This window comes from Globicephala melas, chromosome 15 (genome assembly GCF_963455315.2).
Source record: "Globicephala melas chromosome 15, mGloMel1.2, whole genome shotgun sequence".
Taxonomy (NCBI): Eukaryota; Metazoa; Chordata; class Mammalia; order Artiodactyla; family Delphinidae; genus Globicephala; species Globicephala melas.
Genome location: NC_083328.1, coordinates 75,047,628 through 75,171,469, shown reverse-complemented (window position 1 = coordinate 75,171,469; position 123,842 = coordinate 75,047,628). Strand labels below are relative to the sequence as shown.

General features: G+C 50.8%; 4 protein-coding genes and 1 non-coding gene across 6 annotated transcripts; 1 reads left to right on the top strand and 4 right to left on the bottom strand.

Moving 5' to 3' along the window:
- Positions 1-63,980: 63,980 nt before the first annotated feature.
- On the bottom strand, positions 63,981-70,429 carry SNAI1 (snail family transcriptional repressor 1). The gene is made up of 3 exons (XM_030839059.2): positions 70,274-70,429; positions 69,016-69,543; positions 63,981-64,920 (listed from the first exon to the last, which is right to left on the bottom strand). The coding sequence occupies exons 1-3, from the start codon at positions 70,353-70,355 to the stop codon at positions 64,736-64,738; spliced, it is 795 nt and encodes a 264-aa protein (XP_030694919.1). The 5' UTR covers positions 70,356-70,429; the 3' UTR covers positions 63,981-64,735.
- Positions 70,430-82,320: 11,891 nt separating this feature from the next.
- RNF114 (ring finger protein 114) lies at positions 82,321-97,526 on the bottom strand. The gene is made up of 6 exons (XM_030839060.2): positions 97,363-97,526; positions 93,144-93,294; positions 90,946-91,052; positions 90,512-90,626; positions 84,877-84,984; positions 82,321-84,145 (listed from the first exon to the last, which is right to left on the bottom strand). The coding sequence occupies exons 1-6, from the start codon at positions 97,500-97,502 to the stop codon at positions 84,080-84,082; spliced, it is 687 nt and encodes a 228-aa protein (XP_030694920.1). The 5' UTR covers positions 97,503-97,526; the 3' UTR covers positions 82,321-84,079.
- On the bottom strand, positions 86,372-86,506 carry LOC115843277 (small nucleolar RNA SNORA70). The gene has a single exon (XR_004035699.2). It is a non-coding gene; the product is annotated as a small nucleolar RNA SNORA70 (small nucleolar RNA).
- Positions 97,527-107,783: 10,257 nt separating the features above from the next.
- On the top strand, positions 107,784-118,980 carry SPATA2 (spermatogenesis associated 2). Of its 2 annotated transcripts, none has more exons than XM_030839055.2 (3): positions 107,784-108,078; positions 114,235-114,682; positions 115,611-118,980. In XM_030839055.2, exons 2-3 carry the CDS (start codon positions 114,347-114,349, stop codon positions 116,835-116,837), a joined length of 1,563 nt encoding a protein of 520 aa, XP_030694915.1. In that variant the 5' UTR covers positions 107,784-108,078; positions 114,235-114,346; the 3' UTR covers positions 116,838-118,980. The 2 variants fall into 2 exon arrangements, with proteins under 2 accessions (XP_030694915.1, XP_060141082.1); XM_060285099.2 differs by lacking the exon at positions 107,784-108,078 and adding an exon at positions 108,170-111,208.
- A 2,717-nt stretch (positions 118,981-121,697) lies between these two features.
- LOC115843256 (interferon lambda-1-like) lies at positions 121,698-122,272 on the bottom strand. Its single transcript, XM_060285225.1, is given in 2 exon segments — positions 121,698-121,843; positions 121,846-122,272. Coding segments are annotated over 2 exon segments (573 nt in total).
- Between the last annotated feature and the right edge of the window lie 1,570 nt (positions 122,273-123,842).

Genomic DNA, 123,842 nt, shown 5'->3' with positions numbered 1-123,842 from the left:
AACTCAGGGGATCTCAGCACATGACCCGGAGTCAAGTGCGCCAACCCCAGCTCCGCCTACGGGCTGTGTGGCCCTGAGCAGTTTCCTTAGCCTCTCTGTATCCACTTCATAGGATTTTTTTTTTTTTTTTTGGCCGCGCCTCGCAGCAGGAGGGGTCTTAATTCCCCTCACGAAGGAGTCCCAACCACTGGACCGCCAGGGAACTCCCTGCAGGATTGTTCTAATAATTACATGAGGTCTTACGTGTAGTGAGATTCTCACAGTCCTTGACACACATTAAACCCTTTAAGCTACCGTTAAATCACCCCGTTCCACCGAAGTGAAACTCCCCAGGTCTCCCGGCGCCGGGGTTCTCGGTTTGGGCTCAGGTCTGCGCGCCCGCTCTGCGCTAGCAGAGGGCGCTCGGGCGCTGCAGACTAATGCGCCGGCTTGGAGGGGTTGGGCAGGGCTGGAGTGGAAGAGGGAACAGATGTGAGCTCTGGGTATGGAGGCACCACTTCTGAGCTGGCGCTCAGGCGTCTGGGTGTGTGCATTTGGCGCAGGGGGAGCCTGCAAGAGACCCGGGGAGGGGATGCACAACCACCGCCCAACCCCATACCTACCTGGAGGACCCAGTGTACCCGCGTTACCAGCCACAGTTTACCCAGGCTGAGCTACGGTCCAGAAGGCCGTCGCCAATGGCGCCCAGCCTGGGTGTTCATGGTGGGGTCCTGCAGCGATGCCAAGGCGGTCTCTGGCTTCAGGGGTCGCCAACAAATGCTTCAGGGGCCTGATGAGGGCTGCTACAAACTGGGAAACTGAACTTTTTGCCTCAGGAAGGAGGGCTCAGGTTGGCCACATCTTTCAGTTTTTTGAGAGAAAAGCCAGACATCAAGATTTAGTAAAATATCTTGGGCTTCACTGGTGGCGCAGTAGTTGAGAGTCCGCCTACCGATGCAGGGGACGCGGGTTCGTGCCCCGGTCCGGGAAGATCCCACATGCCGTGGAGAGGCTGGGCCCGTGAGCCATGGCCGCTGGGCCTGCACGTCCGGAGCCTGTGCTCCACAACGGGAGAGGCCACAACAGTGAGAGGCCCGCGTACCGCAAACAAAAGATTTAGTAAAATATCTCAATTTTTATGGTGTCAATGGATTAAAGTCTTTTTAAATTTTAATCACCAGTTACTACCTCCAAGCTACCTTTTAACTCTCCCTTGGAGAAAGGCATTTTGAGAAAAAACCACGTCCCCTCCTTTCTTCGCCTGCCCACCCTATCCTCCTCCTTCAGGCCTCAGTTTACAGGTCACCTCCTACATCTGGGTTAGGAGCCAAACCTTATCCCCGAGCTTTCCCAGTGGAACTTTCATCCACTGATTTGTTCGTTCATTCATTTATTCAACAAACATTTATTGAACATTTTCTATGTGCTGATCTCTGTACTGGAGTCACAGCAGAGAACAAAACAAACCAAAAGTCCCTGTCTTTTGAGCTAACATTGGAATAGAAGAGACAAAGTGAATTCGCAATGTCATTTCAAAGCAGGAAGCACGTATCTGAAATACCCCAGTAAGAGCACGGGATGGGAAGGCAGCAATGGGCGGGGAGGGCCTTTCTGAGGAGGTAACTCCAAATGTGCGGAGGAGCTTCTGTGCCCAGAACCTGGCAGAGTGGACAGTTCCCGGTGAAGGGAACCGCAAGAGCAAGGGCCCTGGGGTGGGAAGATACATGTCACCCCAGGGTGGATCAGTGAACACATGGATGTGCTGTGCCAGGCCCTGTTCCGGGCACTGGGGAGGCAACAGCTGATGCATGAATGAACAGACCCAGGGCTTGCCCAAATCTAGCTGCCTCTGCTCTGGTGTCAGCAGCTTGGTCACAGGCCTCTCCCCATACACTCTGGCCTCATACACAGCCTGGCTGGAAATTTTCCAGTCCCATCTCTGGCTGGAAAGGCCCTTGCACAGCCCCAGGTATCACCCCCCAATCTGGCTTGAGCCCACTTTTTTTGTGGCCTAAACACTGGGCCAGAGTCCACGTGGTTTATCCAGGGGTGTGGTGTGGAGAGGGAAGCTGAGCTGATATCTGACTTCCCTGGGCCGGGGTGGGCAGGATGTTCCAGGAACATCAGGCCTTTCCTCAGAGGAAGGCAGTGATCTGGGGGCTACAGAAGCCCCCACCCCACTTTTGCCCTGGGCTGGGGTCCAGCCCGGATGAAATGAGATCTTTCTTAAAGGGTGGCAAGGTTGGCACATCCAGTCATGAACAGCACACAGAGCGAGGATACATCTGTCTTGTCTGTCTGACTCTTGCTCGTCCAACAAGTATTGTGAGGGCATCCTCTGTGCCAGGCACTGGGGATGCAGAAATGGACAGGACAGAAAATCTCTGCCGTCATTCCAGGCATGGGAGACAGAGAGTAAAGAAATAATGAATAAACAAGATAATTTCACAACTGGATCAGGACAATAAGAACAGTACAGTGATGGAATTCCCTGGGGGTCCAGTGGTTAGGACTCAGCACTTTCACTGCCGGGCCTGGGTTCAATCTCTGGTTGGGGAACTAAGATCCCACAAGCCGAGTGGCGTGGCCAAAAGAAAAGAACAGTACAGTGAGCTGATGTGGTAGAGACGAGAAAGGGTGGGAGCTGCTTTACATGGGTGGTCAGAGATGACCTCTAAGGAATGACATCTGAGCTGAGTGCTCACTGGAGAAAGAATTGGCAGAGGGAGCAGCTGGTGCAAAGGTCCTGAGGCAGGCATGAGATCGGTGGGAGAAAGGAACATCAAGGAGGCCACTGTGGCTGGAGCAGAGTATGTGAGTGTGTCGGCTGTAGGAGTGAGGAGGATGAGATGGAGGCAGACCCCTCAGACCCTCGAGGACAGCTGTGATGGGAAGAATGATAGTGGCCTCCGCATAGGGTGATGTGAGGGTTAAATGAGAGTACAAGAAAGTGTCTAAAACACAATATAGCGATTATTATTACTATTATTATCAATCACCAACATCCTCCCCAGGTTGGGCCTTGGGACCATCCTAAGAAGGGCTGTCCAATCTTTCAGGTTCTATCTGTGTCTTGTAGCATAGCGGTCGCCCCTGTTGGCCCAGTTGCCCCCACCAGGGCCTGGGGGATGGGAATGAACACTGCCTGGAACGAAGTGATGGCTCAGCCAGCTCCAGGAGTCCATGAGGGGCACTGCAGACTAGAGCAGTGGTCTCCCCTCCCAAGGAGTCATACCCTGCTACCATGCCCCAGCCATTCACAATTGGGGGGCATCTCCCCCAGCTTGGTCTAAATCCTAGTACCCCTGGGTCACCCTGAGCTGATGATTTGACTTTTCTGAGCCTCAGGCAGGGCCACCACCTGCCCAGGCCAGCCCTGCACCCCACCCTCAGCCCCCACAGTGGCTCCGGCGCCCAAGCCATGGGTTCTTTGGAATGTGATTATTTTTCTTCCCAGATAATTCAGGCCAGAAGACGGGGCTGGCCACTTCCGGCTACACTGTTCTCACTGCCTTCCTGACCTTTCTCACTCCACAAACTTGACACTGTGGTCAGAAGCCTAAAGCCAGACCCAGGAGCCCCCATGCCTCCCCCTCTTGCCTGGGCCCCTGATCATTACCCAGCTCTGGGAATCTGACTGTAAACACCCAGGACCCCCAGCTGCCCCTTTCTCGCAAACTCCACCTGAGAACATGCTTACCCAGCCATGGATGTCAGGGAGCATTGCACTCTACAGTTTACAGGGTGATTTCAAACCATAGAGCTCCCTGGAGCTTCCCAGTTAACCCAGGGACACTTCAGCATCCACGCTTCCACATTTATTCATTCAACAAGTATTTAATGAGCACCTACTGTGGGCCCAGTGGATACAGCAGGGAGAAGAACAGGCAGAAACACCTGCCCTCATGAAATTGACATTCTGGGTGTGGTAATGGTGTACGGAGCAGGGAGAAACAATAAACAAGTGAAAATTCAATTATGTAGAATATTGGTTGGTGATCAATTCTATGGAGGAAACTAAAGCAGGGTGGGGAGTGCTGGTGATAGGAGTAGGGCAGGGAAGCCCTGATATTTGAGAAGGTGGTATTTGAATACAGACTTGAAAAAGGTAGGGAATTGAATCATGTGGACAGCGGGGTGCGGGGCAGGAAGAATCTTTCTGGCAGAGGAAACAGCCAGTGCAAAGGCCCTGAGGCAGAAACATGCCTTATTTATTGGAGAAACAGCAGGAGGCCAGTGCTGGCTATACAGAGTGAGTGAGGGGGAGGAGGGAGAGGATGAGGTCCAGGAGACAAGGGACAGATCAGGCAGGGCATTGTAAAGATTCACATTTTCCTCTGAGGGAGATGGGAGCTGTGCAGAGGAGAAACAGATGTGACTCAGGTTTTCACGGAGTTCCTCTTGCTGCAGGCCATGGGGCAAGGGTGGAACAGGGGACCAGGGAAGAGATGGAGACAGACCCCAGGTAGGGAGGTAGGGAGGGGAGGATGGGACCACCCTGGGCATTCCCAGGAGAGCAAGTAAGAAGTGGGTGGATGCTGACACTGTGTGCCATTGATTAGAGGATGTGTGTTTTTTTCACATGGTGTCTCCACTGACCCCACCCTTCCCAAAGGCCCTGAGGTGGTGGGAGATGCTGACAATGCTGGGTGACCTTGGGCTGTTTGCTGGCCCCTGAGCCTCAGTCCCCTCAGCCTGACCACAGGCCATGACTCAGAGCCCTGAGTCCCCCCGGAAAAAACCCAGCCCCAGGAGGAATACTTTAACCTCCCTGCCCACTCCCAGCCCAGGACCGGATCCACTAGGCTGACGTCCTGTGACATTTTTACCCAAGGCCAGTGCTTCCTGTGAAACTATAGATATGTGACCCTCAAGCCTGGCAGAGCAGTGACCCTGGGGGGCTCTGAGCAAGGCCCAGGGAGGCAGACACCAGCCAGGCAGGGCTGGATCTGCAAGGGCTGTGTGTGGTGGTCTCCACACCCAACACAGCTCTGTTCAGATTAATCACAAAAGCGGCACCCGTGACTGGACACTTGGTACAGCCAAGCACCTTCCTGGCCCGAGTTCCTGGAGGCCAGCACAGCCCTGGTGCGGGAGGAGGGGGGTCGGCAGGGACCCTGAGGCTCAGAGAGGGATGCCATTGGCCCAAGACACACAGCTGGTAAGTGGATGATGGGGGCTCGAATGGGCGTCTGAGCAACTCAGGATTATCTGCTTCATGGCCGGGCTGCAAGTCAGTTGCAGCTGCTACAGTCCTGACCCCTGGGGGGTCCTAGGGAAGGGCGCAGGGGTCCTTGAATCTGAGGAGCAGTCAAGAATGCCGTGTGTGTGTGTGTGTGTGTGTGTGTGTGTGTGTGTGTGTGTGTGTGTGTGTGTGTGTGTGTGTGTGTGTGTGTGTGTGTGTGTGTGTGTGTGTGTGTGTGTGTGTGTGTGTGTGTATGTAGGAAAAGAAATCCAGAAAGAAACACTCCAGTATTCTAACACCCTTACTCCAACCAGTTCTGGACAAGGGGCTGCCCCCTCCCTGGGACACTTGGCAGTGTCTGGAGACATTTTGGTTGTCACAACTGTAGGGGTGCTACTGGCATCCGATGGGTAGGGACCAGCGGTGCTAACCATCCTACAGGGCACAGAGCACCCCCAGAGCAGCCAGCCAGCCAGCCAGTCCACAATGTCAGCGGTACCAGGGAGGAGAAACTGCTCCAGCCTGTGTGAACAATGGGGGTGGCGGGTGTATTTCTTCCCTTTAGCTTGTCCTATTTTTTAAAGAGAAGTGATTAAGAGTATGAGTATGCAGCCAGGACTGGGGTTTATATCGCATCTCCCCAGCTGTGTACCCCTGGGCAAGTGTCCTTATCTTCCTGATCACTAGCTGTGCCGTGGGAGCACACCCGCCTCCAGCGGCTGTGGGAAGATTCAGTGAGACGATGTCTGTGAAGGGGCTGGCTCAGTAGACCCTCAATTTGGGAGAAGTTAATGTTTGTGTCGTTAGGAAAAAATAATAACATGCCCAAGGGCTGGGCCAGCATGTCATATAAAGTCACTCGGGTCGCCCTGACCCAACGCTTTGAGGGAAGGATTGTTTTTTATCCCTTATTTGGCAAATGAAGAAATTGAGGGGGCTTCCCTGGTGGTGCAGTGGTTAAGAATCCGCCTGCCAACACAGGGGACAGAGATTCGATCCCTGGTCCGGGAAGATCCCACATGCCGTGGAGCAACTAAGCCCACGTGCCACAACTACTGAGCCCGCGAACCACAACTACTGAGCCCGTGTGCCACAACTACTGAAGCCTGCGCACCTAGAGCCCGTGCTCCGCAACAAGAGAAGCCACCACAGTGAGAAGCCTGTATACTGCAACAAAGAGTAGCCCCCGCTCGTCGCAACTAGAGAAAGCCCACGCGCAGCAACAAAGACCCAACGCAGCCAAAAATAAATAAATAAATAAATAAAAAGAAATTGAGGTACAGAGAGGTTAGGCAATTTGCCTGATGTCACACAGTAAGGGGCAGAGCAGGGACTGGAACGCTCGCTTCAAGACCCAAGTCCCCACCTGTCAACCACTGGCTCTCTCACTGCCTCTAACATCAAGTAAATGGGCTTTTTCAGTTGGGTTTTCCCAATTGTCTTCTCTAAAACTTGGGATGATTAAGTCTTCGTTGGAATTCAGATCACTGCTAAAATGACAGGTGCCCCTTGTATGTGGCCACTACCCTCCTGCCTGGGCCCTAGACACCCTGCTTTCTGGTGGATCCCAAGAGAAGGGCCAAGACCCCTGGGGATTTCACACCCCCCTCCTGTCCTGAGCCGACTTCAAAACCCTCCTTGTTGTGAGCCCTGCTTTGATTTCAGGCATTTTATGGGCATGAAATCCAAGCCTTGGTCCTTCTGAAGATATGGTGTTCCTCGGGGGTGGGGTGGTCTTGTAGGGCCATTGGACAGGCCACGGGGCAGGGCTTGGGCTTTGAAAGGATCTGAGGGAAAGTCTAATCACCCCTTTAGGATCTGAGGCCATGTTCTGGGAGAACAGGACCACAAGCGCACTCCTCTTAGCAAGCACCTGTGGGCCAGGTGCCCTGCCAGCCCGGGGCAGGCTTCATCTCATGCACTCTCCATAGCAGTTTCCACGAAGCCCGTGATGTTCCCCCAAGTACAGATGGGGAAACTGAGGCTCAAGGAAGAGCAGCCGCTCAACCATCACTCAGCACAGAGCCAGGTTCTAGGCTCTTTCCTTTGCATCTCGCCGCCTCCCTCATTCCAGAGGCCACAGTGAGAGGGACTAAGGGCAGACAGGTGGACAAATTCCCTCCCAACGTCCTAGGCTCTGAGCTCTAACGGACGGTGCTGAGAGTTCCTTGGGTGGACAGTCTGCGGAATATCCAGGAAGTGGGGACAAGCGCTGGCTGCAGCGTATCTGAAAGGCATCAGCATCATGGGTGGTGAGGTGCCCAGAACCTCAGCCCCCGGTGTCCAAGCTGGGTGTGGACATGAGTTTCTGGGGATGGGGTGGGGGTGGCACCTGCAGAACCCGATTTCCTTGTCACTTTAGCTGGACGACTTCAACATCTCCTCACACCCACCCCCTCACTGGCTGGACGGCCTCTAGCTCCCTCCACCCCGAAATCCAAGCAGGTACCCCAGTCTGCAAAGCCAGTCATAAGGGATGAGGGCAAACAGCCATCTGGCCACACCCGACTGGCCCTGGACCACCCACCAGAGCCGAGCTGCTCGCGGCTCATTCTTCTGTGCACTTGATCATCCACACGAGGAACCTGTATGTATTTTCTGCAGCTGCCGTAACAAATTGCTGCAAACTTGGTGGCTTGAAACAAGAGAAAGGTATTCTCCCATGGTTCTGGAAAATTCCAAAATCAACGTGTCAGCAGGGCCATGCCCCCTCTGAAGGCTCTAGGAAAGAATCTTCCCCTGCTGTTCCAGCTCACGGGGGCTCCCAGCGTTCCTTGGCCTGCAGACGCAGCCCTCCAGTCTTGGCCTCCATCTTCACGTGGCCTTCTGTGTGTCTGTGTCCTCTTCTCATAAGGACACAAGTTGCTGGCTTAAGGGCCCCCCAGTCCAGTATGATCTCATTTTAAGATCCCGGACTAATGATATCTGCAAAGATCCTGTTTCCAAATATGGTCACATACTGAGCTTCTGGGTAGACGTGAATTTGGGGGGGGACACATTATTCAACTCACTACAAGCACCTACTGTGTGCTCCAGGCCCTGGGGACAGAGTAGTGAACCAGACAGGGCAGGCTCAGCCCTCATGGAGTTCCAGTTCAGAGGTGGGCTGGGGAGAGACAGAAACAGATAATTACAGAAATGATGGTGCAGTAAACTCCACCAGGAAATGTTGGACTCGGGACACGCACGGCCAGAGGTGGAGCCTTCGGCTGGGCTGGGGCCAGACCATCAGCCTCCCCCTAGCCGACTCGCTGCATCCCCCAGGTCTGTGCAGTGGCCTTCCTCCCCACTCTTAGTCCCCTCATACTCGACCTGGGGCCTCAGCTCAGGACTCACCTCCTGGGAGCCTCCTCGACCCCACAGGGGCCCACTCTGGGCGCCCAAGGCCCCCTAAATTTCTGCCCAGCATCAGTAGATGGTAGGGTTGTATTTTTTTAACTTGGGATTCTTCAAGTCTATTTATTTACAAAAAGAATGCTTTCTGTAAACAAATAATAATAATAATTGAAAGCATTGATAGAAAAATGCAGGGACTTTCTCCATAAGTCCACTGTCTGGAAATTATCTGGTAGACGCACTCAGCATAGTCAATGGTACACAGTAGGTGCTCCGTAATGTTTGAATACATGGATGGCCAGTACTAGGCCCTGGAGACAGTGAGGTGATTAAGTGACCGCCCCTGGCCCCCAGGAATTCACTGGGGTACAATCTCTATGCTGCCCAGTCTAGAGTGGGGCATACAGTTGGTGCTCCATGAATGCTGGTGGTGGCTGGGGAGTTGCCTGTGGGGTCTCCTCCATCTTTGCTGCTGTCCCTGGTGAGGGGACCCCTTAGTGCAATCAGGATGAGGTATGGCTGCAGGGATGTGGGAAATTCCAGCCCATGGCCTCAGGGAATTTCCTTCTGGGCCTCCAATCCTCCAGGGGCCAGCTTTCAGCATCCGGGTCTTCTGTCCACAGCCGCTGCCCAGACATCAGGAAGTTGCAAGGTAGGGTCCACTGGTCAATCCATGAGCACTTATTGAGCACCTACTGTGAGCTGGAGGTCATGTTACCTGCTCAGTGGTAAATAAGACCAGCCCTGTCTCTCCCTCATGGAGCTTGTGTTCTAGGTTGGGGGACAGACACAGACAAATCAGTAAGATATCGGGACCCAGTGCCAGGGAGAAAGAAGGCAGAAGGGTTCAGGGAGCGGCAGATATTAAATAAGGAAATCAGGGCAGCCTCCTGGAAGAGGTGACATTCGACAGAGCGTCAGAAGGGGAGGAGGGAAAGTTAGATGTCTGGGAAAGAACATTTGGGAAAAGCAGAGGAAAGGCCTGTGGTGTGAGGTTGTCTTCAGGTCCAAGGAAGAGGGAGGAACTGATGTGGCTGGAGCCAAGGGCGGGAGGGAAGGGAGGAGATAGAGCATGTCCCATGGGGCTTTGTGGCCGCTGAGAGGATGCTGGCTGTTCTCTGGATGAGGTGGGTGGGAGCCATGGAAGGTAAGAGCACAGAACAGACCTGATTTGGATCTCACACAGGGTCCTCATCCTCAGCCCTATTAATGTTGAGGTCAGATCGTTCTCAGTCGTGGGGCTGTCCAGGCACTGGAGGACGGTTTGGCAGCCCCTCTGGCCTCCACCCTCCAGATGCCAGTAGCATCCCCTCTGCCGGTTGTGACAACCAAAATGTCCCCAGACATGACCACACGTCCCCCAGGGGTGGGAGGCAAATCGCCCTGTTAGCCTGCAAGGAGAGATTATCAGGGAGCGAGGCGGGAAGTGAGGAGACCTGTGAGGAAGGGTCCGCGACAGTCCAGCCTGGGAAGCTGGTGGTGGGTGTTGGGGAGAAGCCATTGGCTCTGGATCTAGTTTGAAGTAGGAGCAGACAGGAGGTGCTGACAGGTTGGATGGCGGTTTTCTGGCTGAGCCACTGGGTCCAGGAAGCCCAGAGGCTGGAACTGTGTGATCTGTGTCGGGTGGGAATGGAGCTGGGTCTGGACGTGTGGGTCCTGGGAGTCATTAGGCTGTGGGCCTTGGTGGAGCAGGAATAAAATACCAGAGCTCACTGAGGGGGAGGGTCAATGAGAAAGTCCTGGATTTGGGGAGTTCCCTGGTGGTCCAGTGGTTAGGACTCTGTCCTTCCACTGCAGGGGGCACGGGTTCGATCCCTGGTCAGGGAACTAAGATCCCACGTGCCTTGAGGTGCAGCCGAAAAAAAAAAAATCCGAATATAAAGAAAGTCCTGGGTTTGGCTGCACAGGTGCGGGGAGAACTTGTCACGGCCTCCCCTTAGGAAGCGTGGCATGCTGGGCCGCCCCTTACCCACGTGATCTCATCTGATTCTCACAGCAGCCTTTCAAGGCTGGAGCCCTTGGTAGCCCCAGTTACAGATGAGAACGCAGGGGCCCAGAGAGGCTGATTGACTTGCCTGAGGTTACACAGCAAGTCAGGCATAGGGATGGAGAGGAAGCCAGCCCACCCCGATGCCCAAACCCTGGTCTGCATCCAGCCCCTGGTGGCGGGCTGGGTGGGGGCGGGGGTGGCCGTCAAGGGGAGGGAGGCTTTATTTTCTAACTTTGCGGTTTTCTTTATTTTCTAAAGTTTCTGCAGTGAACATGTTTCTCTTTTGCATTCAAAAGGAAACAAAACCAAGAAAGGGGTGTTTTGACTTGTCTCTTTTTAGGAGACATTCCTTGTGAGGTTGTTCCCCTGCTCACCCCACAGAACAGCTGACTGGCTCTGGGTCTCAGTTTCCTGTCGGCAGCATCGCTGGTGGGCTGACACAAGGAAACAAACTTCAGGGAGGGCAAATTAGCACGACTCTCAGGAGAGTAAATAGGACTCCTCTGAGATTCTGCTAAGAGCTGATCATCTAGAAAATACTTGCCTGAAAAAAAAAAAAAAGGAAATACTTGCCTAAGTCCCCAAAGACATGGATGGGGGTGGGGTCCACCCCAGCATGGTCTGTGGCAGCAAAAACAGGCAACAACCTAAAAGTTCATCAAGGGGAGCCTGGAGAATAAGCTGAGGTGCCTTCTCAGGATGGAATACTATGCAGCTGTGAAAAAGAACAAGGCTGCAGGGAGGTCCCCAGGATATATTGTGAAGAGCCTGGCGCTGTACAATGTATATCTTGATACTATTTGTAAAACAAAAACGACATAGGAAAACAACATAGGAACGGGAAGAGATGTGGAGTTGTTTGTGGATTCTCAGACAATCCCTGGAAAGTACCGGAAGACACTCTTAACAGGGGCAGGGCTAAGGGTCAGAAGCAGGAAGAAGTCTTGGTTTTTTCTTTCTTTCTTTTCCTCCAGTTGTTATTATTTATTAATACAAAAGAGTTCAGGCCAACAAAGAAAACATAAAGACTAACATCCTCACCACACAACCCAAGAAAGACACTATGGAGAGAACTGCACCCTGGTAACCCCTCCCAGTTACTTTCCTCCCGGCTCACAGGAACTGCTGTTCTGAACCTGCAATTTATTCTTCCCACGAGTGTCTTCACTTTGCTATGCACTTAGCACCCCTTGAATTTTAACTGAGTTTTGTACTTTGTTTTCTGTGTGGGTTACCTTTCCCCTCAGGGATGTAGAAAATTAATTTCAAAGAAGTTTTCTTGCATTGTCACCCCTCCAGATTGCTCCTGGAGCTTCAGTTTCCTGGAACAGAGGGCTGCACCCCTCGTCTGGGCCCCCATAGGCCCCGAGCAGAGCAGAGGAGCTGGCGGTGGAGCAGATCAAGTCCTGGGCACAGCAGCTCTAGCTCGCTCGCTGGGCTTCTGCAGGCCCGGGGCGTGGAGCCAGCAGGCTGGAGCCAGGCAGCCTCCCGGGCCTCCTCACAGCCGCTTTTGATAAAGCCCCTCTGTGCACAGGGTGGGGGGGCCCGGCCGGCTGGAGCCAGCTCACATCTGGAGGCCAGCACAGGCCTGGGGCAGCCGGCGCGGCTGACAGTGGCGCCACCCCGAGCCACACGCCCGGCACTGGGTAAACAGCCCCGCGCCCACCCAGCAGCTCACCTTTCGCCCACAAGGCTGCCTTTCTTCTCGGACCCAGGACGAGGCCACCACGAACATTCCTCCCGGCACAGGGCAGAACGGGCCGCTGACCTCGAGGCTGGGCCGAAATCTGAATCCAGGTACCAGGCGATGGAGGCGGGCGTGGGGGCCGTGGGAAAGCACCTACTATGTGCGGGGCACTGAGCTCATTTCAGGCTCACTGCTGCCCTGGGAGGGGAAGCAGGTGGCTGGGAGTGTGTGCACTGGAGCTAGAAGACCTGGGTTCAAATCCCACCTCCAGCTGTGTGACCTTGGGCAAGGCACTCAACCTCTCTGAGCCTCTGTTTTGTCCTCTGTAAAATGGAAATTATAATAGTCCCTCCCTCAGCAGGTTATGGGAATATTAAAGAAGTTACCCTGGGAATTCCCTAGTGGTCCAGTGGTTAGGACTCTGCGCTTCCATTGCAGGGGGCCCAGGTTCGATCCCTGGTCAGGGAACTAAGATCCTGCATGCTGCATGGCACGGCCAAAAAATTGAATTAAATTTTATAAAAAGGAAGTTACCCTCAGTCAGTTGCTCAGAAGAGTTCCTGGATTATAAATGCTTGATACTATGACTTCTCAGTCACTCATTCAACAAAGCTGAACTCAGGGTGTTCTGTGCTGGGTACGAGGGTTAAGATGGTGAAAAATGGGGGATTCAGCCCTCACTCAAGGAGCTGCATCCCTGCTCAGCTGACGAGGCTCTGGCCCAGCCACCCAAGGGACATCCAGGGCCAGCCTGGGCTCCAGGCCAGGGTTCCACACTCCTTTCCCTAGGGATCACAACCCATTACCTGCCTGGGGGCAGCAGGCCGGGGTCCTCACCTCATGTGCCAAGAGGTTGGTGAGTGGGGGCAGGAAGCAGCCACATTACCTGACTTCAGACCAGGTGAATCCTCTCCAGCCACATTACCTGACTTCAGACCAGGTGAATCCTCTCCAGTCACACCGAGCTCTGCATCTTCCTGGCGGCGAGGCCCTCACCATGTCCTGTTGCCTCCATGACGGGGCAGGAGCAACAACACAGGTACCTCCTGACCCTCCGTGCCCTCATCTGCCAGAGGGGCGATAGCACAGGTACCAGTCATGGCGTGGCGCTGGGGAGGCTCTGTGAGTGAGGCCACGGGAAGGGCACAAAGCCTGGCACAAAGGAAGAGGTCTGAGTGGAAGCCAGGGTGGCTTCCTAGAGGAGGCCATCGTGCTCCCGGGGGTGGTGGTGGGGCGGGGGAGGAGAAGCAGGAATCAAAGGAGGCTCAGGGAGAGAGAAAGACAGAACTGAGCCCCTGCAACGTACACAGCCCGCACTGCCCGGAAGTTCACGAGAGCCAGGTCACTGTTCCAGCAATCGGCAAGGTCTGTGCTCTAGCCATCCTCATTTCACAGATGAAGAAACTGAGGCCCAGAAAGCAAAACTAACTTATTCCCTCAGGGACTAAAAGCCAGAGTAGAATTTGAACCCAAGAGGCCATAATGCCTCCCTCCCTCCTGCTCTCCTTCCTCCCTTCCTTCCTTGGGTCTTTACTGCGCCCCCAACTGTGTGCTGGATTCACAGACACAAGCAAACCCAGGGTCAACCCTCAGGAGCCCCTGCCTCACACCTCTGTCAACCACCAACCTGGAACCGTCCCTTGCCCCTTCTGGGCCTCGGTTTTTCTCCTCCGAGCAATGGGTTCAACTGCTACAGCCCCTTCTGGCCCAGCATCCTGACTCAGGGCAGAGGGATGAGCGGCAGCCAGGGCCGGCTGGCGGGGGCCTCCCTGCCCCAACCAGGCAGGCTGGGGGTCCTCCACCTGCTGCCACCCCCCAGTCCCCCGTGAACCTGCTCGCCAGGCTGGAGCCAGCCGCCATCTGGAGCGACGGGCTGTTTATGGAGCCAGGCGGCGGCGGCCCTGGCCCTGACCCCGCCAATCTGGAAGCGATTAGCGGCCCAGGCTGGGGAGTATTCGGAGTTCCAGTCAGTGGGTCGGGAGCCCCCCCCCAACCCCACACCCTGCACCACCCGGAGCCAAGGCCGCTCTGGGGGTCTCCGAGGAGCCCCCTTTCTTGCAGGGCACTCCAGCTCGGACCTGCTCCAGGGCCTAGAGCTCTGAAAACCAGCAGCGGGGAGGCTGGGCCACACACAGGCCAGGATGCGGGGGTGGATGGAGAGGGTGGGCGGGGGGGAGGGGGGAGAGCTGGGGCCTTCCTGGAGGAAACCTCGCGCAGAATTGCTTTCTGGCATGTTTGGTTTTGAATATATACACAAGTGCACAGAGGAAACACACACACAGCTCAAAGAGCACAGAGGGTGTAAAATGCATAGAGGGAAAAGTCAGTGTCCCTCCCCTCCTCCCCTCAGGTCCCCACTCCCCAACCAGACAAATCGAATGTTTTCAGTGTCTAGGAGCTCATTCTGAGGTGGTGTGAGCGTCTACACACACATCTATCTAGTTATTCTTGCCTTTTTCTGCAACCGGCAGCCCACTTTACGTTCTGTCCTGCCACTTCTCCCTTGGATTAATCCAATATTTCTACCACTACTGCTGCTAATAATCATAAAGTTAATATGATTGCTGATCAATAATGGCAGCAGGGATTCCATGGTGGCGCAGTGGTTAAGAATCCGGCTGCCAGTGCAGGGGACATGGGTTCGAGCCCTGGTCCGGGAAGATCCCACATGCCGCGGAGCAACTAAGCCTGTGCGCCACAACTACTGAGCCTGTGCTCTAGAGCCCGCGAGCCACAACTACTGAAGCCCGTGCGCCTGGAGCCCGTGCTCTGCAACAAGAGAAGCCACCGCAATGCGAAGCCCACGCACGGCAACGAAGAGTAGCCCCTGCTCGCCGCAACTAGAGAAAGCCTACATGCAGCAACGAAGACCCAACACAGCCAAAAAATAAATAAAGAAAAATTAAAGGAAAAAAAATAATGGTAGCAAAGGTTTCTAGAGGACTTACTATGTGCTGGGCACAGTTCCAGGTGCTTTACATGGATTAATGAATGAATCGTAAGAGTGAAGTGCTCCTGTTGGGAAGTTCTATCACTCTCGTCATCCCCATTTTGTAGATGGGGAAACTGAGGCACAGCACGGCCAGGAACCTGCCCAGTGACACACAGCAGTGACTGGCAGAGCTGGGATTCAGGCCCAGGCAGTCGGGCTCCCAGGTCTGTGCTCCGAAACTCTTCACCATCCAGCCTCTCCCGAGGCTCCAAATAGTTCGCCGTCTGGAGGATCAGGCGGTTTTGACGAGGCCTTGGGTGATGCACCATGGGGTTGTTTCCATCTTGGGCTGGTGGTAAATGTGCCGTGAACACCCTCGTGTGAGGTCGTGCCACATGGAACCGGGGGGAGGTCCATTCTCAGAAGGGCCTGGCTAGTCACAGGGGTGAGCGGTGCAAGGGCAGAGGGCCACTGCTCAACTGTCTTCTGTGGTGGACGGAGGTGATGCTGACGCCTGATCCAGATCCCTGGAAGAAGGGAGGAAGCCTCAGCTGCCACATCCTGGGCCTGTTTCCAGGGAAACCCAGGCCCCGCCCGGCACATCCAGGGTTCCTTGGTCTGCATGAAGCCTGCCCTCCTGTTCTCCTCTGATGGGTGGACAGGACTCCAGGCTCCCTTCCAGTCTTCCCACCTCCAGCCTCACCCCTCCGATCCCAGCTCCATGCTGCAGCTGGAGCAAACCTTGCAAAACCTAAATCGAGTCAGGCCTCTTCCAGCTCAACTCCCATCACCCTCCCTTTCCCTCCCCTCCATCCAGGCCAAGCCACAAGTAGGTCCCCAAAGTGCCATGCCCACTCACCCACAGGCTTTCGCACAGGCCGGTCCCTGCCCCTGGAACACCCTCCTCACCCTTCATCTGGCTAACTTTCTCCTCAGCCTTCTGGTCTGAGCTCACAGCCTTCCCCAAACCCCCAGACTGAGGTAGGCAGGGCCTCCCCTGATCCCTGCTGCCCGGGCCCCTGTGAATCTTAGCTTGAATCACACTGTTGTCTGATGGCTGTCTCTCCTGACGAAATATCAGCTCCAGGAAGACAGAGATTTTTACATGTTTTATTCGTTTCGGGATCCCCAGAGCCTAGAGCAGAGACTGGAGCACAGTAGGTGCTCAACCAATTTGTTGGAAGTGTGAAGGTATGAATGAATGAATGAGTCAGTGGGGAGCAATCTGTCAGCAGAATGCCTGTCCTGAAGTGAGTGGGGTCCAGGCCTATCCCTGAGGGGAGGGGGAGGGGAGTACAGCTGGGAGAGGAGGAAATAAAGAAGAGTTTATAAAGCACCTACACTACTCAGGCACTTTCTCGTTCCTTGGGCCTGCAAGACCCATCATACAGATGAGGAGACAGCCCCCTTCATTCGCTCCACAAACCCATCCTTCAGTCTCCAGACCCTGGGCTGTCACCCTCTGCAGGGTGACAGCAGAGAACAAGCCAGGCACAGGCTCTGGTTTTTTAAAGCTGGTGGGAAAGGCAAACCCAACAGGAAGTGGGACAGAATGAACCAGAATTAGTGCCTGGGCACCTGAGCAACACCACTCCAGAGCCAGCCGCTGATGTGAACCCTGGCACCACCCGAAGTGACCTTGACACAAGTGACGGCTCTCTGTCCCCTCTTCTGGGTGTTCAATGACAATAATGATCATAGCCAGCACTTACGTGGCGCTTACTGTGTGCCAGGCCCTCATCTGAGCACTTTACGCAGATGGCTTGTTTATTCTCACCAATCCTCCGAGGGAGGGACTGTTAGCATTCCCATCTTACATGTGAGGAAACCAAGGCCCAGAGAGGTTAAGTGACTTGCCTAGGGACACACAGAGGTAGGCCCAGGAAGGTAACATTGTGAAGTCACACACAGGGTCACAGATGTCAAATTCAGGATGAAGCCACCTTTGGAGGGAGGGTGGGGTCTCCCACGTCTCTGCATGTTTCATTTCTCTCTTGGAGGTGGGAATGTGGCTGCTTATGCATCATTTCTGGACTTTTTTTTGCAAGCAATCCGCAACAGCACATAGCCACACAGCCACATTACGTAGAGTGACTAACAGTGGACGCAGGGCTGACCTTTGACCCAGCTCTGTCTGACTCGGGGCTGAAACCAGCCTGGGTGAGGGGGCCCCTCCCGGCCCCCTTCAGCCTCTGGGCCCTCCAGGCTCTCAGTGACGCAGCTGTGGTGGCGTTTGGCAACCCGAGCTGCCCGCAGTTACGACAGCCCCAGCATCTGCCAGCAGGGGCGGGGTGGGGGGAGCCCCAAGCCTACCCCTGCCTCTGCCAGTTCGGTTGACCCCTCCTCCCAGCAGCCCCTCTCCTGGCTCCACCTTTCCTCAGAGTCTTCACCAGCTTATATCACAATTGCTGACAGTGACCAGAAAGTCAGCGAGCGCCTTGAGGGCAGGACACCTGTCTGTGCTGTCACCACTCTCTCCCCAGAACCAGCGTACAGCTGGCACTCAATAAGTACTTGCTGAACAAACAAATGCAAAACTGGATAAATGAATTGCAACCCCTCCCTCCCTTTCTTCTTTCCTTCCTTCCTGCCTTCTTTCCACAGATAGTTATTGAGCACCTACTATGTGCCAGGCTCTGTACTAGGCACTGGGAGACACAATGGTGAATGGAACAGGCAGAGAACTCTGTCCTTGAGGAGCTCATGTTCTAAAGAGGATGCTGGGACTTCCCTGGCGGTCCAGTGGTTAGACTCCACACTTCCAAGGCAGGGGGCGCGGGTTCGATCCCTGGTTGGGGAACTAAAATCCCACATGCTGCGCAGTGTGGCCAAAAAAAAGAAAACAATTTTAAAAATATAGAGAGGATGCTAGTCACCAACGCAGTCATCCTGCAAACAAAGTGCAGAACTGCAGCTGGAGAAGGCGCAGGGGGATGAGGCTCTGGGTGCCATGGGCACCTGTAGCAAGTGGCTGGACCTCTGGGGGGGTGGGAGTGTCTCCTGGTGGAGGTGTGACCCTGCAGTGGTTCATTGGGCAACACAAAGTTTGCATCTCCTCAGGAGGCTCAGCGAGGACAGCCGCGGGAGTGAGTGGGACACACGTTATACAAGAGGAAACCCTGGGGCGCTGACCCTGCCCTCCCATCCCGGAAGGGTCTCTGAGGAAGTGACGCCCTGAACACAGAGCCGGATCCGTGGCGACCGCGAAGAATCTTCCCTTCCCGGCAGAGGCACCAGCCATGCAAAGGCAGGAAGGCTGCCACACCACACCCCTAGGAAGCTGGAGGCTTTGCACGGGATGCCCCGCTCTGGCCTGGCTTTCTCCTTTTGTGGAAAGGGAACAGTCGCCCGCCTACCCCCACAAGCGGGGATGCTGGTAGGTTCTCTGGGAGCCCTTTATGCGCTGGGCAAGGCACTTGATCTAAATCCTACAGGGTGAGTTGTTTTCTCCCAGTCTTCCCCGCTAAGCTGTGAGCCCTGTGGGAGAGGGCCCAGCACAGCCTGCACACAGTAGGTGTTCAGGGTGCGTCTGTGGATTAAATGAGCCAGTGAGTCTCAGATTCCTCATCTGCGCGATGGGGTAATGCTGGTGTGGCCAGGGGGAAGGAATGAACTTCACATTACAGCTTGTATTGTTTCCTCTCCCCAGTTCCTGGTGGTGGGTCAGGCCTCCGTGGACCCCTCGAGTCCTGGAAGATGATCGTGTCTGCGGGCTTGGGGAGACGGAGAAGAGAGTGTAGACTGAACAGCTCTCCAACTCCAGACTTTGAGGCAGGATCCTGAGGTACTTAGAAGGAAATGACAAGCAGCCTCATTTACAATGGAAGGAAACTGAGGTACAACAACAAAATAATAAAATCTAATGCTTACTGAGCTCTTACTCCAAGCCAGGCACAGTGCTAAGCCCTTTGACCCAAGTTCTTTCATTTAATCCCCCCAACGATCATCACTGTCGGAAGCTAATACCGTGACCCCTATTTTACAAGTGTGGGAATGAAGACTCGGGAGGTAAGTCAAGACCATGCCTCCTGTTAATGGGGGATCTGGGATGAGCACGCAGATCTGGCTTCAGAACCCAGAATCATAAACCCGGCACTTCCTGAGGGGAGGTGCGGGTAGGAGGGAAGGGATGGGGGCCACCTGGGAGAGACAGACGATAAGCCCTTGTCTGAGGGCTAAGGGCAGTGGAATAAATAATTGCAAGAGTGAGGGACCCAGGGTCAGTTCCATGTTCTTCCTACCCTGGATGGCCCAGGGCAGTTTGGAGAACCCCGATTCTAGCCCACCCCAGCAACCTAGAATTTACTCTGCTTCGTTCATTCATTTATTCATTCATTCAATCATTCAGTCAACAGAAAACAAAATACAGGATGACACAGATCAAATACATCCCTGTAAACAATAAATGTAAGTGGGTTGAATGGTCTATTAGAAAACAAAGACTCATATTAGATCAAAAATCAAAATCTATTCATTTATTCATGGGCCAAATATTTATTAAATGCCTAAAAGATTCAAGGTCCTGTTTTAGAATCTAATGATAGAATGTAAAAATAAAATTTCTGTTAAAGAAGGAAAAACACTGGGGAAAGGAGATCCAGGGAGAGAGATCTGAAGGTGCAAAAACTGTGAGGCTGCGATGAGTTGGAGGATGGAGGAGCCGAAAAGGGGTCGGTGTGGTTGGAGAAGAGCACTAGTGAGCAAGCGTAGGGGGGTGAGGCAGGCAAGGCCTGCCAGGTCAGGTCCGGAGAGCAGAGGCAGCACCAAGGGGGGCCGAGATGCAGAGGAGCCGGGTCCTGCTTACCTAGAGCTGTGGGGCAGCGACCACTCCTCACTCTTCCAGCAACCCCAGCTGGGACTCTTGACCCTTCCCCAACTGAATGCAGCCAAGATGACCTCGCCCAGCCTCCTCCCAGGGAAGAAGACTTACCATGAATTGAAGGCCTACTGGGTGCAAGGCTCTGCCATGGGTGGTTTACATGCTTAATTAGCTCACTAAGTCCTGCCATCAGGTTAGTTTTCTCCCATTCTGCAGAAGAAAAAAACTAAGCCTCAGAGAGGTAGAGTGACCTGCCTGAAGCCACACAGCCAGACAATGGCAGGCCTGAAGTTTGAACTTGGGGTATCCAACACTATGGAGTGCCTTCCTGGCACTGCATAGCTGCCTCCCAGGAAATGGCAGTGGAGAGGTCTCAGCTGGCTGTGTCCTCACGTGGGTCCCCTGACCTCTACGACTTCAATTCTCCATCTGGGAACCCGCATGCCAGGTCAGTGTCGAGACCTGGATGACTCCCTCCCTCCGGGACGTGGAGTTCCAACGTGCTGAGCTGGCACTTCTGATTCCACCCCCACAATGACTCCATTTGACAGAGGAGGAAACTGAGGCTCAGAGGGGGAAGTGATTCTGCAGGGTCACAGCCTTGGGACTCCCGAGGGCCTGGGACTTTTGTGAGTCTGTTCATTGGATGCTAAGAATGAGGACCCCCCCAAGGATGCAGAGACTTTGGGATGGGGTGGAGGGACAGGAACAAGGATACACAGGCAATAAGGGAGAGCAGGCCTGGAACCCAGGACACCAGCTCCCAGCCTCTGCCCCCCACTGCATCCTAGGGAAGGCGGGGGCCTGGCCCCTGGGTCCGGATTATTTCCTGAGAACGGGGAGGGGCCACGGGAAGTCTCCCCGCATCACCCCACTCAGGTCCTGCCCAAACAGGAAATGCCAGGCAGTCCCCCCACCCACACCCCAGGGCCGTGGGAAAGCTTCGCCTGGGATCCAGTGCTTCCAGCTCTGGCCCAGCCTCACTGGGGATCTAGACCCTAACAGGGCCTGCGTGACCTTGGACAAGGTCCTTCCCCTCTCAGGGCCTCAGTCTCCCGCTCTGTAGTCACAGAACTCTGCCACCTCCCGGCTGTATGACCTCAGGCAGGTGTCTGTGCCCTTCTGAAGCCCAGCTCCCTCTTCTGTAAAGTAGGGGACGGTACACACAGAGTGTGCTCCACCCACGGAGCCATTATCACCCCAGGCAAGGGTGTGACAGGGGAGGCCTTTGGAAAGATCCCTATGGCCCTCTGGGAAAGACGAGGAGCTTCCCTGGACTCAGGACCACACCAGGTACCTCTCTGCACCTCACTTTCCCAATGTGTAGAAGAGGCAGAGCCAGGGCACGGGCTGAATCACAGGGATTGGATGCCAGGAAGGGGGGGCAGGGGGGAGGGGGCGGTTTCAGGCCACAGGGGAAGGTGGAATGAGACAGATTCAGAAGAGGTGCAGGTGCCGGCTTTGGGAAGCCTGGAGAATGCGGCCTCCTGATTATTTATTGCTCTTTCCCAGTGAGAAGAGGTAGCCAGAATAGTGGAGGATGGATGGGGGATAGGGCTGGACCCCGCTTCTTGGGGACTTGCAGGGCTCTAATAGGCGGCAGGGGTGAAGGCGGCTTTGTTGCGCCTCCTGGTCCTCCCAGGCAGGAAGCAGGCACTCCGAGCTGCCAGGCCTTGGATGGGTAGTTCCCAGAGCCTCCTTCTCAGCAAACCATGACCCCATGGAGTCAGTTGAGGCTGGCAGCTCAGAGAGGCACAGCAACTTACCCTAGGTCACACAGTAGAGTTGCCACCACTTCTTCAGACCCTCCCTAGACAAAGCAGGAGTCCCAACTATGAACAGGAATGAAGACCCCTGCCAGTTCCATGCTGGGGGGCAGCTTGAGCCCCAGACCCTGAAGAGACTTAGGGAAACTAAGGCACCAGAGAGGTCCTCTGGCTCTGAGGCACCAGATGTGCAGTGGGCTTCTGTATTTGGGCCTCTCCACCTTCCAGTGCCAGGTATGTCCTGGGGCAGAAGAACCTGGGAAACGGGCTCAAGCTCTCTCATACCATCTTACAACCAGTGCCAAATTACAGCACTTCTCAGAAACTGGCTTCTTTGTTGTAAAGTACAGTAGAAGGTGTGGTAAAGATGAGAGATACCAGATATGAAGCGTGCCCAGAGCATAGCTTAGTAAACTGGGGCTATGGTAGCTATTATTGTTAGAGATCTGTTACTTAATCCCCCTGAGCCTCAGTTTCCTCATCTGTAAAATGGGTTTAATAGTCCCTACTACAGAGTCCCACTGAGGATTCCAAGAGTTATCCCATGTAAAGCACTTACCGTGTGTCTGGCTCTTTTCTTCCACTTCTATTCCAACATCCCAGTGCCTGACACATAGTAGGAGCCCAATATGTCTTAGCTGTATTATTATTATTTACTGTTATTATTATTATCGCCCTGACTCCAGCTGTCTGAGATCTTGGGCAACTCACCAACTTCCTGCCTTGCTCAACTTCACTTTCCTCCTTCATAAAATCAAAATACAATAGTGCCTGCCTCCCAGAGCTGGACAAGGATGCATTCCTGCATTCCACAAACACTTATTAACCGTTTTTTTAGGAACTGGGGATATAGCTGGGAACAAAACAGAAAAAAAAAAAAAAAACCTAAAAAAACCTGTCTTCATGTAGCTGCCATGCTCACGGGGCAGACAGACAACATAAATTGGTATTTTATATAGTGTGTTAGAAGCTGATAAGGGCAGGGAAATGCAGTCTGAACACGGGCTTTAGTAGTTTTACGTGGTGAGGCTGGATGACGACGGGGAGGGGTGGAGAGGGTGAGGGGAGGCCACGCTGGGCCTGTGGGCTGTGTGTGTGGGGGCGGGGGGGCTTTCTGTGTGGGGTGGGAGCCCTGGAGTGTTCTGAGCAGGGGAAGGATGTGGTCTGACCCAGGTTCCCCAGCAGAAAGTGTACTATAGGTGGATAAGGAGGGGTATGCAGGGGAATGAAGGGGGGTGCCAGGAGATGGCGGGATGCAGGGGGATGAGGGGGGAATGCAGGGGGAAGGAGGGATGCAGGGGGATGATGGGGGGATGCAGGGGGATGAGGGAGGATGCAGGGAGCCCCGGAGGAGGTCGCTGCAATAAGAGGATGGGGCTGAACCAGAAGGGCAGCAGAGGAGGTGGGGAGACATGGTAGAATCCTGGGTCTGTTTTCAACCTCAAATCTTCCTCAGGTGGATTTTCATCCCTCTTTGGCAGCTGAGGAAACAGAGCCTCAGAGAGAACTGGTGAGAACCCCGGGATTCCAAAGCCAGGCCAGGCCCCAGGAGGCCACGAGGCCTGGGAAGTGCTGCCCAGGGCCTTGGGCTGTGGCCCAGACAAGCTGGAAATCCTCACCTCTGGGGCCACCCCTTGCCCAGACCTGCCCATAAGGAGCAGTTGAGGGGCGCAGACCCTCACCCTCTGCTCCACAAACCTCTGTCAAACCTGCTGCCTGGGACACGGCTCCTCCACTAGGATGCCTGAGGATCATTCCCTTACCATTAGATAAGCAAGAAACTATCAGTACAAATTACATCAATAAACTCCATGCTCTAGGATGTTGAAGCAGATATTATCACGAACCCCAGCTGAAAGCTGAGGACAGAGTGGGGGTGGCGTCACTGCCTGAGGTCACGCAGTGGCAGGATTGGGACTCAGACTCCCAGATCTGCGGTCCCAGAAGCTGAGCTCTTGTCAGAGATGTAGAATGAGACAGGCTGTGCAGAGATTCCACTCAGCCCCTCCTTGTGAGGCAAGTGGGGAAACTGAGGCCTGGACAAGCTCAGAGACTGCCCTTAGCCACACAGAGACCCCAAAGCAAGTCTGAGAGGCTGCTTCCCACGAGCTGGGCTGCTCTGGGCCGTGCAGGAAGTGGCCAGGGCTAGGACAGGCCCGCCGCTTTGATCAGCTTTACGAGCCGTGGCTGTTTATGGAGGCCCGGGCCCCCACCCCTGCCACCTGGGACTGGGTCTTGTCACCAGCACTCGGGATATTAGGAGTCCCAGGAGAGCCTGCCAGCCGGGGTCTGGGCCCCATTTCCTCCAGCCTGGCCCTTGCCCTGCCCCTTGGCCTCAGCCCCTGGGAACAGGGCAGGAGGGTCCCCTCAGGACGGATCCCCTCACGGAGGGGCCTCCTGGCAGTTCCTCTGCAAACGCAAAATGAGCTCTCAGTCCCACCCCAAGGCCTTTGCCCTTGCAGTGGTACCGGCTACCTGGAGCCTGCTCTTCCCGTGCTGCCCCTCCTCCAGGTCGCCCCTCCCTGTCACCGCCTCAGAGGGGCCTCCCTGACCCTGTCTAAAGCAGCTCCCACCCCGTCACCCTCTAACACAGCCTCCATTTAATTCTTCATTGCCTGTATCACTGTCTGGAGTTTTTTGTTTGGGTTTTTTTTTTTTTTTTTTGGGCCACGCTGTGCGGCTTGCATGATCTCAGTTCCCCGACCAGGGATCGAACCCATAGCCCCTGCACTGGAAGCGTGGAGTCCTAACTACTGGACGGCCAGGGAATTCCCTGGAAATTTTCTTGCTCATTCTTTTGCCTACAGCTTTTCTGCCTTCTCCCCCCAGGACAGGGACCTCATCTGTCCCACTCACTCCTGTGTCCCCAGCACCCAGCATAGTTCTGGCACACAGTAGGTGCCCAGTAAACTTTTCTTGGGTGAAAGAATGATAAACTCTTTTAGGGGGCTGAGCTGTGGGCAGCCTGAGGCCCCAAAGCACTTCTCAGAGCCTCCCATCTCCTGCCCCTCAGATGTGCCTGGAAGATTCACTGGCACAGACGCTGCACACAGAGGGGAGTTTTAGCCCCGCTTTACAGTTGAGGAAACAGAGGCTCAGAGAAGTGACATGACTTGCCCAGTGTCCCCAGCCTGAGGAGCAGGGCTGGGATTCTATGCAGGGTCCCTCTCCCCCAGCACCCCTCAGGCCCCTCCCACATTCTACCTCCCCATCCTCCCATCCCCCTCTACCCACCTCACCCTGGGCCTGGCTCACGTCTGTGACGGCTCCTGACAAAAGCATCAGAGGACAGATGTCCGACCAGCCAGGCTGGTTCTGGGGCGGGCACGAGGACACTCCCGGCCCGCCTGGAGTGATGCCGAGAGATGACAGTGGACACCTGCTCCCACACCTGCCCCTGCCTCCTCACCCTCATTCAGGCCCTTCAAGCCCCCCAACAACCACAAGGCTACAATGGATGGTTTGTTCTCAGAGATCCCAGGACGCCCGATCCCCAGCCCCTCAGCTCCCCGCCTGCACTCTGTGACCTTGGGCAGGTGGATCCCTGCCCTGGCCTAAGGAGAGAGCAGCAAGTGGGAGTTTTCCATCCTTCTGCACACACACTCTGGCAGGTCGCCTCCCCGCTCACCCTGGCCAGCTGGGGAACCGCAGGGCACAGGGGTGGGGAGCGTGTGGGCACCTGCTGAAGGCAGGCTGGTTCCGGTTTTCACAGAGTTTGCTAGGCTTCCCCGGAACCCTGGAGACAGTCTGTGATCATCCCTTATTCCAGCTGGGACAATGGAGGCCCAGACTCAGAGAGGGCAAGGCACTTGCCCAAGGTCACACAGCAAGCAAGACCAGAACCCCACTGTGTGAGTTTTTCCTGTTCTTCTAACTTGTCCCTCCTTGGTCCATCATTGTCACTATAGCTGAAAACTATACTTGCTTTCAGTTTGGCTGAAAACTTGGCTGAAAACCTACTATGCATCAGGCATTTAGCCAGGTCCAAATTCATTGAAAAACACTCATTCAGCAGATACGGATTTGTCAGGCACGGGGCTGGGTCTGGGGATAGAGCAGAATGAGACAGACAGGACGGCCCTCAGGGGCTGACCTTCCAGTGGGAAGACAGAGACTTAACAAGCAAGGGAAGAAACCAACTGATGATTCAGACGTGACAAGGGTGACAAATGGAAGGGACTTTAGAGTGAGGTCGAATGCAGGGCGCTCTGAAGAGGAGAGTTTTGGGCTGAAACCTAGAAAAGGAGGCGCTGCCAAGTGAAGAGGAGAAAGTGGGTCCCAGGCAGCTGGACCCCTGGACGCCAGGGCACTTAGGTGAGGGAACAACTGGTGTGTTTGAGGCACAGCGAGCCAGAGTGAGGGGGAGGGAACCAGGAGGGGGGATGTCTGAGAGATGGGGGGTCATTCAGGGCCTGGGAGATGGACGAGGGGAGAAGCGGCACTCACTACCCAGAACAAGATGGGCCTCAGTTTTCTCATCTGAAAATTAGGTTGAGCTGCTCCTGTGGTTACAAAAAGACCCTGGCCCTTTAAAGAGGGTGGGGCCTGCCATTCCTGATGACTGTGGGGTCATCAGACCCCCTCCTGCTCTGAGGGGACCCTTCTTGTACCTCTCCCTCCCTGACTTAAGAAGAGTCAGGGGGCTTCCCTCGTGGCGCAGTGGTTAAGAATCCACCTGCCAATGCAGGGGACAGGGGTTCGATCCCTGGTCCAGGAAGATCCCACATGCCGGGGAGCAACTAAGCCCGTGCGCCACACTACTGAGCCTGCGCCCTAGAGTCCGCAAGCCACAGCTACTGAAGCCCACGCGCTCTAGGGCCCATGCTCCGCAACAAGAGAAGCCACCGCAATGAGAAGCCCACACACCACAACAAAGAGTAGCCCCCGCTCGCCACAACTAGAGAAAGCCCGCACACCAACACAGCCAAAATTAAATTAAATTTAAAAAAAAAAAAAAAAAAAGAAGGGTCAGGCAGGGGAAAGAACCTGGAGCAGGAGGTTCTGGGTTCTGGGATCTTGGGTGACTTGATGGCCCTCTGGGAAGCTCAGTTTCCCCATCTGTAAAATGGTCACAGCCCTGCTCCCCACTTCCCCAGGCCAGTGGCCAGGTTTCAGAGGATGGGCTCGGCACTCAGCAGGTGCTCCATTTAACAGGGCTCTGATCTCCTTCCTTGGGGGTGCGGTGGGGCATTGCTTAACCCAGTGGAAGCTCAAACCTGCTAGGCAGCTGGACCTGTGAGCTCAGGCCCTGTCCTGCTTTGAGCTGGCAGGTTCTTAGCCCTGGCTCAGGCCCAGAGAACCAGCTCCTCCACCTGCCTACTGGGGTGAGTTGCCAGGTCTGGGACCATCAGAGTGGTCACCCCTGAGATCCAGGGTTGGAGAGGCTCCAGGGCCAGTCACTGCCCACCGAGACAGGGGCCTGGGAGAACCCAGATTCCCAGCATCCAAACCGCCCCATCACACAGACGAGGAAACTGGGGCTCAGAGAGAAGTGATTTGTCTGAGGACTCAAAGAGACAGGGCTTTTGTAACTTATTCCACAAATAATTATTGAGCTCCTACTATGTGCCAGGCCAAAATAAACGAGCAGGGATCCGACAAGCTTCACGTTTGTGGCCTTCACAGCCCCATGGGAGAGACAGACATTGAACCTTCAAGAGTGATGTGCACCATGCTTTGCAGGAATGCCTGGTTTGAACCCCGAGTTGTCACTTGGCAGCCGTGTGACCTTTGGCAAACGACTTAACTGCTCCATGCCTGATTCCTCATATATAAAACAGGAGATTATAATAGCACACACCTCACAGGGTTGTTCACAGTTCTTACATAAGGAAAATGTTCTCTACACCTATTGTTTTCTCTTTTTTTTTTTTGAATCTTTTGGCCACGCCGCGCAGCATGCAGGATCTTAGTTCCCTGACCAGAGATCGAACCCGCACCCCCTGCATTGGAAGCGCAGACTCTTAACCACTGGACTGCCAGGGAAGTCCCAAGCTATTGTTTTCTGTTCTTTCATTTTACAGAAATTTATTGAGTGCCTACTATGTACCAGGCTCTGGTCTGGGAGCCGAGAACACAGATGTGACCAAGATGACATATTCACTGACCTGGTAGTGGTCTAGTCTGAGCCCAGGTGTCTGACTCCCAGGTCAGCAGCCCCACCGCCTCCTCCAGGAAGCCTTCCGTAATGACTCTGGCCTGCTGAGAGCTGCCTCGCTCTGGGATTCTGTAGGCCAACTCTGACACCGGCCCTGCCACCCGTGGGTGCCCAGAGCCACTCGTCCAGAGCTGGCGCCTGTCTCAGGATGGAGGGGAGGGCCTAAGCACTGGCAGGATGTTTTATCCATCAAGGTCCTGACAGATGCCAGGAGACGGGTGGGGTGGAGGTGGTGGTGAGAAACGACTTTTGCAGGCAGGACAGTGCCTCTCCGTCCTGGTCTGGCTCTCCCACAGGCAGTCCCAGCCCTCTACCACATGGGTCCTCCCCTAGGCCTGGCCACAAGGAACTGAACACAGAGAGGCCTGGGACTTTTCTAGGGCACATAGCAAGCTCCCCGTCTCAGCCAAGAGGCAGAGACCATAACTGAGGGCCGTCGGACCCAGCCAGACCCACAGCGGGACAGACGAGTCATTTCGGCTCCCACAGGGTTTGAAACAACTTCAATTCCTGGCCCCAGATTTCCATCAAAATCCAGACTTCCCATTTCCCATGGCAATGGGCCGACTTTTCTGCACGACAGTGAATCCTGCCCACCACAGTCCCTGTCAAGCCCTACTGTCCCACTCTTCGCTCATTTAAGTACCTGCCTGTGCACTTATGTGTCTATGTGTGCATGTGTGTCTGTCACTACACACACATTTGTCCCTACATACTCTTGTCTGTCTGTGCCCACGTCTACCCTGGAGCACACACTTACCCTTTTGTATGTGTGTCATCTGTGCACACAACAGCACGAGGTCTCCTCCCATGCTCTGGTGTAAGCTAAGTGTGTGTAGTTGCCCTCACCACTCATGTGCACTAACTCAGGTCTGCCTTGGGGTCCAAGGAGGCCAGAGCTCCCTATGGCCCCCAAGTTGCTCAAGTACTCCACTCCCAGGCCTGCGAGTGTCCACTGTACCCACTCCACACCTTCCATGGGGGCTTCTGACTCCACAGGGACCCTGCGAGGCCTGGAGAGGGTAGGTGAGCTGAGCCCTGACCCTTGTTCTGCGCCTGAGGCTCCTCCTGCTGCTCTGGGGCTACTTGGGTGATGGGGAGAAACGGGCTCGCGCTGGCGGGACTCAGCCTCCTGCCCTGGGGCTCAGACTGAGCCCTCCCCACCCCGACCTGTCTGAGGTGATGCAGGGCTGTTGCTGCCGCTCTGGGGTGTGTCTGCAGGCAGGGTACTGCCCATGGCCTTGCACCCACAGGAACCCAGACACTTGTCACAGACCATAAAACGATCACAGGAACACAGACTCTCCTATACACTCATGCACACACATACCCCCAAACACACAGCAGACACACAACACTCAACACATACCTGACACCTGACCCAAAAAACAGACATATGACACCCATAACCAATCACACAAAATCCCAGACACACAACACACATACACACTGCACGCACCCACAGACACCTACGAATACAGAAGCACAAACAGCCCCAAATCAGACGCACAATGCCGATGCACAGGTAGACACACATAGATACACAGAAATATACACCACCACACACAGACACACATCCCAGGCGCCCACATCACAGACACGCACTCACACGGGCACCTGCCATTCAAGACCACCCCAGCTGACCCACACTGCCACCAGCACCATCGGGAGCTCTGTCCCACTTGTTCACTGCTGCCTGGCATCTGCCTCCTCCAGGAAGGCTCCCCGGATGGCACCCAGCCTGCCCATCTGACATAACCCCACATCCATCCCTCCCCTCTACTCCTCCAACAGTGGATTCCCAGGCTGTGCTTGCAACAATTTATCAATGAAACTTTTTTTTTTTCAGGAGCTCCCTGGTGATCCAGTGGTTAGGACTAAGCTTTCAATGCCAGGCCTGGGTTCAATCCCTGGTCAGGGAACTAAGATCCCACAAGCCATGCAGTGGGGCCCGAAAAAACAAAAAAACATCTTTTTTCACACCTAACAACAGGATTAACTGGACAACAAGGGTCCTCTCTCCACACCTGATGATCAGCCCCAGTGGGATGCATTGAGAGGGCAGGGCTAGAACCAAGTACCCAAGGACAAAGCCTGGTTCTGCCCATCCTGCCCTTTATATCCCTGTGCCTCGGTTTTCCCAGCTGTGAAATGGGGACAGTAAGATTTGCTGTAAGAATGAATGAGCTGGGCTTCCCTGGTGGCGCAGTGGTTGAGAGTCTGCCTGCCGATGCAGGGGACACGGGTTCGTGCCCCGGTCCGGGAAGATCCCACATGCCGCGGAGCGGCTGGGCCCGTGAGCCATGGCCGCTGAGCCTGCGCGTCTGGAGCCTGTGCTCCGCAACAGGAGAGACTGCAACAGTGAGAGGCCCGCGTACCACACACACAAAAAAAGAATGAATGGGCTGATTCCCATAAAGGCTCTGAAAAGGGAAAGGCTCTCGGTACTCGTTGCTGTTGTTGGAGTGGGTGTTACCTCCCTCTTCAGAGGCAGCCCGGGTTTGCAGCTTTTTTGGGGATCCTCCATCATGGCTCCCGCTTTTGGACTTCTGAGCTCCCCATGGGCAGGGACAGTGTCTGTCTTGCTCCTCACTGTTCCAGCTAAGTAAATGCTGGTGGAATGAATGAATACACGAGGGAAGGAAGGAAGGAAGGAATGAACCAGTCCCAGGCCCTGTTACAGCTGGCCCAGCTCTGGGAGGCAGCGGGAAGACCATTTGGCAAGATCAGGCCCCAGAGAGCAAAGGCTTAGACCAGAATACCAGCAGACACATCTCAGATGGTGGGGTTTGCTGCTATAAATCTGTTGGGAAAGGCGAAAATATTCTTAGAAACACTTAAATTGCTTGAAATGCATGGAGGACTTGTTCTCCTACCCCATCTCTCCTACTGTCCCCTTGGTTATCTGCTCCAGCCACACTGGCCTCTTGGTTGTTCCTTGAACACACCAGCCAAGTTCCTACCTCAGGGCCTTTGCACTTGCTCTTCCCTCTGCTTGGAATGCTCTTCCTGACCCTCAGATAGCTGTGGGGCTCCCTCCCTCACCTCCTTCAGGTTTCTGCTCAAATGTCACCTTCTCAGTGAGGCCAGTCCTGACCCCACTCCATCCCACTGCTGAAAGCAGCCCCTCCCTGTTCAGCTCTATTTTATGATAGAGCTGTCCTTTGGCTGCCACTCCTCTCCACTGCTCTCAGCACTACCTGATGCTGTTCTTTGGTTTGTTGCTAGTCTCCCTGTGAACTCCCTGGGGCAGGATCTTGCTTTATTCAAAGTTGTAACTCTAGCACCTAGAACACTGCCTGGCACATATTAGGTGCTCAATAAACACCTGTTGCATGACTAAACAAATAAACACAATAGAATACAAAGGAATGGAAGGCCCTGGAACAGACTGGAACACACAGTAGAACGGAAACTGCAATGAAATGGACCTGATACACCATGACAACCCAACACAATGCAGCAAAGCCAGGCTGACCCTCAAGGCCTCAACAGTACTGGACGGAAGAACCAAAACCACCTCCTCCAACTATTATCCAGACCCCAGTGGAAACCATCGGGGACAGGTGGCTGAGAGCTGCATTTGGACTGGGGGGGGTCTTACCTCACTGCCTCTCCCCACAGCTATCCTGCTCTGAGGGCTTTTCCGCCCACTAGGTCCCTGTTCCTGTCCAGCTGGACAGGTCAGGGGTGGTTTCTGGTCTGGGCACCAGGGTACTGGCTCCTGTCTGGGGTGATTCCTGCTGACTCACTGGTCACAGCTCTGGACAGGATCCCATGGGCCTGATCACGTTGGAGGTGGGGGGACCATGGCCAGAGGGATGAGACACCAAGTCTGTGCGTGTGTGTGTGTGTGTGTGTGTGTGTGTGCGCGTGTGCGTGTGCGTGTATGCGCGTGCGCACACCTGGGGAGTTGGGGGTTAGGCTGGCCACAGGCTGCTTCTCCCCTTCACTAGTGGTTTCTACTTCACCTCTCCTGCCTGCAAGGCTCTGAAAGGTCCTGGCCCCTCCCCCCAAGCCACCTCCCAGACCTGACCAAGTCCCTGCTTAGCCTCCGGGTTATGAAAGAGAAAGAGAGAAGACTTAGGGTCACCCCCGTCTCCCCAAAAAGCCTCCATGGGGGAAGGCTGACTGGTGAGAAACTGCCCTCTGCCCAACACAGATTCAAGCCTGACTTTGAAAACCCCAATTCACTTGTGGGGCGGAGTCCTGGTCCAGGGCTTGGGCCTGTCAGGACAAGGGTGATCTAGGGGGACACTGCCTGTCTGCCTGGAGGGTTGGAGGGGTCCTGATTCCAACTGAAGCATTTTCCTGACACCTCCCTCTCTGTAGCCTTCTCCCTAATCTGTCTCTGAGACAGGACAGTTCTCCCCCTAAATCTACCTGGAATCTGACCGTCTCACCACTTCTGTTGCCCCTCTGCTCAAGACCCTCCAGGGGCTGCCACCTCACTCAGAGCAAATGTCAAATCTTCACCACAGCCTGATTATCTGCCCACCCTGTTCCCTCACTGACCTCATCCCACAACCCCTACTCTGCTTCAGCCACACTGGCCTCCTTGTTGCTCCTTGATTATGTCAGCCATGTTCCTGCCTCAGGGCCTTTGCACCTGCTGTTCCCCCCTGCCTAAAACTCTTTCCCCAGATACGCACATGGTCCCCTCCCTTATTTCCTTCAAATCTCCGTGGCATCACTTTCTGAGAGAACTTCCTTCACCCCCCACCCAACGTGGAGACCGCTCCCTCTGGCAATCTGGCTCCACCACCTGTGCCTCATTCTTCCCCGCTGACCCTTAGGACGGCCCATGTTACTGCATATTCATCAGTGCTGGTCTGTCTCACTTGGTGGCATGAAAGCTCCAGGAGGGCAGGGAGGTTGCTGCTCTCTTCATTATTACATCCCACATGCCCAGAGCAAGGCTTGGCCCACAGTAGGGGCTCAGTATCCCGGGGGCAGATAAATGAGTGAATGGATGAGCTCGAGGAATCGGGAGGGGAAGGAGGAAGAGAACACTTGAAAGCTCAGGTGGTCAGGGAGCGCCTCTCTGAGGAGGTGACATCTAAACTAAGCCTGGGGTTGAGAAAGAGCCAGTCCCTTGAAGTGTTTGAGGCAGAGGAAATAGCGAGTGCAAAGTCCCTGAGGCTGGAACCTGATCTACAAATTCAAGAAACAGAAAGAAGGTCATGGAGCCGAGTGTAGTACGTGTGTACGTGGGGGACGGGGGTCAGGGTATTTAGGGACTGCGTTTGTTGCCTATAACCCAGGACGGGGGCGCAAGGATCCCACTCTGACACCGCAGGACCCCCTTCGTATCTGACTTGCTCCTGACAGATGGTTTTCTCTCCGTCCCGCCCCAAAACAGCCACAACTGCGATCTCAGCTCTCCGCCCACTCCCCAGGCTCCCCTCCCCTCCCCCTGTCCCCACCCACCTCCCCCCTTTCCCGTGGTGCTGGCAGCGCCGGGAAACTGTGACTCAGGAGTCTGGCGGGAGAGGGGCCTCCCTCCCCCAACGTCCGTCCGGGCAGGCGGCCGGGCCGGAGCCAGCCCTGGCCGACACCAAGGGCCCTCCCGCCTGGCGTCCGACCGGGCTTGGGCCAGGGGTGTCCCCCCCTCGGCAGCGCAGACACTCCACGTGGATTCTTGCTAACAGCAAGAGCGGGAATAAGAGTGGCATCCCCAACCATGTATCCCTCCCAACTGCGTGGGGGGGTTATCCCCACGTTCCAAGGGAGGAAACTGAGGTTCAGAGAGGCTGTTATGCTTACCCAGGTCACAAAGCAGAACTGGCAACCTGGGGAGGCAGTGCTGGCAGTGACCATGCCTAGTTGGCAAGTCTGGGGCAGGAGGCTGGGTGGAGTGTAGACAGACCGCGCACTTCCCCGGGCACCTCCCAAGCAGGAGGGACCTTGGGCTGCAGAGCTGACCTTGGACCCGAACACGCCCCAGCACCAGGCTCGGGGTCTCTCTTCTCTCACTAACCCTCCAACCTACACACACTCACCAAGAAACAGCCAGGCCAAGAGTCCAGGAAGGAAAATCTCCAGCAAAAGGGACACTGGGCACTTCCTGGGGTGCCTTCACGCCCCTCCCCATTTCCTCATCAGCAACCTCCCACCCATCAGCCAGTGACCTCAGCCGGACATGGTCACTTAATTTTGCAGAACACAAAACATTTTTCCCGGCCTTCCCTGAGGAAGGCTGTGGTGGGTCAGAGTGTGGGCTTCATCCAGTTCCTGACTGTCTGGGTTCAAACCCCAGCTCAGCCTCTTCTTAGCTGTTCAACCCTGGGCTGGCGCCTGTACCTCTCTGCATCTCAGTTTCCCCATCTGTACAGAGAGGCTTACAATAGAACCGCCTCCCAGGCCTGTTTCTCATGTGGAATGAGTCGATGCGCACAGCAAGTGCTTAGTAATTGTTCCTGAGGTTCTCCGAGTTTGCAAGCTTGCAAGCCTGGGTCTGTGCCGAGTTCAGCAAAGAGGCTTGGGGACCCCCACCCCCATGCTCGTATTGAAAGCTCATCTGTGAAACTTCTCAGTCACCCTCTCCATCCCGTTAGAGTTATATGTCCAAGTTAGATTTTTATTCTCTGGCGTCCACGTAACAAGCCGAGTTAGTATTATTTCTGGCCTAAAATGTGCTGTGGTTCTGGGGGAGTAATGGACCCAGGCTACGTTCTCTTCTGATGAGGTGGCGTCCAAGCATTTCTGGAAAACTGTGCACTGTTTTCCCATCCGAAACATTCAGCGTCACCATGGATGTGGGACTTGAAGGTAGACACCGCTTCCACCCCTGGGCTGCCCAGCCCTTCCAGCCCCTCTGGAGAGGAGATTCTGGGAGTCCCTCACTCCCTTCTGCTCCCAGCCCCACCCAAAGCAAGAGCATGGGATCTCAGGGCTGGAGAAACCTCTTCCCCTTGTGTCAGAAAATAACAACATTCATAAGGATAACAGCAGGGGCAGGCTTCTTATTCCATCCTTATAACTACCATCTGAGGGAAGTTGTCTCCTTAGCACCCTTGAATGGGGAAGTGGAGGCCCAGAGAAGTGAACCAGCTTGCCCTAAGACACACAGCCAGGAATGAGCAAGGCGGATTGGAATCCAAGCAAGTCTGATAGAGAAACGCTGCCTTTTACGGCTTTCCTCAGCTTCCTCTGCAGATGGAGCGGAGACAGCCCTGTCCTTGCTCTCCTTCTCCCTCCCGTTTCAGCTTGGGTTCAAGGTGGTTTGCAATCCAACGGGCCCGACTTCATCAATTCTTATCCGTGTGACCTTGGCTCACGAATTCCACTTTCTGTGCCTCAGTTTCCTCATCTGCAGAACGGGGGCAATGCACAGTCTCCCTCATTAGCATGCTGTGAGAATTCCCCAAGGTCATGGACACTAAAAAGTGCTGAGCTGGCAATTCCTCAATAAATCAAGCATAGAATTACCGTATGACCCCAGCAACTCCACTCCTAAGTATATACTCAAAAGAATTGAAAACAGGTGTTCAAACAAAGACTTGTACACAAACGCTCATAGTAACACTAGTCACAATAGACAAAAAGTGGAAACAAATGTCCATCAGTTGATGGATGAATAAACAAAATGTGGTATATCCATACAATAGACTACTATTCAGTAGTAAAAAGGAATGAAGTACTGATCCACGCGACAACACGAATGAACGTGTGAAAGAGGCCAGACACAAAAGGCCTCGTGTTGTATGAGTACATTCACATGAAATACCCAGAGAAGGCAAAGCCATAGAGGCAGAAAGTAGGTTAGTGGTTTCCAGAGGCTAGAGGGAGGGGGGGAATGGGGAGTGACTGTTTCATGGCTACAGAGTTTCCTCTTGGAGTGATGGAAATGTTCTGGAACTAGATGGCGGTGATGATTGCACAACAGCGTAAATGCACTAAATGTCACAGAATTGCACACTTTTAAAAGGTTAAAATGGTAAATTTTATGTGTCTTTTACCACACACACACACACACACACACACAAAGTGCTTAGCCCAATGCCTGGCGTACAGAAAGCATCCAGTGAAAGTTAGCCAGGATTATTATCTTATTTCAAGAGAATCTCGTTGTACTCAGGGCTTGGGTTCCAGAGTTGGCTGGTGAAGCTTAAATCAAGTCAAAACTACAATCCACAAAACCCAGGACCTGTTTTCCCTGCCATCCATCAACGGCTCCCATGCTTGGATCCTGTGGCCACATTTTCCATGCCATGTGGCAGCCAATAGGTAACTCTGGGTGATTCTGCCCAGCTGACATTGCAATTATGGAAAAAGAAAGACAGTACATCCCTATACACGGGATAAATAGAGACTCTGATGCCACATAGCGATGAGCGTTATAAGGAAGAATGAAATGAGGGCTAGTTTAGCCAAGGTCATCAAAGAAGGCTCCTTGGAGGAGGTGACTCAGGGAGCCAAGAGGATCTCTAACTGTGACCTGCTCAGCCCTGCATGATTCACCCCCGACTCCCTCAGCCCCACCAGGCTCCCCCTGGTTCACTGCATTCTAGCAACACATTCTCTCAGTCACCTGGCTTGCTCTGTTCCCAGGACCTTTGCACGTGCTGATCACTTTGCCAGGAGCCCTTTCCCCACATCTGCCCCGGACCAGCTGCTTCTCACTCTCTGGATCTTTTCTCAAACATCACCTCCTCAGAGAGGCCCTCCTGGACTGCTCTGCCTCAAGGGGTCCCCAGCAGTCATCTTCTGTCACTTCCCCCTGCTTTATTTCTATCCTAGTACTTTTCCCACTTGAAATTATGTTTTTATGTGTCTATTATCTGTCTTCCCTGTTAAACCATCAGCTCCATGACAGCAAGGCTTTTGATCTGTCTTGTTTTCTGGTGTATCCCCCTATGCCTCAAGCCTAGAACCATGCCTGGCACATAGTAGGTGTTCAAGAAACATCTGTGGAAGTAAAGCACAAATAAATGAATGAGTGAATGTGTGAGTGAAAGAATGAAAGAATGCCTCTTTGCAGAGAGGATGGGGCTCTGTCCAGAAAAGGGCCAAGAGTGCCCCAAGGGCATGCAGTGGGGACAGGGGTGACTCTAGTGGTCCCCTCCTGGCTTAGGACTTAGCCGGGGTGTCAGTGAGGCCCTGCTTGTTGATGAGGGGCTGTGGCCAAGGTAGTTCTGGTGACCGCAGCCCCATCTGTCTTCCTCCCTCTGGACGCCCACTCTGCCCACACAGTGTGGGAGCTCTGCCCGTCCAGCTCCCCAGCCCACGTCCTGGCTGTGATGGCCTCCAGCCCTGGGTGATCCACAGGGACTTCCCCCAACAGGTGAAGTCTGGGGCAGGGAGAAAGTGCTGGGCAGTTACCAATCTGACCTTGTGTTCCTGAAATTGCCATCCAGGAAGTGAGTAGGGGGTGAGAGAGTCAGTGCGGCTCTACTGAAGGCCCCCCCAGCACCCTGCCGCCCAGTGGCACTTGAGGCCCGGCCCTCAGTCAGGACGCCCAGCCCGAGTGATCCTGGGTGGGTGGGCACACTTCCCTGAGCCTCCAGTTCCTCATGAGTAGACGTGGGTGATAATTCTCGCCTCACAGGGCTGTGTGAAAAAGAAATGGGGGCGTGTGAGCAAAATGCCTCCCACAGGTCCTGCCGTGGGGCTGCACGGGATATACTTAAACTAACAGATATTGCACGGGATATACTTATACGAAAAATGTATTTGCTGTTTATCTGGAATTCAACTTTAGCTGGGCATCCTGGGCTCTCTGCTGTTGTTATGGAACTTGTTTTTGTTGGTGCTAAACCCGGCAACCTTAGCCAGGCACGAAATGTGTTCAGCGATGTTCACTGAATGAACGCACGGAGCTAAAATATATTCGCTGAAAGCAGAAACAAATGAGGGAGCGGTCGAAAGCTCCGTTGTCCAGGCATTATTATTATGGTTGTCATTGCTTTCTCACTTGTGGTTCAAAAGTTCCTGCCTCTGAGAACATTCCTGCTCCTGTCCCAGGCTCAGGCTGCTGGGGGAAGTTGGGACCTGCGGAGCAAAATGACTCACCCAAGGCCCTCAGGGCCTGCTGCTTCTGAGGCCAGGCCATCTGCACCCCCAGACAGCTCCTGTCCTCCACACGATGAAAAAACCCACCCCAGCTGGGCACATGTGACCCCTCTGAATCTCAGAACAGCCCCGCCAGGCTGGGACAGCTGCCCTCCCATGGTGCCGATGTGGAAAGTGAGGCCCCGAGAGGTGAAGGGACTCGTCCAAGCAGCTGGTGGCACCTCCTGGATGCTGCTTCTCATCCTGGGGCAGAACCTGGGGCCCAAGAGCCACAGCTGGCAGCGCTCCAGGCTCGGCTAGAACTGTGAGTCTCACGGCCCCATGCCTGCCCTCCCAGCCGCCGCTGGACGAGGAATTACTCAGACCCGGCTTAACTTCATGAAGGAAATTCCTCCCCCTGGCAGCCTTCCCACAAATCCCCAGCTCCATGGCCGGGAACTGCCTCCCCCAAGGCCCACTCACCTCCTGGCAGCAGCAGCAGATGTGGAAACCCAGGCTTGGCTCTGAGCTGGCAGACAGTGGGTGGCGGGTGGGGCTTGAGCCAGACACGCTCCACCAATGCAGCCAGCTCTGCATTTCATTCAGTCATTCAACAGACAGAGGCCCAGGCACCGGGCCCCTTTCTTGTGTTGGTTGGGGGGAAAAGTGGGTCAGATGATGAATGTTTAAAAAGCCCAACACACAGCAAGCGCCCAGGTATCTATCCTTCTCCTCTGAGCACCTACTGTGTGCTTGGCACCAGCCATAGGCCTGCTTGGCCTGTGAGGGGGACAGGATCACACCAGGAAATCAGAGTGAAGAAGAGACTAGGAAGCTGCTAGAACCAGCTAATGCCCTCAGAGCCTATTCTATGGGGCTTGGGGTCCCAGCGTTATCTCACAGGGTCCCCGTAGCAACCCTCAGTGGTAGGACTGTTACTATCCCTGTTACTCAAAGCAGGGCGAGATGACCAAGGCTCATGACAAGGATTAGCACTCGCTTTAATATCTCCCACATTTAGGGAGAATGAGCCGTTACTGAGGTAATAGCCATTACCTATTGAGTCAACTCTCTTCAAGGGGTGATCATTTATTCATTCCACAAATATTTAGTGAGACCTACCATGGGCCAGGCCCTGGGGGCACAACAGTGAATAACACAAACAGAGCAAAAATTTTATACAGTACTGGTAAGAACACAGGGTCTGGAGCCAGATGCCTGGGTTTTAAGTCCCAGCTCTGCCACCTACCAGCTGTGTGACCTTTAACAAGTAACTTGAACACTCTGAGCCTCAGTTTCATTTTCTGAAAAATTAACAAGAGTAACAGTACTCACCTCCCGGGGTTGTGAGGACTGAATACATTTCTCCATGCAAAGTGCTGAACTCAGAGCCTTGTATACACTAACAGTTCAACACATACTGAGCCTTTTTCTCTGGAATCTCCTTTTCTCAGATGAGTAAACCAAGCCTCAGAGAAGTTACAGCACCTGCCCAGAGTGAAAAACTAGTTGAGGTGAAACTTGAATCCAAACAGCCAAAGGACTGAGAGGGCCCCTCCTTCAGCCCCAGCCTCAGTCCACTCCAGTTCAGAGGGGCCCAGCTCCCTAGCACCCGCCCCACCCGAGGCACAACTTTTAACCGTGATCTTCAAGGCCCTCCAAGGACACCCTCGTGCAGTGTCCCATGAATCACCTGCATTCCAATCTCCACCGGGTGTTCATCTTCACCGGCCCTGCCCCCAGTGTGCAAACATGCCTGTGTCCATGCAGGGCCCTGGGGTCTGCATTTTAATAAGAGTTGCGGATGGTTGCTGTACTGGGGCCTAATGCAGCCAACTAGGCCAGGAGCAGGGCTGAGATGGAGGTCATCCAGGCAGAGGTGAGAGCATGAACCAGGTGTGAGGTGGGCTGGAGTAAACAATGTTTTATTTCAGACAGGAGGGAGGGGCTGGGGAGGAAGGAAGGGAGGGAGGGAGGAAGCGAGGAAGGGGAAGGAAAGAAAAAAGAAAGAAGGAAGGAAGGAAGGAAAGGAAGGAAGGAAGGAGGGGAAAAGAAAGAAAGTAAGAAAGAAAGAGAAAGGAAGGAAGGAAGGAACGGAGGGAGGAAGGGGGAAGAAAGAGAGAAAGAAAGAGAAAAAAGGACAAGAAAGGAAAGAAAGAGAGAAAAGGAAAGAATTCTCATCTCGCCAAGCTTGCCCAAACTGAGTTTGGGGCCAGACCACAGGGCTCTCATTTCTCCCCTGATTTTTCTGCCAGAGGCAGGAAACGTTCTCCCTCGGGATGATCAGAAATAGCTGAGTTCAAAAACTAGGCTGGGTGAGAGAATTCCAGGCGAGGGGGAGGGATTTACACCAAAGGGCTCTGTGGAGTCTAGAGGTTCAGGGCACGGCCGCTGGCGCCAGTAGGCCTGGGTTCAAATCCCTCTTCTGCTCCTGCCTGGCTGTGTGACCCTGGATTTGGTCTCAATTCCTCACCCACAAAGCAGGAACCATAATGGTACCAGGCATGGCTGCATCTAGGTATTCAGAGTTCATCCTCAGCACTTGCTTTCTCTCCATTTTTCCTGCCTCCATTCTCATTCAAACTCCCCGCTCATAGAAGCAAGATGAACTCCATGCTCCAAGCTTCCACTCAACCAGCCACCTGAATAGAAAGCACTTCATTCTTTTTAGTTCCAGCTAAAATCCCAGGCCTGCCTCTCATTTGCTGAGAGGAGGCAGTGCTCTGATTGGTCAGTGCTGGGTCACATGCCCTACCCCTAGGGGAAGCGTACCTAGCATGTGCCACTTTATTTACAAGATCTTGTTAAGCTTCCTGACGATCTCCTTTGGAAAATATCCCTTTGGGAAGGCTTGGAGAGGTGAACAGACTGGGCCAAGTCTACCCAGAGCTGGCCTCAGCTCCTGAGCCCTCGCCCTCCACTCCTGCCCTCTCCCATCTCAGCCTCCAGGAGAGGAGAGGTAACAGGGGTGATTCATGGGACATTTGTCTTGAGAAGAACAGTCCCGTCCATCTCCTCGTCTCTGAGCCTGGGGGGGAAGGGTAATCACCTGAGGCCCTGAGAGGTTCAGGCACTTGCCCAAGGTCACACAGCAGGGAGAGGGGAGCCAGGGTCTGGACCTGGAAGGTGGCCTGGGTTTGAACCCAGCTCTGCCCCTTAACCCTTGTGTAAGCCCAGGTGAGGTGAGTGCTTTGGTTCCCTGGGTCTCACTTGCAAAATGGCCCTAAGCCCAGGAGACACCCCGTGGGGTTGTCAAGCTGATGCTCACAACTAGCACTTACTGAAAAGCTGTGTCCCCCGACTCTGGGGCCCCAAGCCTGGCTTGCACAGGGTGGGACCGGCCGCTGCGGTGAGCACTTTACCCGGATTAAACTTCGTGACCGCCTGGAAAAAGGGAGGTGCTGCTGTTGTTGTTATTATTACCTCCATTTTACAGAAGAGAAACTGAGGCACAGAGAGACATGACTTGCCCAAGGTCACACAGCCAGAAAAGGGCAGAGCAGGGATTTGAACCCAGGCCAGTCTGGTTCCAGAGCCCACCTCTTAACCATTATCCAGTACCCTGCACACAGTCGAAGCTAGATGCCATTACTGCTTTTGTCACTGTTACTGTTGGTATCTGCCTAGCTTTCTGCAGTTAGGGTCCTACCCTGAGAAGGAGGGTATGTCCAAACTTCCCAGGATCCCATCCCAAATGGCCACCCTGCTATGACCCTGCTGGGGAAACTGAGGCACAAAGCAGGCATGTATGCCCAAGGTTGCACAGCCCTAGGGTCAGCTACAGCTTCTCAAGGCAGCCTCCCCTCAAGACAGCATCTCCTGGACCACTCCGCATCTCTCTCTTTCTCTTTCTCTCTCCCTCTCTCTCTCTCTCTCTCTCTCTCTCTCTCTCTCACACACACACACACACACACACACACACACACACACTCCCCGTGGGGCAGGGGCTGCCTCCCCCGCCTCCCTCGGCTCCACGCTGGCTGCGGGACATTTGTTACTGTGTCAGTTCCAGCTCCCGCCCTGATGGGGGGCCGACAGGCAGGGGGCTTCCTGGCGGCTCTGGGAGGGAGGAATGCGCCCCCGCCCCCAGCCCCATATGGCCTCCATCCCGGCCCATCTGCTTCCCATTGCCTGACGCGGCCACTGCGGGGCCGCCAGAGCCCGCCCGCAGGGGTGCGAAGTTTATGTGGCCGGGCCCGGAGCCGGCGGTGACAGGGCCACACACGCTCACACAGACACACACCGGACACCCCCCACCAGCCCTGATGCGTGCACGGACACAAAATCCATCCTTCCCTCCGCCGCCAAATACACCCGTGTTCTCACGCTCACACCAGCTAACAGCAAAGACCCCCAACCTGAACACTCCAGAGACCTGCAAATCCCACACAAACACACACCAGAGCCCCCCACCAAACCCTGACACACACACAACAAGCCACTCCCAGAACTGACCCACTGACAAACATACACACAGACTCACACGTGCAACCGCTCTACACTCCCCACCCACTGACACACACCCCCCACCCTCCCAAATGTGCCCCCCACACAAAGACACACTCACACCTACACACACACACCCTGCCCTGACCCAGGTGACACCCAGATGACACCGACGCAAAACGGTGACTCACACACAGGCCCGGGTCCCAGAGAGGCCACCAGGCACAGAATGGCCACTCCCCTCCTTCAGAGCCCCGTTCCACCCTAGCATCTCCCAAACCTGGGAGGTGTTATGAGGGCCCAGACCCCTGTGCTGGCCATCTGACACCTACCGTCCTGCCCCATCTTCCCTCCTAGAAGCCTGCCGAAGTCGGACCCAGGGGACTCCGTATCCGGTGCCTTTTCTAGAACACCTGAGGCTGTTTCCACCAGACTCACCTGGGCTCCTGGGCACCTGGTCCATCTCCAGGAGACCTCATCATTCACCACCACCTCCAGTGGCCCAAGGTGGAATTCAGGGGCCCATGAACCTGGACTGGGAAAGAAAGGTACATCTTCACTAACCACCTGAAATTCAGCATGTCCTGCTCTTACAGGTGGACTTGGGAAATGAACCTCAGCAGGACCGTGGCTTTGTTCCTCAGAAATCACATGCTGTCCCACGCCCCTCTACAGTGTCTCAGAAACAGCTTTCATCCTCTTTTCAACTTCAAAATTACCCTAGTTATTAGGCCCGATCTTATCATTAAATTCATTAGCAAAGAAGTACAGCTGTCCCCATATCGAACATTCGACTAGTTCAATATAATTGGTTTTCTTTTAATCCTATACACGTTAATTTATAAATTTAAATCTAAATTTACAAACATAAAAGGGGTCCATGGCATGAAAGCAGATAGGAGCCCCTGAACCAGGTCCAGGTACTGTATTATTTCACATTTTTAATATTATAATAGCGTTTTATGGTTAGGAACACAGTGCGTTTGGGTAGCTTGCCCAGGATCACACAGCTCCAAATGGCTGAGCTGGGATTTGAACCTGGACAGCCTGACTCACCTTGAGCTCTATGCTATCGGGTCTGTGAAAATGCAGGGTCCGTGCCCCGCCCCCAGGGAGAGGATCCCAGGGTCTAGGAGGCCCCACCAGATACACCGCCCAGCCTGGGGACCCTGGGAACGTCCCGGCCAGCCCAGGGCAGATCCAGCCAGCTGCCCCAGCCAGAAGGGAGCCTAGCTGCCTTTACAACGTGTGAGATTTCTCACCAGTGGCAATGACAGGAAGAGCAGGCTCCCAGCTCCCAGCTCCCAGCCCGCCTGCCACTGGGGCTGCTGCAGAAGTTGAAAATGAGCTTCCCTCTGCAGGGCCCCTGGAGGAGGGAACAGCCGGTGGGCCCTGGAGCCCTCTGTCCCCTGTCCCTCTATTCACCTGACCCTCTCTCTGTCTGCCTGCCTGCAGCTCAGGAAACCTGTCCCCTACAAGCCAGAAACAGTCACCAGAAAGAAGAGGGAGGCTTTCTGTGTCCTCCACTGCTTGGCACTGTCCATTCATTCATTCCTCAGTCATCGATTGAGCACCTACTCTGTGCCAGCCTGGGAGCAGAGGCTACAGCTGTGAACAAAATCCCCATCCTGGTTGAGCTCGGGGGCAAGTGGAGGTCTCAGACAAGAAATACGCGAACAAAAAGATATATAATAACAAGACATAAATCAGGGCAGGGGGCAAAGAGAAAAGCCCAGGGTGGGAGTGTGTTTAGATAGTGGTCTGGGGAGGCCTCGTTAAGGAGGTGACCTTTGAGTAGAGGCCTGGAGAAAGTGAGAGCTGTGGAATATCCAGGTGGAGGAAGGAGCAGATGAAGGGCCGCTACCATCTGGCTTCCCTGAGCTCTGCTTTCTGCCTTCTTCCAGTCTGAATCTGAAACTGGGCATTCAGGAGCTTGCCCTCTCGCCAATTCCCCCATCCTGGGGTCACCTCCCTTCATCCTCCCATTCCTCCCTCCCTCCCTCCCTCCCTCTCCTTCCACCCTAAGGGCCCAGGGTGTTACATAAGCACCTATGAAATTATTTGTTTCCCTCTTTCAAGGGAATGCCTCGTCACCCCCACTGGAGTGGAAGCCCAGGAGTCCAGAGGCTGGGGGTCCTGCTTCTTGCTCTTCCCCAGCACCTGGTACAGTGCCTGGCCTGTGCCCATTTGACAGATGAGGAGACTGAGGTTCAGAGCAACACCTTGGCTGACTCAAGCTTCGCCATGGAGGCTCTGCAGCTGGGGACTCAGCTGTGTCAGACTCCAGGTCCTGGGCCCATAACCTTAATCTGATGGCCTCTTCTTCAGGGACTGCCCTTATTCCAAGCCTGTCTCCCGTCTCACCGCAGGCGGTGGGGAACAGCCCCCAAATCCAAATGTGCCGTGGTCTCCTGAATACCTCAGCCTCAGCTTGTGGCTGATGAAATCATAAAGTTTACGGTAGCCATAAATTACTAGTTTTGTCCAGGGCTTCCCATGTGCTGGACACCGTTGCATCTATCAGCTCATTTAATCTTCCCACCCACCCTAAGAGGGCAGGGCCCATTTTACGGAGGAGGAAGTCAAGGCACAGAGCAGCAAGGCGCCTGGAAGGGAGGAACAGCCGGCACGGAAACGAGCAGAGCCCAGGCGCACGGCGCTCCCCGCTCCCTCCACCTGCCGACCACGGCCACGGGCAGCGCGGTCCCGGGGGGCCCGGGGAATGCGCGGGGGCGGAGGGCGCCCGCAGAGCCCGGCTCACGTTTCCGGCCCGGCCGGCAGCCCCCTCCGCCCCCTCGCCGCCGCCGCTGCTGGCGGCCCCCTCATTAAGGCGCCTTGCCTTCCACCTCCGAATTTTCCACGCAGGGTTAGCCTGGCGACGCGCTGTCTGCGGGCCCCATAAAGGCCGCCGTGTGCTGCATTCGTCTCGCTGGGGGCCGGCGGGGGAGGGGGCCGCGGCCTGGAGGGGCGCCCGGCGGCCCGCGGGCGGGGACCTCGCCTGCTCCTTGCAGCAAGGGCCCCCTTCCCGGGTCGGGACGCAGCCTCGAGAATTCCACATTCGTAAATATCCATTTCAAAAAGGCAAACAACAACAACAAAAACCCAGCCGGCATTTATGGAGCCCTGCTAAAAGGACCAAGAGAGCTTCAGAACCAGCACGTCCCATGAGACTCTCCTAGCAAACTCAAGGTGGAAAGGCTTCTCTGAGCCTCGTTTTTGCAGGAGAGAAGACGGAGCCCAGGGAGTTGAAATAAACTGACCACGGTCTCACAGGAGGGTGTGGGATCATTTTAATGAATCCGAGCACAGCTCAGGCTTCTCTATGGAGCGAGCACCTACTATGTGCCAGGCACGGTTCTAGAGATTGGGATAGAGCCGTGAACAAAACACAAAACTTCCTACCCTCTTGTGGCTGATGTTCCAGTAGGGGAGCCAGACATTGGCAAATAAACTAAAAGTGTCAGAGGGTGGTGAGTGCTGTGGGGAAAGATCAAGCAGGAAGGGGGGCTGGGGAGTGAATGTGGTGGGGAGGGCTCTGTGAGGGGGGTGGGGAGTGCATGAAATGGTGCATAATAGGATGGTCAGCAGAGGTCTCTTTGAAGGTTGGAGTCATGTGGGCTTCCATTAGATAATGGAAGGGTGTTCCAGGCAAGAGAAACAGCATGTGCAAAGGCCCTGAGGCAGGAGCATGCTTAGCCGGCATTTCTTGATCATTTACTACAGGTATCTCTCATGCATTATTTTTTTCCATTCCTTTCAACCACTCTGGCCAGTCTAGGAATCTACATAATTCTCTTTTTCTAGCTGAGGAGACTGAGGCCCAAGAGAGGTTAAGAGGCCTACCTAAGGTCCCTTAGCAGGTCAGTGGCCAAGGTGGGATTTGAACTAGGGTCGCTTGCACTCATAATGATGTGGTACATTGATGTGACATGGGCAAAGACAGGTCTGATTCTCCACCTTTTAGCACAGGGACTGGCCAGGGCAGTAGGGGAGGGACAGAAGGGAGGAAGAATTTCAGAACAGTGTCCACCCTGCATCCATTAGTGGTGGGATTCCTCCTGGCGGCTCATCTCTGTGTGAAGATGCAATAAATAATACCTAGATCGTCTCAGAGGAGGGCAGCATCTGGACGAGTTTGCCTGAGCCGCCTGCACCTGGTGCTTCCAGGGTCCTGCGACCGGCAAGGGAATTCAGAGGACAGAAGGACAGAACACTTGGTAAGTGAATCTCTGTCCTTCTGCCTGCTTTGTTTGTATCCACGTTTCTTTCAAGGGCACACACACACACATCCCACACTACCTTCCATGTTTGCTGTCAGAGAGGGGTCGGGTATCCTGGGAGCGTTGGGTTTCTCAACCATGTCCACATCTGAGGAGAGTGGGGTCCTCCCGTGAAGGGTCCCCCAGTCCTGACTCCCCAGACTACACGTCAGTCTCAGCCAGCTTCTCCCTGGCTCTCCAAGCATCTCAGAACCAAGAGGCAACTCTTGACCAGTGACCCTGGCCTACTTTTCATTCTCCCCCAGCGACACCAGCCTCCTCTGCATTGTCACCTCCACTGCACAACTTCACGTTTCCCTCTCCATGCCAGCCAGGATGCCAGCAGAGTCATTTTGCTCTACCCGGACTTCCCCTGGGCATTCTTCAGAATCGCTGCGCTCATCAATATACCATGTTTTTTTTTTTTTTTACTCCCATCACTTAGGAATTCATGCCCAGCTCTCCGAGAGTCACCCATGTCACCCAGCTACTCTCCAGCCATCCCCAGATTTCTGTGTGAGTCAGTCCATGACTCAGGAAACCCCTGTCGGCTCAGACCTAGGGGGTAACTCCTTTTGCTCCCGCATTTATACAGCAGTGCCTCCCCGACGTCCTCCAGTTCCCGTGCTTATCTTTCCCACTTGACACACCCGGGACCTCACAGCCACGCTCCACGATTCTCCTTTTACTTCAAGATGTGACCAAGGTTTGGGCCAGCATAAGCCAGCGTCATGCCTATTTCTCCATGTCCCCGTCGCAGTCACACACCCACCTGCAGAAGGAACCCTCCTGCATCCCGCCCTCACACACACTTGCTCTCAGAGGAGACCAGCTACTGGCTGGCTTCACCACCCTGGCCTTTGCCACCCTTCCTCTGTGCAGTGGGACCCTCCTGCCTGCCGACGTCTTGGCTTCTGGGGTCCATGCCAGCGTGACTCCCCAGCTTGCCTGTGTCCTTTTGGGTGACACTGCAGATGATGGGGACCCTGTATCCCCAGTGTACCTGCGTCACTGCTGCAATGATCCCCTCGCTTACATACGAGCAACTGGTAGAAAACAAGACAGTTACTGAATCACCCTCTTCCCTCACACCACCTCTCAGCCTCCCAGTGTCTCTCGACAATTTTAAACCATCTTTCCCTCCTCATTTGGTTTCTCGCTGTCTGGCCACTGCCCCCTCTTCTGTGCTCTGCCCTTTCCCCGCCTTTGCACCTCTCTGATGGCATCCATCGCTGCTTTTGTTCTTCCTCTCCGGAGGTCAGGCTTTCCTCTGTGTTTTCCCAGGAAAGGGGCTAAAAGCCCAGCTCTCTCCTAGTGGCCCCTTCTGTCCTGCCTCCTCTTCCTCCCTCTTTCCCTCTGTGTCTGCATCTCCTCTCCATTCTTCCTCCGGCTCCAGCCTCTCAGGGAACATGTTGTCTCTATTCATCTCTCTCTGAGTCCCTGTCTTAGGTTCATATCTCTTTCTTCTCTTTTACTCACTTTCTAGCAACTCTCTCATCATTTTACTCCCTTTCTAGCCGCCCCTTCTCCAACCTTCTGAGGCCCCCTTTCTCTTTCAATTAAGCCCACCATCTTATTTCCTTCCTCTACCCAATGGCCCTGATCCACCTCCAGATCCATAGATATCTTTATGTCCTTTATCTCCCAAATTTATATTCACCCTGGTCCTCCCTCCACCATCTTTGGCCTTTATCCAACCCCACCCTGACTTTCATCTCTGCACCAGCTCTTTTCCCCATGAGCTCCATCCCTTCATGAGCCAACCATCCCACTCTGCCTCAACCTTGTAGGGTCTTTCCCCCACTGTACGGTCTTGTCTCCCAGCCCTGCTCAGACCCCCTACTAATTCCACATCTTCTGCCACCTCCCCTTTTGCTCTCTGTCCCTGGGCCACCTTTCTGCCCTGTCCCTTTTATCTATCATACCAGCTACACACTCTCCCCTCCTAACCCCATGTATACATTTCAGCTCAGTATTAAAATTCCTGAGGGTTAAAATCTCTGTTTTCTGAACGCTGACTGAAGCTGAGTATCACCACCATGGAATGCATCTGAAAGACAAGGGGGAATGTAAAATCCTATCGGACAATTTAAAACTATCCGTCCATTTTATTTTTACTATGATTAGTAGTCAATTTTAAACTTTGAGCTCATTGGGAAGATCAGTTTCTCTCACTCTGTCAGCTGCTCGGGGACCCTTTCCCTGCGCCCAGGGCACCACACTGAAGAGATGGGCCCTCTCGGCAGACACGTGGAAGGCTATCACTGGTCTCTGGGTCCAGGGCCATGAATTCCCAGACACACTTTTTCGTAATATGTTCTCAAGATGGAACTTTTACCCAGGATTCACGATTTGGGCAAATTTAAAACGTCCTTCCTTTTCAGCTACTGAAGTACTTGCATGAATAGCAATAACTATAGCACGTTGCTTGTACAGCGTTGTAGCCTGAAGACAGGAAATAGTATAGAAAGTATGTACCTAAAGCTCTTGCAGGATATCCATGGTTCTGCAGTTTGATCGGCGAGGACAAAGGATCATGTGGTTCCTCATTTTCTCTAAATCTTCCTTCATTTTCTAAATATGCCCAAATAAGATGTTTTCCTAAAAGACTCCTAAAAGAGGAAATGAAATAACTGAAACTATTACATTCTTAAAGGTTATATTCTTATCATGAATTTTATGATTTGTCATGAAAGCTAGCAAACCACGTAATGGTACAAGTAGTAGAATTAATGCTACTGCTCTGTTGCTATCGTTTAATTATTTATAATCACTTGCTCGAGAAAAAATGATGTTTCATCCAAAGTTATCACTTTTGTATTAACCATCTATTTATTTCCTTAGTTTTGATTTCTTTGAACCTTCTGGATTTTAAAACAGTCGACCGTGTTCACAATAATTATTAAAATAGGACTGTGTTTTGCTCCTTTACAGTAAATATATGTTTATATCTCAAGTGACTGATAGACTTTCAACCAATAGAGCCCACAAGAAGATATTCACTCAACTGTCCTGTAGTGACAGCTTGTAAATTTTGCCAACTTTTAAATTTTTATTTTTCTAAGGCCTGTAGGCTTTGGCCAATGTTTCATGATGACTTTTAGAAGCAACCAGTAAAGTGAAATACAGGCCTTGTTCATATCCCTGATGAGGTACGACACGGACAGCGTGTTCACATATTGGCAGGTCAGGCCGAGTGCGGCTGAAAATAACCGAGAGAAAAGCGCTTGGTTCTTAGGACAAACAAGGCCATTGTAAGCTTTTGCTTTTGTGTGAATACATGACACAGGAGTTTCTTAAAATAATTCTCATCTTTAACACCAGAGGGACACAGCTATAGTTCTCTCTATTCTTTATTCTATTTACTTATTTATTTTTTTATTTTTGGCCACGCCTCATGGCATGTGGGATCTTAGCTCACTGACCAGGGATCGAACCCACAACCCCTGCAGTGGAAGCTCGAGTCTTAACCACTGGAACACCAGGGAAGTCCCCTCTTTTACTTATTTTAAACAATGTTCGGTCTCATATACCTTTTTTTTTTTTTTAATAAATTTATTTATTTATTTATTTTATTTTTGGCTGCATTGGGTCTCCGCTGTGGTGTGCAGGCTTCTCACTGAGGTGGCTTCTCTTGTGGTGGAGCATGGGCTTCAGTAGTTGTGGTGCGTGAGCCTAGCTGCTCCGCGGACCTAGCTGCTCCGCGGGCCTAGCTGCTCCGCAGCATGTGGGATCCTCCCGGACCAGGGATCGAACCCGTGTCCCCCGCATTGGCAGGCAGACTCCCAACCACTGCACCACCAGGGAAGCCCCTCATTTACCTTTGATCGTCGACTCCCACCCTCATCCTCACTCTCACTAATATTTCGAGTCCCAGTGTGTCCCCCCCTTTCGGAGCCTCCTCAGCCCGCAGACAGCCATGGAGGAGACATGAATTTTCCCAGCACGCGCTCCATGGGCCAGGCTCTGGTGTGGGTCTCAGAGGAGGCAGGTGAGGCCATAAAGGACCCTGGCCTTCAGCTCCTCCTCCGTCAAATGCAGTGATTAGTTCTGATCACTCAGAGCTGCTGTGAGGATTAAGAAAGATGATCCGTGTGAGGGGACAGGGTGATGCTGGCGCAGGGTCACCTAATCCCCACACTTGTTCAGACACAGACCGGCTCCCTCAGCTCCACTGCCACAACAAGTCAAAAATCTGATATTCCACTGAACTTGTCTGACTTTCATTAAAATAATAATAGTAATAATAATACCTAATTTTTTTTTCCAGCCTTTACTCCATTTTACCTGCATTCGAGTATTCAACCGTCATATGAACCACCTTACAGATGGGGAAACTGGGACACGGACAGAAGTCCCTTGCCCAAGGTCATGCAGCCAGGGAGTGGCAGAGCTGAGATTTGAATCCTAACACTGGTACTCTAAACCACAGTGATGAAAATGATAGCAATAAAACTGCCAGCCAGTGTTTCCAGCGTCTATTACAAACTCTCTTCAGTCTATCTGCCACACATACCTGGTAAAGAACTTGTATCCAGCATATATAAAAAACTCTCAACATTCAATAATAAGAAAAGAAGCCAATTTAAAAACGGACAAAAGATTTGAATATTGTATATCTTCACTAATTAAGATCTGTTGATTGTAAATAAGTGCGTGGAAAGAGGTTCAATGCAAATTAAACCACAATGAGAAACAAGTAAATACCCAATAGAATGGCTAAAATCTAAAAGACTGGCCGTACCAAGTGTTGGTGAAGACACGGAGGAGCTGGAAGCCTCGTGCACTTCTGGTCGGAAGGCAAAATGGTGCAGCCTCTTTGGAAAGTGGTTTGACAGTTTCTTAAAAAGTTAAGCATATACTCATCATTCAGTCCAGCAATTGCACTCCTGTATGTTTACCCAAGAGAAACGAAAACATACGCCCACACAAAGACTTGTCCATGTCTGTAGCAGTTTTATTTGTAATCCAGCCCTCAGGTCTCTTCCATAGAGGCCACCAAACACATGTCTGTATTAATGCCTGGAAGGCTCTAGAAGGACCTCTACCTAAAGGAATTCTTTACCGCCCCAGGCCCCAATTTTTTTTTTTTTTTTTTTGCCAACTTCTAAATTTTAAGTTTTCTAAAAAGCCTTTTTGAGAACAAAAAGATTAGATAAGGACCTACGCAGTTAGACGGGTCTGGGTTCGAATCCCTGCTCAGCCATTATCACCTGAGGGGCACCTTGGGCAAATGCCTCCTTCCTCTGGGACTCAAGTCTCCTCATCTTTAAAATAGAGATGTGATAGTAAGAGCATTTGCATCTCCCAAGGGCTGTTGTGATAACCTCCTTCCTGGGCTCTAGAACCGGCTGCTCCACCTTGGTCAAGATCCCCGAGAGCCTCTGCCCTTCTACAGGCCTGAGTGAGGAGGGAGAGAGTGAGCGAGAGAACTCAGCCTCCCTCCCTCCGAACTCCTCTCTGGCTCCCTAGAACCATACTCTCCGCCAAGGGCATCCACAGCCTTCTTTAGTTAATTCACCACATGTTTACGGAGAGCCTGCTATGTGCCAGGCAGCGTACCAGGTGCTGCTCCTGCCGTCTCAGAGCTGCTGTCTGGTGAGAGAAGCTCACTGAGAAAGGAGGTGGGACCAGGGGAGGGAGCTGAGGGGGGAAGATCCGTAGAGAGCGGGGGGCTGTCCGTTTGGTTGCTAGTGTGAGGCATCGCATCGCAGGTCAGGACTGGGGTGAGGAACACCGAGGCGGGGTGGGGGCTGTAGCGGAGATGGCTGGGGGAGGGTCCAGCAAGAAGACAATTCTAAAGACTTTCTCCATCTTCTCTCCATGTTATCTCTCTTCTCTTTTCCAGCCAGTAGCGCTGGAATCCCTCCTCTGCTCATCGCCTCATTCAGTCGCTCTACAACCCCACCCAACCCACGCACAAAGACACCTCCCACCCATTCTTTCTTGGCCGTCTCTCCAGGCGGAAGCTACAGCCTGCAGGTGCCTCCTCTCTTGTCTCCCACTTCCTTTCAGTCCCCTCAGTCTATTTCCCACCCACAGCCAGGGGGAAGTCTCTCCTCCGCATAAAATCCCCTGGCAGCTTCCCATGGCTTAGAATAAAACCCAAACACCTGGTCTACAAGGCCCTGCAGGGTCGGCCCCTGCCCACGTCTCCCACCCCCTCTCCCATCTCTCCCCTCCAGCCACACTGAGCTCCTTGTCACATCATGAAGACACCAAGCACATGCCCACACCAGGACCTTTGCACTTGCAGTTCCCTCTGCCCGCAGCTTCCTCATCCCCCTCAAGTTCTCTTTGCCTGGCTCGCTCCTGCTTTTTCACCATCTTTGGACGGCCCCCCAAATACCTCCACAGCCCTGATTAAGCTGGCGCCCTCCTGCTGTCTCTCGGCACCCTGCACCCTTTCCAGGCAAAGTCACTCCCCTCCCTGGACTGTCAGCTCTCTGAGAACAGACCTCGACTATCTGTTCGCTGCCTGGAATGGGGCCTGGCACACAGTAGGTGCTCAGTGTACGTGCTGAATGCAGACAGGACTGAGCTCCAGTCGCGGGCGCTCACGTCTGGAGCCGCAGACCTTCTGTAGACCTGCCGTCTGCTCAGAAAGAAGACCCCGATGGCAGAGTCAGGGCTGAGGCCCATCGGGGGCACCCCAGCCTCTCCTTCTCAAGGCAGTGGGCCCTGCCAGCAGAAATCCCCCCGGCCTACGGGCAGGGCAGACACCAGTTCAAATACCGGTGCCGGAACAGAGTTACCACATGACCCCAAACTCGTTTATTTCCCAAGAGACTAACTTGTCAAAATGTGTACTTTATACCTGGCCGTTGCTTGCATGTCGATTACATCTTGAGAAAACTCTTACACTCATACACACGCACACACACCTTTATGCACTAAAATGGCTAAAATAAAAACTAAGAACCCATAATAACAAAACGTTGGCAAGGATGTAGTACAGCTTGATCTCTCCCATAGGTTGCTGTGGTCCACACAAGACCTGCACAGGAATGTTCACAGCCGCCCTCTTCATTAGAACCAAAAAGTGGAAACAAACCACATGTCCGTCAACGGATGAATGGATAAACAATATGTGGTATATCCATCCGTGGAATATTACGGGGTCATAAAAAAGAACGAAATACACATGCTACAACATGGATGAACCTCAAAAACCATCTGCTAAGTGAGCAAAGCTAGTCACGAAAGGACACGTGCTGAATTGTATGATCCATTTATATAACATGTTGAGAGTAAGCCAATCCATAGAGACAGAAAACAGATTAATGGTCGCCAGGGGCCAGGAGAGGAGGAAATGGGGAGTGGCTGCTCACAGACACGGGGTTTCTTTTTCCGGTGATGAAATGTTCTGGAATTAGGTGGTGGGGTTGGTTGCACAACCTTGTGCATGTACAAAAAAACCACTGAATTGTACCCTTTAAATGGATGAATTGCATAGTATGTGAATTATATCTCAATAAAGCCGTTGCAAAAAGAAAATCCTGGTGCCACCAATTATCTCACAGCTGTGTGTCCTTGGGAAAGTCCCCTGCGCTTTCTGAGCCCAGGCTCTGCCTCTCTCACTCAAAGGATTGACCAACTCACAGCCAGTAAACAGCCCTGCACGGTAACCATCCAGGCTCTCGGTGAATAACGGCCCCACCGGGGCTGGAGGATGGGCTGCCCATAGACACAGAGGCCGAGGATGAATTCAGCTCACGGGCAGTGCCCGGGGTGGGGGAGGCACCCGATGACACCCAGACATCACCCCAAAGCCCTCGAGAAAGTGACAGGGTGGCTGTGATCACCATGCGTGACTTCCTTCACCTGGGGACATTGCCAAGTCTTGAATGTCGTTCTTCTGTGTGTGGGTGTGTGTGTTTCTGTTTAGAAAGAAAAACACACGCTCATTATAGAAAATTCTGAGATCTCTGAAGAAGAGAATTAAACCTCAGCAACTCCGCCCTCCCGACAGAACCACCGTTGACCCCCAGGGCACACACGTCCCTCTCGGTGAAGGCAAAGATGGATAAAGATGGAGGAACTTTTTACCCAAATGGGACCGTACTTTTTTTTCCTCAGGCTGATCTGTGAGCTGCTTCTTGCACATGTCGGCTCCTTTTCAAGTCAACCTGTGAGCATCGGGTTTATCCATGAAAATATTCATTGATTGACTGTAAATCAAGAGATGCTCACCGGGGGGAACAACAATAACACAGCAGTGGAAAAGGTTAAAAATTATGAATGGGGCTTCCCTAGTGGCGCAGTGGTTGAGAGTCCGCCTGACGATGCAGGGGACACGGGTTCGTGCCCCGGTCCGGGAAGATCCCACATGCCGCGGAGCGGCTGGGCCCGTGAGCCACGGCCGCTGAGCCTGCGCATCCGGAGCCTGTGCTCCGCAACGGGAAAGGCCACAGCAGTGAGAGGCCCGCGTACCGCCAAAAAAAAAAAAAAAAAAAAAAAAAAAAAAATTATGAATGAAATGCCCTCCTCTTCACCAGCACCTCAACCTACCTCCAGAGACAATCACGATGAGCAGTGGGTACACTTCTTATGGATCCTTCTTTTTCTTTTCTCTCTCTCTCTCTTTTTTTAAAAAAGTTTATTTATTTATTTATTTTTGGCTGCATTGGGTCTTTGTTGTTGCGTGCAGGCTTTCTCTAGTTGCGGCGAGCAGGGGCTACTGTTCGTTGCAGAGCGTGGGCTTCTCATCGTGGCTTCTCTTGTTGCGGAGCACGGGCTCTAGGTGCGCAGGCTCAGTAATTGTGGCACACGGGCTTAGTTGCTCCACGCCATGTGGGATCTTCCCGGACCAGGGCTCGAACCCATGTCCCCTGCATTGGCAGGCGGATTCTCAACCACTGAGCCACCAGGGAAGCCCTTTTTATTTTATTTTATTTTTTCTTTTCTTTCTCTTTTTCCTGTCAACAACTATTCAGTGAGGACTAACCACTCATGCATTCATTCATTTCATCATTCGAGAAATATTTGAAGCGCTTTTTGTGTGCCAGACATTTGTCTTTCTCCACTCACATGCTACCTACACAATATATATTTTAAAGATTGTATGGACATTTATAGTAGCTGCAAAGTTCTCAGGATACGCAAGGACCCCAGTTAACACATTCAGCCTCCTGGTGCTGGGCATTTGGGCTGTTTACAGCATCCTGTTATTCTGAAAAGCGCAGGGCGGAATGTGTTTATGTACTTTTTATTTGATGATTGGGTCAAAAGTTGAACACATTTTGCTGATGTGCAAAATGAGGGCTAGAGAGGACAGGGACTCATCCAGGGTCACAGAGTGAGGTATTGGTGGCACTTGGACCCACAAGGCAAGGACCGAGTTTCTTAGGAAATCCCTAGCCCAGTCCCAGCTCATCTCCCTAAGGTAAAAATGAGTTTCCTTGGGGGATTCCCGCCCTAAGCACCCTCCTGGGTGATACACAGCGTTCCTTTCTCCTTGCTGTCACCTTTTCAGCACCTCTAAAATGTTTTCTCAGGCCACAGCACCAGCTAAATAGAATCGGGTTTGGGAGCACTGGTTCCCCTCACCTGAGGCCCTTCCAGCTTGTACCCACAGAGGGATGGGGAACATAGGACTTCACAGAAAGTCTTCAGCTCCCCTGGGCCCTGCCATCTGGCCACTCGAGGCTCCAGGGGAGGGATTTACCTGGTGGTCCAGTGGCTAAGGCTCTGCACTCCAAATGCAGGGGCCCCTGGTTCAATCCCTGGTCAGGGAACTGGGATCCCACATGCTGCAACCAAGAGTTTGCATGCGGCAACTAAAGATCCTGCATGCCACAACTAAGACCTGGCACAGCCAAATAATAAATAAATATATTTTTAAAAATAAATAAAAACTTTGCAATACCTTATTTATTTATTTTTTGGCTGCGTTGGGTCTTCGTTGCTGTGCATGGGCTTTCTCTAGTTGTGGCGAGCGGGGGCTACTCTTTGTTGTGGTGTGCGGCCTTCTCATTGCGGTGGCTTCTCTTTGTTGCGGGGCACAGGCTCTAGGCACACGGGCTGCAGTAGTTGTGGCTCATGGGCTCTAGAGCGCAGGCTAAGTAGTTGTGGCGCACGGGCTTAGTTGCTCCGCGGCATGTGGCAACTTCCCAGCCCAGGGCTCGAACCCGTGTCCCCTGCATTGGCAGGCATATTCTTAACGACTGCGCCACCAGGGAAGTCCCAATAATAGCCAATGTTTACAGAAGCTGTCCTCTACACCGGGCACGAGGCCAAGCAATTTTATAAATATTCATTCATTTAATCTGTACAACAACCCCCAGAAGAAGGGGCTGTCCTTCAGATGAGGAAATGGACACAGAGAGGTTGAGCAACATGCTGTAGATCACACAGCAGGTAGACCATGGAGGAGACATGTGAACCTAGGCAGTCTGGCTCCAGAGCCTTATACCTGTATGACCTAGGGATGTGGATGAAATCAGGTAATCTGTGCAAAACAGATAGTGAACTGTCATGAGCTGTTTATTGTTGTTATTATTATCATTGTTATTATTATTATTTGCCTCACTGAGTCTTTATTTCCCTCAGTTGCTGCAAAATCCGGACAAGGCATTGTCCTTGCCCCCGCTCCCTCATTCCCAAATATCTCTCCACTGCATCCTTTCCTCTGCCTCATCAGACACCAAGAGGGCAGGGAATCTGTACTGCTGGTTTTGCTCCCTACACAACTGCCCATGGGATCTTCCTAAAGAATGTATTCATTCATGTTCCTCCCCTGCTCAAACCCTCCCACCCCTCCTGACTGCCCCAGGGTAAGTCCAAAATTGCCCCAGGAACTTCCCTGGTGGTCCAGTGGTTAAGAATCCACCTTCCAATGCAGAGGACACGGGTTTGATCCCTAGTCGGGGAACCAAGATCCCATATCCTGCGGGGCAACTAAGCCCGAGCGCCACAACTATCGAGCCTGTGCGCCCCCAAAGAGAGAGAAGCCCGCGTGCTGCAACTGAAGACCTGACGCAGCCCAAAAATAAAAAATTAAATAAATAAATAAATAAAAATCTTAAAAAAAGAAAAAATTGCCCCCCAGGCCTACATGGCCCTGGTCCTAATCCCAGCAGACCTCTCTCACCTGGCTCCTTCTATCCCCCTGCCCCTCTCACACAGTAACTTCTGAGATCTGGGGTGGGCAGAGAATTTGTCTAAAGACTTCTCTTTTCCAAGAACCACAGAGACAAAATCCAACTCCTCAGATCTCCTCCTAAGGGTCCCCCTCCTCCAGGCCAGCTTCCCAACTCTCCCTCAGTGTTTGTTGGGTGAATAATAAAAAGTTCCCAAATCCATTCCAGGCCCTGAGAAAGACTTGTCACACCCTTGGCTGTAAACACCTGCAGGGGGTTAAATTGGGTCTGCCCCACCACCACCCGCTGTGACCAAAAAAAAGATATGTTCAAGTCCTAACCCCCAGATGTGTAAATATGACCTTATTTGAAAATCATGCTCTTGTAGATGTAATCAAACTAAGATGAGGTCATACTGGATTAGGGTGGGCTTTAAATCCAGTGACTGGTGTCCTTATAAGAAGAATGGGCTCACATTCAGAGAAATAAAGGCACAGAAGAAGGCCACGTGAACATGGAGGCAGAGACCAGTGATGCGCCTACAAGCCGAGGCTACCGGGAGCCGGCAGAAGCTGGAAGAGGCAAGGAAGGAGTCTCCCCCTAGAGCCTTGGGAGGGGGTATGGCTCAGCTGACACTTGACTTTGGACTTCTAGCCTCCAGAACTGTGACAGAATAAATTTCTGTTGTTTTAAGCCACTCAACTTGCAGTAGTTTTTTATGGCAGCCACAGGAAACTAATTTTTCACCCAACTGTGGGCACCCAGAGTGGGTCTAAGGCCCTAGGTACAGAGGGAAGTCGGACCAAACAAGCTCTTGCCAGGTGGGTGGTCCTGCCCTCATGGAGCTCCTAGTCTGGAAACTTCTCCTGGTCTTCAGGGACCACACAGGATACCCCACCCCACTGGGTACCGTTGGGGACTGAACTCTCTTTTCCTGGTCCTACGCCACCCCTCTATCTACGCACACCTTTGGCTGCCTACCTGGATGGAGAAGGATGTGTGGTGTTTCTAGAAGACATGTTAAAGGACAGAACGGGCCCCGCTATGTGAGAGAGTCTAGGCAGGCGAGTGTAGTAGGTAGAGACCCAGACTCTGCTCTACTTCAATTTAAAAAGTTTTAATTACACCCACTGCAAAGGGAGGAGGAACAAAATGACAACAGTAAAAAAAGAACTCAGGGTTTCAATCCCAGCTCTGCCGCTTACTTGCTGTGTGACCCTGGACAAGTTACTTAACCTCTTTGGGTCTTGGTTTCCTCTTTCTTGAGTCAGTTGTGAAGGTTTAATGAGTTAATCTATACGAGGCACTCAGCACAGGGCCTGGCACATAGAAAGTGCCCCATAAGAATGGTGACAACGTTGTACTTCCTAGGGGCACACATATATTCTTTCATCATTCATTCAGCAAAGTTTTACTGAGTGGGCTCCTCCTGTGAGAGAGACTTGAGGCACCGGGAGACTGGACTATGAACAAAGCAGACAAAATTTCCACCTGCGTGGAGCTGCCATTCTAGTGGGGAAGACAGTCAACCGAGAAACTGTGGATAGTGAAATATATGGATTGTTGGATGGTGACAAGTGCTATGGAGAAAACAAAACAAAACAAAACAGGGCAGGGCATGGGGGCTGGGATGTAAAAGGGAGAGGGATGGTGGGGGAGACCAGCCACGTGAGCTTCTCTGGGGGCTGAGTCTTCTTGGCAGAGGAACAGCAAGTGCAAAGGCCCTGAGGTGGCAGAGGACCCCTCGTGACTGGAGGAAGTGAGGGGGGTAGGGAAGGGGATGAGGCAGAGGTGATGGGGCCGGATCGTGCAGGCCCCTGTGGGCCAGGGTGAGGACTTTGGCTTTTCCTGTGAGTGAGACTGGAGCCATATGTGCATGTAAATATTTATTGTTTTAATCTAGAAGATATAAACTAAGCCCTTCACAGTGGCACGGCACGCTGGAGACAGTAAAGGCATCAGGATAGGGTGTGTTGATCACATATCACTTGAGCCTCACATCTAATCTTTTCATTTTTTCTTTTTTAATGAAAGAATAAATTTTCCTAACATTTGTGAAATTGACAATTTGAAAGCAAAAAAGAGCAAGGAGGACCCAGATCCCTGCTCGCCAGAGTACCCCCCCATCCCAGCTCAAGGGACATCCATGAGTAAGCCACCGGATCACTAATGGGGCCCAGATGTGCCCAGAGGTGGCCCTGGCCCCAGACCTGCCTGCCTGGACACTTGCACGGAGACCAGCTTTACAGCCAGTTTATTTCCTGAACTCGTTTTAAAGAAAAACCCAGGGGAGGATCTAAGGGCCTGGCCAGACCCTTCTCCTCCCCACCCAATCTCTCCCAACCCACAGCTCTGAGCTGCTGCCCAGACAGAGGAGGGTAGTTCTTCCCTACAGTAGAAAGCAAACCAGTAAAAATAGAAGGAATGATGGAGCTAGAAAAATCACCATTTGGCAACCACCATAATAATAATTGATTTAGGCAGAAAACACCAGCGAGGGCTAAACCTCGTGGGTGGAAGTTTGAGGAGTAACGTGATATTCACGTGGCCTTGGAAGGTCTCCCCACAAGATACGGATTAAGTACAAAAGGGGAAAAAGAGGGACTTTATCCAGGCGAAACCTGGCAGACACCACCTTAACCAAGTGGTCAAAGTTGACGTCACCAGGAAAGGGACAAACTGACGTCATGTGCCCCATGATACGTTGCACTGAGAAGGATACAGCCCCACCGCTGTGGTTCTGCCAAAAGTGCACAGCTCAGATCTCATCATGAGGAAGCATTGGGAAAATCCAAACTGGGGGACGTTCTATAAAATACCTGGCCTGAACTCTTCAAAAATATCAGAGTCACAGGGGCTTCCCTGGTGGCACAGTGGTTAAGAATCCGCCTGCCAATGCAGGGGACACAAGTTCGAGCCCTGGTCTGGGAAGATCCCACATGCTGCGGAGCAACTAAACCCATGCGCCATGCGCCACAACTACTGAACCCGCGAGCCACAGCTACTGAGCCCACGTGCCACACTACTGAAGCTCGCAGGCCCCAGAGCCTGGTCTCCACAACAAGAGAAGCCACCGCAATGAGAAGCCCACGCACTGCAATGAAGAGTAGCCCCTGCCCGCCACAACTAGCGAAAGCGTGCGCACAGCAACGAAGATCCAATGCAACCAAAAATAAATAAATAAATTTATTTAAAAAAAAAAAAGTCAGACTCACAAAAGACCAAGGAAGGAGCTGTTTCAGAATAAGAGAGACAAAAGAGGACAAGTAAATGTAACGTGGGATCTGGATCTCTCCCCACCCCCTAAAGTGCTACGGAGGGCATCACTGGGGCAGTTGGGGAAACTTGATTATGACTGTGGATTGGATAATAGCATTGCACCAACGCTAAATTTCCCAATTTTGATCATTGAACTGTGGTCATATGAAAGAACGTTCTTATCCTTAAGAAATACCCACTGAAATACTTCGTGGTAAAGGGGCATCATGCCTACAACTTCCTCTCAAATGGTTCCAAAAAAAAAAAGTGGGCTTCCCTGGTGGCGCAGTGGTTGAGAGTCTGCCTGCCGATGCAGGGGACGCGGGTTCGTGCCCCGGTCCAGGAAGATCCCACATGCCATGGAGCGGCTGGGCCCGTGAGCCATGGCCGCTGAGCCTGCGCGTCCGGAGCCTGTGCTCCGCAACGGGAGAGGCCACAACAGTGAGAGGCCCGCGTACCGCAAAAAAAAAAAAAAAAAGTAGGTATGTGTATGTGCATATACAGAGAGAGAAAATGCAGACTTGCATTTGATAAGATGCCGATCAAAAGATTCCAGTTTATTGTACTCTTCTTGCAACTTTTCTGTCAGGTTGAAACTATGGCAAAATCAGAAGTTTTAAAGAAATCTAAAAAACCTGGCTCCCTGCTCTCTCCTGCCCACCTCCATCTACCCCATTCTACCCCTGCACCTGCATAGAGATGGCTTTGATTGTTTTATTGTAGATCCTTCCAGAGTTTCTGTATGCAAATACAAACAAGAATGAATAGCATGCTCAATTCCACCCTTCTTCCCACAAAAGGGAGCGCGGTCTGCATGTTATTTTTCTCAATTAGCTAAATGTGGCTGAGTGGGGGCTTGTCCACATCAGAACACAGGAACCATCCTTCTTTTTATCCCCACCCCGCTACCGGGTCCAACATCTCCTTTAAATAATCCCTAGTAACTAGCACCCACCAGTGCTCAGGTGTGCCTGGCACAGGGCTGGAGGTGCAGCTGCCACAGATTCTGCAATCCAACCATCCCCTGAGGCCTCCACCCCTCTGGGCCAGGCCAGCAGTCATCCCTCTGCCTTGGGCCTTTCACTGGCTCCCAGCTCTGACTTGGCTAACTCCATTCTCCACCAGGGTGGGGGGAATCAGTGCAAAAGTAAAGCAGGCCTCATGGCTCCCCTGCTTAAAATGTCCCTGTGGCTGCCCTGTGGGCTCAACAAAATAGAACTCCTGGCCACCTGCACAAGTGCTGCAGGATCTGGACAGCTCATCAATCCCACCTGGTGCCCCCAGACTCTCTGCCGCCCTGGTCTTTTTTGGCATCGTGGCAAGCTTATTCCAGCCCCGGAGGCTTTGCACTTGCTGCTTCCTTGACAGGCTGGAGCTCTCTCCTCCTCCAGGTCTCCGCTGGAATGGGCACTGGGCTGCAGCTCTCCCACCTTATCGGAGGGTGCCCTACCCCATCTCTCTCTAGTAGGCGCTCTCTTTAATTCCATCTTGGCACATCACTGTAGGAAAGCGGCTTATTTAATCACTCGTTTGTTTTCTGTCTCCCCTGCTAAAACATTAGTTCCCTGAGTGCAGGGACTGTCTCTCTGTTAAGGGCTGTAACCCCAGGGCCTAGAACAGGGCCTGGCACACACGGGGCTCATCAAAACTGATTGGATGGACATCCCTTTACAGTCTCCGGGGAGGAAGGCGCCATCATCACCCTATTTTAGAGGCAGCAACTGGGGGTCCGAGAGGCGGAGAGCCTTGCTCCAAGGCCTTGCGAGCCAAGGGCATGAGCCTGGTACCTGACTCCCAGAATGATCGGAGCCTCGTGCACCCATGTTGAATGCCAGCTGGGAGTTTCCACGAGGCCCATCCCTCTGGGAGTGTATGCAATCAATTATACATTCACCATCAATGTCAGCACCTACTACGGGTGGATGTATGACACCCAGGGACGTGGGACACAGTAGGCCTTCAGCAAATTGACGCCCAAACCCTCAGCCCCCCACCGACTCCCTAACTTCCCTTCAGGGAGGCCAGCTACAATTTGGCGATTGTTAGAGAAGTTTTTTTTTTCTTTTGGGAGGAAAGCTGCAAGTCATTAAGGGCTGCTCCTGGCCTGTGGGTCACCATTTCCTGTTTAGAAGAAAGAATCATCTCTCCTTTGGAACACGAAGCTCCCCCGCCCCCGGCCTGACTCTGGGGCTCTGGGACGCCCGCTCAGCTCCCCGCAGGAAACTGGCACCTTCGGCACCTTTTGTGTTCAAAAAGGACACTCATTTTCTCCTGGCCCCAGGAGGGCCCCAGAGGTGAGGTCACCATGACAGCCTGCCGTGAGTGAATTAGCTCAGCCCGGGACGGGACGCAAGCTGACCGTCTTCCTGTCCTGTCCTGTCCTCGAGCAGGAAGCAGAATGACCCCTACCCTTTGGCCTGGCTTCTCACCCTCCCGACTCCAGCCAGCCAATTTCCTTGCATCAAAGGCCATTTGGTACCCAGAGGCCAGACAGAGGTGTGGGTCTGACAGGGAGGCCGGAGCGGGGCCTGGAGCCCCTGGAAACAGGAAGGACGTCCTCTGTCCCCTTCTTACTCATCGCATTCCACTCCCTCATCTGGGGGCAGCAGCCGCTCCCTCCCCAAAAGACCTGCAGTGCTGGGGAAGGCCCCACAGCAGGCCTAGTTGATAAGACCCAGGGAGCTGGCTTCTCACCCTGTGGGCCTGGTTGGCTTCAAAACGGGAGCACGAGAGAATGAGTAAGGGCCGCAGTGTAGAAACCTGCACACACAGCTCTACTGCTCACTGGCCCACAGGTGTTTCCCAACCTCCGTATTGGACAGGACATCCAGGCTCCGAGGAAAACCCATCTGCACAAACAAGGTCCCTGACAAACCCAGAGGTCCAAAGCCATGTGATGTTTAAGAGGCCAAGATTTGAGGCTGTGTCAGGAGTATCCGAGCTCCACGAATCCCTGCCCCCCTCCTCCCTCCCTAAAGGCCCTTTAAAATACCCACTCCACATAAAACCAAGTAGACTTTTTTATGTATAAATTAACCACTTTATTGAATATCAATAAACCGTACATATAACTATACAAAACGTTTCCTTAGTACAAAATGTCGCTTGCAATATAAATACCAGTGTACCTTTAAAAATGTAAACATCTTCCTCCCGGGCCCACCTGTCGGGCCCCCGAAAATAGTTCCGGGAGACACATCAGTGGAGCCGAAGCACCCCACTTGGGCCCCGGACAAGTGAAGGCAATTATTCACAGTCCCTTTGGAGACGTTGTTAAATTGCCCGTGAAACAGGTGCCACCGTGACAAACAGGAGGCTGAATAGCTGCCCAGGCCCTGGGGCATCCTGGGGTCTAGATGCTGTCCTTGTGTCAGGGCCCACCCCCGCGAGTGCACCTGGGGGTGGGTGTTTGCATAGTTAAGTTGCACCTTCTGGAGGGGGTGGCCTGAGGGTTCCTGTAGGGGAGGCTGGGGTCCCCTGAGTGGGGTGGGAGCTTCTCATCAGTCTGCTGGCTTTTGTCCTGGAGCTCAAAGCAGCTGTATCCAAACAGCTCTGGATACACAAACCCATGCAGAAAGGCCAACTCCAGAACACTCTGGAGCAGCGGCTGCCAGGAGGGGGTCTCTGCTGCAAGCCACCCTCCCATCAGCTGTCCAAAGAAAGGCCCCCCTCAGAGCCCGGTGGGGCGCTCAGAGCAGAGGACTGGGAAGTGGTCCTCAGAGTCCTGGGGGGCCAACGCAGCCAGAAGGCGGAGCTCAGGAGGGAACTCTGTGGCAGCGAGAAGGATGCCGGGTCCTTCCTTCTGGAGTTGGGGTAGGGCCCGGAGAGGTGCAAGGAGCCTTTAGAGTCAGCGGGGCCCCCCTGAGCAGCCTGACTCTTGGTGCTTGTGGAGCAGGGACATTCGGGAGAAGGTTCTGGAGCACGTCTTGCACTGGTACTTTTTGACATCCGAGTGGGTCTGGAGATGGGCCCGCAGGTTGGAGCGGTCAGCGAAGGCGCGGCTGCAGTGGGGGCAGGAGAAGGGCTTTTCGCCTGGGGAGAGAAGACAGGAGGGAGCTGAGTGAGACTCAGCCACTTGGGAGAACAGCTGACGTCTACTGAAATCCCCACCCACCCCGGGCTCACTCCAACCTTGAGGAACTCCCGCGACCCAGAAAAGCCAGGCCATACAGTGTCCAAAGGCCTGGATTTGGCAGGGAGCGCTGCTGCTTCCCACCGTGTGGCCCTGAGCAAGTCAGCTGGCTTCTCTTGAGCCTCCATTTGCTCATCTGTAAAATGGAGCTGTTCATCCCCCACTCATAGAGGCTGGTAATTGAGAGAAGGTTGAATCAAGTACTTTTCCTGCCCTGCCAGCAGGAAGTGCTCAACAATGATGAGTGATGGCAACTGTGTTTGCTGAACACTTTGTGCTAGGGACAGTGGAAGCATTTTACATGATCTCATTTAACCCCACCTTTGTCCTGAGTTTAGAGATGGTGAATCTGAGGCACAGGGAATATGCAACATCTCAGCAAGACCAAATAGCCCGACTCCAGCGCCCTTGATTTTTTTTTTTTTTTTAAAGAATTTATTATTTATTTATTGGCTGTTTTGGGGTCTTCGTTGCTGCACGTGGGCTTTTCTCTAGTTGCAGCGAGTGGGGGCTACTCTTCGTTGCGGTGCACGGGCTTCTCATTGTGGCGGCTTCTCTTGTTGCGGAGCACGGGCTCTAGGCGCAGGGGCTTCAGTAGTTGTGGCTCGCGGGCTCTAGAGCGCAGGCTCCGTAGTTGTGGCGCACGGGCCTAGTTGCTCCACGGCATATGGGATCTTCCTGGACCAGGGATCGAACCCGTGTCCCCTGCATTGGCAGGCGGACTCCCAACTGCTGCGCCACCAGGGAAGCCCAGCGCCCTTGATTTTAAGCACTACACAGACTGCCCCTCAGTTAAGGGGGCTGTAATGGATGTTCCTTATTATCCCCTGGATTTACTTCCTCTTGGGGACAAAGCTTAAGAGCCAGCCTTAAAGCCCCAGCCCACCCCTATCCCCCAGCAGGTCACTCCTTTATCCTGCTTCCCCATCGACTCGGATCACACTCAGGGTAGTTTCAAGTCTGTTCGTCCCCCAATCAGACTGAGCCCCATGAGGGCAGGATCCCCCCCGCCACCGACACCGAATCCATTCCAAGCTTCCAGTCCAAGGCCCAGAACCCCCAAGAGGCTACAGAAACCTTTTACCTTATGACTTATTTTTTTTAAAAAACCCTACCTGTGGCCCTCATTCACCTGCCTGGCCAGGCTGTACTGAGAAGAGTCTTGCACTCGGGGCTGGGTACACAGTGAGAACTCAATAAATGCTTGTACAACAATAAGTCTTTTTTTTATAAAGGTCTCAGAAGAGCCTGACTCCTCAATCACCACCAGAAAACACCATTCACCAACTTTTCATAATTCCTGCCCCAATCAAGAGACTATAACTCACATTCCAGAAACGTCAAATGCTGTGTTTCACTTTTTCCTGGGGCTGCAGCATTTCCCAAATAAAGTCAGAAGGGTAACGCATTACACAAATACTAATCAGGTTCCTACCACAGGCCCGGCACTATTCTGTAATACTGAATAGTCTTTTCCAGAAGAAACTACACTCTCCTATCCTTCCATTCCCAGTCTTATATGCCCCTAGGCCAAGGCCCTCTAGTTAAATCCCAGTGCTGGAATTGAGAGCTGGGAATGAATGAATTCCAGCAGCCTCCTGGGTGCCTGGGGCACTAGCTGAGCAGGGAGGGCAGGGTCTAGAAGTCAGATGCCTGCGGCCCACTGTGGAACCACGTTCATGGGCTCAGTCTCCTGGGGCAGAGAGCGGGGACCTGGCCAGAGGACTGCGGAAGGGACACCTGAGTGACCTGCTCTGCCGTACTGAGCTGCCTCTGCACACCAGGCCGGAAGGGTTTGATGACCGCAGTCTACAAGGTCCAAGGGAACTTCCTCCTCACTCACACACTCCTTTGTGAACTCAGGGCCCACGCTATGCAGGTCCGGAAAAGGGGATGGAGTCCTGTAATCCCCACTGCCCCCTCACCCCCTCGGCCAAGGTGAAGGAGCCCTGGCTCCAGCCCATGGGCTGTGACTTGGGAAAGTGACTTCCTTCTCTATGCCTCAGTTTCCACACCCTGTAAGAGGGGGTTATGATGGCACGTCTCTCTTAGGACTGCTGGTGGATTTACCGCCTTGACCAGGTGAAGGAAGCCCTGAGCATCACGCCTTCCCCCGCCTCCCGCACTGCCAAGTGCTCAGTGAACGTTATCTTTATGTTTCTTATGATTAGACACAAACCTGAACAAAGGGGCAGGCTTGATGGGATGTGAGGGGTGCAGCAGGAGGCAGCAGATCTCCACCCCTCACGGATTCCCCCTCCCCACCCCAGCCACGTCTTTATGGTGCTCCTGGAGTGTGAAATCGGCACCAGACCAGCGGGACAAAGGCCGCCGAGGGGGGCAGTGTACATGCAATACTCCCTGGATTAACGCGGCCTGACACACTGCGGGCCAGCAGCTGCGGCCTGGAACAGGTGCTGGGCACCGCTGCCCTGTGCACCTGCTCCACTCCCCAGCCCCGCCCCCTGGGCGCACCATTAAGGCACACAATGGGAGTTGATGAGGATGGCACTGGTGCATTTCAACAGGCTTTTTGTGTCTGAGCCATGCCTTTACATTAAAATAATGTCCGAGTGGGAAGGGAAAGAAGCTGGGGGGCCCAGGGGAGCATCTGAGGGCTTCCACTCCCCCCAAATAGAGACCCCATCAGCTGGGCAGGCACCCAGGACAGAGGCCAGGCAATTCGACCCTTCCATGTTAAAATCAGAGCTGTTTGTGCACCAAGTAAGAGACATGGGTAGTAGCCACAGTCTGCAAGGTGTGGAGGATGCCCCCCACCCCTGTAGGAGTAACGATGACACCAGTAATGCCTGCAAAATGCCAGGCTTCACAAACCACTTCACTGACCCTCACGGCTCACTCAGAGGTCAGCCACCGGATGAGGAAATGCCAGAACTGAGTCTCCAACCTGGCCAACCTGACCCCCAAAACCAACAGTCATGACCCTTGAACCCTCTTCTCCCTCAACAGACACTCTCCAAAGAGCAGTCCCAAGCAGGGTGGCCTCCACCATTCATGTTCTGAAAAGGTGGAGTGGCTACCTTTTCTGCATTCCCAGGAAGCTAAAGGCTAGAACAGGCTCCATTTCATAATTTTCTACACATTCAGTGTTGCATTTTTTGAAACACCAAGACATAATTGTGTTTTCTGCCAGCAAACGTGTTCCCGGGTCTGCATGATAGGATTAAGATTATCTATTCAGCAGTGTGAATGGGGGTGGGGAGAGCAGATCTGAGAACCATGATGATATTATAAAGCGATTAAGGAGCCACTGAATCTAGATAGCCCCATATGAAATGCTATCGTAACCCACCCTATATGATCATATTATAATCGGAGAGGCTCAGAGCGTTAAATCACTTGCTCAAAGACACACAGCATGGAAGCAGAGTGAGTACCAGCTATGATGTTTGTGTGTACTGATCATGTACCAAGCACTGTCCCAGGTGATTTCTGCATGCTTTCTTTCATTTGACCAGAGCAAAAACCCCACAAGGTGTTTGTATGCTCATTTCACAGAGGCGGGTACTGAGGCTTAGAGAGGTGAAACAGCAGCCCAAAGTTTGGGAAGATCCCAAAGCAGGAGTCAGAGGCAGGTGGGGAGTCTGACAAACATCCTGTCTGGCTGGGGGGCGGGTGGGGGAAGTGGAGCAGGGTGAGCCCCTTCACACCTGGCCCCAACAGCAAGGTGCTGGTTACACCTTTCCCATACCCAGCTCCAACCCATTTGGCTGAGAACTGAGCCTGCAGAGGGACGTGTAAAATTATCTCCTTAGCCCATCTGCTTAGCTGGTGAATGAACGAATGTTTCTGCCAAACTTTTCGGAGCCAGGCCCCTGAACTCTTGAGCTAGGAGTCAGGAGACTGGGTGGGGGGTGGGGGTGGGGGGGGGTCAGTTTCCACAATCTGAAAGTAACAGCAAGCCCATCTTACAAGAGCTTGTAGCAAAAGCAGTGGGACAGTGAGAAGGGCAGCCAGCCTGCAGGGGTACTCACCAGTGTGGGTCCGGACGTGGCCCTGCAGCAGCCAGGGCCTGGAGAAGGCCTTCCCGCAGGTGCTACAGACGCAAGGCAGCGTGTGGCTTCTGATGTGCATCTTAAGGGCACCCAGGCTGATGTACTCCTTGTTGCAGTATTTGCAGTTGAAGGCCTTGCGAGACTGGGGGTCCTTGGCCACGGAGAGCCCAGCCAGCTGCTTGGGCAACTGGCCCAAGCCTGGGAAGGCAGCATAACCCTCGGCCTCCAGGGAGGAGGCTGAGGTGGAAGAGAAGGACGAAGGAGCCGGTGAGGGTGGGCTGGGGGGCTGGGAGCCTTTCCCGCTGTCCTCGTCAGACAGGGAGGTCAGCTCGATGGCCTTGGGGATCTCCTGGGGCAGAAGAGAGGCCCAGCCAATCGGCTGGGCTTGGGGTGCCAGGAGAGAGTCCCAGATGAGCGTAGGCAGTGAGGCCGTGGGATTGAGGACCTCGGGTGGCGGGATGGCTGCCAGCAGGTGGGCCTGGTCATAGGGCTGTTGAAAAGTGAACTCTGTGAGGAGACAGGGAAAAGCGCAAGGTCAGGGATTAGATCATTCAGTCAGTCAGCAAACATTAGCCTGATGTGGGCCAGGGGCTGAGTGGGGCTGGCACTCAATGCTTAGTAGATGAATAAAAAAGATTCATGACCAGGACAGACAGGTTCCTGCCCTGGCAGAGCCCCCTCCTCAGCCAGGTCACCTGGTTCTCCCACCTCAACCTCCAGATCTTACAGGAAGGACACCCCCTTCCCCAGCTCCAACTCAAGGAGGTCATTCTCAGGTCTCCTTCCTCTTGCGGTGCCCAAGTCCCCAGCCTGAGGCGAGACCCCCAGCTCCCTGGCCCCTAATCTCCCCAGCTGCCGAGGCACCACCCCTGTCCCCCTTCCATACACATCTCTTCTCCCACCCCCTCCCCCAAATCCTGTGGACTCCGGACTCTTTCCAGCCCCTGGCCGGCGTCTATCCAGACACAAGCCGCCTCCCCTCACTTCTGTGCTCTCGGGGCGCCCCGCTTCTCGGCGGCTAATTAGTCCCCTCAGCCAAAGACCACCGGCCTCTAAAAGCCCTCTCCCAATCTCCCGGATCCACCTGCCCCGGCCTATTCACACCCAGACTGTTATCTTTTGACTCGACTTTGGCCCCTCCATTTTGTCCCCAAGGGCCCTGCCTCTCAAGTGCCCCCCATGCAGCCTTCGCCTGCCTCCCCCAAACTCCCTGGGGTCCGGCACCCCGTCCACTCACCTGGAGAAGAGTCGTGGAGCTCACTGTAATTGGGTCTCCGGCGGGAGCAGGCGGACTTCCTGACGAGGAAAGAGCGCGGCATGGTGGCCGAAGCAGCGGGGGGAGCCGGGTCGTACTGGGATACCAAGACCCTCCACACGCGAGGCCGTGCAGCTGCGCTGTGAGTGAAGTCTGGCCGCCAACTGCCTTAAGTACGCCAGCCGCGGGTGGGCGGGGCCCGACTACGGCCACGCCCCTTTGTCACCTCCGCGCCAATCGAGGCGCGCCTTCGCCGGAGGCCACGCCCCAAGCAGGTGCGCCGTGCTCTGGCGGGGCTCGCGCCGCGTGGCGCTGGGAGGCGGGAGGGGCCGCTCGGGCTCTGGGCCTCGGGGCTGCACTCATCACCCGGCTGCGGGCTGCCGGGGGCGGGGCGCCGGGAACCCCGGACTAGGCGGGACCCCCTTCGGGACCCGAACTCCAGCCAGCTCGACGCGGCACGGTAGCCCGCCTCTGGCGCCCCCTGGCGCCGCGCGCCGCGAGTCTGGACACCTGACATTCCGATACTGCCACCTCCTCGGGTTTGGGAAGGGGGTGCCTTCGCCCGGAAGGTAACTCGCAAAGAACGTGGGAATGAAAGGGACAATACACAGTTCGGGGACGGGGAAGAGCAATGGACTTCTGCACGTGGTTGCTGACTGTGCAGTGCCACAGCCTTTTTTGCAAAGCAAACGGGCATCATCTAGAAAAATGCATTCGTTCCCTCAGTGTTTACTGAGTGACCACTAACATGCCAGGCACTGTTACCGGAGCTGGGGATACAGCCCTGAACAAAACACTCGGGGTCTCTGCCGAAGGGTAGCTCCCTGTCCGGCGGAGGAGACAGACGAAGTAAACAGACAATTCCAATGCAAAGGGAAGTGTGCTTTGATGGGGGGAGACCACAGGGCACTGTGACAGTCAAGAGGCGGGTCACTTGACAGGGGGTCGGGGGGGGGGGCACTTACCAGAGGAAGTGAAGAAATACCGAGGGGAAAGGCCTGAGGTTAGAATCAGTAACTATTTCAGAGCCACTGAGAGCAGCTCTCAGGGCTGGGGGTGGGGTGGGCAGGGCTGATGGGTCAGATCTGCCTGGCCTCCAGGGCCTGGAAGAGTTTGGACTTTGCCCCAAGGGCACTGGGGAGCCAAGGAAGAATTCAGCTGAGGAGGGACCTGTTTAGAATGGTTGAGAAAGAGTACTCTGGGCAGGTGGGAGAAAGAAGTGGGGAAGGGTGGGGCTGAGGTGGTCTCCTCACTTGTCTGGGGTCGTCAATACTGTGTCTAAAGGACCTAAGGCTGGGCTCCAAGGGAGGCACTGACTGGTTCATTGTGGGGTGGGCCCAGGGGAGGGACACTTCATCCTCAGCTCTCCTGTGAGCCCACCAACTTTGAGGGCCATGCCCCGCCTGGAGTGGGGTTGTGGCACGGAAATAAATCCACAGGTCTTGCCCATGGGTTTCCACCTGTGAAGCAAGGACGATGAAAACCTGTAAGTCCCTCCACTCACCACCTAGAATGAGGGCAGGGACAACTGTCTGTTTTGGTCATCAGGTGCTGGGGATAACAGCTGTGAACAAGACAATCCTTACCATGTTCTAACTGGTGAGGGGAGGGTAAGGTGAGGGAGACAGGCCATGCACAGTCATTACGAAGAATATAGCCTCTTCTACGTCTGTTTACTTTCAATCACGATTTTCCACATGCATCCAGAGGGAGGAGTAAGGCTGTGTCCCTCTGCTCAAAACCTCCCATATTCCTATCTCACCCAGAGTAAAAACCAAAGTCTTCACCACGGCCCTCCACCCTGCTGATCTGACCTCTGCTGATCCTGTCTTGAGCCACTCTCCTCCTTCCCCCTGCACAATGATCACCCCCTTCTTTCTGTTCCTCCACATCCCAGCCCTTGCCTACCACAGGACCTTGGCACCTACCGTTCATCTTCCCTGCCCCCTAAATCTCTTCCCCCAGATCTTCACCATGTTGGCTCCTTTTCTTTGTTTCAGCATTAACTTCACCAACTGCTCAGCCTCATTAGTAATGAGAGAAATGCAAATTAAAACCACAGTGAGATACCATTTCACACCATCAGAAAGATAAAAAGTTAAAATTTGGTCACTAGCAAGTGTTGAGGGTGTGAGGGCAGCAGGACTTTCGTTCCATGCTGGCGAGAGTGTCATAGGTACAAGCCACTTCGGAAAAGTTTGGCATCAGCTAATAACAGGTGACTCTCCTAGCAATTCTATTTCCAGGCCAACAGCATCGCAGAGGTTCTCAGCCCTGGCCGCAGATTAGATTCCCTCAGGGAACACCCTAGCCTGGGCCCCACCCCCAGAGCCATCCTGATTTGATTAGCCTGGGTGGGACCCTCTGGTATTAGCATTTTAAAAAACTCCTCAGGTGATTCTAGTGAGCAGCCAAGGTTGAAAACTGCTGCCCAGCCCTAATCCCAGAAGAAACAAGAGAATATTCATTGCACCGTTGTTCCTAACAGCAATACAAAAACAAAAACAAAAAACAAAAAAAGTGGAAACAACCGTAATGTTCTAATGTTTATCAACAGTACAAAGGGTTAATAAACTGCGGTTCATTCCCATAATGGAACATATACAGCAATAAAAACAAACTGCAACTCCATGCAACAACAGGGATAAATCCCAAAAGCATAATGTTAAGCAAAAAGAACCAACTCAAATGCATACAGTTAGTTGGATTTACATAAGGTTCAAAATCAAGCAAATGAAACCTTTTATCGTCTAGGAATGTACATGGAGGGGGTAAAGCTATAAAGAAAAGCAAGGAAATGTTTAATACAAAATTCTGGAGAGTGGTTAGCTGGGGGAGAAGGTGCTCCTAGAGAGTTCTTGATAATGTTGTTTTAAGCACAGAAAGCTATTTATTAGTAGTCTTGAAACTGTAGACAATTTAAACACTTTTGGTAAGAATGATATATTTAACACAAATTTTATGTCACCTCAAGGGAGGCTTCCCTGATCATCCCAGCCAAAGTAGCACCCTGCCCCACTCACAACGTCACTGTTTATTCCATTACCCTATTCAATTACCTTCAAAGCACTTAGTAGGGGCTCAAGTATTTGGTGAATGACTGATTACTGGCTGTTCCTCCTCCTGGGTCACCCTGTGCGAGTTACCCAGTCTCTCTGAGCCTCAATTTCCTCAACTGTAAAAGGTGGGTGTTCTGTCTCCGAGAGATGCCGGGATGGGCAGAGTCCAGAGGCTGGTACTCAAAACACCATTGCCTGGGCCTGCCGCTCTCCATTTTCCTTCGGTCGGTCACCTGCGCCCTGGAGGAGGTGTAAGGTGGGGGAGGGGCCTTTCTCAGATCTGGGCTGTCCCCTCCCTTCCGATTGAACTGTCCCGGCGGTTTCTCCTCCCGGGTCACCCTCACAACCCTCCCTCCAAGAGGCGGCAGAGACAGCGAGGTGGGGGGGGGGCTTTGGGCGAGGCGAGGCCCTGGACGGCGAGCCAGCTCCTGGAGGTGCGGTCCCGGCCTCCTTGCAGGTGAAGGCGAGGCGACACTTTTGATGCTGTGGTGTCAGGTCCTCCCGGAAATGTACTGGCTCTGCCGCTGGGCTGCAGCGGACCCGGGCCGGCCCGGTCCTGCCCACCGCCCTCGCCCCGGGGCGCGGCCTTACGGCGCCCTCTGCTGGCCGTCACGTGGGGCCGGATGCACACGCCTTCAACGAGGATGAAAACTGGTACAGCTGCCTTGGAGAGCAGTTTGGGAATATCTAATACGGCCAGGAAACGCCTCTGAGAGAAGATAAATTTGAATAAAGGCCTGCATTTTCCACGGTGTCCATCCCCCACTAAAAGAACGATAACTAAAAATGTGATTTACAACTCAACCAAACAAAAAAAGAAAGCGCCCCTCCATCCCAGATCTCCATTTCCCTCTGCAAAGGTAACTAAATATTTTTACCAGTGTCTTGTATGATCTTCCAGAGATGGTTTTTATAGAGACAAGGAGATATATGCATATGTGAATATAATGTGTACCTCCCTTTTTTATGTAACACAAATGGGAGCGTATATACGCTAGCCTACTTGCTTTCCTCCCAAGTAACTATACTACGGTCTTGAAAGTTGTTCCATATCATTACATGTAGCTCCCTTCATCTGTTGCAGGGCTGCAGACTTTTTCATTGCATGGATTATACCATAATCACACAATTTATCTAACAAGGGGACTTGTGATAGGCATTTAGATTAGAATATAACTTTTTGCTACTACAAACAAGGTGGCAATTTCAATGAATGTCTTGTACACACATCTTTGACCTGAAGTGCAAAGATATGTTACAAAAAATGTTGAGGGAATTCCCTGGCGGTCCAGTAGGTTAGGACTCTGCGTTCTCACTGCCGACGGCCCAGGTTCAATCCCTGGTCAGGAGCTAAGATCCCAAAAGCCATGTGGTGTGTCCAAAAAAAAAAAAAAAAAAGTTGATACATTTACAATGTATCAAATACAATGTATCAAATGATACAAATATTAGCTGAATGGATGAAAGAACTCATATACTTTTTTTTTTGGCCACGCTGCGCAGCTTGCCGGATCTTAGTTCCCTGACCAGTAATTGAACCTGGGCCCCCTGCAGTGGAAGCGCCTAGTCCTAACCACTGGACTGCCAGGGAATTCCCACTTTTATGTGAAAAAAATTCAGGTGAACAGAATATCTCAGAGGCTGCCTGTTGTGCAGAACTTAATAAATTATAAGTTTAGGCCCAGACTGTACAATTAGACCCAAGACTCTGGTTACTTCTGAGGACGGAAGCAGACAGGGGTGGGAAGGATATTTTTCTCCAAACCGTTTCTGAAGGGTATGAATGTTTTATTTCAGATGCATGTGTCACCATTTCAAATAAAATACTTTTTCATGAAAAAAAACCCAACCACAAAACCCAGGCAAATACTGCCTGCCTGCCGCTGAGACCCAGTTTCTTCATCTAGTAAATAGGGGTAAATAAGTCGGGTGACCAACCATCCTGGCTTGTCCAGGACTGAGGGAGTCCTGGGATGGTCCCAGGCAGCTGGGAAGAGGGGGTCTCCTGGGGTAAAAGGCAGGTGTCCAAGGCCTTGAGGGTGGTGGGTGGATGTGTGGGTGCTGAGTGGCACCCTGAAGCTAGACCTCTCCACACCTGCTGGGCCGGCATCCCCCCTGGAGGTCCACTGATGTTCTAGACCTGACGCAGGTCCCTGGATCTCGCTAAGGTGCAGAGCGCATCTTGCCTGGCTAATGTTCTAGACCTGACGCAGGTCCCTGGATCTCGCTAAGGTGCAGAGCGCATCTTGCCTGGCTAATCGTGCGTTTGCCACAGGGGCTGACATCCATTATCTCGCAGACTATCTCCTGCGCACTAATTTGCCTTGGCAGCCTCGCCCCTCGTACTGCACTGATATTGCCCTGTTATCTCCACTTCCTGGCAGAAGGCTGAGCCTGTTTCCAGGTAAGGCCCCAGGGCCTCCTCTCTCCCCACCTGTGCCCACCTTTCGCACCTGGAGACCTTTGTGCATCTCTGGACCACTGAGTGTGGCAGATATTGACAAGGAGGGGAAAGTGAGAACAGACTATTTCCTTAGGTCAAAGCTACCTTAAGTCTCGGACTCAAAATAAAATCCAAACCCTGCTCTTGGCTCACAAGATGCTACCTAACCTGGGGCTCAGCTCCTCCTCTGTCCCCGCTGTTCACCTGCTCCAGCCTCAGTGAACTTCCTGCTTCCTCTTCATACAGGTTCTTTCCCATAGCAGGGCCGTTGCCCTTGCCGTGCCCTCTGCCCACAATGGCCTTCCCTAGATCTTCCCAGAGCTGTTCTCAGTTCATACATCACCTCCCAGATGCTAATGTCATCTCCCTTTCCCACTGCCGCCACATTGGTCCATGACCTCCACAGCAAGCCCTGAGTGGTAGGCAAGACTATCAGCCTCTTTTTATAGATAAGGAAACCGAGGCTCAGAGAGGTGACATGTAACAGGCTCAAGTCACAGCGAGCAAGCGATGGAATGTCCCTGGCCTAGCAGGCTAGGATACTGTAATAAGTCAGCAAGACACAAACAAGCCCCTATGCTCGAGGAGCTCACAGGTGAGGGAGGAAGAGTGGTAGCGGGCAATTCGCCAACCCTGAGGGACCCAGGTGAGTCAGAAGAGTGAGACTCCAGGCTGAGGTCACAAGGATGGGCAGGTGAGAAATGGAAGTGAGAAGACATTCCAGGCGGCAGTGACCGCTGACAACCATGATTAAGAAGCCCAGGGGCAGACGAGTGTTCCAGGATGAGAAATTAGTTCAGATGGCAGAGGCTCTGGGGGCCCCTTGAGCCCACCTCCCCCATGAGGCTCCAGCCACAACAGACCACACCAGGCATGCTCCGGTCTCAGCGACTTGGCATGTGGTGTTCCCATTCTGTAGAATACCTTCCCCACAGATGGCCCTTGCAGTTTTTGAGATTGCCAGTCTTTTTTGAAATTAGAAATGTTCAACTGGAGTTTAGAAAACTATGGTTTGTTTTTAATATTTTTAGTTAACACATTAACACTTTTAAGACATATACACGCACATTACTGCAAAGCACAAAGGTGGGGTCCCACCTAGCCCTACCACCTGTGGTTGTGTGACCCTGGATAGGTCCCTTCCCTTGAACTACAACTACTACGTAGGTTGGGACCTAGAACCTGGACAAGCCACCCCAGAAGCCCTCCTCGCAGGCACGTGTACACAGACACACACACACAGGCACACACAGACAGAGACACACACTCACACCCTCTATCTTGATTTCACCTGGCTGTTCTCACTGATCTTGGAGATAGGGTTGCCAAATAAAATACAGATACCCTATTAAAGTAGAATTTCATATAAACAACAAATAAGCTTTTAGTATCAGACTGCAAGGAACAGGATTAATTCTTTACCTGAAATTCAAAATTAACTGGGTCTCTTGTATTTTTATTTGCTAAGTCTGGCAGCCCTACTTGGAGACTGGCTCCGACCAGCACTTAGAGCACAATCTATATAACGAGTCCCCTGCTGCTGATGGGCAATGAGGTTGCTTCTCATCTTCTGCTTACCGGGAACAATAGTCCCATGATAATCCTTGCACGAAGGACACTGACCTCATCTACAATCGTATCTGGAGGGTGTGTTCCTAAAAGTCGCTTTGTCATTCTCTGCCTGAATTCCTGTGGCCAGGCTGTCAGGGCCTCCATGCCTCAGACCAGCTCCCTCTCAGTCTCCCCGGACAGCAGCAACCCTTCTCTATCCCAGTCTCTCCCTCCACCTTGTTCTTTCTCCTTGTCTCTCTCCATCTCTGTCTCTTTCCCTCTCTGTCTTTCTGGGAGTCTCTTTCTGACTCTCTCTCTCTCTCACTGTCTCACCTTGGGCATGTCTCTCTCTGTCTCCCTGGACTCTGCCTGCCTCTGTCTCTCTCAATCTTTCTATTTCTGCCTCTCTCAACCTGTCTCCATTTGACCCGGCAGCTCTGTATATAAAATGCTTAGATGAGCAGGCAAGACATATTTGGAAGGATGCTCACTCTAGCACAGTCCGTAACAGTTGTGAAAATTAATAAAGGGAAACCTCACTAAAATGGAGTTGGGAGGCCAGAAGGGGGAGCTCTCATGCATATGCCACTAGAAGTCAATACAAATCCCAACAGGGGATGTACCTTGCATCTCCGGCAGGAAGTGACACTATTTTACTAGTACTAGCAGGAGGAAGAAAGATTTTCTCCTTGCTTGACAATAGCTCAGCCATTGAGAGACTTTCACAATGCAGCCAATGACAAGGCACTATACTCTGAACTCCCAGTTTCCTCCAATGGACTTTTTGTTTATAACAGCCCCTCCCAACTTCCCCTTCTCCTCTATAAAAGAGTTTCCTCTCCTTTGTTCTACCAGACTCGCATGTGGTTTGCCATAGCTGCACGTCCCGAGTTGCAATTCTTTGCTGCTCCTGGATAAACTCATTTTGTTGCTAAAATAACTGGCTGTATTATTGTTTTAGGTTGACACAGTCAAACTGCAAACAACCTAAATACCCACTGATAAATAAAGTATGGTCCATCCTCACCAGGAGCATCATGCAGTCATTAAAAATGACACCACAATGACAGGAAGGATGTTGAGAGATATATCATGGAGTGAAAAATGCAGGTTATAGACCAGAAGTAAAGCATTTGCCCATTTTAAGTTTCAATCAAAAATATGGTGATCCAAGGACATGTAAGTATTTCATTGAAGAAATGATCCCTGGCTGTCTGGGGTGGGATGAGGAGTGGTTTGCACTTTCTTTTTCAGATTTTTCTGCTTTACCTGTCTTCTGTTATTTTTTAAAACAATAAGCCTTATCATTTTTAACATTGTGCATATTTGCTTTATCGTTTTATCTATTTATACACAGGCATGTATTATTTTCTTCTGAACCGTTTGAGAGTAATTTGATATGCTCTTCTATGCATATCTCCTAAGAATAAGGACATTCTCTATGTGACTGTGGTGTAATTATCAAAATCAGGAAATCTAACACTGATAAAATACTATTACTTGTTCCATAATCCATATTCAAATGTCAGCAACTGGCCCATTAACATCCTTTAGGGCAACCCCTATCCCATCAAGAATCCAACCCGGGATCATGCAGCATTGCAGTCGGTTGCTTGCCTCTTTAGTCTTCTTTAATCTGACCTTGACATTTTTCAAGAGTTTCGAAAAATGTCCCTCAGTTTGGATGACTTGCCTGATGTTTCCTTATAATTAGACTCAGGTTAAACGTTTTTCTGCCAGGAACCTCGGAAGTGCTGCGTCCTCGAGTGCATCCCATCATGTCACCCACGGTTTGTCCCATTATCGGGGATACTAAGTCTGATCCCTTGGTAAAGAAGGTGTCTGCTAGGTTTCTCCGCTACAAAGTTACTAATTTTCCCTTTGTGGGGTCATCATGTGAGACCAAACAGTCTAGATGATTTTTATAAGCAGAAGAGTTATCCCTAAAGTCTTGTAAGAACTGAGCTTGTCCGTCTGGTTCTAACCATCAACTCAGTGGCTGCCCCACCCCAGCTGCAATAGACGTGTTGTAACACTAGCCTGTGTACGGAACAGAATTTCCTATGCTAGCCTAAGGATACGTTTTACCTGAGGCTCTTTTTAAAAGATACAGATTCCCAGGCCCCACCCACATCTGCCAACCAGAATCTCTAAGAGAAGAGCCTGAGAATCTATTTTGGAGCAACTGCCTCCCAGGTAATTCATGTCTTCAGGGCAAGTTTGGGAAACACTTCACTTAATAGTAGTACTTAGTCATCAAACATTTACAGCTGCTAGCTGCTTGGGTGAGGCTGGGCACTGCTGGGTGGTCTCAAGAATGGAGAAAAACAGTAGTGGCACTGGGAGCTCACATTTATTAAGCACTTATTTTGTGCCAGGCCCTGTTCTAAGGCTTGATGTGGACTATTTCACTAGATTTCCCACAACTCTGTGAGGAAGACACGTTTATTAACCCCATGTTACGGATGAGGAAACCAAGGCACAAAGAGATTAGAGTAAGTTGTTCAAGGAAATTCCCTGGCGGTCCAGTGGTTAGGGCTCTGCGCTTTCACTGCCCAGGGCCCGAGTCTGACCCCCTGGTCGGGGGACTAAGATCCCACAAGCTGCACGGCGCGGCCAAACCAAAAAAAAATTGTCCAAGGTCACACAACTAGTAGTGTAGATGCTGGGGACTGTGCAGTGTGCCTGAGACCATGCGTCTATTCACACCTCTATGCTGTACCACCGAGTTGTTCCTGTTCCGCTCGGGAAAATTACTCACCCTTTCCCTCCTCCACTCCATCATGTGTGTAATGGCGGGGCTGGTTAAAAGGATTCGATCAGATTGACTTTTCTGGAGTATCCTGAATGCCTGGTTTTGGTCACCTTTCAGGAAAGAGGGTTAAATAAAAATTATTTGAGGGCAGGCGCTGTGTCAGGAACCCAGGATGAGAATGGTTATCTATTGTTATTCCTGTACTCATTAACGCCCAGCTGAGCCTCATATGGGACATTCAGCAGATACTGTGGAAGGCCAGGGGATATTGCGAGAGGGAAAAAGGCAAGAGAGCTTCCAGGGATCACGTCGAGGGCCTGGGCAGGTCAGGTCCCCACCAGGCAGCAGCCATCTTACCTGCCCCCAGTCTCGCCCCCTCTGCCCGGCAAGTCCTGGCTCCTGCGCTTCCGGTTTGAGGACCCGCCTCCCCGCGCTGGACAGCGGGGCCAGCTTCTTTCAGGATCTTTTTGCCACCGTACCGGCCCCTAATTCTGGGCTGGAAGAGTCGCCACGGAAAGGAAGTATCATTGTGAAAGGGCTCCCTTTAGTTCCATTTCAATTCTAGGAATATTTACTGAGTATACTCGGGGTCAAGTACGGAGGAGAGTCGTGCACAAGACAGGTATGGTCCTTGCCCTCAAGAGCTTGTTAGTGTGCGAGGCAGCCATTAAAACAAGTAACTGCACAAATGATGATTTAATGACAAGGTGTGAGCTGCCTGGCATATGGCAGATGTTCAGGACATTTATTCTGCTAATATACATTGACTAGGGTTTCCAGACAATGGATAAAAATACAGGACACCCAGTTAAATATGAATTTCAAACAAACAAATAATTTTTTAGTATGAATATTCCTGGTGTTCACTTCCTAACTTGGGCAAATTACACTCCCATGCAATATTATAGGAAAGGGAGAAGGTACAGGTAGAGAAGGGATAAAGGGTCTAGATGCTTCTGTAAGCCTTTGGACTTCTGGCTTCTAGTTTCTTTATAAAGTAGGAGGTATTTACTATTTATGAAATAGCTACCATTTATTAATCCCCTACCATGAGGACTTAACAGCCTGTAATTATACATTTGATTAGTGTATAAATCCCCAGTGGCTAGCACAATCCTGGCTCATAATGGGTGCTTAGTAAACACCATATATGCCTGAATATAAGGAAATCAAGTTTTTTGGTCAAATTGAATGTGAGAGCTTTTAGCACTGAAGATGAAATACTTCTAATGCCTACTTATTTTTAATTACACTATATTTAAAACAAGTGTAGAAATATATTGTCTAGTCATACATTTTAAGAAATAGTTTGATCCACATCCACCTTTGACATCAGAGTAACTGACAATATCAGAGTAACTTTTAGTTATTTAAGTGCCCCAGGCACATCCTAGTCCTATTTGAGTTGCTCGAGGGCTGGCACTTCCTGTATCTTGTGCATGATGCTAGAACTTGAAGTCTTATCCCAAGGCCTAGGTACCCATTCCTAAAACATCTGATTCCCCCACAGCTGCTCCTCTTGGAGTCTTCCCTTCAATTCAGAAAGATAACTCCACCCCGCAGTCATTCAAGCCCCAAACCTTGGTGTCATTCTCTCACGGCAACTCCTCTCTTGCTTTCACACCTTACCCTCAAAAATACATCTGACGGAATCAGACAACTTCAGCACCCCTATGGCTACACGGCCCGAAGCAGCCGCTGTCTCCTGCCCGGAACCGCCAACAGCAGCCTCCCTGGTCTCTGCTTCCCCTCTTTCCCCGTTGTCCCTTCTCCACATGTAGGAGATAGATCCTATTAAAACCTATTTAAATCGGGAGGGGGAAGTATTTTCCAGACATCCTACAGCCAGCGGCAGAGTGCAGAACAGAAACACGCCCATGACCTCAGATGTTCACGTGTGGAACCCTCTGCTATGATGTTTCAGGGCTGCCGCTAAGGCACCTGAAGTCGTTTCATGGAACACAGCCACTTCTTGCCTCATGGGACCTCCCAACATGGGGGGCGAGGGGGGGGTTCGGCAGGGAAGGGGGTTCATTCTCCAGACAACACAGGCCCGGTGAAGCCAGCCGGCGAAGTATCAGAGCTGAGATCAGAGCCAGATGGGACTCACTCATGACAGACAAGAACTTCCCCTTAAAAAGAGCAACAATCTTCCGGGAGCCCCCCAGACCCAGACTTCAGCAAATGGTGGTTAATGAAAACAGGCATTACAGCTTACCAGTTGGATAAATTATGAAATTTATTTATATTTCACCTTTTAAAAGCCAGAACATAACAAATGTCACTTTCTGGAAAGTCGTCTTATTAGAAATACATGAAGTGCACTTAATACAAGGAACTCAGTTTCCTGGTATCACCAGTGAGACCACCATCATCAGGTCCCGCAAATGAAGGTTTTGTCAAATTTCCCTCTAAACTTAGACTGAGATGAACTTCTTCCAGAAATTAGTGAAGAATCTGACCATAACATCGGGGCCCTCCCAAGCAACAGCACATTAGAAAAAGTTACTCTGCCCCCAAAGGGCCCGCCTTTGCTGGGCCCTGGGCACGTGCAGCTCTCGCTGGCAGGGAGCACAAGGCCCACAGCTCAGTGCACAGGCCCAGAGCCCCTTGTCATCTGAAACCTCAGCCACTGACCAGAAACAATGTCCATATTCAGACAAGAGATCTAACAAGGAAAAATGAACCTAGACCCAGATGCCTTTTGGTGGATCAGAAGCTCTGCTCCTACAGAGTAGACAGCCCTTAGCCTCGTATTTATTAATATTCGTGAAACAGTCGAACTTCACGCTTCCGAAGGTATTAGCAAAGCAAGTTTCCAGTGGACAGCTTCCATTACCAACTGCTCCCAGGAAGTGTGCTGTGCCTTCTGAACAGCGTGTCTTGTCAGAGACAGCAGCGGCGATACCAGATCTCCCCAACCCCTCCGCTTTAGAAGGCAGGTCTTCACACACCGACTTACGTGTTGAAACCAGTTTTATAAGGAAACCATTCATGACAGAAAAGCAACACACAGTTTAATCTAAATTACCAAATAAAAGAACTAGTATCCACTGGAGCCCCCAAACTTCTTATTCATTTGAGGACTCCTTTTTGTGCTTCAAGGACAGGAACATAAGCAGGCTCCCCAGTAGAGAAGCAAACATAACCAAGTCACCGGAAAATACTTCATTAGTTTGAAAATCAGAACCAAAAAGCTATGGCCCTCCCACCTCACTTAGCTGACCCTCCTCCCCACTTATGGATAAATGGAGTTTAACTTTCCTAAGCCAGAAACACTTACTTTCACTAAAAATATGTGGTTACACCTTTATCCTAAAAAGGCACCATGCAGGCATTTAAGATTGAACCAGTTAATCCTAAGGGTGTGCAGGAATGGTAGGAAAATATCACTAAGCAAAACTTCCAGCACCAGACCATGTTAAGTCCAGAACATTCAGGCCAACAGGACGTGTGAAATGTTTCCCATGAGGTAACTCCAGCTTCTGGCAGCTGCTGCCAAGGACCAACTAACAGGAACTTGCACAGCACAGAAGGAGCTCCATCACTGATCAGATGCGTTATTGCCAGAGCTCACACCCCGGGGACAAGGAGAGGAGACGCTTGTCCAATCTGTGCTATTCATGACCGAGAAAAGGTCCTGGCTGGCTCAGAGGACCTGAGAGGTCAACATCGAACACGAGGCTCAAATGTGAAACAAGAACAGGTGGAGAAGCTGGGTTCCCTTCCAAAAAGGAGGCAGAAGCTGCAGGATGTGGCTGAGGAGCAAGACCAGACATGTGACAAGCAGGGTAAACAGTAGGGGAAGAGACCAAAGGAAAGGAGGGCTCTGATCTGGGGACCTGTTCCCCGTTGGAAGTGACCCTGTCCTAATACCACGGCTCACTTCCAGGTCTGTTGTACATTTAGGTGGAGGAGTCACACGTTTCCCGCGGAACATGTAATGGAAGCTCTGGAACACGAGCCCCAGCAGAGCCTGCTCACTGGTCGATGATGGAGCGCTGCAGCACCTGGTTCATCATGTCCTCCTCATCCACGTCGTAATCCTACGGGCAAAAAAGACGCTCGGCCTCAGCCAACTGTGCGCAGCTGCAAGAACTCACTTTCAGTTGGAGAAGCAGGGCATGTGAGCGGTGGCTCTGGAGAGGGGCCGGAGGCCAGGGGCCAGCTCCACGGTCTGCGATGCCGGCTGCATGACTCCGGGAAAGTGCTTGATCTCTCTGTGCCTTGGCTGCCTCATCCTGACGATGACCATGATGACGGCTCCCTCAGATGGAAGGGTGGGGACCAGAGAGCACTTGAGTGAAGCCTGGCACAGACCAAGCATTCAGACCTGGAGCGTTCCGAAGTAAAAGCAGCCTTTTTGATTCAATGAGGCAAAGCTATCTATTTGGGAATTGCAGCTGGCGTTGCTGGCTGCATTACCTGAGTCACACACCGCCCAGCTTGCAATTCCTTAGCAGAATCACTTCCATTCCTTGCCTGGTTCCCGTGGGCACCTGAGCTTAAGGATCCTAAACCAGGTTCCATAACAGGTAGAAACCACATACTGAAGTGGACAAAAGTTTTGGAAAACATAAAATAAAAGCAAGCTTACTATATCTCAGTCTAGATGACTGGCCAGTTCATCTTAAATACCACACAGCTGTCATTCCAGGGAGCCCATCACATCAGTGACAAAACTCACCAAGGGGGCCCACAGTTCTCCAGGTAAGAGAAGGGAGGGAGCTGTGCCACCCCCCGGGGGAAGGAGTTAGAGCACAGGCTCCAGACTCACCACGAAAGTGTCGTAAGAAAACTGGTGCCGGCGCTGGATGTGCTCTATGAAGTTGGCGCTGCGGTAGTTAGGGTCTCCCCAGGGCATCGAGGCACAGATCGGACAAACCTTTCAATAAAGAAGCACGGTATCAGGTGCTGGATGTCTGAGCTGACATTAGCCCTCTGTGGCCTGTGTCCGGCCACCTTTCTTCCAGGACAGCTTTCCTGACCACCAGTCCAGGGCCTGGTCACATCTTCAAGTGCACATTCACATCCCAGAAGACACTGTCAGTCTCCCACTCGAGTCAAAAGGCTTAGGCCATGATACCACCCATTTTTGATCCCCTTCTGAGGTGAGAACACTGTGTCAGCCTAGGAGGAGCCTAGACTACGACCTTCCAACCCATCACACAAAATGATCTAAAAGCACAAAGAAAACCAAGGAAATGACAGTAAAACACAGACTTATGTGCTATTTTTATAAAGTAAATGCGCAGATGAGGGGGCTCAGGCTAAAGAGCCTTCATACAAGAGGTTGATTTGGGCTTTGAAGAGCGGGAGGTATTCGGAAAGACAAAGAGTACATGGCAAGAAGCCAATTAGTCTGGCTAGAATGGAGAATTCACGGCGAGGGGCAGAGAGGAGTTGGAGGGGGGGAGAAGCAGGCATAAGCGGTCTGGCTTGCCGACGGAACCCCACCATCTACAAGGAAGATATGTGACAAAGGGGGCTGACATAAGATAAATATGAAATGGTTAAGGAGCTAGGCAGGCGGCTGGCGCTGTGGAGGAGAGCATGATCAGAACCAGAGTCTGGGGAGGAGGAGGCTTCCAAAGGGAAGGGCTGAAACACTGACATTTAAGGAGTTTTGCAGAAGGAGAGGGGCAGAACAGAGGACCAAGGGCTGAAGGAAGTGAGGCTTCAACAGAGACAAAATAATCAGAGGGATTTCAAGAAGCCAAAGGAGGTGAAAAAAAGGACAAAAAATTAGGTTGCAGTACCAGATACCACAGAGTAGTTTAGCAATATCTATCAAAATTATGAATGTACTTAACCTTTGACCAAATTAATCCATATCTAAGACTTTATTACTATTCTTTTTTTTGTTAGGAAGTGGGATTCACTGATGGGCCTCAGTGAGGAAGGGACAGGGCCAAAGTCTCATGAGTGCCTCTGTCCAGGAGCCACGATTAGTGATGTATTTGACCCCAGAGCTATCTGGGATGAGCCACTTCTCAGCCGCCATGTTTTCAGATTCATCTGCATTAAACTTAGTAAATCCCCACTCCTTGGAGACGCAGATTTCCTGGCAGCCAGGGTACTTGAACTTGTCCCTGCACAGGGCCTCAATCACATGCTCCTCGTTCTGCAGCTTGGTGTGGATGGGCATGATGACTTCGCCAACGGAAGACTCTGGCTACTGTGCCCAAGGGTTTTCCCAAGGCACCCTGTACACCTGTCTGGAGCCTGGAATGGGGATGGCCTGAGGCCAGACACGAATGTCCACTGGAAAGCACTGTCTCCAAGGTCCCTTAGGGCAACCTGTACAGGCAACAGGCTGCATACACTACCAAGGAGGCTGCTCTCTGCAGCCATTGCACACCGGGCCCCCATGGAGAAAAGAGCACGGTCGGCTTAACTGGCTGCAGGCTAAGACTTTATTTTTCAGACATACGTAAATACAGGCAAAGGTATGTTAAAATCTATGACAGCCTTTACAAATGTACTATGAAAAACTTCAGAACTATAGCAAAGTAGATAATAGTTTGATAAACCATCCCTTATCCTCAACACCTAGATTTAAGTTTGGCATACTTACTTCAGCACAAAATGAAGCATTTAAAAATAAGACACAACAATTCACCCTTAACTGTTTCAGAACAGTCCTAAAAATATGTGTTTCCCTTTACAAATACAGTACTATTTATTATCTCACCCAACGATCAATTTTTTTTTAGTAGCATTTAATATCCAGTCTTTAATCAAATTTTCTGATACCGTCTGGAAGTAACCTTGACGTTTATCAATAAGGGACCAGTTAAATCATGGTACAGACAAGTAATGGAAAACTGAGAAGCTCATTAAAAAAGAATCAGATCTACATGTACTGATGTGGACAGAGGTCAACAACATTGGTTACAGTGTGTAGAAATGCGCTGTCACTTGCATCCAAAGGGGGACAAAAAAGGAAGACGCACATGAATCACACATTTGAAAGCTAGAAATGTCACTGCATGACATAACTGTGTATTTTCCACACACACAGTTGAGCACTACTCAGAGGCCAATGAGCACCCGACAGAGGTGTCTCTGATGCTGTTAAGAGAGAACTGGTTTAGGAGCCAGGACACTGGGTTCCAGTACTGGTTATGCACTAACCAGCTTCACAATGTGGGCAATCCACTTAGCGTGGGTGGTACGCTGGTTTCTTATTCACTTCCAGAAATGAGTGCAGGGGAGACAGTGGTAGGAAATGAATTTGAGTAGCTCTATCATTTGACTTAACATCCGTTTTAGTTTTCGTAATTACTAAAATAGCTGAGCTTATCTGGCTAACTTTAAAATGGAAAATGGGTAGTGGGAGCAGGTGGTGGTGTTTGTGTGTCTGTGTCTAAGCTCATTTGCTCTTTCAATCAGTAATTAGTTATTAAGAACCATAACTGAAACATCTTGAAGAAGCAGCTGAAAACCTGGCTTTGGGGTGTTTTTCATAGAACATATCATGCTTAGTGCAGACAAAGAATGTGCACTGAGCAGCTATTCTGGAATCATAGGAAAAGAAAATGTCTGGCCTCAGGCCATCCCCAGTCTAGGCTCCAGACAGGTGTACAGGGTGCCTTGGGAAGGCCCTTGGGCACAGTAGCCAGAGTCTTCCATTGGTGAAGTCATCAGGCCCATCCACACCAAGCTGCAGAACAAGGAGCATGTGACTGAGGCCCTGTGCAGGGCCAAGTTCAGGTGCCCTGGCCGCCAGGAAATCTGCATCTCCAAGGAGTGGGGATTTACTAAGTTTAATGCAGATGAATCTGAAGACATGGCGGCTGAGAAGTGGCTCATCCCAGATGGCTCTGGGGTGCGATGGCCATTCCAGATTGGCATCTGCCTCAGAAACCTCAACACTCATCTATGTAATAAAGATACAGATCTCAGAAGGATGGGTATTAGTATCAAATGATGAGGCTGTTTATTTCTGAGAGAAAATAATCAGTTCTTTGTGACTGATCTCATGCAAGGTCGGCAGGCATGGTGTGTTGTTCTACTTTTACACTGGGTTTACTTCTATTATACAAAAATGACAAGTGGTAATATAATGCATTTCTCACATCCAAACATAAACTAAATTGCAAGAATATAAAAAATACTTGAATAACTGATGGTATAGAGGGAACCAGGAGTCTAGGGAAAGGGGCCACAGTCCACTTCTTATACAAGGAACTGACTACATACAAAGAAACAAATTTTAAAAATTGCAGCGAGGTGAGAGAAAACAAGGACTTAAGAAGACCAGCTGGGTCCATGGAGAATGTGATGCCAGCAGTGGACGCTGGACTCTAAAGGGATAAAGGAGAGAATACGGAAGAGACAGCAGCAGCTGACAAACCAAAGCCTGAAGGAAAAGAGAAACTGCAGGTTATATAGAGAAAACAGTAGACCAAATATTCCTCCCACCAATTAGACAGGGAAGACTGGGCATGTCTGAAGGAAAGCAAGTGTTACGAGCGGGTAGAGAGAAAAACTGAAGGTGACAGGAGAGACATGGTGGGGAGAGGAAGCCTCAGGGGCAGGGCAAGGCCCTAGTCTCAGTCCTCTGCCTGGATCTGAGGATGCGGGCAGAGAAGAGGCAGACTTGCAAAGGAGCCTTTTCCTCAGCACGAGGGAATGATAAGGACACAGAAGGAGGGGTGCACACTCAAGCGTTCACAGGAACCCGGTGGGAAAGGCAAACAAGCAAAGCAGGATGTCTGTGAGCCATCCCATCTAGAGGGGCCAGCACTACTCAGAGCCAGCCAACTCTTGCCGGAACTTCTCACTTCTCAAATGTGGAGTATCAAGATTGAGAAATCTGCTAATTTTTAAAGGTTGGGGAAATGAAAATGGGTATGGGCCAGACAGGCTGCCAGTCTGTGACCTCAGAGATAGATCAGAGAGCTCCTGAGACAGAAGGAACAGAGAAGAAAGGAACACACATCTGGTACTTGGAACTTAGTGAAAAGCAGGACTCACCATTATCTGTGGAAAAGATGGGGATAGTTCATGCCAGGAACTTAATGAAAAGAGAGTGCCCAGTACAGCCACCAGACAGTGTGTGTGTGTGCCTAGTGGCAATAGGGCCTGGCTGAAAACAGGGTGCTCGCTGGGCCAAGCCAGCCCAGTTCCCTAGTTTGGGGAGTTGGGAAAAGCAGAGGGGGGGGGTTCATCTGTGGAATCTGTCACAGCACAACATTAAGAGTCCAGGGAGCCCAGTGTAAAAAGTAGCTGTACTGACCAGAATTTGGACTTGGCAAGGAGTTCAATAGAGAAGATTCAAGGTATTCTCAAACAGACCAGCTGAATCTTAAGATTTAAGACAGAAAAACACCGAGTGCCATCAGGCCTAATTCTACTAGCAAAAAGCTCATGCAAATTCTCAAGTCTGTACACCATCTTTTATAGCAGTGGAGCTGAAGATCTGCTCATAAAACTAGCTACACAGTTCAACAGAAGCAGTGTGAGATAAATGGGAAAACAAACAAAACTATAGAGAAAGTTGTATTAAGACCTAGTCTGTCAATCACATTAAGAGGGAAGGGTAACACTGCTGAGATGGACCAAATTCAAACTTTTTTTTTTTTTTTAAAGAAAACTACATGTCAGCCTTGATATATAAATTAAATATCAAAGGACTGATATGCACTATCCTAATAATTTCATCTACATTCTCTTTCCCCACAACTATGAAGAAGCTACTCAAATGGAAAACGGTAGCTTTATGCAGACACCAGGGGATCCAAGTTAACATTACCAACAATGGGAACAACAAACATCACATGACCCGCCTGATGTATACCCGGAAGATGTAGCATCCCTGCTCATAATCATGAAGAAACAGACAAACCCAAACTGAGGGACATTCTACAAAACAACTGGCCTGTCCTCTTTAAAAATGTCAAGGTCATGAAAGACAAAGAAAAACTGAGGACTAAAGAGACATGATACCTAAATATAACACACAGATCCAGGATTTTGGGGCCAGGGGAGATTGCTATGAAGGACACTACAATTGTTAAAATTTAAACATGAATCCCAAAGTAGGTATTAGATTGTATCAATGTTACAATTCCTGAATGTGAAAATCAGACTCACAAAAAAATGTGGTTTTCTAAGAAGACGTTTACTTCTTCTTAGGAGATATGTGCTGAAGTATTTAGGGACAAAGGGTCACGATATCTGTAACTTATTCTCAAATGGTTAGCATAAAATATGTATATAGAGTATAGTTAAGCAAATATGGTAAAATCTTATTAATCTGTGACTCTAGGTAAAGGGTACATAGAGTTCATTTAACTAACCCTGTAATTTTTCTGTTAAGTTTGACTTTTTTTCCTCATAAAAATTCAAAAAACAACAACAAAAACCCACATAACAAAACAAAAAACTCCAAGAGTTACTCTTACCACAGATTTGGTGTCCGTGCTATGCAACAACCTGCAGTGTTCTACAAGTCCTTCTTGATCAAAATTCTTCTCCGGACAGTAAGGACAAGGGAAAGTATAACGGTTTGGGACATTTCTGGAAGATGAAAGGCAGGAAAAAAGAAGAAACCTCTCTGTGAGTAACTTTCCACATAATTTCAATCACTGTACCCTCCCAAAAGGAACAAAGTTCACTCAATGTGTCATGACAGGGGTTCTGATGATCACTTATGCATCAGGTCAAATGACTGAAAATAACAGATCAGCTAATATTTGAAGTGAACATGAGAGTCCTTCTCCACACCCATCCCAAAACAAAACCTTATGTCAGCTTTAGCCAGCATAACAATTATACCGCCACTTTCCAAAACTCATGAAGAAAGACGTCCACCTAAGAGAGTGACAGAGTCATTTACCTTGGCTGAAGGGACACATCCTTGGTGGTGGCCTTCACACCTTCCATGATGTAATTCTGGTATTTGGAACAGGTAGCCACATGTGCACGGATCTTGGATAGGAAGAACTTAAGTAGGAAGAATCAGAGCCCACAAGTTAGTCAGGAACTTGTACCCAGTCCAACACAGTCCCAAAGTGAAGGCAAGATGAAAACTAGACCTATGTCACCCTGGCAAACAATCTCACCAGACTCCTGGCTATGCTGATGGGACTGAAACTCTGACTGTTGCAGGGTTTCTGTTAATACCAAGGCTGATGTTTTACGTGACCAAACGAGGCTATCTGCCTCCACTCTAAAATCACTCGCAGGGAGGTTTGCTTTATTCATGATATGCTCTCTGCTCACAGAGACACTCCAAACCCAGTGAAGTTTTTAAAGTTTTCCACACTGGCACTTAAACTAATCTCCTTATGCAAGCCAAGAACCACATTCCATTATAAGTGCGGCAAAGAAAAGTGATGATTTACGTAAAAGGGATAAAGGCTAGTAATCCTAGTTAAACAATTATATCCTATCACCAGATTGTGATAAATGATCTTACAAAAAAAACCCAGAATCTGAATTCTATTTCTCTAATAAAATCTAGTCTTTGCAAGATGGAAAGAGAAAAGAAAACCCACAGAAGAGTGCTTCATCACAGGTGATCTAAAAAGAAAGAAAAAGTGTAAGGAATGAAGAAAGAGGACGTAAAGGGAAGATAAACATTTCTGGAGGTATAATACAATACAATCACTAATCTTTAAAATGAAGAAAATCAAAAGCATACAGAAATTTTTAAAAACTCATCATGCATACATAAAGAAAGATGAAGGTAACAGGAAACTTTATTTCAGTATCTTGAGTTTCTAAATCAAAAGAAACTACAAGGAAAAATATGTTTCAGTATTTGAGCTCTGGCTTACCATGATGCTTCTTTCTGTCTTACCTCCAGCTAAAGAACTTGACCTCAAGCTGTCTATCAAAGAGCTCCCAATTAAAAGGGACGGGAAACAGCCCTACTCAGAACTGCAGCCACTGGGTACCCCTAGTGCTAAATCACTCTGAAAGGAAAGAAATGGTAAGGTATATCCATTTTATGGCCATCCATATTAAGGTGTTAAAGTAATGAAACTAAAATGCGAGGATGTCAAATAAGTCATTAAGTTAGAAAAAGTTTTCAAAAGTGAAAAGAACTTGTAGAAATATATATTATAGTATGATCCTATTTTGTAGAAATCTCACACTTGTGTTTGTCAATGGGCAGAAAAATATCTTGCAGCCTTCCAAATTGAAGCATTTTTAAAGAGGTCATCTCTGGAGTGGGGAACAAGCCTACATTAGTTTATATTTTTGTGTTGTCTGGAATTAATAAAATCATAATGATTTAAAAACCAATAATGCTGTGTATATCTCTTTGAAAATAAAATGTTGTAACCTGTGCAGTTACAACAGATGTTAAGATAAATATTCTTGACTCGAATATGGTCACACAAAAGAGTATGGATGCATGTCAAATGTTAGATATTGCTACTATAATCAAATGACTTCATATTGACCTTTGCACTACAATTCCTCCTCGCCAAGTGCTAAAAAGTTGAACAAGTTTTATATCTTTAGTAATATACATTATAAAATTTCCCCTCAGGACTTCCCTGGTGTTCCAGTGGTTAAGACTCCATGCTTCCACTGCAGGGGGCACGGGTTCCATCCCTGGGGTTGGGAAACTAAGATCCTGCATGCCAGGTGGCATGGCCCCCCCCCCAAAAAAAAGAAAAATTTTCCCCTCAAACTCATTGCAGCAGGTAACTTTGAGTCACTGACTTCATTTTATATTTAAAAAAATTAAGAAATGTCATTCATTATATTCTAATTAAAACTGTGTATGCTGCTTTGGGAAAATGGGTCTTTTGCAGGAAAAAACCGGGACAACTGATTTCTATGGCTTTCAAAGCTAAACTATGTAATATACTAAACCAATTCTTAAAGGAAAAAAACCCCCACCACAACCAATTAAGGTTACCAAAATGCAACAGCACAGCCACTGCCACAGATAACCAGCATGCACACGTGCTGTTAGTCACTTAGTCACGCTCTAACTTCAGAAACGACGTGGCAACAGATCTACATTTTACCCATCTTATAGAAAGACACTGACTCTTCCGTTTTACTTCCACATACATTTTTACGGCAGCCATGGCAAGAAGTCTCTGTGCTCTCAATCTGCCGCTCGAGCTCCACGGCTCGGACGCCAGGTGCTAGAGTGCTGCGACACACCCCACAGACAGGCTTCTTCGGCTTCAGACATTCCTGCAGGCATGCAGAGCAAAAGCTAGAACAAGACATACAGAGAACCTGCGTCATGCATCGTGGAGACAAGACAACAAAGATGGATAAACTTTTAAAATGACATCAATGAATAAAAAACAACTTGCTCCCTGCTCTTGATTCAAATACTGAGTCCTTCTGGGCAAGAAAAGGGGGGGAGGGTGTTCCTTGCAACGAACACACAGGTCCAGCAACAGAAATAAATGCAAACTCCCATGACATGGCAGAAGGTGCTACGGCACAGTCTTCAGACCTTAGCCCCTGCCGCTGAGGGATCTTGGCGGGATCTCCTGAACTTCAGTTTCTCCTCTGTGAAGTGGAGATTGTCGTACCTACTTCTAGGATTGCTGGGAGGATGGATTATGCATAGCAGACTCTTACTACAGTGTCTAGCACATATGAAATGCACCACAAACAGACGCGGCTATCATTAGAGGTGAATGCAAAGCACTATGGAAACACAAAGTCAAGAGCAACAGTTGTGACCCAAGAAGGACAGAGCTGGTAAGACTTCAGAGGCAGCATCCGCGAAAGAGCCTTAAAAGAAAGAGTTCAGTGGTACAGGAGGGGAAGAATATTCCAGGCCCTTAGACTTAGACTTTTATTTCCTCAGATGCATCGTGAGTGTTTAACACCTTTCCTCATAAGCAGTAGGGAGCCAGGTGTTTAAAACAAGGTAGCAACCAGACCAAATTCAAGTTTTAGAAAAATAACTCTGGCGTTATCAAGGACAATAGAGTTGCTGGTTTAAAAAATTTTTTAGATGAGGAAAGACAGAAAAGACTTGATGTAGAAACCAAACAGATGGCCAAAGGCAAGAAACCGTGAGGCAATAAAGAATTCAGGAAATGATTCAGGGGTAGAATCAGTAGGACTTGGCAATTTACTGAATTTGGAAAAGAAAAGAAGTCAAAGATGACCAACTTTCTGTCCGAAGCCTAGATAGGTGGTGATACTCAGATATGGTACAGAGAAGGAAGGAATAATAAAGCATGAAAATACCCTGGCTACATCCTCAACCTGACAGACAAGATAACAAAATCTGCCAGGAAGAACTCAGGACATATAATCAAAGGTAATCTGTGCATCTGACCATTTTTTACTGTCTCTAAAAATTTTCTTCCTTTTTGTTATTTAGCTAGATGTTAAATGCTGCTAGACAAAATTCTAAACCAGGATGGGAGAAAGTGAGGGGGTCTAATGATTCACAAGCGAGGGCACAGTGGTGAACTAAACAAAACCCCTGTCATCATGATGCTTATATTCCAGAGTAGGGGAAAACACAAGTGTTAACTTCAGATAGTGATTAAATATATGAAGGAAATAAAACAAGGCAAAGAGATCAGCTGCGGGGGAAGGGGGTCATAGAAAGCGTCTTTAAAGGGGTAACAGTTGAGCTGAGACCTAAAATTATGAGGAGAGCCGCACAGACGTGGATGAAAAGAGTTCCACAGAGATGACACCAAGTGCAAAGCGGGAACCAAAAGGCAGAAAGGAAGGTCTCTGAGGCCATGATGTGGTAGACCACAGGGAGAGGATAAGCGATGAGGTTAAAGAGGCAGATGGGGCCTTATGGCCATCACTTGTTGTACCTCAAAGGCAGATCAATAGAGTACCCAAGAGAGCACAGAAGATCCCAGAGAGCATAATGAAATCAAACCCAGCTTGTAGATAAAAGCGGCTCAAAGCCTCCCTTCAAGCATACACCAAGATTCAGCTCAGAGATCAATGTTCACAAGCCACTCTGTGCCTGAGTCATACCCGGCGAACAAGCCTGCTTTTAAATGGCCCCTGCACCTTGGACTGGCTTTTAGTTTCCATTTCCTATTTATGGGCCTTTTTCTAGTTCAGCCTTCTAGATGCTCCACTTCCTGTTATACTGCTACTTAGAAAATCCTTCTCTTGGGCACCTAGCCACCTGCCATTCTCCAGCTGTATTCCACTAAGTTGGAGGGGGATGTAAAATTCAGGGCTTGAAATAAAGTTTTATAAAGATCAACGCTCCACGCAGCCGGAGCTGCAGTGCTGCTCACCTCCAAGCACAAAAGTTAGCAAAAATCAACCAGGCAGAGCAAAAAGCACTCGGCTGGAGCTAAGGGAGACTTGGCTGCCCTCACAGAGGTGTAGCCATCTGTCTTTAATCAACATTGAACTGATGAACACACGGAGCTAGTATGGTGAGTACAGAAAAGAGCCAAGGTTTGAATCCCAGTACTGCTCCCTGACCTCTGACCTAGGAAAGGTCCATCTGGCTCAAGGAAACCTCAAATTTTGCTTCTCTTCAGTTGGCAAATTGTGCTGGGTCAATCCTCTTCATAAATGTTAACTGTAAATGAAATCCACTGAATTAATCCAAAATTGGGTAAACATAATAATGAGGACTGATCCAAGAAAAGAGGACTCAACCAGAAAGCTACCTAGGCTCCACTTCAACTTTCACAAAGTTTGCTTCCACCACTAATTTCTTAGTTCATTCGTTCCTTACTTGATCACTCCCCCTGTCCCCATCCCAGGTTTGATCTCTATAATACCTTCCCATTGCACAATGAGTTTTGACAAAAGTTTGAGCATTATTAGTACTTATTTATCATCGATTCACTGGACTGTGAACTCCGAGGGCAGAATCACCTTGTTTCCTACTGTGCCCCCAAATCTGGCACATAGTGAGCACACAAATATTTTAGCCAGTTGAACATAAGATTGGAAGATGGTTGCTCAGACACTACGCTGGGCACTTGGGACAGAAGGAGGCGCAAAACAGACATGATCACTACCCTCGTGATCCCTAAGTTTTGCTCTGTGCAAGGCTGGAGAAAGAAGCCCCAGGAAAGAAGCAGGGAGGTAATTTAAATGGGGATGGTGACAAGGGAGGTAACTTAAACTGGGACTTGAAGTCTGGAAAGGATCTGGGATAGAGACGGGGGAGGTGCAAATGAGGCAAGAAGAGTTCCAGGCTAATTGAACTGCAAACAGGAACAGCCTGAAGCTAGAAAGAGCTTGGTGCACTTGAAGAAGCAAAAAGCAGTCAGTGTGCCTGAAGAGCCCTTGCCAGGTGCCAACTGTTCTCTGAACTGGCAAACAGACACCTGCAGTCCATCTGGGGAGAGTAGACAATGGTGAACCTGCCCTAAGTGAGCCTCAGTGCCCTCACCTGCAAGATGGCCTCCAACCCTCTTCCCCTGCTGTAGTGCTGCAGAAATAAGAATGCCCATGAGGTCCAGTAGGTGCCTATTGTGCCTACTGACCAACAGAGGGGTCCTAAGACCAATACCAAGATGATGCCCGTGACGAGCACTGGGGAAGGCCACAGAGGAAACTCCAACTCCCAGTAGCAAGAGGTAGGTAGCCACATTTTCTACAGTTCTTTCAACTGAAGCGTCTGATGTGTGTCTGATGGAGCAAGGCTTAGATTCAAACCCAGCCAACCTCAAAGCACCTACCCCAGAACCTATACTGGACATTTTCACACACATTCTATTCAGTCGTCATAAGCAGTCTATTAGCAATATGGAAGCTTTATAATTTCAAATACAATGAAACAAACCTCGTACCCAAGTAGGAATGCTAACAATCCCTATCTGCCAACTCCCCACCTCTTTCACAGCGAAGGGCAGACTGGTCAGATCTACATCAAGACTTCCCTTTTGTTCTTTTGGTCTAGTCCGGCGTTTCCCCAACTGTAGTGAACATTAGCATTACTTGGCACAGCTAAACACATGACGCCATATACAGTGTACTTCAGCGGCCACGAACAGACTATTTAAGGGAAACTGACTCCCCAAGAGCCGACTTTAGACCCTACCAAACCCCCAGCAGGGTGCGACTCCACCATCGCGCGTGGGAAGGAGCCTGGCAGGCTGCCTGTAACACAGCAGGCGCTCAACGGAAGAGCGGGATACTTGGGAGTAAGCAGGGCGGAAGAGAAGACCACCCCGCCAACTTCCACGGGCCTCCAGGAACTCCGTGACCTCCCGCTCCCTCTTCGAGACCCTCCCTGCCGAGGCCTCGCTCCTCGGCTCCATTTTCCTCCCAGTCAGGCGCCCCCACGACCGGCCCCTGACCCTCCACTTACACGTGTCCACAGGGCACCTGCACCGGCTTCTCGTACACCTCTAGGCACACGGGACATGTGAAGCGGCCCAGGGGGTCGGCCTCTGCCGCCGGCCCTGCCAGCTGCGAACCACCATCACGGTCCTGCAGTTGCGCCGCCATCTTGCCGCCGCTCAGCGCAGGGCAACGGCGGCCGAGAAGGAGGAGCACGCGGGGGCGGGGCTAGGGCGGGGCTTATGAAACGTGCGTCGGGCTGGGGGCGTGACTCACGGAACGTGCGTCCGGCTGGGGGCGTGACTTATGGAACGTGCGTCGGGGGCTGGGGGCGGGGCTAGTGGGTGGGCAGCGCCTCCTGGCCTCTCTGACGGGAGGGAGGGAGGGAAATCTGGAAAATGTGGAGCCAGATCCAGAGACTGGCTTTGTGGAACAGGCTTTGTGCTTCAGCCACTGTTTCCCAAATTTAAATCGTTATTACTATTACTTAAAATTTACTTATGCACTATTACTGAATCTTTCTCTTCAATCGAGTTGTTCTTTTTTTAAACTTCAGCAAACAAATTTTAAAGGGAGATCTGTTATCACTCCCAAGCTACAAATAGAAAATCAGTATCACATTTCTACAGGACACTGGAAAAATACAATGGAAACAATACAATCTTATAAATTCATGCTGGATACTGTTGCCGCTGAAAAGGGAGATTAAGCATGAGTAGAGAGGTGCTGAAGACAGACTACCACCACACTGAGACTTCCTAGGGAAAGCAGAAGTAATCTCTATCTCCCTTAGAGTCAAACTATTTAAAATTGTGTCCACATGCCTCCTGGCCATGGGGTCCAGCTCCAGCTCTGTATAAGATGGGGAGCCTCGGGTCTGAAGAGAGACTAAACCTCAATCCTGAAAGGAGCAGGCCTAAAACCCAGATGTTTTGAATCTCAACTTTCTCCACTTTTCACTGCACCAAATTGGCTCTTGTATACAGCCCACTTAACAAAAGCTACATCTTTTTAAAAGGCAGGCTCTGCTAACAAGTCTGTGTGGTTTTCTTAACCAGGAAAGTCAATGATCAATTAAACTCCACCCTGAAAGGCCACAAAGCCCTCACAGTAAGGAGTCTGCACAGGACAAATAAACCAGTTTGCTAAGCCAGATTAATTGAATGCAAATTTGCGCCTCATTTGTCCCATTCTCAGTCCTCTGGGTTGATTTTGCTTGACCTGCTGGCAGCAGGAGGATTATTTTTAGCTTGCCATGTGGGCATCTTTTCACAAACGAATAACCTGGCGGGTAGGCAGCAACCCTAGAGGGCCAATGCTTATGTTTTACCATTTCTTTTTCTTGTTCCTATGCCAGGCACCTGTGCATCTGACCTCTTCCCAGCCAAAAGTGCCCTTTCTCCTCTCCAGGGATGGGGGTGCTTTAGTGGGGGCAGAGGTGTGTTGTGGGTATTTATAAGCCTTTGTGTTGGCTTTGTAGCTGCCACCAGACCCTGTGCTGAGAGCGGGGAGGACGGTGAGGGCAGGGGAGTCCCAGACCCGGGCTTCAAATCCACTGAGTGCCTCCAGTTTGGGCTCTTGAAATGAACTTTCCATGAGCTCGTACACTTAGTCACAGAGACAGGAGGACAGGATTGAAATAATACTATATTAATAGTGAACTTTTTGTGTGCTTATTATTCTAAGCACTTTCCATGAATGAATCCTCAGAGCAAGCTGTGACTTAGCTTTCTAGCACTCACATTTTACAACTATGCAAATCGAAGCACAGAGAGATTAAATTACCTTTTAACACAGATGGAAAACCGGAGTGAGGATTTGAACCCATGCAGTCTGGCTTTGGTACCTGTGCATTTCAGAGTGCCAGTCGTTCTCAAACTCTTACGTGCATCAGAGTCACCTGGAGGGCTTCTGAAAACAAGATTTGCCGGGGCAGACCCCCAGAGTTCTTGATTCAGCAGGTCAGTAAATCTAGGGTGTGGCCTGAGGATTTGCATTTCTAACATTTTTTCCAGGTGATGCAGCCACTGCTGGACAGGACTGTACTTTGAGAACCACTAACCTACATTATACGCCCCCACCCCCCACCCCCGTCCCCCAACCCCAGCCCCGGTCAATGCTGAGACTAGACTAAATGTGCAATATCCCTTCCTGCTTTTTCTGGGCATTCTCCGTGAAAATGTCCCCACTCTCCCTTTCTTAGCTTGCAAATGTATTGCCAGCCCTCCCTCATTCCCCACAGTCACACTGGCTGTTTTTCAAAAACAATCAACCTAATAATGTGTGTCCAATGAATGGATCTTTCTCCTCCCATTTTCCCTTAATGTTCTTGAGGAAAATGTTTCCCACAATCATCTCTTCCTCTTTAGTTTTTGGCAGCCTCTCTCAGATGGCCTACATCATCTAAGACCCTCTTGGGGTTCTGATGAGAGCCTGGGGAAGGGGTCCTGCTCAAAGGCTTCGCAAACTTGATTTTTACTGCCAAGGGAGACTCATTCATTCAGGCAACAAAGAGTCCCTGTGGGCCTACTGTGTGCTGGGCCCTCCAGTGCCGGGGATATGGCGTGAGGGAGAAAGACATGGTCTCTAATAGGCAGTGAGGTAGGCGGGTGGCGACAGATGGTTTAAAAAATTATTCAACTAAATAGTGATCCTAAGGAAAATCAATGGGAAATCTGCTCCTGTAATCTTTTGTTATGCCATGATCCAGTCCCACCATGCCCACACTTCTTGCCCACAGAAACTGTGACATAGTGTGTGTTGCTTAAGCTGCTAAGCTTGTGGTCTTTTGTTATACAGCAACAAATAACTAATACAACCTCTTCGTGGGCGATTTGCCTATAATTATCCAATTTACAAGAGTACACATCTTTTGATTTATCTTTTCTATTTTTAGGACTTTCTCCCACAGACTTGCATCATCCAATACTGTGGCTATTTACATTTAAAAATTTAAATTAAAAAACAAAATTAAAAATTCAATTCTTCAGGCTCACTAGTGATATTTTTAGAGCTCAATAGACCATGTAGCTAGTGGTTATATACTGGACACAGCAGATAGAGGACATTTCCGTCATCACAGAAAGTTCTGTGGACGGTGCTGCTATAGACCAACTCACACTGACATGTAGGAAAGATACGTACACACAAATGTCCAGGACAGCATTGGTCATAATAGCAAAGTGATTAATACAACAGATATAATTACTGGTATGTTAACTCCATGAGGAAAGGGATTTTTGCCCATTTTGTTTACTACTGTATATTCACCTTCTAAAACAGTACCTAGAGCATGGTAGGTAACTCCATAAGTATTCGTTAAATGAATATACAGCTGATAAGGAATGATGTTTGAAATATAGTTTTGATTAAAATAACACCAGGATGCTGAGTAATGCAAATAATATGTGAATATGTTTGTGTATGATGAATAGATGTCTCTGGAAGGTAGGGTAACCAACTATCCCAATTTGCCTGGGGCTGAGGGGTTTCCCAGGATGTGAGGCTTTCAGTGCTAAAGCTGGGAAAGTCCCAGGCAGAGCAGGATGAGTTGATTACCCTGCTGGAAGGATTACAGAGAATCTAGTACAAGTGGCTATTATCAGGAAGTGAAACTGAGGGCCTGGGGCCTAGGTTCTGGGCCTGGAGCAAGACTTACTTGTCATTCTCTTCCCTATTGTATTGTCTAAACTTTTCTATCAAGTTACTTTTTTTTTTTTTTTTTTTTTTTTGCGATACGCGGGCCTGTCACTGTTGTGGTCTCTCCCGTTGTGGAGCACAGGCTCTGGAAGTGGAGGCTCAGAGGCCATGGCTCACGGGCCCAGCCGCTCTGCGGATCTTCCTGGACCAGGGTACGAACCCATGTGCCCTGCATCGGCAGGCGGACTCTCAACCACTGCGCCACCAGGGAAGCCCTAAAATTAAACCTTTAAAAAAAAAAAAAAAAAAAAAAAAAAAGATTGCCAAACTGGTAAGAGAGCCAGGAGGAATTCCCATCTGCACCACTAGGGGGCGTAGGAGTATCTCACAGGCTCACCTTGCCTGGCTCAACTAGGTGATCATGGCTTCCCTTGTTCTTTACAGTTCCTTAAATGTTTACTGCCCCTACCTCTATGACTTACTGTACTTAGCATGGAAGTAAAAACCAAAAAGAAAAAAAAAAAAAAGACTGGGGAAAAAAAGGACATAGTGTCGGATTGCAAGGAGTTTTAACATGAGTGACACTGGCATGTAAATGTCTATTTAGGGACTTCCCTGGTAGCGTGGTGGTTAAGAATCCACCTGCCAATGCAGGGGACACGGGTTTGAGCCTTGGTCTGGGAAGATCCCACATGCTGCGGAGCAACTAAGCCCGCGTGCCACAACTAACTGAAGCCTGTGCCCCTAGAACCCGTGCTCTGCAACAAAAGAAGCCACTGCAATGAGAAGCCCGCGCACCACAACGAAGAGTAGCCCCTGCTCGCCGCAACTAGAGAAAGCCCGTGCACAGCAACGAAGACCCAATGCAGCCAAAAACAAATAAATAAGTAAATTAATAATAAATAAATGTCTATTTAACCAATAACTTCTAGGTGTCAGGTATCCTGATAGGTGTTGGAATTATGGCAGAGAATGATTTGGATATAAACAGGAAAGACACGGGGGATGACCACGTAAAAAGGCTGCTTCCAGAAAATTGCAGTTCATCAGTCACTCCACCAGCTCATTGCTTTTGCACAGCATTTTACAATTTGTATTATATCAAGGGTCAGCAAGATCTGATAAGAACTAAACCTGAAAAATGGATATTATGGTTGCTCCTGGTAATGTCTAATCTACTTTCTATCCTTTGGTTGGTTTTTTTTTGGCTGCGTTGGGTCTTCGTTGCTGTGCGCTGGCTTTCTCTAGTTGCGGCGAGCAGGGGCTACTCTTCATTGTGGTGCGCAGGCTTATTGCGGTGGCCTCTCTTGTTGCGGAGCATGGGCTATAGGTGCACGGGCTTCAGTAATTGCAGCACATGGGCTCTGTAGTTGCGGCACGCGGACTCTAGAGCATGGGCTCAGTAGCTGTGGTGCATGGGCTTAGTTGCTCTGCGGCATGTGGGATCTTCCCAGACCAGGGATTGAACCCATGTCCCCCGCAATGTCAGGCAGACTCTCAACCACTGTGCCACCAGGGAAGTCCCTGTCTCTTTGAATTTGCCTACAATAGGCATTTCATGTAAGTGCAATCACATAATATTTGTCCTTCTGTGACTGGCTTCTTTTACTCAGCATAATGTTTTCAAGGTTAATCCATGGTGTAGCATGCGTCTAAACTTCATTCCTTTTTATGGCTGAATAATATTCCATTGTTTGGATATACCATATTTTGTATATCCACTCATCTGTTGATGGACACTTGGGTTGTTTTCACCTTTTGGCTATTGTGAATAATACTGCTATGAATATTGGTGTACAATATTCTGCTCAAGTCCATGTTTTCAATTATTTTGGGTATATACCTAGGACTAGAATTGCTAGGTCACATGGTAATTCTTTTTAACTTTTCAAGAACTACCAAACTGTTTTCCACAGCAGCTGCACCATTTTTCATTCCAACCAGCAAGGTACAAGTTTTCCAATTTCTCCACATCCTTGCCAACGCTTGTTATTTTTCTTTTCTTTTTTTTTTAAATTATAGCCATCCTAGTAGGTGTGAAGTTGTATCTTATTGTGTTTTTTTTTTTTTTTTTTTTTTTTTGGCAGTACGCGGGCCTCTCACTGTTGTGGCCTCTCCCGTTGCTGAGCACAGGCTCCGGACACGCAGGCTCAGCGGCCATGGCTCACGGGCCCAGCTGCTCCGCGGCATGTGGGATCCTCCCGGACCGGGGCACGAACCCGTGTCCCCTGCATCGGCAGGCAGACTCTTAACCACTGCGCCACCAGGGAAGCCCCTCATTGTGGTTTTGATTTGCATTCCCTAATGGCTAATGACGTTGAGTGTCTTTTCATGTGCTTATTCACCATTTGTCTGTATTCTTTGGAGAAATATCTATCCCAAATATCTATTCCAGTCTTTTGGCCATTTTTAAATTGGGTTGTCTTTTTTTTTGTCCACACCCTGCATCATGTGGGATCTTAGTTCCCCAACCAGGGATCAAACCTGTGCCCCCTGCAGTGGAAGCTCGGAGTCTTAAACACTGGACCACCAGGGAAGTCCCTAAATTGAGTTGTCTTTTTGTTGTTGAATTGTAGGAGTTTTTTATATATTTTGGATATTATAAATTCTACTCTTCTGAGCAGCATAAATGCAAGGTGCCCAGGATTGAGCAGAATGACATCAAGCACAACCACATTGCCCAAACATCTGAGGCCTACTGTACACCCCAGCCTAGCAAGCCCCATGAGTTTGAGTCAAAAATAATCCTAGCTAGCTTGTGTTGAACTATCACTCCGCACTGGCACCTGTATTAGCTCATTCAATCCTTGGGGGTAGTTAGTTCTATTAACCCCATTTTGCTGATAAGGAAACTGAGGCCCAGCGAGGTAACTAGCTTGTCCAAAAGTTGGAAAGTGGCAGAACTGGGATCTGAACTCAGGCCTTTTGGCTTCTTTTCACAAGTTCCATCACGCTTTTGGCACTTCCTTACTTTCCGGCTCAGTAAGATGTACCAGCCCCACATTGTAATTTCCCTGTCCCAGCTCTGACAATCAGTTGTTTCTCCAAGGCTTGGCTCATTTTAGTGGAGAATGGTATTTAGAAAGCAAGATATGGGTGGTCAGTGCTTATTGCTACAGCGGTGTCATTTCTTTCTTTCTTTCTTTTTTTTTTTTGCCATATCGCATGGCTTGTGGGATCTTAGCTCCCCAACCAGGGATGGAACCTGTGCCCCTGCAGTGGGACCAGGGAGTCCTAATCACTGGACTGCCAGGGAATTCCCCCCCCTTTTTTTTTCTAACAGCGGTGTCATTTCTCATAGGCTCACTCAGTAGACAGAACTAGGAAGTGTATCTACATATAGTGTTTATAATTGCAAAATTTCACTTAAAAATCTGGATTTTTAGCTCCTCTTCAGAAACCTGAATATCTGATCATGATCAGCTGGGAAATTGGCAACAATCAGCTGGAGGATGGTAGGGGTTCAATAATTTTCGTTTTCTCGTCTTATTTATTTGGCTGTGCCAGGTCTTAGTTGTGGCAGGTGGGCTCCTTAGTTGTGGCATGAAAACTCTTAGTTGTGGCATGCATGTGGGATCTAGTTCCCTGACCAGGGATTGAACCCAGGCCCCCTGCATTGGGAGTGTGGAGTCTTAACCACTGTGCCAGCAGGGAAGTCCCTTAATATTCTCTTTCTGATAAGGAGGCTGTATGCTCCTTGAGGGCAAGGGCTGTATCTGTCTTGCTTGTGTCTGTCTCTGCCCCTTAAATCGAACATCAATCCTGGCACATTGTAGGCATTCAATGAAAATTTCAGTTGGAAACAAATGCTCTCTAATGGGTGTACTACTAGTAGTAGTGTAGTATGGCAGGTAGTAGTAATATAATTGTGAGCAAAACAGGTATACTAGTTTTGTCTTCACAGAGCTAACTGACTTCTAGGGGACAAAGATATTAATAAAAATCATATAATATGTATTTGTAGAATGATATAAAAAACATGATCTGTATTTGCATTATTGTCCACAGTTGGCTTCATACATATGCATACGTACATACGCACCCTTAGAAAATATATCGTATCAGTTGATGTTTTGTTTTCCATTTCAGGGTATGTCTCTCTTTTTTCCTTCCAAAATATGTCTTGCAGAGTTATGTAGGTTTACATTATCCTTTTTAAGTGATACATAGTAGTCATTAGTATGGCTACACCATTCCCTTGATGGACATTCAGAATGTTTCTGGGTTTTGTTTTTGCATTACAAACAATGATGCAACAGGTCTCCTTGTGCACTTACGCTTTTTCTCTGGTAGATTACAAGAAATCAAATTGATGGGTCATAGGCTTGCTTTTATTTATATATTTATTTATTTTTTTTGCGGTACGCGGGCCTCTCACTGCTGTGGCCTCTCCTGTTGCGGGGCACAGGCTCCGGACGCGCAGGCTCAGTGGCCAGGGCTCACGGGCGCAGCCGCTCCGCAGCATGTGGGATCTTCCCAGACCGGGGCACGAGCCCGTGTCCCCTGTATCGGCAGGCGGACTCTCAACCACTGCACCACCAGGGAAGCCCCATTGCTTTTTTTTTCATTTTTTGCTCTACACGTCTGTGTCATTAGAATTCATGCATTACTTTTGTGATTAAAAAAAAAAACCACTAAAAAATAGAAAGAAGTAGGTAGATGGTTCATGTTGTTGGCTTTTAGAAAGTAGAGGTGCCTAATCATTGTTACATGACTGTTACATAATCTGCTAATCATTATGTAATAAAATCTGAAAAGGATGCTCCCGTGATTCCATGTCACCAAGCAGAGAACTCTCAGACCTCCAGCCCTGTCTAAAAGATGAGAAACATGGCTCCCTTCAGAGACTTTGGTATTTTTCTGATACGAAATGTCACCGAGAATCAATGGCCAGGGTTTCCTACCGGTAAAGCCTTCTTAAAAATCTGTTTTCTTTTTTGCTGTCACAGAACCACAGAGATGGAAGGGACTTATTAGCAGCCTCATGCAGTCTTATAACAGTTTCCAAAGGACAGTTTTGAGTTGTTGCAAAGGCAGAGGGTTTGGGTAGGACAGTTTTTCTCAGCTGGAATTCCTGTAAACACCATCACCTTACAGGTGATTAAGAGAGAAGCTTAAACATGAGCTGATAACAGCTGAAGTATACGAAGACCTTAAGTGATGCTCAGACAGCAACAGCTAAATACAGTAATTGCTGCTGTTTGAATAGCTGGTTGCTGGTTCTCCAAATGCTCTCCCCTGTATTATGTCATTGACTCCTGAGACAAGACCCACTGACTTTAGCTGGGGACCCCAAGGCTGAGAGAGAATCCTGCAATCAAGCAACATCTGTTGGGCACCTTCTGATCATGTGCAGAGCTCACAGGAAACACAGATAAATAAGAAGCTCCAGGTCTTGTGGGGGGTGTCAGGTTTAAGTGTATATATATATATATATATATATATATGTGTATATACTTATTTATAGTAAGAGCTGAGATAAAATATTGAAAGACAGTGTTATGGGGTGGGAAACCAGAGGAAGGTGGGTCTTTGCCTGGAGAAATCAGAGAAAGCTTCAGAAAGGCTGTGAGGACTGAGCTGGGGCTGGAAGCCAAGAAAACAAGGAAGGAAAGAGGCGAAAGGAAGAACACTCAAACCCAGGAAACAGCATATAGAGGCATAGAGGCCAGAGGGGAGGAAGAGTATGGTAGGTACAGACAGCCAAGACCATGTTGGAGAAAGAGAACTTGGCACGGAGTGGGCTCTGAGTCTGGGGTAAGTTAGAGAGATAGAAGGAGTGGTTCAATGGTAAATGTGTTCAACAAAGTCTCGAGTAAGTGCTAGGCACTTTGCAAGCACTAGGGATTCAGTGAGTGGTGAACCACAAAAGCAGAGTTCACGGTCAATGTGGTGGGTGGGAGGCAAATCTATGAAGTGAAGTGACAAGCCACCAGAATCTATGCCAGTGTAGTTTACACTGCAGGTGTCTGGTGAGGTCACAAAGCAAGGAGGCAATATTTGGTTTGGTCTTCCCCAACCCTGGTTTCCATTCAAGGAAGTTGAGGGCTGAGAGAAGTCATTTCCTTTAACTTAACCAGATTTTATTACTTTATTTATTTATTTCTGGCCCCACGGCAGGGCTTGCGGGATCTTAGTTCCCCCACCAGGGATTGAACCCTTGCCGACGGCAGTGAAAGCGCCAAGTCCTAACCACTAGGCCGCCAGGGAATTCCCAACTTAACCAGATTTTAAAAACAAAGTGTATTTAGATTATTACTATATGCCAACTACTGTAATAAGCTGTTTCCATACTCACTTCATTCTCACATGAATCTCAGGAGGTGGTATATTATTCTTGCATCTTACAGGTGAAAAAGCTGAGGCTCAGAGAAGTTAAGTAACTAGCCTAAGGTCATGCAGCTGGTAAAATGCAAAGGCAAAGCTGGAACCCTCACTAAACACAGCCTGTAACATCAACAGTCCTCTCAAGTCTGGATTCAGGCTCACGTGATACTGGGCACCTCACTTGCTCTTTTTAAGCCTCTGGTATTTCCACCTGTAAAATGGGGGTGAGGGATCCAATTGTCAGCTTCTGGTCAGGCGCGGTCGGGAGCTCAGCTCGCAGATCATCTCGACAAGGGGAGGAGGAGGCCGCGGATCGCTCAGTCTGAGATCGCAGCTCCGAGCTACCATCTCCAGACTACAGACCGGTTCCCATGACAACCCGGCCAGCCGCCATCCTGTGACCGAGGGCGTGCGTCACTTCCGGCACGTTTATTTCCGGGTCCCAGCCCCAGCAGAGGCAGTGGGCCTTTAGACCTCAAAGCGGGACTCCGCGGCCTCTCTGCTCACTCTTCTGCCTCCCGCTTCTTCCTCCACCGCCAGCGAGCAACGGCCTCACCCCAGCCCAGGGCGTAGCCGCGGCCGGGCCTCCCTTTGGACCCGCCTCCGAGATACGTCACTTCCTGGTTGAGTGTTTCCGGGTCGCCGTGGCCCCGGGCTACTGGTCTCTGTCCCCTGCAGCCGGCCGGAGCTGCGAGAGCCCAGCCGGGCCTGGCTCCGGCGGCGGCCGCGGCTCCTTCCTGCTCCCCTCGGCCGGGGCGTCCTCGGCGGCAGTGCCGGGGTGAGTGCGGGGCGGCCGTGGGCGGAAAAGGCCTCTGGGGCTTTCCCCGGCGGAGGGGGCCCCCCGGTTAGGCGGGGCTCTGCCGGCCCGGGAGCGGGGTCCCTTCGCGGCCTGCGGGGGCGACGGGCGGGCCCGTCTTTTCGGCGCTCCGGGGGCCCATTTAATTCTCAGGATCCCCACTCCCCCAGGGTGGCTAAGGGCAGCTCAGGAGGAACACCCCCTCTACAGCGACTAACAAGGCAGGAGGACACCCCGATTCCACCGTGAGGCAGTTACCGCGCAGTGGTCCCCAGCTCACGCTCTGGCGACATTCTGGGGTTTGTACTCACTGTATGACCTTGGGCAAGTCACTTCGTCTCTGAGCCTTAGTTGCCTGATCAGTTAAATGGGGAGTGAACCTGCCTACTAGGGCCGTGGTGGGGATGAAGTGAGATGCATGCGAAGCACAGTCTCTGGCATACAGCAGGCGTCCAATAAATGATAGCTGCTGTTAATTAATTCACAGACCCGTGGGGAGAGCCCGAGTTTGGGACTAGGGTGTTTTTCACAACTGATGTCGCACTCAGAGGTTGTTGGAATTATCAGGCTGGGAATAGCAGTCGCCAGCTTCTGTTCCCTGCAGGGAGGGGAACCTCCTTGCTTCAGAGCCCCTCTGCGAGTCGCAGCTGCCACTGGGGAAGCCCAATTTCAGCATCGCTGAGATTATTTTCAAAGGTTTGGAAATCCTCTCTCTGAATCTCTCTGGAACTGGGTTGGGGTGTGGGGACCCTCTGGCGCTTCACAGCCAGTGGAAGGTTGCCTAGGATGTGTCTCACGGGCCTTGGGCTGGGGATGAATGCAGAGGATTGGGGTGCGGAGGTGGAGGGGGTTGTTCTGCGCTCCCCTTGCTGCTGTGTGGAGGCCAGGGAAACTCTGAGCCTCTTGAAGCTAGACCAGGGATACATAAACCTGTGGACTGGGGCGATGCCGGGCCCAAAATAGCTTCTGTCTGTGCAGGGAGGGGGCGCCTTCAAATGCTGCTTGGAGAATGTTTCTGCTTGAATGGGCCAGCTGAGGTAAAGCCAAGCTCATGCTTTGCTATCCAGAATCATTTCAATTCCGTTTAGTGAGGTTTTAAACAGATATAGCTTTCCTTTGAGATGTTTAAAAAATAATAATTAAAATCCACCACCTCCCTGATTGCAACATCTCTCTCTTCATTGCTTTGCTTTTCAAAGGGGACCCGGATTATGGGTGCAGGAAGTGCTGACCAGGCCTGTTGGCTCTGGGCACCCGTCTGATTCTGTTAGGGACGTTCACGGTGCCATTTTTTTTTTTTTCTTTCCGCCACACTGGCACGTCTTGGCGTTCCAATCCTTGGGTTGCTTGGAGAAATTAATGGCTTCTGTCACCAGGCTGTCTTGGTCTCCTGTAACCACGCTGTTTTTGCAGAGAGCGTGTTTTTTGTTGTTTTTGCAGAGTGCTAGGAATAAATTGCTGGCTCTATGCTCAGAAGAGACACCAGCTACAATGCAGCCTGTATTCTCAGGAATGAATTCAGGAGGGATGATGTCAGCTGCTCTACCACTGGCCCGGCTCTGGTCGCCTCTCCTCTTGGCCCTTGAGCTTACGTCATAAATAGATTTGTGGCTCTTCCAACCCCATTCTGTGTGAGAAGATGTGAATTTTGCTACTACAGGAATTTTTAGAGCTCAACTCTGCTGGCCCTGCCATAGGGCGTACTGACTTAGTTGAGCCCTTTCAAGAAGAGCTGTCCAGCAGCAGGACAGCTTTGCCTGAAAGCAGCACAGCTCAGAGCTTGAGTCAGGGTTTTGGCCTCAGACCTAGGTTCAGATCTCAGAGCCACTTCTTCCTAGCCTTGTGACTTAGGGCAAGCGACTTGGCCCCTCTGAGCCTCAGTTTTTTCTTTTTAACCCTGGGGTTGTCGTGTGGATTTCATTGATTTTCACGGAGCACTTAGCAAAGGGCCCTTATGTACTAATCCCTTGGTGAATGGTACTAATGGTAACAATAAATGAGTGAGATAAATGAGAAAAAGCACAGGCTGCAGGGCCGGTCAACCCAAGTTCAGATTCCAGCTCTGACCCATTCAAGCTGTGTTGGGCAGGTTGTTTAATGGCTGAGCCTTGGTCTGTTTCCTCGTAGAATTGTGAGGATTAAACTGGGTGATGCAGTTAAAGTGGAAAGCCCAATGTTTAGCACATAGTAGGACTTCAATAATTGTTAGTTTCCTTCTCTCCTTGCCTTAATTATCTTTTAGCATTCATTTTCTTTCACCTGTTTCCTCACCTACCTAGGTTGGTTCAAGATTTTTCTTAGATGAGTTTCCTATCCTTGACTTTGGGACTTTGAATACCAACTGGGCTATTTGGATCCCTTTTCCTTGTTTATCTGCCAGCCTTAAACAAGGGTGTGGACTGTGGTGTGATTACAGAGCAGCAGACGCTGAGCTTGAGGGCGGCTGACTTTGTTTTAAAAAAAAAAATCAGTCTCTATTGGCTGAAGGCTGACTTCCTTGGAGAAAAATCACAGCAGTGTTTAGGAGACTTGATGTCCCTCTGTTTAAATTGTTCTCAGGTGTACTAAAAAAAAGTCCCTGGGGCCAGAGGCTGGATGAAAGCTTCTTTTGGATAAATAAAAAATGGTATATGTATATGGGTTTTTTTTTTAGCAAGGACAGTGATGTCTTCTCTCAGGTTGTAATACAATTTTATTTTTTAAGAGAACATACATACTTTGATACTGGGCAGTAAGCCCTTTCAAGTAGAATTCAGGGCAGAGCTTTATCTTCTCAGCTTCTGTTCCCTACTGTCCCCTACCCACCCCACATTCCCCCCACTGCACCCAGCCTAGGGCCCGGCATAGGGTAGGTGCTGCATACTTGTTGAGCTCAGGAATCATGGGGTGGTGGGAGGTACACAGGTTTCATGTCATAAGGCCAGTGGAATCTGGGATCCACCTTTTCCTAACACTGAGCTATAGACAGCACGTCATGTCATGGAGCCTCGGTTTCTTCTCGCTCTTGCTGGTCTCCCAGAATTCTGGGGAGAGCTAAATGAGAAAGTAAAGCATCATTTCGCCTGTTTCATCAAACACCTACTGTGTGCCAGGAGCTGTGTGAGGCATCATGGTGAGCAAAACAGACACTGTCCTTGCCTTTGTGGAGCTTACTGGGTATTGGTGGGAGACAAAGAGAGGAAGCTAGTAAATGAATAAAGTTGGTAATTTCAAATGGTGATTACCCCAGGGTAACGCAATAACGAGGGACAGGGCATGTGGGATTTACTGAGCTGCGGTTGTCAGGGAGAGCCTCGGAGGGATGACATTTGAGCTGAGACCTGAATGATGAGAGTGAGCCAGCGACGGGAGGAATCAAAGGAAGAACATGCAGAAGGAACAACATGTGCAGAGGCCTGAGGTAGGGACTTCCCTGGTGGTGCAGTGGTTGAGAATCCACCTGCCAATGCAGGGGACATGGGTTCGAGCCCTGGTCTGGGAAGACCCCGCATGCCGCGGAGCAACTAAGCCCGTGCGCCACAACTACTGAGCCTGCGCTCTAGGGCCCGCGAGCCGCAACTACTGAAGCCTGCGTGCCTAGAGCCCGAGCTCTGCAACAAGAGAAGCCACCGCGATGAGAAACCCGCGCAATGCAACAAAGAGTAGCCCCCGCTCGCTGCAACTAGAGGAAGCTCGCGCGCAGCAACGAAGACCCAACAACGAAGACCCAATGCAGCCAAAAATAAATAAATGAATTAAAAACAAAACAAAACAAAAAGGTTACCTGGCCTTTTAAAAAAAAAAAAGGTCTTGAGGTAGAAATGGGCTTGATGTGTTTGAGGAGCAGACAGAAGGGTCCTTGTGGGTGGACCTTAAGAGGGAAGGGAAAGACTGCTCTGAGGACCACAGAGACGTTGGTCAGGAGGTAGAATTTGATCCCAAATGGATTTGTTTGCCTTGTGTGCTCCTCAGGCCTATTTGTTCTATTTGTTCCTGAAGCCTTGGGCTTCCTTGGCAGGGCAGTGGGTGGGAGAAGGTGACCTCTCTGTGTCCCTAATTCTCCTGCATGTCTTACCCCTCACCCAACAGTTAAGACCCCTGGGTGTCTCCCCAAAACTGTGGAGAAGCCAGAGGAGTGGCTCATTGAGACATGGGTGATTTTATTGACTTCCTGAGAGTTGCCAGGCTTGTAGGCCCTTAGAACTTCTGAGCTGAACTCAGATCTGCTAAAGGACTCCACAGGTCCGTCCCATCCCACCGCGGCTTCTTTTTGGTCCCTCAACATTTCCCACAGCCAGCAGGACCCCACCCTTCACTCAGGCAGCAGGTGTTTATGAAGCATGTAACCTGCTCTGGCACTGTGACCCCTACTGAGTCATTTGGTTGCAATCCCTGCACCCATGAGCTTGTGGTCAGGAAAGGTAGGACGGGCAAGTGTGAAAATGCATGTCCACCCCCCAGTCGGAGATATTTGCATCACTCTGATCTTACAAGCATCCTTGAGGATGCTTGGAGGGTCTAGCACCTTCAGACACCAGAAATGTCTGCTTGTGTGTATCAAGGGCTTACTTTGAGCTGGCATTCTGAAGAGCTTTCTATACTGATTGCATATAATCCTTCCACCAACTCTGGACTATAAGTGCTATTATTAACCCCCTTTTTCAGATGAGAAAACTGAGGCCCAGGTTGAGTAGTTTGCCCAAGTAACCTAGAAAAGCAGATCCAGGGTTCACACCCAGGCAGTCCAGCTTTGCAATCTGTTTTTAACCCCGATGCTGTGTTGCCTCCCCTGGCCTGGCAGGTCCCTCCATGAATCCAGATTTGCTCCCAGCATCGTAACACCAAGAATTCTGATGGATCTGTACATGTTCTACTAACAAGTGGCCAAGGAGACAGCAAGAGTGTATAAATCCTGTGTGTCCCAGCTCTGAATGTCCTTTCCTCTCCCAACAGCAGACTGTAAAAGTCGGATATGGAATTCCCTGGCGGTCCATGGTTAGGATTCCACGCTTGCACTGCAGGGGGCATGGGTTCGATCCCTGGTCTGGGAATTAAGATCCCACATGTGGCATGGCCCAAAAAAACAAACAAAAAAATCAAAGATGGATAAAGGCACTCTCCAGGGCTCAGCAGCCAAAGTGGTCTTTTTTTTTTTTTTTTCCCTCTCGCAGTACGCGGGCCTCTCACTGCTGTGGCCTCTCCCGTTGCGGAGCACAGGCTCCGGACGCGCAGGCTCAGTGGCCACGCTCACGGGCCCAGCCGCTCCACGGCATGTGGGATCTTCCCGGACCGGGGCACGAACCCGTGTCCCCTGCATCGGCAGGCGGACTCTCAACCACTGCACCACCAGGGAAGCCCCAAAGTGGTCTTTTTAAAAAAAATTGCAGATACGATCATGTCCCTCTTCCCCTTGCTTTGAACTGTTCAGGGGCTTCACTTGGCTCTTTGAATAAAATGTACAACTCTTTGAGACCTTGGGGATCAGGATCCTGCTTCTGCCGGCAGCTTCATCTCCTGTGACTCCCCCCCTCTCCCTGCTTCAGCCACACTAGCCTTCTTTGTGTTCACATGCCAGGCTCCTTCCCGCCTCAGGAAAGCGGGGTGTGGTGGTTAAGGGGACGGACTTGGGAGCCAGCCTGCCTGGGCTCTGATCTCAGCTCTGCTTCTTAATAGTCCTGTAACTTTGGGCAAGTTTCTTGATGTCTTCATGTCTCAGTTTTCACATTTGTAAAATGGGGATAACAACAGTGCCTATCTCCTCGAGTTGTTTAAGAAGATGGAATGAGTTAGTCCATGTAGGCACCTGGCAGGTAGTAAGTGCTGATAGTGTTAGCTCAGGGCCTTCCTCCCTGCCGACGCCTCATCCTTTGGGTCTAACCGTCACTTTCTCAGGGGCTTTTTAACCATCCCCCATCCCCATGAAACCAGGTTAGGTGCCCCAATCATATTTTTCATTTGTGAGCTCAGCAAAGTCAAGGACCTTATCTGTCGTGTTTCCACTACAACATGGTGTACCTATTCACTAAATGTGTTGAGGGCCAGGGGCTGGTGGTGCCCAGTGTAGCTCAGGACAGCTGTTTTTTGTTTGGCCTCAGCTGCTACAAGCTGGGACGTGGACCATTTCAAGGAATGATGTGCTGCTTATTCTTCCTCTTGCAGAGCACTCTGCTGGTCCAGGCAGGCGACATGTCAATGCTTCTAGCAATGTCCCTGCCTCTAACTCAGAAGCCATGGAGGAAATAAGGTAGCCCCCGTCCCTGGATCGGATCGGATGGGGAAGCCCAGTTCAATGGATGCAAAATATAAGGATGACTTATTTCGGAAGTACGTGCAGTTCCATGAAGGCAAAGTGGACACCACCCCCAGCAAGCAGCGGCCTGGCAGTGATGAGTCCCTGCGGGTGGCAGCCTCGACCCTGCTCAGCCTGCACAAGGTGGATCCCTTTTATCGATTCCGGCTGATCCAGTTCTATGAGGTGGTGGAGAGCTCTCTGCGCTCACTGAGCTCCTCCAGTCTGCGGGCTCTGCACTGTGCCTTCAGTGTGCTCGAAACGGTGGGTGTCAACCTTTTCCTCTACCCGTGGAAGAAGGAATTCAGAAGCATCAAGGTAAGGTCTAGGGACGGGCTCTCCACACTGGTCTCCCTTCTCCCTTCTTGCCCCTTCCAGTCCATCTTGAGAGGGTTTGTGCCCATCTAATCACATCCTTCCTCTGCTCGCGGGCCCCCCCAGGTTCTCCACTGCCTTTGAGATAACAACCAGAACTGCCCCTATGGCTCCCCACCTGGCCCCTCTGCCTGGTGTCATCTCTTAACTGGCTCCCCACCCCTGGCAGCTCACATCTGAAACTGAGGTTGGAAAGGTGGGCAGTACCCGGTTGTGCAGGGCCTTGGAGCCCAGGGCAGAGGGCTGGAATTTATTCTAAGGGGGCTGGGAAGCAGGCAGTGCCGGCATCAGGTTTACATTGGAAAAGAATCCTCCTGGTTGCTGTACGGGAGAGAGATTGTAGAGGGGCAAGAGTCAGCCGGGGAGACCGTTAGGAGGCTGCTGCAGGTGTCCGCGCAAGCGGAGGAAAGCAGAGAGCGGGGAGGAGGATGAACTCGAGACAGAATTCTGAATCATTCCAAAGGCAGTGATGGCTCAGGAGAGTTTCCACCAAGTCAGGCTAAGCCTAACGTATGCTTCAAACCTTTGTAGAAATGCCAGAAAGGAATATTCTCATTGCTCATGGGTGTTGTGCCTGCTCTTCCTCAAGGAGCAGAGCCGCTGCACCCCACGTAGAAAGCTAGTGGCTTTGTTCCCTACGCTGGAAAAAGGAGCGCTGCGTCATTTCCTTCAGACCCGTGCGCCGAGCTGTTGGGAAGCATTAGCCTCTGCCTTGCGCAGTGAGACACTGCCGTGGAGATCACTCCCCCTTCCTCTCCCTGTGTGTTCCGGTTCAGACTTGATGGGATACGCTCTGATGCAGGCTCCGTTCGTTGTGTGCCTCAGAGAGAAACACCCACCTCTCTTTTTCTACCCCCCTTCCTTCCCCTAGACCTACACGGGCCCCTTTGTTTATTACGTCAAGTCCACATTACTGGAAGAGGACATCCGAGCCATCCTGAATTACATGGGCTACGTGCCCGAGTTGGGGACTGCGTACAAGCTCAAAGAGCTGGTAGAGACCCTCCAAGTGAAGATGGTCTCCTTTGAACTCTTTCTGGCCAAGGTGGAGTGTGAACAGATGCTGGAAATCCACTCCCAAGTCAAGGACAAAGGCTACTCTGAGCTGGACGTGGTGAGCGAGCGCAAGAGCAGCGCGGAGGACGTGCGAGGCTGCTCAGATGCCCTGCGGCGGCGGGCCGAGGGCCGGGAGCACCTGACAACCTCCATGGCCCGCGTGGTGCTCCAGAAGTCGGCCAGCGAGCGGGCAGCCAAGGACTACTACAAGCCCCGTGTGACCAAGCCCTCAAGGTCGGTGGACACCTATGACAATTACTGGGAGAGCCGGAAGCCGCCCCTGAAGACCTCGTTGAGCCTGCGGAAGGAGCCTGTGGCAGCAGACTTGGGGGACGACCTCAAGGACGAGATCATCCGCCCGTCCCCCTCGCTCCTGACCATGTCCAGCTCCCCCCACGGCAGCCCGGATGACCTGCCATCCCCCTCCCCCAACAATGGCCTTGGCTTGCTGCGTGGCACGTACTTCTCTGCTCAGGAGGATGTGGATCTGTACACAGACTCGGAACCCAGGGCCACGTACCGGAGGCAGGATGCCCTGCGGCCAGATGTCTGGCTGGTCAGAAACGACGCCCACCCCATCTACCACAAGCGCTCGCCCCCCGCCAAAGAGTCCGCCCTCTCCAAGTGCCAAAGCTGCGGTCTGTCCTGCAGCTCCTCCCTCTGCCAGCGCTGCGACAGCCTGCTCGCCTGCTCCCCGGCCTCCAAGCCCGGCGGCTTCCCCAGCAAGGCCTCCGCCCACGACAGCCTGGCCCACGGGTCATCTCTGCGGGAGAAGTATGCAGGCCAGACACAGGGCCTCGACCGGCCGCCGCACCTCCACTCGAAATCCAAGCCCTCCTCTGCAGCCGCCACCCGCTGTGGCTTCTGTGACCGCCCCGGGGCCGCCAACACCTGCACCCAATGTTCGAAAGCCTCCTGCGACGCCTGCCTCAGCACCTACCATTACGACCCCTGCTGCAAAAAGAGTGAGCTGCACAAGTTCATGCCCAACAACCAGCTGAACTACAAGTCCGCCCAGTTCTCCCATCTCGTGTACAGATAGACTCGACCTTGCACCTCCCTGCTACAAGGGCTACACCACTGACCTTTCTGGTTTCATGGGGAAGAAACGTTAACACGTTGATCCCAGAAGCAGAGGCCTGCACTTGACCACGTGGTTGTGGGGGGGGATCGTGTGGCCTGCTGCCCCACGTGGGAGTTCCCGTATCGACTCAGATATGTCAGCTGATGGCTGCTTCGCCACCTGGCAAGAGAGACGGGTGGCACTTGCATTCAGATTCATTTTTGCTATCACTCCCTGTTCCATTCTTTTGTTTTTGTCTCTCAAAGAGGATTTCTATCTCTGGGACTCTTGCCATGCCGACTGCTCCCACGGCAAAGCCAACTTGGACTGGGAAGGGCCCTCCAGGTCCCCTCCGAACGCCCACCTGGAGTGGTGAGCTAGAGGCCTGTTGGCTTGTGAAATGAGCCCTCCTGCCACACCGGGCCTCATCCACTGGCTCATCCCTCCACCACCCTTTCCCAAACACGAGGATCCCCGGCGGCAGCCCCCCACCCAACTTCACTGCCTCTCCACGTATCGAGGGTGACCCCAGTCCAGGATTCGCTTAATGTCATCCTGTTGCCTCCACAGCTCAGTTCAGCCTTGGGGTTTGTGAAGTTGGCTCTAGCTCTCTGAAGGGTGGACCTTCCACACTGGGACTGACTTTTCCCCCCTTTCTGTTGTTTGCACATGCCTCTCTTACTCTACTGTAAATAGATATTTTTGAGATTTATTTTTAAATAAATATTCAACTTGCTGTGTGTTTCAAAGTGGTTAAAACATTAACGATGTAGCTATTTATAAAAATGCCCCGGGTTCTTTAGTCTTCCAAGGGAGGGGCTTGTGCCCTTCCATCTTGTATCCTCCACTCGCCACAGCCCGAGGGTAGAGTGGAGATTGTAGGGGCAGAGGAGGAACAGAGACGATGTCCCCTGAGTTGGTGGAGAGCCACTGTCTTCCCTACAATAAATTTCTAACACCTACCTCCAGTGTGCACTTAGGGGGTTAGTCTGGGCCGAGAGGTCTGTGCGCCTGCAGACTGTGACAACCTAGTGACCATTCAGGAACCTCACCCTGTGGATCTCCGGCCTGGTCTTTGCCGCTTGCTGAGTGTGAACCTTGCACTCCAAACTTCTTGAGTCTCAATTCAGAAGGAAAATCGTTTGGGATTCCCACCACCCCTCTATCTCAGTCCTCTTCTCTTCACCTGTTTCCAGGATTCCTCTGCAACATTTGTGACCTTTTTGCACTAAAAGTGGGCAGGAGCCGGCGTGCCCATCAGACAGATGTGTCCTGAGGTTCTTAGCCGAGCCTCAGCGCTCCTAAACCCGAAGGCCTCTTAAACTCCTAATGTGAATTGCTGACCCCGGATTTCCTTTTGGGGTGCAGAGCAGGAGTGGGGCAAGAATTTGAAAATAAAACTGCTTCCTTGTGAACTAACAGTATGTTTTAGCCATAGTGTTTGTGATGTACAGAACGTTGTAGGAATTTATATGCAGTGCGTTTTCTGATAGAAGGAGGTATTCAGCTCTCGAGCAGATTTAAATCTGGCTGAATCCTGAGGCCACTGTGAATTTGCTGATGTTCTTCCAACTTAGTTGCGTGATTTTAAGGTTTTCAAAATCTTCTGTGGCTCTTTTTCTATATATCTAGTAGATCACGTGTAGATATTCAATGTGTATATAAAGCTGAATTTCAACCAACTTTATTACTAAGACCCACCCATTCTGGGGCATTCATCTCTGATGTTCTTCCTTTTCACGTTTCAGAAGTGTCCGTGCCTGTCCCAGTCCTGAGTTTTCTAGTTTTCCATTTCCAGACTGCTCTAGCACTACACTAACTCTTTTAACCAACCGTGATGCCACGTAACTTACACAGCAGACGAAAGTAGGAATAACTAACTTGTCCTGGAAGAGAAAGGCCAGTGTGTGTATCATCACGGAAATACTGTGTTCGTGGACTGGAATAGGAAATGCTGTGACCATGCTCCTCCTCGTTGTGTATCTTATTGTATGAGGTTGCTGTGACTGAGATAAATACACGCTAACTTAAAAAAGCAGATGTTTTGCATTTGATTTCTACCAAGAGTTGAAATGTTGAGAGATGATTTAAAAAAATAAATAAAGTGTCTTCCATTGTTAAATGAAGTGTTTGGGGTTTTATGTCCCTCCTCCCTGCTGCTTTGAAGTTTGGGTTGCTTGGGGTTTTTTGTTTTTAAATTTAACTTCAAGAAAATTTATTTATTTATTTATTTATTTATGGCTGTGTTGGGTCTTCGTTGCTGTGCGTGGGCTTTCTTTAGTTGCGGTGAGTGAGGGCTACTCTTTGTCGCAGTGCGCAGGCTTCTTGTTGCGGTGGCTTTTTTTGTTGCAGAGCGTGGGCTCTAGAGTGCAGGCTCAGTAGTTGTGGCACACAGGCCTAGCTGCTCTGTGGCATGTGGGATCTTCCTGGACCAAGGCTTGAACCCGTGTCCCCTGCATTCTTAACCAGGCAGGTGGATTCTTAACCACTGCGCCACCAGGGAAGTCCGGTTGCTTGGGTTTTTCGGTGTTTTTTTGTTTGTTTTTGTTTTTTTTGCTCAAGCCATGTTTTAGTTCTTTAGTGACAGGACTCACATTTTTTCCTCCATTAAACTGACAAATAATAACAGCCAGCATTTGAATGCTTATACTGTGAGCCAGGCATTTTATACGCTGAGACTTTATGTTCGTGATCTCATATAATTGTCTCAATCCTCCTAGAAGATAACATAAATCCTGTTCTGATCCCCATCTTACCAACGGGGAAACCAAGGTGTTCAGAGTTCAGCCGTGTTTCCTAGAAGTGAGACTGCAGACTCCAGGAGAAGTGATTGTTGCTGGTGACCTGACAGGAATTAAATAACATTGAAGGGCGTTGTGAAAAAAATTAATCCCGTTTAAAATTTTTTTGATCCGTTTAAATGCCCTAAGGAGGATTCTGGTCAGTGTAATGCGAGTTTGTCTTTAACAAGAGAAAGCAGGAGTCAGGCTGAGAACCTCTGGCAGAATCTTAGGTTTTCAGTTACCTTCTATTTAGGGCAGGCCATAATGGGGGATTACTTTAAAAATCAATTTAAGGTGTTTTTAAAAATGAAGTTTCCTGAAACTAATATAACATTGTAAATCAACTCTACTTCAATAAAAATAAATAAAAAATAAATCATGGTTGACTTAAAAGCAGAATGTATTGCAAAAATCTTAAGAGTGGTATAAGCGCAGCTGTGGTTTGGGACATCCTGTCTTTATGCACTGGTGGGGTGTCTGTGCCACCATGCTGACCACTCTGCAGGGTTGGACCCCACAAAGCCACTCAGCTGTCGGGGAAGAGACTGAACGGTTTTCTCCATCTCATTCACTGGCTGAGCAAATATCCAAGCCTTGGACCAGACCAAGGCCCAGGTACTGGGTTTGGTTTTAGTGACAGCATAGGAAATGGCACTGCCATCCTGGCTACCAGGAACAGCAGCTTCCTAGAGATGAACACCCAGCCTGGGAGAGCAAAGGAAGCCAGACACTCACTCCTGTATCTAAAGCGAAGCAGAGACTCTGAGCAGGTTGCTTAATTCGTATATGTAAATGACAAGCATAAACATCCTCAGGCCCACCAGTTGTACAAGATTAACATTAGCCTTGCTGCCAGCTCTGTACCCCACACGACGTTGCCAATTGGACCCCAATCTCTGCTCACCCTTTCTCCCTTGGTAATAGAAGCCTTGAATTTTAGACATCTAGCCATCCAGAATAAAGACTGCCTTTCCCAGCCTCTCCTGCAGCTGGGCATGGTCATACGGTTATGTCTGGTCCCTAGGATGGAAAGATACTGTGTGTGGCTTCTGAGACATGTCCTTCAAAGAAAGAAGCTTGTTTTTCCCACCCTGGCTGCGCTGGCTGGCATGGAGCAGCCATGTGAGACTCTGAGGCAGAGGCCAAGTGAAGGGGGCTGCAGTGAGTAGCTGGAAGAGGCTGGGTCCCTGATGCTTAGGAAGCCACCATCATACCTGGCCTGCCCCACCTGCCTTCAGAGTTTTATATGTGAGAAGTAAACTTCTGTCTTGCTTAAACCACATTTTTTCCATTTGCTCATTTTGGAAAGCTTTTTATTTACAAAAGAAGTGAGACTACTCTAATGATGCCTCATGTACATCGAACGCAGGACTTCAGCAGCTCAATGGTTAACAACTTCTGGCCAATCTGACTTTTTTCTGTACCTGTCAATCCACTTTCCCCACTCCTAAGTTTCTTAGAAGCAAATTCCAGACATCTGTTTCACTTGTGAACATTTCAGTACCTGTATCTAAAAGACAAGGACTTTTAAAACAATACCATGATCACATCTAAATTTTTATAAGTTTCTTAATTGTAACAAATACCCAATCACTGTTCGCAGGTCCAATTGTCTTAGAAGTGCATACTTTTAAAACTGTGTGTTTGCGTTGGGGCCCAAATAAGGTCTCATGTTGTTGCAATGGATAGATCTTTAAATCACATTTATCCTAAAGGCTGTCCCTATAGAAGGACATTTTCCTCTTTCTCTTCTTTTCCCTTGAAATGTATTTGTTGAAGAAATCGGATTGTTTGTCCTTCAGTTTGCCAGAGTCTACATTTTGCTGATTGCATCCTCTGCTGTTGTTTATCACGTTCCTCTGTTCTCTCAACCTCCTGAAAATTGGCAGCTGGCTCTTCTTTTTTTTTTTTACAGTTTCTTACTGTTTGTTTGAACATGTTGTACAAAAGTAGAAAAATAAACATTTCTTCTGCAGCTCCATAAATAAAGGATTAGAGGAAATAACTTAAGGCAGGGTTGGGGCTTAGTGCATAAGTAAGGTCTGGGTCCAGGTTTTCAGATATGCAGGTCTCCACTGGCAACAATTCTCAGATCCCTCATGAGGAGGCAGAAGAGGTTGAATGTGACAGAGGCCTCGAGACAGCCTTGGGACTCCTCCTTTGTGGCCTCCTGGAGCCGGCACAGCCAGTGGTGGAGGCGGTCCGGGGCTGGGATTGTGCTGTGGGCCGAGCCGGGATGCAAGCCTGAAGCTCGGAGTGGATGTGGCGCAACGTGTGCAGCGGCTGGTCCAGGATGACCCCCGAGGACGAGTCTGCCACAGCACCCAGGACCTTCAGCGTCAGGTCTAACTCTGCCTCCAAGGCCACAGGACGCTCCCACACCTGCCGCTGCCTCAGGTCCCGGGTCCTGGGGAAGCGGTGAGAGCTGCAGCTCCAGTTCTTCAGCGAGAGCGACTCTTCTAAGGCATCCTTGGCTTTCTTGAAGCCCTCCAGCTCCCTTGGCAACAGAGATTGGAACCGGCCCGTGTGGCAGCCCTTCCCGGTTGTGGTGGGCTTGGACGTGGGGACAGGGCCTGCTCTGGCCAAGTCCAGCATCACAGTCGCCAACACCAGGACCCAAGCTGCAGCCATGGCTAAATCCCAACTGCTTGTTTGGCCCCATGGCTCTGCTTTTAGCCAGGTTCACTGGGCAATCCTAGCTGATGTGTGTAAAGTGAAAAGGCAAATGGAAACAGGAATCTCCACTTCGATGGCAAAGGCACGAGTGTGGGGGTCCAGTCGCCGAACCAGGTGAGCCCGGACCTGTGCCAGGAAGGAAAGAGATACTGAAATTCAGTCACAGGAGAGAACTTTGCTTCTGAGAAGTCCCTGTGCCTGGAGAATCTCCAGGTTAGGACTCCCGGGGGCAGCCTTTAGCTCGCTGACTTTGGGGAGCCTCCGAATGAGGCCGAGGCAGGTGGAGGGATGGGAAAGTGGCTCGAGGACTCTCACAGTGGGGTAGGGACCTGGCGGGTGTGGGTGAGGCTGCCTGAGTGGCCGAGAAGGGGCATCCCTTGAATGTGCAGAAGTTTTAAAGTTTGCTGTGGTCCCCTTTTCTACTTTTGCTTTTGTTACCTATGCTTCTGGTGTTATATCCAAGAAATTGTTGCCAAATCCAGCGTCATGAAACTTCTCTCTGTTTTCTTCTAGGAGCTTTTTAGTTTTAGGTCTTACATTTGAACACTTTAATCCGTTTTCAGTTTTGTGTATGGTGTAAGGTAAGGGTCTAACTTCGTTCTTTTGCATTTGGATATCCAGTTTTCCCAGTACCATTTGAGGAGACTGACCTTTCCCCATTGAGTGATCTTGGCTTCCCTGTTGAAGATCTTTTGACTACATACGTGAGGATTTATTTCTGGCCTCTCTATTCTGTTCCATTGGACCATAGGTCTATCTTTATGCCAGTACCACACTATTTTGATTACTGTAGCTTTGTATGTAATGTGTTTTTATTTTTATTTATTTATTTATTTATTTATGGCTGTGTTGGGTCTTCGTTTCTGTGCGAGGGCTTTCTCTAGTTGCGGCGAGCAGGGGCCACTCTTCATCGTGGTGCGCGGGCCTCTCGCTGTCGCGGCCTCTCTTGTTGCGGAGCACAGGCTCCAGACGCGCAGGCTCAGTAGTTGTGCCTCACAGGCCTAGGTGCTCTGCGGCATGTGGGATCTTCCCAGACCAGGGCTCGAACCCGTGTCCCCTGCATTGGCAGGCAGATTCTCACCGCTGCGCCACCAGGGCAGCCCTGTATGTAATGTGTTTTGAAATCAGGAAGTGTGAGGCCTCCAACGTCGTTCTTCTTTCTCAAGATTGTTCTGGCTATTCGGGGTCCCTTGAGATCCCATATAAATTTTAGGATTTTTTTCCCATCTGTGCAAATATGCCATTGGGATTTTGATAGGGATTACATTGAGTCAGTAGATTGCTTTGGGTAGTGTGGACATTTTAATGATATTCAGTCTTCTAACTCATGAGTACAGGATGTCTTTCCATTAATTTGTCTCTTCTTTAATTTCTTTCAGCAATGTTTTGTAGTTTTTGGTGTGCAAGTCCTTCACCTCCTTGGTTAAGTTTACTTCTAAATATTTTATTCTTTTTGATGCTATTGTTAAGTGGAATTGTTTTTGTAATTTTCTCTTCAGATTGTTCAGTATTCGTGTATAGAAAT

Coding starts and splice junctions, on each gene's coding strand:
- RNF114 (XM_030839060.2), bottom strand. CDS start 97,502: ATGGCGGCGCAACTGCAGGACCGTGATGGTGGTTCGCAGCTGGCAGGG. Junction 93,295..97,362: donor CAGGTGCCCTGTGGACACGT/GTAAGTGGAGGG, acceptor GTCTTGTTCTAG/CTTTTGCTCTGCATGCCTGC. Junction 84,146..84,876: donor TTTCTTACGACACTTTCGTG/GTGAGTCTGGAG, acceptor TTTTGCCCGTAG/GATTACGACGTGGATGAGGA.
- SPATA2 (XM_030839055.2), top strand. CDS start 114,347: ATGGGGAAGCCCAGTTCAATGGATGCAAAATATAAGGATGACTTATTT. Junction 114,683..115,610: donor AGGAATTCAGAAGCATCAAG/GTAAGGTCTAGG, acceptor TCCTTCCCCTAG/ACCTACACGGGCCCCTTTGT.
- SNAI1 (XM_030839059.2), bottom strand. CDS start 70,355: ATGCCGCGCTCTTTCCTCGTCAGGAAGTCCGCCTGCTCCCGCCGGAGA. Junction 69,544..70,273: donor GCTCCACGACTCTTCTCCAG/GTGAGTGGACGG, acceptor GTCTCCTCACAG/AGTTCACTTTTCAACAGCCC. Junction 64,921..69,015: donor CCACGTCCGGACCCACACTG/GTGAGTACCCCT, acceptor TTCTCTCCCCAG/GCGAAAAGCCCTTCTCCTGC.